General features: G+C 39.9%; 2 protein-coding genes across 3 annotated transcripts; both read left to right on the top strand.

Moving 5' to 3' along the window:
* The first annotated feature begins 6,219 nt into the window (after positions 1 to 6,219).
* Positions 6,220 to 90,194, top strand: LOC117501875 (F-actin-uncapping protein LRRC16A). Of its 2 annotated transcripts, none has more exons than XM_034160840.1 (38): positions 6,220 to 6,525; positions 14,361 to 14,458; positions 26,900 to 26,950; positions 37,586 to 37,645; positions 45,589 to 45,710; positions 46,313 to 46,410; positions 46,498 to 46,568; positions 47,494 to 47,567; positions 48,930 to 49,005; positions 49,145 to 49,233; positions 49,486 to 49,580; positions 49,898 to 49,984; positions 50,055 to 50,158; positions 51,282 to 51,359; positions 51,482 to 51,558; positions 54,156 to 54,260; positions 57,664 to 57,733; positions 63,730 to 63,811; positions 63,883 to 63,982; positions 65,009 to 65,063; positions 65,169 to 65,341; positions 65,686 to 65,754; positions 65,840 to 65,933; positions 66,030 to 66,128; positions 66,203 to 66,331; positions 66,429 to 66,551; positions 67,971 to 68,146; positions 68,523 to 68,610; positions 68,690 to 68,881; positions 69,014 to 69,080; positions 76,091 to 76,353; positions 76,758 to 76,852; positions 78,807 to 79,269; positions 81,053 to 81,095; positions 81,249 to 81,440; positions 81,817 to 81,954; positions 85,662 to 85,811; positions 89,757 to 90,194. In XM_034160840.1, exons 1-38 carry the CDS (start codon positions 6,489 to 6,491, stop codon positions 89,891 to 89,893), a joined length of 4,320 nt encoding a protein of 1,439 aa, XP_034016731.1. In that variant the 5' UTR covers positions 6,220 to 6,488; the 3' UTR covers positions 89,894 to 90,194. The 2 variants fall into 2 exon arrangements, with proteins under 2 accessions (XP_034016731.1, XP_034016732.1); XM_034160841.1 differs by having other exon boundaries at positions 6,221 to 6,525; positions 81,249 to 81,422.
* A 5,718-nt stretch (positions 90,195 to 95,912) lies between these two features.
* Positions 95,913 to 107,050, top strand: LOC117502129 (secretagogin-like). The gene is made up of 11 exons (XM_034161137.1): positions 95,913 to 96,152; positions 96,947 to 97,017; positions 98,333 to 98,419; positions 100,228 to 100,317; positions 101,227 to 101,283; positions 101,784 to 101,861; positions 101,937 to 101,992; positions 102,374 to 102,419; positions 102,531 to 102,590; positions 104,784 to 104,852; positions 106,581 to 107,050. Exons 1-11 carry the CDS (start codon positions 96,083 to 96,085, stop codon positions 106,704 to 106,706), a joined length of 810 nt encoding a protein of 269 aa, XP_034017028.1. The 5' UTR covers positions 95,913 to 96,082; the 3' UTR covers positions 106,707 to 107,050.
* Positions 107,051 to 121,896: the final 14,846 nt, after the last annotated feature.

The raw sequence follows: 121,896 nt of genomic DNA, 5'->3' as shown, positions 1-121,896 counted from the left end.
GTAGCAGGAGAGAGTGTCACTAGACAGCATAGGATGGTTGTTTGTAGGATGACTTTAGAGGTAAAGAAGAAGAAGAGAGTGAGAGCTCAACAAAGGATCAGATGGTGGAAGCTGAAGGAGGAAGACTGTTGTGTGAAATTTAGCGAGCAGGTGAGAGAAGCACTAGTTGGAGGGGAAGCAATTTTGGACAACTGGAAAAGTACTGCAGATGTGGTGAGGGAGACAGCTAGGGCAGTACTGGGTATGACATCTGGACAGTGGAAGGAAGACAAGGAGACTTGGTGGTGGAATGAAGAGGTCCAGGAAAGCATAAGGAGAAAGAGGTTGGCGAAAAAGTTTTGGGATAGTCGGAGAGATGAAGAAAGTAGACAGGAGTACAAGGAGATGCGGCGTAAGGCGAGAAGAGAAGAGAAGTGGCAAAAGCAAAGGAAAATGCATATTGCGAGCTGTACAAGAAGTTGAATAGTAAGGAAGGAGAAAAGGACTTGTACCGATTGGCCAGACAAAGGGACAGAGCTGGAAAGGATGTGCAGCAGGTTAGGGTGGTAAAAGATGCACATGGTAATGTGCTGACAAGTGAGGAGTGTGTGCTGAGAAGGTGGAGGGAATATTTTGAAGAGTTGATGAATAAAGAAAATGAGCGAGAGAAAAGGCTGGATGATGTGGTGAGAGTAAATCAGGAAGTAAAAGAGATTAGCAAGGAAGAAGTGAGGGCTGCTAGGAAGAGGATGAAGAGTGGAAAGGCAGTTGGTCCAGATGACATTCCAATGGAGGCATGGAAATGTCTAGGAGAGATGGCAGTAGAGTTTCTAACTAGATTGTTTAATAAAATCTTGGAACGTGAGAGGATGCCTGAGGAGTGGAGATGAAGTGTGCTGGTTCCTATTTTCAAGAACAAGGGTGATGTGCAGAGCTGCAGTAACTACAGAGGCATAAAGCTGATCAGCCACAGCATGAAGTTATGGGAAAGAGTAGTAGAAGCTAGGCTTAGAAAACAGGTGAAGATCTGTGAGCAGCAATATGGTTTCATGCCGAGAAAGAGCACTACAGATGCAATGTTTGCTGTGAGAATACTGTTGGAAAAGTACAGAGAAGGACAGAAAGAGTAAGTAAGTAAACTTTATTTCTATAGGGGTCACAAAGCGCTTTACAAGGTAAAACAATAAAAATATACAGTAAAACACTCAGTACTAAAAGATTATTGGCCATGAAAAGCCTGTTTAAAAAGTAGAGTCTTTAGTTGCTTTTTGAACATCTCAACAGAGTCCAGGGATCACAGGGACAGAGGGAGTTCATTCCAGAGACGAGGCGCTACGGCTTTAAAAGATCGGTCTCCTCGAGTTTTAAAGGAGGTTCGAGGAACCATCAACAGGTTCTGACCTAAAGATCTGAGGCTGCGGGCTGAGGTGTAAGGCTGAATCAAGTCAGCAATGTAATCAGGAGCCTGAACATGTAGTGAAAGTCAAAACCAAGATTTTAAAATTAATTCTGGAGGCAACAGGGAGCCAATGGAGGGATTCCAAGATAGGCGTGATGTGGGCTCTCTTGTTGTGGGCTCTCGCAGCAGAGTTCTGGACATACTGCAACCGATTTATCTCCTTCTTACCCAGGCAAGTGAACAGACTGTTGCAATAGTCCAACCGCGTGGAGACAAAGCCATGGATGATTTCCTCTAATTCTTTCTGTGACACCAATTGTTTAAGTTTGGCGATATTTCGCAGTTGAAAGAAGCAATTCTTCACAAGCTTGCTTGCGTGCTGAGCAAGAGACATTTCTTCATCAAAAATAACGCCAAGGTTTCTAAGGCTTGTTTTTGCCGTTACGCCCAAGTCACCAAGGAGGCTCCTGATAACAGGAACAGCACTGTCAGGGGCAACAATAAGTGTCTCAGTTTTTTCAGAGTTCAGCTGCAGACGGTTTCCATTAAGCCACTTCTTCACCTGTGACAGGCAGTCAAATAAAGAGTTCAATTTGTGGACTTCTGAAATCTTAAAGGAACAGTACAGTTGTAAGTTGTCCGCAAACAGGTGGTAGGAAATATCCCTGAAGTCCTGAATCAACTGGCCGAGGGCAAGGACATACAATTGAAACAGCAGTGGCCCCAAAACAGAACCTTGCGGGACACCATACTGTAAAGCAGCTGTTTTCGATAGTTTATGGCCAGCCAACACACTAAAGGTCCTCTCCTCCAAGTATGAGGCAAACCGCTTCAGCACGGACCCCGACAACCCTACCAGATCGCGCAGCCGGTTGACCATAATGCTATGGTCGACGGTGTCGAAGGCTGCGGACAGGTCTAGCAGGACTAGGACCGTGCATCTTCCTGCGTCAGTGGCCATCATGATATCACTAGACACTCTCAGTAGTGCGGTCTCGGTGGAGTGGTGTTTCCGAAAGCCTGACTGAAAAGTGTCATAGATGTTGTGCATCTCAAGGAAAGACGGTAGTTGTTTTGCGACCACTTTTTCCAGTATTTTTGCTAGAAAGGGGAGCTTCGATATTGGCCGGAAATTCTTAAGCTCAGACTGGTCCAAGTTAGGCTTTTTGAGTCTTGGTTCCACCACAGCATGTTTAAATGAGCTCGGAAAGAGACCGGATGACAGGGACATGTTGAACATTTTCATGACCCATGGCCCGATTGAGTCAAAAGTATCTAAATAAAAGCTTGGAGGGAAGGACATCAAATGGGCATGAGGTCAGGTTCATTTTAGTTGCAACTGCTGCAATGTCTTCTAGTGACACTCAGTTGAAAGACGACCAGACCTGTAGTGGCAGTTCAGGCCGGACTGGGCCAGACCACAAGGGGTCAGTAAAGGCATTTTTTATGTGTCTGACCTTATCAACAAAGAACTCCAAGAGGTCAGTGCCATCTGCTTTACAAAACCCAGAGGTTGCAGAGGCAGCATGGGACATGAGAGAGTTAATTGTGTTAAAAAGCACCTTCGGATTTCCCTTATTGGACATTATCAGGCGATGGAAATATTTAGATCTTGCCTCTCTTAATGCATCATTTAACGTGGAAATAAGGTCCCTGAGATGTAACCTATGGACCTCAAGGTGCGTGAATTTCCACAAACGCTCCGTTTTCCGACACAGTGTGTCAAGTCAAGTCAAAGTATCACAGAGTTACATTGTGTGTTTGTGGACTTAGAAAAAGCTTATGATAGGGTGCCAAGAGAAGAGTTGTGGCATTGTATGAGGAAGTCTGGAGTGGCAGAGAAGTATGTAGTGCAGGACATGTACAAGAATAGTGTGACAGCGGTGAGATGCGCAGTCGGAATGACAGACTCATTCAAGGTGGAGGTGGGATTACACCAAGGATCAGCTCTGAGTCCTTTCTTGTTTGCAGTGGTGATGGACAGGTTGACAGATGAGATCCGACAGGAGTCCCCATGGACTATGATGTTTGCAGATGACATTGTGATCTGTAGTGAGAGTAGAGAGCAAGTTGAGTCTAGTCTGGAGAAGTGGAGATATGCTTTGGAGAGAAGGGGAATGAAAGTCAGTAGAAGCAAGACTGAGTACATGTGTGTGAATGAGAGGGAGCCCAGTGGAATAGTGCAGTTACAAGGAGTAGAAGTGGTGAAAGTAGATGAGTTTAAATATTTGGGGTCAACTGTTCAAAGTAATGGAGAGTGTGGTAGAGAGGTGAAGAAGAGAGTGCAGGCAGGGTGGAGTGGGTGGAGAAAGGTGGCAGGAGTGATTTGTGACCGAAGAATATCAGCAAGAGTGAAGGGGAAGGTTTACAAAACAGTAGTGAGACCAGCTATGTTGTATGCTTTAGAGACAGTGGCACTAACAAAAAGACAGGAGGCAGAGCTGGAGGTGGCAGAGCTGAAGATGTTGAGATTCTCTTTGGGAGTGACAAGAATGGACAAGATTAGGAATGAACATATCAGAGGGACAGCTCAGGTGGGACGGTTTGGAGACAAAGTCAGAGAGGCGACATTAAGATGGTTTGGACATGTGCAGAGGAGGGACCCAGGGTATATAGGGAGAAGGATGCTGAGGATGGAGCCACAAGGCAGGAGGAGAAGGGGGAGACCAAAGAGGAGGTTCATGGATGTGCTGAGAGAGGACATGCAGGTGGTTGGTGTGACAGAGGAAGATACAGAGGACAGGGTGAGATGGAAACGATTGATCTGCTGTGGCGACCCCTAACGGGAACAGCCGAAAGACAAAGAAGAAGATGTAAATCTCTTAGACCCACAGGTGCAACAGGAAAGTGGAGGGGGGAGCGTTTTTAGTTAAGGATGACTGGTACGCACCAGCAAAAGGAACAGGCAGGTCAACCCTAATCTCTCTGCTAAGTGAGTTCTTGGCGGTCCACTCCGTGTAGGGCTTGGCGGCTCTTTGTCTCCACGCCACATGTCTGCAACACTGTCGCAATAGTCTTTGAATTACAGCGCTTAATAGCGAGTTAGCTATACTAAGGCAGTTAAGCAAGCATGGCAACACAGTGAATAAACAGCTCAGGACGTACACAGAAACGTGCTCGAGCAATCCTGCTGCTAGCACCGACGTAACCGAGCCGATGAGGGTTCATTGCAGGCATGTTGAGCATTAAAACACGGGACGAATGAAGACCATTTAGGCACGGTAAAATGGCTGGCTCCTTTATTGCGCGCCCCTGTGCTAACCACAGACGCACAGGTGGGGGCACATCACCTCGCACCCCCATTCTACGCCAACACAAACATGCCAAAATTAAACCCCATACAATATAGTGATAAATAAAAACAAAGCATCAGAAAGTCTGTCACATTACCACAAAAAACAGGGCAGCCATTAGCCCATTTATTGATTGGCTCATCAGGAAAAATCCCGGTACTCTCAATGGCCAATCCACCCCTGCTACCAAGTATGGAAAAATTTCTGATCACTCGAGAACACATTTTGATATCAAAGTCGAAGTCAAGGTATCAGCACAGGTACTGGTATCTAAAATGTTTGAACGATACCACACCTATTTTTGGGAGAAGCTAAATGTTGCTAATAAAGACTGTGTGGAAGTCAGAATTCTCAACCTTCCTGCTTGAAAGTGGACATGGAGCTGGTTCTCTGGAAAATCCAAAACAAACTCAGGTTCCTCAAATTCACTGTCAAGCACTTGCTCTATATGACATCACTAAGAGTCTGAAAGAAATCACAAAGTGGCTGGCATCTTCCTCCAGATTGTGTCTCTTTTGGACTTTGGTGGTTCTGTAGAAGATCTTAGAACTGCAGTCCTCTGGACACAGAACTGATGATGTTCCTGAAGAAAGCTGCTGGAGCCACTTTCTGAGGTTTGGGGAGTTTTATTGGTGTCTGTGTTACCACAGAGACCACTGATGCCTTTGCAGTTCTTCCTCCAGTCCATTATACTTCTCGAACTTCTCGTAATGTTGCATCATAATATCTCTCGCTACCAATTTCATCTTTGTCCACATTGTATAATTGGTCGGTTTTGTTGGTTTTCACTAGAAATAGAGGCAAAAATGGCCTTATGATGCTGTAAAGACTTTAAAAATTCTGAATCACACTACATTAGCTCAGTATAGTAAGACCCTTTGGCATCTCCCTTAAGTGACGTCTTTGTGGCCGGGACGGCGGTGGGATTCAAACACCGGACTGCTCAAACTGAAAACCAAAACTCTTCCAGGTCGACCAAAGGGGAATTCCCCGCTAGCCAAGCTAGCAGGAACATCTTTTAAATCTGGACTTCATCTTGCTACACTTACTTTCACTCGAGGTCACCAGAGGCGATCTAAGGTGGATCTGCATGTTGATTTCGCACAAGTTTCACACCGGCTGTCTTTCTTGACACAATTCCATATTGGAGAATGGAACCAGAGGGACTCTACCGGAAACAAGTGCACTTAACCACTTGGCTACCAGCTTGCCGCTACATTAGCTCAGGATAATGGTACTAAATAAAACACGAACAAGTTCAAGAGTAGATCTGGATTAAAGAGCAAAACCAGAAACTTAAAGAGCTCTACTGAATAACAATAAATGGAAGGTTGGCGTGTGTATGCACTCTAGTGCCATTCATTGTTCAAGAAAACGGTAAAAGGAGAACGTTTATGTGCACTCAGGGATGCGCATAGGCTGAACAACCAGCAGGTGTCGCAATTGTTCCACTTTTAAAGTCGTTTAAAAGTTTAGTGAAGGCGGAGTTACAAATATGTGTGTGTGAGAGAGAAAGACAAGACCGACTGTACGGTGTGGGATTTAATTTTTCATTTTCAGAAAAATAATATTAAAGAATCATTCTCAGTCTGACTTTTGATGTAAAGTTTCAATATCGTGTCTGCGTTTGTGCAGACAGACAGCAGACAGGAACCGATGCAAACTGTAACGGTTTTTAGGTAAGAAGGTGTCGACAGGTAACTTTTCCCAGAAAACAGACTTTATTCTGCCGCTTCCGCAAGTCGGAGCCGCTTTTTTTATCCGCCTGTCCTGAACTGTGGGTCGGATTCATCCTGTGTGATCGGCTCGGTGCAAACATGGAGGAAAAAGCAGACATTCCCAGAGAACTGCTCGGTAAGTTTAAAACTCACCGTGTGGCATCAGAATGCTTTCAAATTACAACAGGTACGTTTAAAACTCGCCATATGACATTAGAATACTTTTTCGTTAGAACAGGTAACTTTAAAACTCGCCATGTGACATTAGAATACTTTTAAATTACAACAGGTAAGTTTAAAACTCACCATGTGACATTAGAATACTTTTAAATTACAACAGGTAACTTTAAAACTCGCCATGTGACATTAGAATACTTTTAAATTACAACAGGTACGTTTAAAACTCACCGTGTGGCATCAGAATGCTTTCAAATTACAACAGGTAAGTTTAAAACTCGCCATATGACATTAGAATACTTTTTCGTTAGAACAGGTTAGTATAAAACTCACCATATGACATTAGAATACTTTTTCGTTAGAACAGGTTAGTTTAAAACTCACCATATGACATTAGAATACTTTTTCGTTAGAACAGGTAAGTTTAAAACTCAGCGTGTGGCATCATAATGCTTTCAAATTACAACAGGTAAGTTTAAAACTCACCATATGACATTAAAATACTTTTTAGTTAGAACAGGTTAGTTTAAAACTCACCATATGACATTAGAATACTTTTTCGTTAGAACAGGTTAGTTTAAAACTCACCGTGTGGCATCAGAATGCTTTCAAATTACAACAGGTAAGTTTAAAACTCACCATATGACATTAAAATACTTTTTAGTTAGAACAGGTACGTTTAAAACTCGCCATATGACATTAGAATACTTTTTCGTTAGAACAGGTAACTTTAAAACTCACCATGTGACATTAGAATACTTTTAAATTACAACAGGTAAGTTTAAAACTCACCGTGTGGCATCAGAATGCTTTCAAATTACAACAGGTAAGTTTTAAAACTCACTGTGTTATATAAGAATACTTTTAAATTGCAACAGGTAAGTTTAAAACTCATCATATGACATTAGAATACTTTTAAATTGCAACAGGTAAGTTTAAAACTCATCATATGACATTAGAATACTTTTAAATTGCAACAGGTAAGTTTAAAACTCACCATATGACATTAGAATACTTTTAAATAGCAACAGTTAAGTTTAAAACTCACCATATGACATTAGAATACTTTTAAATAGCAACAGTTAAGTTTAAAACTCACCATATGACATTAGAATACTTTTAAATAGCAACAGTTAAGTTTAAAACTCACCATATGACATTAGAATACTTTTAAATAGCAACAGTTAAGTTTAAAACTCACCATATGACATTAGAATACTTTTAAATAGCAACAGGTAAGTTTAAAACTCGCCATATGACATTAGAATATTTTGAATTATTACAGGTAGTTTTTAAATGTGATGTTAAAACTACTTGCAATAGGGAGGTTTAAAACTCACCATGCGATATTCAAATGATTTTAAATTACAACAGGTAAGTTTGAAACTCAGTTTGTGACATTTAAAATACTATTAAATCACAACAAGAATGTTTAAAACTCAGTGTGATGTTAAAATTATTTTAAATTGCTACAGGTAAGTTTGAAACTTAGGTTGTGACATAAAATAGAAATTACAACAGGTAAACAAAAAACTCACCGTGTGACATTAAAATGCTGTTAAATTGCAACAGGTGCATTTAAAACTCAGTGTGACTTTTTTTTTGTATTACAACAGGTAAGTTTAACACTCAGAGTGTGACTTTAAAATACTATTAAATGGACAACAGAAGACACTTACAAGTGTCTTAAGTATTACAGGAGATGAATGATCTTTAAAGTATTTGATTATCACAGTCATAATGTAAGCTGTACAGAATACCATAAAATACATGAAAATACCAATAAATAATCACAAACTCCTTGCTGAAGCAATACATTATACTTGTTAGTATCTTAAAGTTATTATGGGAGAATACAATTATCAGTAAGTGTTTCTAAGTTACTATACTATTTAATCAGCTGAGGACACTAAAAATAACATAAAATACATTGTAACCCAAGTTATCAGAGTGTCTTTAAATTATTATAGGAGACACAATGCAGACTATTTAAAATGAGTAAAAGTGTTGTTAAATGAAGTCACTAGTTCTGCAACATAGGACACTAAAAATACCATAAAAAAAAACTTAAAATACTATTAAATCACCATATAGTTATTCATAGAACAATGCAAGACAGAGGTATCAAGATGTGACACTAAAACTATCTTACAAAGAAAGACAAGAAACTAGACAAGAAACTAAAAAGGTAGTGCTTGTACTGCTTAAAATACCTTGAGACAGGATTAAATTAGCTCCATCTCATACTGAAACCTCGTGAACCAGTTATGGAATTTCAGAGGAATAATACTTCAGACCTACAAAAACACCACTTGAGGGTAACATAAGACTGTACTGTGTTGCTAGGTACACCATAGAAATTCATCCCAGTAAGAAAAACTATAGGCTGGATTTTAGATTTGTACACTCACGCCTGGAAATTCCAGAAACACAAACTCTCATACACATTTTGTTACTGGAGTCGTGTTTTTCCTTTGACTTTGGGATTGAATGTTCGGCGTTTGAGTTGCTGCTCGGGCTGCAGCTGTTTTCATGCCCTAAGGGTTTGGCTGAATACCTGAGAGCTGTGCTGCTACTTCCTTATCTGAAAGTGGGGGAGAGGGAATGCTTTCGGAAAGAGGTGTGCCCTGTGAAATTCCTTTGGATTGTGAGATTCTGTCAATGCTTGAGTAACCGAGTGCGGAAAAAAGAAGAGAAACGACACCGTTAACATTCTGCTGCAAAAGTAGAACTGAATTGTCGACGGGGAAAGTCTTGTTTTGTCTGAGCAGCAACAAAACAGTCAGTTTCCACTTAAGGTCGACAAAAGCAGATAGTAAAGTTTGCAGCCAAAAATATTCCAAAGTCACTGAATAACCCACCTGTCACCTGTTTATGAAAAAAGTTAGTTTCTGTGCTTGTTGCTTTAAATGTAAAGTATTGTCTGCTGGCCACACCCCTTATCAAAAGCGAGGGAGAGCAGGAGTGATGTCATGGCTGAGGAGTCCATGCGTGGGTAGGGTCCACATGATGCACCTGTTTTAAAATGAGTTCTTTCAGGGCCAAATTTTTCTTAAAGCAGTCATTTCTAAATGCACGCACATAAAATCATGGGATTCTTAAAATAAAAAAATTAACATGAAACTTCTGTAAAAGGTAGTTTTAAAAAGGGAAAAAAGCTATTTTTCAGAAGTAGGCAACAGCACCTGTGGGCCTGAAGACTCAGAAGGCTGTGGGAGATCAGGAGTGTTGGGGTATGGTCACCTGGTTTATGGTAAAATTTCCTGGTAAATAACACTTTTCATTTCCTGGTAGACAACTTTCTTTTAACATAAAGGATGCTGACCCCAGTGACTTTGATCTTTACCCCAGTGATCTTGACCTTTGACCTTGCCAGTGGAATTCTGGGATTGACTTGCATGAACAGTGCATCCGGGAAGTATTCACAGCACTTCACTTTTCCCAAATTTTGTTATGTCACAGCCTTATTCCAAAATGGAGTAAATGACAACATGAAAAAGTTTTTACTTTTTTCTTTAACAAAAAACTAAGAAATCACTCGTACATACGTAAGTATTCATATGCTCAGTACTTTGTTGATGCACCTCTGGCAGCAATTACAGCCTCAAGTCTTCTTGAATATGATGCCACAAGCCTGGCACACCCGTCTTTGGGCAGTTGTGTCCATTACTCTTTGCAGCACCTCTCAAGCGCCATCAGGTTGGATGGGGAGCGTCGGTGCACAGCTATTTTCAGATCTCTCCAGAGATGTTTAATCAGATTCACATCTGGGCTCTGACTGGGTTACTCAAGGACATTCACAGAGTTGTCCTGAAGCCACTCCTTTGATATCTTGGCTGTGATTAGGGTCATTGTCCTGCTGTCCTTTATTTTTGAATAGAGCTGTCACATAACAAAATGGGGGGAAAAGTGAGGCGCTGTGCATATTTGATGCACTGTTTGTACAGTTTGGTCCAAGTTGTGCAGAAAGTCAATTTCCTTGACCTCAAGGACATTGAACTTTGCAGAAATACTTTTAAGGGTAATTGTGGGGTTAACCTTCATCCACTCAAATTTTGGTAGAAATCACTTAAAGTGCCCAGAAAGAGTGGAACAACAGACATGACCTTGACCCCATTGATTGGCCTTTAGGAAATTTGACCTTGCCATAACAAGTTTTGGGATCCACTACATATGCATCAAGCCAAATCTAGATGCATGCACTGGTGCCACATCCAGAACACCATGGAACCGCCTTGCATCCTGGGTGGCAGACAACAGGTCCATCCCCACATCTCTAAAATAACCATCTATCTGCTGCAACCGGGTGAAGTGTGGGCGTGTCTCTTGTCTAGTTGGAGAGATGGAGTTAAAAAAAAAAAAAAAAAAAAAATTTGACCTTTGACCCCTGTGTACCTAACCTTTGCATAAAAAGAACTCTTTCATGGTGATTCTAGGGTCGACCAACATCCACATACATGGTTTTATGTAAATCAGCCGAAGACCTGAGACGAGCAGAGAAACAGACAGACAGATCCCTTGACCCCAGTTATTGACCTTTGGTGAATTTGATCTCACCTGGGTAATTTTGGAACCAACACACACGTCTGTGTCAAGTTTGGTAGAAATGGGTCAAAGTGTGTGGGGGAGTAGAGGAACAAACAAATAAATTATCGTTTGAAACGACCCCCTTCGAACAATTATGGTGATCAAATCTAACGCCCAGAAATCTACAAAATATTTATTTTTGAAGGAAAAAAGTAAACCCACCATAAACACGGCAGGATTTCAGTTTGTTCAGCTGTTTGGAGCCGTGTCAGAACTTTAAAATGTGCCTGAAAACCGGAGTCCGTGATATTGCTTAAAGCGAGTTCCACACCTGGTTACAGTAACCTCTGCTGGCCCCAAGGCATAATGTACGTCTGTTCTTTTCCTCACGCTGACATTGGAAATCAGAGTCCAGGCCGGCGCGGAGAGATGAGGCTGACTCAACGCCCGTGCTCTCTGTCCTGATGTCGCTCAGCAGACCGGCTGATGAATGGAGCTTATTGTTTCCAGCTGTGGCCTGCTGCTCACTCGTAGTATCTGAAAAACACAAATCAAGTTCATCACTATTTTCATAGTCTGCACAGACGAGTGGGACTCAACCTTTCAGTTTGGAGGACTGCCTGCATTTTAAAGATGTAAACATTTATTCTCCTGAATCTGCTTTTTCTTTCTGTTTCTCATTTCCCATTTTGTAAAATATCTCCACATCATATCCCATCCCAAGACCTCAGAACTTTGCCAGAGGTGCACTTTGGGAAGGATGCCATTCCTGCCTTCCTGCCTTATCTGAAGACAGCAGACAAAAACAGACTCAAAGCTCATCAGGAGAGCAGGCTCTGTCCTAGGTGTTGAGCTGGAGTCTGTGGTGGAGATGTCAGAAAGGAGGATGTTGAGGAAACTGCTCAGCATCCAGGACAAGACCTCCCACCCCCTGCATGCCACATGGACGTCCTGTCAGAGCACCTTCAGTCATAGACTGAGACCACTGAGGAGCACCACAGAACACCACAGGACGTCTTTCCTACCTACGGCAATCAGACTGTATAACTCCTCCCCCTTCTGCAGCATGAATACGAAAGGAACAGAGTTATTATCACTTTACCGAGGCGTTGCTAAGCCGGTGTCGTAGATTTACGTTGATGCTACCTGGCTATACCCGCCCGCTGTGCGGAAACAAATGACGTCATAGCATGCAGCCCAAGAACTGTCCGCAGAGGAAAAGATGAAAAGGTGAGAAGTGTGTTTTGGTCCTAATATGGATATTCCGGTTGATTTTCTCATGGATAGTACGACAATGAACAGCAGCTAAAGCAGCCAGCTTGATGAGGACGCACTGCCGAATTTGGAGAGCAGCGCATGCGCGCCAGCCGATAAAAGTTAAGTGAGCCAACTTTTTATGTATGCGTTACATGTTGTGTATCTCAGTAAAAAGTGATAATAATACAATAACATGCTTTTGGAGGGCGGTATGCATTTTCAGAGGCCAACTCGGGCGAATATCTGTCATTTTGGAAGACTGGGAACGAACAGAGGGCCTCTGAAAATGCATGCCGCGCTCCAAAAGCATGTTATTGTATTATTATCGAACATCTTGTGCAAATGTCTTCCAGCTATTTCATATAAATTTGTTGCACTTATTGTAAAAAAAAAAAAAAAAAAAACCTTATTCACTGTTTGCTGTTTCGGTACTCTGACAAAATAATTTCCTCTGGGATAGGTAAAGTTGATCTTATCTTAAGGGGATGTGCTGTCAAACTCTCAATGCCATACACATTTAGTCCATTCTGGTCCATGGACCGGTTGTCTACCTCGACGGCTGCCATTCAGGACTCAAAGTGGTTTTGTGGTGTCTTAGATATGGTGAAACACAGCACCAGTGCATGCTTCCAGACTTGAATTAACACATTTAGCAAAGGCGGTGGCAGTAAAGTAAGACCCGTCGGCTGCTCCCTGGTTTTGTACTCAGGGTCGCCACAGCAAATCCAAGGTGGATCTGCATGTTGAGTTTTACAACTCCACATTACATGGAGAAATGTGGTAGGGGTGGGATTCGAACTGGGAACCTTCTGCACTGAAGCCAAGTGCATTAACCACTTGGCCACAAATTAGAAGAAGCAGGGCTTAAACATTAAGGGGGGAACAAACTTGGGCTGTGTGATATTATAGTGAGGAGTGAAACCACACATCCAGTATCATGATAACCATATGTTGTTGTGTTTGTTTGTTTTAAAGAGTATTGTGACACCATGAAGACAACAACTGCATGTAGTCCATGAGCCAGTAGTCAATTTTGGCCTAATCAGTTTCATTTATGGGATCTAAATAACACTCATTCAGGGTGTTAGCTGTAGCCAGGTCGAGGTCAGCGAAGAATTACAGAGTAGTCCGAATTTAAAAATGCTCCAATCTTTTGAAAAATATACCACATTATTTTTATGTTCATAAAGATCCCAAAAAGCATAGTTTGGACAAACTATGACTGAATGTTATGGGATTAAAAACTGCTGCTGTATCAATTTGCACAGGGGTCAGAAGTTAAAGTTGCTCCATTGTTGGTAAAAAGTGTTGTAAATTATTGGTTGAGCTATTACGGTTTCTACAAGGAATAGTTTGTACCAGGAGGTGATGGTCTAGTGGTTAAGCGTTGGGCTTGAGACCAGAGGATCCTCGGTTCACATCCCAGCCTGACCGGAAAAATCACTAAGGGCCCTTGGGCAAGGTATCCTTAATCCCCTAGTTGCTCCCAGTGTGTAGTGAGCGCCTTGTACGGCAGCACCCTGACATCGGGGTGAATGTGAGGCATTATTGTAAAGCGCTTTGAGCGTTTGATGCAGATGGAAAAGCACTATATAAATTCAGTCCATTTACCATCTGTCACAGTTCATCACATTATAGGGTGTCACATGTCATAGAATCCCAATGGATGTCGACCTTGTTTGACCTTTACTTTGGAGACAAAACATTCAACTCAGTCAATCAAAACGGTTCCATTTATTAATCCTCTTAACTTAATCAAAAGTTGTTTGTTTCTGTCTGGTTGCAAATGCTTCTGTTTATATTTCTACTCTGAACATGTCCACTTCCACCAGTGCTGTTTTTCTTTACTTCTGTTGCTCAAATAACTGAAAACAAACAAAAACTTGAGTCCAGGATGGACGAAAACTCAACAGTGACACAAATATGAAATTAATCACCACAAGTCAGTCTGCTAAGGACTAAGTTTCAGACCTTTGACCTTGTCCCTGACCCTTCCCCTGTCTGTTTCAGAGAGTGTGCGGGAGGCGGTGGGTCGGAGGGTAAAGCTGATCCTGCGCCGCAAAGTCCAGCTGGAGGTCAAAGGTGACAAGGTGGAGAACAGAGTGCTGGTAAGATGCACCTGCCTTTTTGGTTTTCGGAATAATTCCAGGCCCATTGCTTCTCCCCACATGCTTTAGATTAGATAGAACTTTATTAGTCCCTTGGGAAGACTCTCTCAGGGAAATTAAGGTTCCAGCAGCATTGTATAGAAGCACACAGGGTAAGAAGCACACAGTGTCAAAAGTAGATGTAAAAAAACAATTTGCAAAATGTAAATTATAAATATATACCAGGAATACTGCTTTTACAGCTTTTGAAATTGTGAAGACATGCATTTTGAAGAAGTTCTATCCTTACGAATATAAGCGAGATTTTGTCTAATTTAGAGTAGAAAATTACTCTGAGGGCATTCCTCAGAGTGCAGTAACAGTCCTTAAACTTTCCAACAGAATCAACATCATTATTATAATTTACATCAGCCTGTTTGAATGTACATCTCACCTTAAGAAAACTACGCTCAAATTAATTTGTTAAAGCAGATTGTATTCATGGTACTTCGCCTTCCATTAACTTGGTGGGACGGCCAACGAGTCTTTACAGATGATGCTGTTGTATTATATCTCAGGACAATGGACTTTTTTTTTTTTGAGGATGCTCCTCCATTGGCCAAGGGACAAAAACATAGCAATTCACGTTTTTATGAAATCGCTGATGGAGTGTGACCTGGACGTCTGTCTTGAAAAATAAAATTTGGCATAAATATTTCTGTTGATGAAAAATAAGTTAGAAAGAACATGGAGTACTGATGGAGAGATGTAGCCTGGGCACATCTGTGATACTTCCAACCAGTTGCTTCACCAAAACCTTTATTGGTTGAATTATTTAATAGTACATTAGAGACTACTGACATCTAATGGTCAAATAATGTATAGCACATTTACGGTGATGGTACAAGCTGGAGGCCACAGAGCACAATTTCAGAGGGCATGTTACAACAAGCAACATTATACTCACTAGCATATGGGGGGGGTTGTGGTGGTTGCTGCATACTGTAAATACATTTATGATCTTTATACTAAGGTTAGTAACAAACAGTGTTGTACCATTGGTGGTAGTTTGATTTGATTGGTTTTCCTGCCATTATACAACAATTCTTTTCAATTCTTTTTCTTCTTCTCTCTATGGGACCAGTAAAAAATCATCAATATTTAAGTCTGGTTACATAATTAATGATTTTGCACAGTGATTCACTTTCAGTGATTCCCATCTTGTGATTAAAGGATACTGGCTACAATGTTGAATTGTTCTGCTTTGGTGTGTACATCCTTCCTCTGTATTGTTTATTGGGAATTGTAGATGGTTTATGGAATGTGCTGACTCAAACTGCTTCACAAAACTAGGAAGTCCAGGATTTGTCATGCTAATGTAATACAGTGGGGGAAATAAGTATTTGACCCCCTGTCAGTTTTGCAGGTTTTCCCACCTACATAGGATGTTGAGGTCTATAATTTTTATCGTAGGTACTCTTCAACTGTGAGAGACAGAATCTTAAAAAAAAATTAAAAATCCAGAAAATCTCATTGTATGATTTTTAAATAATTCATTTGCATTTTATTGCATGAAAAACGTATTTGAACCCCTACCAACCAGCAGGAATTCTGTCTCTCACAGACCTGTTAATTTTTCTTTAAGAAGCTCTCTTATTCGGCACTCTTTACCTGTATTAATTGCACCTGTTTGAACTTATTACCTGTATAAAAGACACCTGTTCACACACTCAATCAATCACACTCCAACCTGTCCACCGTAGCCAGGAGCAAAGAGCTGTCTCAGGACACCAGGGACAAAACTGTAGACCTGCACAAGGCTGGGATGGACTACAGGACAAGAGGCAAGCAGCTTGGTAGAAGACAACAACTGTTATGATTATTTATTAGAAAGTGGAAGAAACACAAGATGACTGTCAATCTCCCTCGGTCTGGGATTCCATGCAAGATCTCACTATGTGGGGTAAGGATGATTCTGAGAAAGCTCAGAACTACACAGGAGGACCTGGTCAATGACCTGAAGAGAGCTGGGACCACAGTCACAAAGATTACATTAGTAACACATGATGCTGTCATGGAAGGTCCCCCTGCTCAAGCCAGCACATGTCCAGGCCCGTTTGAAGTTCACCAGTGACCATCTGGATGATCCAGAGGAGGCATGGGAGAAGGTCATGTGGTCAGATGAGACCAGAATAGAGCTTTTTGGAATCAACTCCACTTACCATGTTTAGAGGATGACAACAACCCCAAGAAAACCATCCCAACCATGAAGCATGGGGGTGGAAACATCATACTCTGGGGGTGCTCTTCTGCAAAGGGGACAGGATGACTGCACCGTATTGAAGGGAGGATGGATGGGGTCAGTCTCCAGGCCTGAACTCAATAGAAAATCTTTGGAGGGAGCTGAAACTCCAAACCTGAAAGATTTGGAGAACTGTATGGAGGAGTGGACCAAAATCCCTGCTGCATTGTGTGAAAACCTGGTCAAGAACTACAGGAAACGTCTGACCTGTGGAACTGCAAACAAAGGTTTCTGTACCAGTTGTTAAGGTCTGTTTTTCTTTCGGGTCAAATACTTATTTCATGCAATAAAATGCAAAATAATTATTTAAAAAGCATACAATGTGATTTTCTGGATTTTTTTTTTTTTTTTTTTTTTTTTTTTGATTCTGTCTCTCACAATTGAAGTGTACCTACGATAAAAATTACAGACCATTCTTTGTAGTTGAAAAAACCTACAAAATTGACAGTGGATCAAATACTTATTTTCCCCACTGTATTCTCTGAAAAAAGGATATTTAGCAGGAACAGAAGTGAATACAAGCAACCAAAAAAGTTCATGTCCCAGACTGGCTGGAATCAGACTTGTGTTCATTTTACAGTGTGCATTGTTGGACTGTCCCAGATGAGCATCAGCATCATGAAAGAACCACAGTGATAATCTTTGCTTGTCGCTTTGGAATGGTAGTTCCACATCACTGTGTGTGTGTGTGTGGGGGGGGGGGGGGGGGTTTAAGGACGTTTTTGGGCATCTGATGCTCCTTTTATGGTCACACCCGACTGGGAGGAGAACCAGAACGTGGAGAGATGATATTTTCCATCCAGGCTGGGAACATCCTGAATTCCTGCAGGATGTGGCTGAGGGACATCTGGGCAGGCTCACTTATCCTACATTTGCTTCAGTGGAGTTCCAAAATGAATCAAAAGCCTGTGGAGCCAACCAAGAAAAAAAAAAGGAACAGATGGGAGCAGAAAGAGAGGCTTTCTGAGACGGGAAAATCATTACATTGGTTACATTGACTACAAATGAGACAAGCAGTCGCCGTTTGGCGGACAACATTTGCTGGTCCACCTGAATCCATTATATGCAAATTTTCTGACTCCAATAACTTTCAGCTTTCTGGCCCGCTCCTGATGTAATTCAGACATGTACCTGGCAACAAACAGCTGAACCTATGTACCAAATTTGGCTGAGCTGGGTCCCACAGGAAAAAATGAGTATTTTTCTTACCCCAATAACTTTCAGGGTCCCGTCCCTATTGGGATGATAACGAACTATGCACTGCTCCACTCCCAGTCGAACCCACATGCCACGTTTGAGCAGATCGGCTCAGCGACCGCTGAGAGGTGGTCAGGACACCTTCATGTGACAGATAAAAACACAAATGCATACTAGGATTTATTATAAGATGCAAAAATAAGATGTTTCAGAATGTTTTCAGCCATCTTTATTTTACTTGGATTGGCACTCGCCGTGTCTCATCCTTTCCTGTTTGCATAAAATATACTTCTGTTGTGTTTTGCTCCCGCCTAGCTCATAGCATAGTGACCGTTGTCTCATATCACTGCAAAATGCCCACTATGATTGAAAATGAAGGACAGGTCATCACTTTGTCTCTGTACCTAATGTGAGCAAAGTAGTTCATCTCTATATTGCTCCCAGTGTGTGTGTGTGTGTGTGTGTCTGTCAGGCATCATTGTGAAGCAGTTTGATCATCTGCATCAGATGGAATAGCGCTTTAGAAATTGCGGTCTGTTTGCCGTTTTAGGAGGAGGCCGGTAAATCTGACAGGTTGGTTGCCTATAGGATTGCGGACAAAAGCTTTAGATGTCAGCATCTGTATTGCAACAGGCTGAAATGAGAGAGAGATTGAGACAAAACCGGAGGGAGGTGGCTGTTTCTGCGGCGAGGTGTTTGGTTTCATGTAATTGCGGGTATGTGAGGCTCTTCGGCTCTGCGAGTGTGAAAACTTACAAGCAGGGTAATGAATGTCAAGACTCGGACTGGACGGTCTTGCCACTCTCGGCTCAGGAATAAATACTTTTTTTTTTTTTTTTCAGCCCCCCCCCCCCTTTCCTGTGACCACATACCACAGCGGTGCAGAATGTGACTGTTGTGCCTGTCAGGACTCGCTCAGTGCCACAGGGCGATCCGACGCCTCTACAGCGAGGAGCTTCACGTTAGAAACCAGCGCGCCGCATTTTTACCAAATGATGTAAAAGGCGATAATGTGTCGGGAGGATTTTGTTTTCGTTTGACTTAAAATAAATTAAGTGCAGATTTGTTTCCTGTGCAGCTTCTCAGGGAAAAATGAACCAATGAATCTTTGTCTTTCAGAGGAAGATCCGCTACTGAGAAGGAAAGCAAGCGTCTTTCAACCAAAAATATGACAGAACATTACTGTGCCCTTTCCAGAAAAAACTTGCTGTGTGGGTTGTTTTTTTTTTTTTGTTTGGGGGGGGCTCTTCAGCCTCAACATCATCCATCACACCACCTTGTTCCTATAAAAAAGGTTTTTTCCATATCATCTTCTTCAGATGGCGTTGACCTTGATACTGTATGACCTTTGTAGTCAAGGCCGATAGTAACCTTTCAATGAGTGATGTGTTTTTTAAGGGTTGGGGTCAACCCAGGGCAGATAGTGCAGATACATTTGTTTCAGTTCATAGGCAAGTAGGTTTTCTGTACCGCTCAAGGGTACTGAACAACACTAACATCTTGCCTCAGTGCTTCACAGCCTGCAGAAAAAGTATGGTGGCCATCCTGGGTGGTGGCTGTAGCCAGGTGAGAGTCAGTGAAGAATTACAAGTGGTCAAAATTTAAGAATACTCCAATCATATTGAAAAGTACACCACATTAGTTGTTTAATCATAAAGGTTCCAAAACGGTATAGTTTGTGACACAACCAGTGACCCAAAGTGATGACTGGATGTCTTTGGGACCAGGGTCCGTATCCGCAAAGCAACTCAAAGCCCTCTCAGAGAGCTCCTAACTTACCCTGGCAAGGAATCTTAGCCTAAGAGTGAGCCAGCAGGTGTCTGAGAGCAACTCTGAGCAAGGAAGGGACAGAAACTCCTATCTTTGTGAGGAGGAGGGGTTGACCCCATTTAAAAAAAAAAAAAAAAGTGCTCCGCCCTCCTAGTCGCGAATGGACAGTGAAATCAACCGATCATGTAACCTGAACTCTATTAAAATGTGTAATAGTGAGGATAACTTTATGATGAAACCCAGTAAAATAAAAATGAATTGTTAGAGCTTGTAAATGTTTGAATGTACCTCATTCACGTGCCGAATGTCTGTATATTAAAAGCGTACGTGTGTGAGTTTTAGCTTTACCTTCTGGCAAATTGTAGCTCAACCTTCAGGTCTCCTTTAATAATGATTATAATAATATTAAAGAAAACAGAGCTCTGGTATCAGATTGGAAAAGTATCGGGATTGGATCGGAAGTGAAAAATTGTGGATCGGTGCATCCCTATACTTCACGTATTCTCACCAAATTTGCACCAGAGAGATAATAGGCATGGAAGACTCCACTGCATTTTGGAGGTGATGCGGATCAGGATTGGCGGATGTCAGAAACATCTGATTGCTCTTGTTGGACTTTGTTCCTCAGATCTGTCAGTTTTTATTCATAAAAGCTGCCAGCGTGTTTTGTTTCTTTGTCCATCCACATGAACTCGATCACCTGCTTACATCTCAAACACCTGACTCGAGCTGTTTCCAGACTTTCTAAACTGAAAGCAGATGGTCGAGAACCAGATTCTTCTGGCAGCATCAGGTCATATCCTATTGGCTGAGACGCCCATCAGTCACAGAGGACGAGGCGTCTCATTGGTTGTTTCTCTGTCATCTGTTGGTGGTTAATGTTCACACCACAGCTGTCTCTACCTCATGCTCGCTTTACCTCCTCCCTCACTCACAACTCTTTTCTTCTCTCTCACTCTCTCTCTCTCTTGACCTGCTTGATGGCGGTCTCTGAATATTTTGGTGATGTGTCTTGGCACTGGCGGATTCTTGCTCTGCCAGGACAGAAGTCCAACACGTGGTGAAAACTCAGAAAGCTTCTCCAGAGGCTCCAGAGGGTGATTGAGCAGAGTCATTTGGGAAAAATGGGAACTTCTGCTTGGATGACCTCCTGGTGACCTCCAGCTTGAAAACAAAAGTTCAGCTGTGCTGAAAACAAAACCACACTCGGGGGAGGGGAGGGGAGCGGCCTCAGATTAACTGTAACCCAGCAAATGTTTTGGGAGGCTGCACCATAGATGAGTGGTGTGTGAGTCAAGACCGCAAAACTCGATCAATCGAGCTTGAGGTTTTGGTTATTGGTTTTAGGTTTTGAGTATATGATAGTTTTCTCAGATTTGTTGTTGACCTTTAACCTTGAACAAAGTAGGGTGCTCTAAATTATGTGTAGGTGCTTTTGCTGCAGCTCAAAAAGTGGGTATCTTGCTCTTAAGATCAGAGTTCAGATGACTTTTCTCACTCCACATAAACATCACATTATTTGGCAAAAACATTTTTTCGAAGGTGACTTAAAATTACCTTCCAGGAGCTTCTGTTCAAGGTGCCATCCTGCACCCTGGAAGCAGTTTAGGGTTCAGTGCTCCAGGGCACTTTAACATGCAGGCTTTAAAGGTGTTTGGTCAGATCTTTGATCAGTGGACAACCTGCTCCACCAGCTGAGATATTCTAGTCAATCAAACACTCAAAATACAGCATTTAAATTTGGAGTGAGATTACTTAATTATACTGGCCCAATTGTCACCAAATATAGTAAATGCGTGACACATCATGACCCCAAGAACCCTGTTGATTTTGAGGTCAAAAGTCAACGTCACTGGAGCATACTTTGTAAATATTTTGTGAGCGTAATAACTTCTTTCTTAACTGTCCGACTGTCACCTAACTTGGTATGTGTGTTATGTATATTGGCCCCATGAAGCCTGTTGGTTTTGGAATCAGAGTCACAGGCGTACTTTGTAAAAACCTTGTGAGTGCAATAACTTCCTTCCTAATTGCCTGTTTGTTGCCAAACTTGGTTTGTGTGCTAGGCATGGTGACCCTAACAAACCTATTGATTTTTGGGGTCAAAATCACTGTACTTTATAAAAGCCTTCTGCCGAAAATGTCACTTGTCAATTGTATGTTGTCAGCGTTTGGCCAGGGCATCATGGGTTAGTGCAGACTCTGCACTTGAGTAATCCTGCTCGCAATCAAAAAACAGCTATGACTGAAACTGTAACCTGCTTAGCAAATGCAGGTAAATATTTCAGCTCATCTGTTGACAGACAGTCAATAAACCAGTCATGATTTAGGGAACAGTCAGATATTCTTAGTTAATTCTTATAATATTTGGGCTTATTTTGCCTCCACAGTGTGTGAGCCATACTCGTGTCTCAGCTTGCTCAGATGATAATAGGATTGTTGTAATTATTTATGAAATGTAGAAGAAACTGTTTCTTCTACTTGTGTTTCTTCATGTTTCAGATGTACGTCTACTAGTTCATTCTTCACTTTTAAATTTGAAAAATTGGAGCATTTTAGTCTATAATTCAGAAAGCACTGCTCATTCTGGCGTGTGTGTGTGTGTATTTGGACTTCATTTTATGTCACGCTTTTCCAACTGCATCAGATGTTCAAAGCGCTTTACAATTATGTCTCACATTCACCAATTCACACACTGATGTCAAGGTGCTCCCATGCAAGGCGCTCACTACACACCGGGAGAAAATTGGGGATTATGGATCTTGCCCAAGGACCCTTAGATATTTTCTGGTCAGGCTGGGGTTTGAACCGTGGATCCTCTGGTCTCTTGCCCAACGCTTAACCACTAGACCATCACCTCCCCAAATTTGTTTGCTTTTAATTATTATTATTATTTTTTATTTTTTATAGAGGTGACACAGTGCATCCAGAAAGTATTCACAGCACTTCACCTTTTCCACATTTTATTATGTTGCAGCCTTATTCTAAAATGGAGTACATTTATTTCTTCCTGCAAGATTCTACTCACAACACCCCATAATGACAACATGAAAAAAGGTTGGGGTTTTTTTTTTAGAATTTTTTGTAAATTTGTTAAAAATAAAAAACTAAGAAGTCACACGTACATAAGTATTCACACCCTTTGCTCAGTACTTTGTTGATGTACCTTTGGCAACAATTACAGCCTCAAATCTTCGTGAATATGATGCTACAAGCTTGGCGCACTTATCTTTGGGCAATTTGTCCATTCCTCTTTGCAGCACCTAAAGCTCCCATCAGGTTGTATGGGGAGCGTCGGTGCACAGCCATTTTCAGATCTCTCCTGTGATGTTCAGTCGGATTCAGGTCTGGGCTCTTGCTAGGCCACTCAAGGACATTCACAGCGTTGTCCTGAAGCCACTCCTTTGATATCTTGGCTGTGTGTTTAGGGTCATTGTCCTGCTGAAGGATGAACAGTCTCCCCGGTCTGAGGTCAAGAGCGCTCTGGAACAGGTTTTCATCCAGGATGTCTCTGTACATTGCTGCATTCATCTTCCCCTCAATCATAACTCATCTCCCAGTTCCTGCTTCTGAAAAACATCCCCACAGCATGATGCTGCCACCACCATGCTTCACTGTAGGATTGGTGCCTGGTTTCTTCCAGACATGATGCCTGCCATTCACACCATAGAGTTCAATTTTGTGTCTCATCAGACCAGAGAATTTTTTTTCTGATGGTCTGAGAGTCATTCAGGTGTCTTTGGCAAACTCCAGGTGGGCTGCCATGTGCTTTTTACTAAGCAGTGGCTTCCATCTGGCCACTCTAGCATACAGGCCTGATTGGATTGATGCAGAGATGGTTGTCCTTCTGGAAGGTTCTCCTCTCTCCACAAAGGAATGCTGGAGCTCTGACAGAGTGATCATCGGATTCTTGGTCACCTCCCTGACTAAGGTCTTTCTCACCCAATCGCTTACTTTAGATGGGTGGTCAGCTCTAGGAAGAGTCCTGGTGGATCTGAGCCTCTTCCATTTATGGATGATGGAGCCCACTGTGCTCATTGGGAACTTCAATTGCACTAGAAATGTTTCTGTACCCTTCCCACATCTGTTCTTCAAAACAATCCTGTCTCAGAGGTCTACAGGCAGTTCCTTTGACTTCATGCTTGGTTTGTGCTCTAACATGCACTATCAACTGTGGGACCTTATATGTAGACAGGTGTTGTCTTTCCAAATCATGTGCAATCAACTGAATTTACCCCAGGTGGACTCTAATTAAGCTGTAGAAACATCTCAAAGATGATCAGTGGAAACAGGAGATGCCTGAGCTCAATTTTGAGCTTCATGTCAAAGACTGAATACTTACAGTATGTATACATGTGATTTCTTAGTTTTGTTATTTTTAATAAATTTGCAAAAATCTCAAACTTTTTTCATGTCATTATGGGGTGTTGTGAGTACAATTGTGAGGGGGAAAAATTTCATTTACTCCATTTTGGAATAAGGCTGTAACATAACATGTAGTCCCTTCATGGACAGCAACATGACGCCTCCTAACAGCGCAAAATATTGACGAAGTTCCCGGATGTTAATGCATTTTCAGTGGGGATTTGCGACTGAACACACTCAGAAAAACACTCACAAAATATGTCAAAATGCCGCTTTGACCTGGATATTGAGCCAGTAAAATTAATTAACATTAAATCATGTCAGGAAAGTATTAAACTTACTCTGACACACACACACACACATTCCAAAAATATTAGTGTTGAAAGTTAAGATGGATCTGCGCTGTTAAGCTGCACTGCCAGGCTGAACCGAGCTGCTGCTGCTGCTGTTTTCAGCACAGCACGTCTCCTAAAACCATTATGAAACATTTATATATATTATATTTTTACGCAATTATCCTTTATTGACCGAGTTTCTTTCATGAAGTCAGTGGTGGTTGTGTAAGTGTGTTCTGTGTCCTCGGACAACACAGGCATGGGCAGGAAACATACACCTGTTTATCAACCAAATGTCACGGACAAAGTGACAAGAATAACCAAAACCACTTAGTTATGGAAGGAAATATTGTCTCCCTTGTTCCTCCGTTTGTGGCTTTGCCAACATGCACAGCTTTCCAGCATATTCCACCTGTTTCTTTATGAGACTATTAAACTGCACTCTTCACCAGCAGAGGACAACCCCAACCATTGACATCAACTGGAAGTGCCCTCCACTGACTTCAGCCAATGGCAATTTGCATGTCAATTGAGCGGCAAATTTGATTCAAATAATATTATCTACACTGAGCTCAAACATTCTGCAAGTGTATGAATAACAGTTAATTTTTACCAAGGAATGCACAAACAAATTCTCAAAAAGCATTTCTGTTCCCCTTCACGTCTAAGTACACAGAGAGGAATCCTACGGAGTTAACCATGTGCATGTACCTCAGTAATTGTAAACCTTTTAAAACGACCAGTTATACAGTTGGCTGCTTATCTTAACCTCCAGTCCGTTTGTGATGCCGCTTTCTGCAGCGTCATTACAAGTCAGCTGCATGAAAATTCAGTAAGGTATATCTTCTATAATACATTCCAATTCTAAGGTAGAACTCTAATAGTGTATACTAAAGTATATCTAAATATTTAAAAAAAAAAAAGAGTAGAGTAGAGCCACTTAGATGCCTGGTCTTGAGAACCAGGGATGGTCAGTTTAAAAGCTTTTTTTATCCCAAGGGAACTCTCCCTACCCACCTAAGTGGCTCAAGAATATGGACAGCATGTATATCAGTGACATTTACACAATAAGGGTAATAAACAACATGTACAAGAAATCTAGTTACTACATAATATTATAGGAGTTAGCTTCTAAAACCTAAATATTCATACAGGAGAAGATTGTAGTATATGTTTACCTAGTCTGTAGACTAGTAGTAAAATTAAATTATACTTAGTAGGCTAAGCTATAAATATGGTAATTTTATTATCTATGTAAAGTTCACCCTGCTATCTTACTATAGGAAAACAAAATCCATACTCTATATGCTTACTAATGGAAACCCCAAACTTAGATACTATCTGTTGATATCCATTAAAGTACCAATAAACTGAAGAACCATAAAAAAATCTACACCATGTAAAATAAGTGTAAATCACAAAAGTAAGCTAACTATAGCTAGATGAGCTAGAGTTAATTTAGCCATTAATTAGCCAACTGTACCTTGCTAGCCAACAAGGTTAAACAAAGCCAGTAACTAGCGTATAAAGTACAGTAGCGTAGTTTAACCCTACAATAACGGTATTAACGAATACATATTTGTTAATACCGTTATTGTAGGTTTAACTGTGCTATTATACTTTATACACTAATTACCGTTTTTGTTTATCTTGTTAGCTTGCTAGGTATGGTTGGCTTATTAACGGCTAATTTAGGTCTTCTAACTAGAACTAGCTTATTTACGTTATTTACATTTTCATTTTACACGGTGTAGATTATTAATGATTCATCAGTTTGTGTTCTTTTTAAAGACATCAACATATAATACCTTAGTTGTTAGGTTTCCATTTGATAGCATATAGATTATGCTTTTCCAATTTTATGCTAACAGAGTTACTTTAGATAGATAACAATACACATTACATCATAGCTTCTGTTTCTATAATAAAATACCATGAGCATGACCAAATCTTCTCCTGTATTAATATTTAGGTTCTAATACCTACTCCTGTATATTATATAGTACCCTATTTACTGTATATGTTGTTTATTACCCTTAATATTTAAATACAGTTATATATATGATGTCTTATCTATCTTATGTCTTATTATTTATTATTATACTCGTATATACTTCTTTCTTGAGCCGCTTGGGTGGGTAGGGAGAGTTCCCATGGGATAAAAAAGCTTTTCAACCTACCATCCCTGGTTCTCAAGACCAGGCACCTAAGTGGCTCTGCTCTACTCATTTCTACTCTTCTATTTTACTCTTCCTTTTTAGATATTTAGATACACATTAGTATACTAGCATAGTTCCACCTTAGAATTGGAATATATAAGATATACCTTACTGAATTTTCATATAACAAAAGTAAACAAAAGTGTGTACTGTGTGTGCATGAGGAGGAGCTCGATCCTGTTGTCAGCAGCAGATCGAGACCCCTCATCGAGGCACTCTAGTTGGGTTTTGTTTAGCAGGAAGCTTGCTGATTGGTCCTTGTCTCTGTTTTCAGGCCTTGGCGCCACATCGAGCGTACCTGCTGACGGTGCGGCTTCCTTCCAAGGTTAGTTAACCGTGTGAGATTTAAAAGAAAATGTTGTTTTAATGATGTCAGACACTTATTTTCCTTCTTCCCTCTCTGTTTCCTGTTTTCTCCTGCATTCTTCTTCTTTCATTTCTCCATCATCCACCAACAAAATGGTTTTTGCAGTTCTTCTCTTTTATTTCTTCCCTCATCTCATTTTCAAATCTTATTTTGCTGTATGTTATGAAGGTCTTTGAGTGCTGTCTTTGTGTTTGTATTTCCTCATCTTCCCGCCTGCTCTCAGTCTTAATCTTTTAGTTTTTCTTGCTCTGAGCAGATCAGAACAGGTCCTACCATATGGAGACATCTGATCTTTTTTCCCCACAATGCAGCTGTGGAAACACAGCCTGTGGGAAAGAAAAACACTCAAGATGAAGAAAAGTTCAACCTGGAGGGCAAGTGAGAGAAAGAAAAACATGGTTGAAACATTAAAAAGTCTTTCCACAGTGATAAATGAAATGATAAAACTGTGATCAAATGATTAACACAGTCATAAAATCAGTGTGTTATGGTGAATGTTTTTTTTTTGTGTGTGTGTGACATCATGAAACACTGTTTACTGTGTTTTCCACTGACACAGTCATCTGAGGTTAACAGTTTCCATCATCTTATCTCCTTTGAGTCTTTGTGACATCATGAGGCAGCTTGTTAAAGTAAACATTAAGCTGAAAGTTTCCACTACTGTCCAAATACTTATGGACCTGCCTATAAATCAATCAGTCTGATCAATAAGCTCTGTCACTTCAGCCATATAATCAGTAATGCAGTTTTTTTTCAACATTTATTGATTTTATACATTTAAGGGAAACAACAAAACACCCCACAAACCCCTTCCCAACCCTTCATAACAATAAAAATCAGTAAAAAAGAAAGAAAGAAAGAAACAATACATCATTTTCGAATAATCTATACAGGCAAGTCATTCACAAACTGTAAAAAGGGTGCCCATAGCTCATAAAAGTCCTCAATCTTCCCTTTTACAAAATACAGTAGTGTTCAGAATAATAGTAGTGCTATGTGACTAAAAAGATTAATCCAGGTTTTGAGTATATTTCTTACTGTTACATGGGAAACAAGGTACCAGTAGATTCTCAAAAATCCAACAAGACCAAGCATTCATGATATGCACACTCTTAAGGCTATGAAATTGGGCTATTAGTAAAAAAGTAGAAAAGGGGGTGTTCACAATAATAGTGGCATCTACTGTTGATGCTACAAACTCAAAACTATTATGTTCAAACTGCTTTTTTAGCAATCCTGTGAATCGCTAAACTAGTATTTAGTTGTATAACCACAGCTTTTCATGATTTTTTCACATCTGCGTGGCATTAATTTTGTTGGTTTAGAGCCAAGATTTTGCTCGTTTACTAGTGTGCTTGGGGTCATTGTCTTGTTGAAACACCCATTTCAAGGGCATGTCCTCTTCAGCATAAGGCAACATAACCTCTTCAAGTATTTTGACATATCCAAACTGATCCATGATACCTGGTATGCGATATATAGGCCCAACACCATAGTAGGAGAAACATGCCCATATCATGATGCTTGCACCACCATGCTTTACTGTCTTCACTGTGAACTGTGGCTTGAATTCAGAGTTTGGGGGTCGTCTCACAAACTGTCTGCGGCCCTTGGACCCAAAAAGAACAATTTTACTCTCATCAGTCCACAAAATATTCCTCCATTTCTCTTTAGGCCAGTTGATGTGTTCTTTGGCAAATTGTAACCTCTTCTGCAGGTCTTTTATTTAACAGAGGGACTTTGCGGGGGATTCTTGAAAATAAATTTGCTTCACACAGGCGTCTTCTAACTGTCACAGCACTTACAGGTAACTCCAGGCTGTCTTTGATCACCCTGTAGCTGATCAATGGGTGAGCCTTGCCATTCTGGTTATTCTTCTATCCATTTTGATGGTTGTTTTCCGTTTTCTTCCACGCGTCTCTGGTTTTTTTGTCCATTTTAAAGCATTGGAGATCATTGTAGATGAACAGCCTATAATTTTTTGCACCTGCGTATAAGTTCTCCCCTCTCCACTCAACCTTTTAATCTAACTACGCTGTTCTTCTGAACAATGTCTTGAACATCCCATTTTCCTCAGGCTTTCAAAGAGAAAAGCATGTTCAACAGGTGCTGACTTCATCCTTAAATAGGGGACACCTGATTCACACCGTTTGTTCCACAAAATTGACAAACACTGACTGAATGCCACACTACTATTATTGTGAACACCCCCTTTTCTATTTTTTTTTTTTTACTAATAGCCCAATTTCATAGCCTTAAGAGTGTGCATATCATGAATGCTTGGTCTTGTTGGATTTGTGAGAATCTACTGAATCTACTGGTGCCTTGTTTCCCATGTAACAATAAGAAATATACTCAAAACCTGGATTCATCTTTTTAGTCACATAGCACTACTATTAATCTGAACACTACTGTATGTCAGTTTTTCTAATGCCAGGTTACGAGGCAGCTCTTTAATCCATTAATTTGTGGTAGGTCCTTGACTATTTTTCCAGTTTAAGGCAATAACATGTTTAGCCTGTAGTAAACAAAAATCAATCAATTTCCTTTTCTTCCCATTTACAGGAACCTTTTCAGGAAAACATGGAAAATACACAATTTAGCCTCTACAGGAATCACACACCCTGTTAACCTTGAGATCAGCTGCAAAACCTCCTTCCAAAACATTGGACGTTTCTAGCACTCCCACATACAATGAAATTTACAATGACATTTAACACAGTTATCAGGTATATTGGGGTTAAAATGGTGTAGCTTTACAGGGGTTATGTACAGTGAGGAAAATAAGTATTTGAACACCCTGCGATTTTGCAAGTTCTCCCACTTAGAAATCACAGATGGATCTGAAATTTTCATCTTAGGTGCATGTCCACTGTGAGAGGCATGATCTAAAAAAAAAAATCCAGAAATCACAATGTATGATTTTTTTTAAATCATTTATTTGTATGTTACTGCTGCAAATAAGTAGTTGAACACCTGTGAAAATCAATGTTAATATTTGGTACAGTAGCCTTTGTTTGCAATTACAGAGGTCAAACATTTCCTGTAGTTTTTCACCAGGTTTACACACACTGCAGCAGGGATTTTGGTCCACTCCTCAATACAGATCTTCTCTAGATCTTTCAGGTTTGGAGTTTCACCTTCCTCCAAAGATTTTCTATTGAGTTCAGGTCTGGAGACTGGCCAGGTCACTCCAGGACCTTGAAATGCTTCTTACGGAGCCCCTCCTTAGTTGCCCTGGCTGTGTATTTGGGGTCATTGTCATGCTGGAAGACCCAGCCATGACCCATCTTCAATGCTCTTACTGAGAGAAGGAGGTTGTTAGCCAAAATCTCACAATACATGACCCCATCCATCCTCCCTTCAATATGGTGCAGTCGTCCTGTCCCCTTTCCAGAAGAGCGCCCCCAGAGTATGATGTTTCCACCGCCATGCTTCACGGTTGGGATGGTTTCCTTGGAGTTGTTCTCATCCTCTAAACATGGTAAGTGGAGTTGATTCCAAAAAGCTCTATTCTGGTCTCATCTGACCACATGACCTTCTCCCATGCCTCCTCTGGATCATCCAGATGGTCACTGATGAACTTCAAACGGGCCTGGACATGTGCTGGCTTGAGCAGGGGGACCTTGCTGCCCTGCAGGATTTTAAACCATGACAGCATCATGTGTTACTAATGTAATCGTTGTAGTCTTACACACCTCTCTGCAGCTTCTCTCCCCCTGCCATCCCCTCATTACCCCATCCCCGTAGAGACGGTGCCTGCTCCCAGACTACCAATAACCAGCAAAAATCTATTTAAGCATAAAAATTCAAAAAGAAAAAATAATATAGCACCTTCAACTACACCACAGACTAAAACAGTTAAATGTGGTCTATTAAACATTAGGTCTCTCTCTTCTAAGTCCCTGTTGGTAAATGATATAATAATTGATCAACATATTGATTTATTCTGCCTTACAGAAACCTGGTTACAGCAGGATGAATATGTTAGTTTAAATGAGTCAACACCCCCGAGTCACACTGTCAGAATGCTCGTAGCACGGGCCGAGGCGGAGGATTAGCAGCAATCTTCCATTCCAGCTTATTAATTAATCAAAAACCCAGACAGAGCTTTAATTCATTTGAAAGCTTGACTCTTAGTCTTGTCCATCCAAATTGGAAGTCCCAAAAACCAGTTTTATTTGTTATTATCTATCGTCCACCTGGTCGTTACTGTGAGTTTCTCTGTGAATTTTCAGACCTTTTGTCTGACTTAGTGCTTAGCTCAGATAAGATAATTATAGTGGGCGATTTTAACATCCACACAGATGCTGAGAATGACAGCCTCAACACTGCATTTAATCTATTATTAGACTCTATTGGCTTTGCTCAAAAAGTAAATGAGTCCACCCACCACTTTAATCATATCTTAGATCTTGTTCTGACTTATGGTATGGAAATAGAAGACTTAACAGTATTCCCTGAAAACTCCCTTCTGTCTGATCATTTACATTTACTCTGATGGACTACCCAGCAGTGGGGAATAAGTTTCATTACACTAGAAGTCTTTCAGAAAGCGCTGTAACTAGGTTTAAGGATATGATTCCTTCTTTATGTTCTCTAATGCCATATACCAACACAGTGCAGAGTAGCTACCTAAACTCTGTAAGTGAGATAGAGTATCTTGTCAATAGTTTTACATCCTCATTGAAGACAACTTTGGATCCTGTAGCTCCTCTAAAAAAGAGAGCTTTAAATCAGAAGTGCCTGACTCCATGGTATAACTCACAAACTCATAGCTTAAAGCAGATAACCCGTAAGTTGGAGAGGAAATGGCGTCTCACTAATTTAGAAGATCTTCACTTAGCCTGGAAAAAGAGTCTGTTGCTCTATAAAAAAGCCCTCCGTAAAGCTAGGACATCTTTCTACTCATCACTAATTGAAGAAAATAAGAACAACCCCAGGTTTCTTTTCAGCACTGTAGCCAGGCTGACAAAGAGTCAGAGCTCTATTGAGCTGAGTATTCCATTAACTTTAACTAGTAATGACTTCATGACTTTCTTTGCTAACAAAATTTTAACTATTAGAGAAAAAATTACTCATAACCATCCCAAAGACGTATCGTTATCTTTGGCTGCTTTCAGTGATGCCGGTATTTGGTTAGACTCTTTCTCTCCGATTGTTCTGTCTGAGTTATTTTCATTAGTTACTTCATCCAAACCATCAACATGTTTATTAGACCCCATTCCTACCAGGCTGCTCAAGGAAGCCCTACCATTATTTAATGCTTCGATCTTAAATATGATCAATCTATCTTTGTTAGTTGGCTATGTACCACAGGCTTTTAAGGTGGCAGTAATTAAACCATTACTTAAAAAGCCATCACTTGACCCAGCTATCTTAGCTAATTATAGGCCAATCTCCAACCTTCCTTTTCCCTCAAAAATTCTTGAAAGGGTAGTTGTAAAACAGCTAACTGATCATCTGCAGAGGAATGGTCTATTTGAAGAGTTTCAGTCAGGTTTTAGAATTCATCATAGTACAGAAACAGCATTAGTGAAGGTTACAAATGATCTTCTTATGGCCTCGGACAGTGGACTCATCTCTGTGCTTGTTCTGTTAGACATCAGTGCTGCTTTTGATACTGTTGACCATAAAATTTTATTACAGAGATTAGAGCATGCCATAGGTATTAAAGGCACTGCGCTGCGGTGGTTTGAATCATATTTGTCTAATAGATTACAATTTGTTCATGTAAATGGGGAATCTTCTTCACAGACTAAAGTTAATTATGGAGTTCCACAAGGTTCTGTGCTAGGACCAATTTTATTCACTTTATACATGCTTCCCTTAGGCAGTATTATTAGACGGTATTGCTTAAATTTTCATTGTTACGCAGATGATACCCAGCTTTATCTATCCATGAAGCCAGAGGACACACACCAATTAGCTAAACTGCAGGATTGTCTTACAGACATAAAGACATGGATGACCTCTAATTTCCTGCTTTTAAACTCAGATAAAACTGAAGTTATTGTACTTGGCCCCACAAATCTTAGAAACATGGTGTCTAACCAGATCCTTACTCTGACCTCTAGTAATACTGTGAGAAATCTTGGAGTCATTTTTGATCAGGATATGTCATTCAAAGCGCATATTAAACAAATATGTAGGACTGCTTTTTTGCATTTACGCAATATCTCTAAAATTAGAAAGGTCTTGTCTCAGAGTGATGCTGAAAAACTAATTCATGCATTTATTTCCTCTAGGCTGGACTATTGTAATTCATTATTATCAGGTTGTCCTAAAAGTTCCCTAAAAAGCCTTCAGTTAATTCAAAATGCTGCAGCTAGAGTACTGACGGGGACTAGAAGGAGAGAGCATATCTCACCCATATTGGCCTCTCTTCATTGGCTTCCTGTTAATTCTAGAATAGAATTTAAAATTCTTCTTCTTACTTATAAGGTTTTGAATAATCAAGTCCCATCTTATCTTAGGGACCTCATAGTACCATATCACCCCAATAGAGCGCTTCACTCTGGCTGCAGGCTTACTTGTAGTTCCTAGGGTTTGTAAGAGTAGAATGGGAGGCAGAGCCTTCAGCTTTCAGGCTCGTCTCCTGTGGAACCAGCTCCCAATTCAGATCAGGGAGACAGACACCCTCTCTACTTTTAAGATTAGGCTTAAAACTTTCCTTTTTGCTAAAGCTTATAGTTAGGGCTGGATCAGGTGACCCTGAACCATCCCTTAGTTATGCTGCTATAGACGTAGACTGCTGGGGGGTTCCCATGATGCACTGTTTCTTTCTCTTTTTGCTCTGTATGCACCACTCTGCATTTAATCATTAGTGATCGATCTCTGCTCCCCTCCACAGCATGTCTTTTTCCTGGTTCTCTCCCTCAGCCCCAACCAGTCCCAGCAGAAGACTGCCCCTCCCTGAGCCTGGTTCTGCTGGAGGTTTCTTCCTGTTAAAAGGGAGTTTTTCCTTCCCACTGTAGCCAAGTGCTTGCTCACAGGGGTCGTTTTGACCGTTGGGGTTTTACATAATTATTGTATGGCCTTGCCTTACAATATAAAGCGCCTTGGGGCAACTGTTTGTTGTGATTTGGCGCTATATAAAAAAAATTGATTGATTGATTGAATTGATTGACTGTGGTCCCAGCTCTCTTCAGGTCATTGACCAGGTCCTCCTGTGTAGTTCTGAGCTTTCTCAGAATCATCCTTACCCCACAAAGTGAGATCTTGCATGGAATCCCAGACCAAGGGAGATTGACAGTCATCTTGTGTTTCTTCCACTTTCTAAGTTGTTGTCTTCTACAGCTGCTTGCCTGTTGTCTTGTAGTCCATCCCAGCCTTGTGCAGGTCTACAGTTTTGTCCCTGGTGTCCTTAGACCGCTCTTTGGTCTTGGCTACGGTGGACAGGAGTGTGATTGAGTGTGTGAACAGGTGTCTTTTATACAGGTAACAAGTTCAAACAGGTGCAGTTAATACAGGTAAAGAGTGCAGAATAAGAGGGCTTCTTAAAGAAAATTAACATGTCTGTGTGAGCCAGAATTCTTGCTGGTTGGTAGGTGTTCAAATACTTATTTGCAGCAGTAACATACAAATAAATTATTTAAAAAAACCATACATTGTGATTTCCGGATTTTTTATTTATATTTTTTTTAGATTATGTCTCTCACAGTGGACATGAACCTAAGATGAAAATTTCACACCCCTCCATGATTTCTAAGTGGGAGAACTTGCAAAATCGCAGGGTGTTCAAATACTTATTTTCCTCACTGTATGTTCTAAATAACCATTTATACTGCAATAACCTGAACCTGGTGTTAATGGTTTGGGCTAAAAGGCATGCCTTCTCCCAGTCCTACACCAAGAACTCTGTGCAGTAATGCACAGTTAATATTTAACTGTGCATTACTGCATTACTTAAATTTACTGAGGTTTTGAAAATGTGAATTCATTTCAGAACGGGAGTTATCATCCAAAAGATTAGATTTTTATTCACAATTTAAAATCTGTATTCCTGCCGGTTTTTAGTTCAGCCAGCTGACCTCTGACCTGTTGTAGTACAGTTTGGTGTGTCTGTGTGTGTGTGTGTGTGTGTGTGTGTGTGTGAGAGAGAGAGACAGACAGACAACCGTTTGTCCCACAGAGAGCCAAAAAAAAAGGACAATGGAAGAATTTAACAGCTGGCAAGGAAATGAGATGAGAGCCCTTGCTCTCTCTCTCTCTCTTTCTCTCTCTCTCGCTCTAGTGCTGAATTAATTAAAAGAAAACAAATGTGTAAATTGTTCTTTTTAAAGATAGAAAGCTGCATTCATTTTTTTTAAGTTTTAAACTACTTTAAAACTCTTTAAACAGCTAAACAAGCCAGCAAATCTCTGAAAGTGGTTTTAATCTTGAGAAATTACAGATATGATTGTAATTGTAAAAATTAAAATTTTCATTCTTTGCTTATTATTTCTTTGATTTCTGTTGCTTTTTTATTGCTTTACCTTTTTCTTTTCTTGCTTCTTCATTATTTTATTTTATTTGTCAATTTTCTTCTGTTCCTGCATTTATCATTTATCGCTACATTTTATTTATTTTTATATATATATATATCATTTTTGTCTTATTCCTTCACTTTTTCTTTTGGTAGCTTCTTTCTGTCCTTTTTAAATTCCTTTTCTCCTCCTCACTTGCTGTTTTGGCAGTGAGTGAACACTCAGTTATTTTTACTTTCTTTCAGGATTCTGAGGTGAAAGAAATCTGGCTTTGAGGTTGTGACTCTCCTCCAGACATTTGTTCTCCAGACTTCTTTTTTTAATTTTCAATTGTCAGCTGAGATTCTGTCAAGGATTGTGCCTGTGTTTGTGTTTTATTTCATTCTGTAATAAGTGTGTGTCTCTACTCTCAGGGAAATTATATTTATTTATTTATAAATAATGTATTTATTTTTCTGTGGAGTTTCTTTTCTTTGGATATTTTGACAAGTAGAAATATTGAGTTGAAATTTCTATTCAGTTTACTTATATAGCGCCAAATCACAGTCACGCTGCCCCAAGGTACTTCACGTGGGTTAAGTCTAACCAACCCCTCTGAGCAAGCACACCGACGGCAGCGTTAAGAAAAAAAACTCCCTCTGGTGTTTTTGAGGAAGAAACCTCAAGCAGACCAGACTCAGAGGAGTGGAAAAGTGTGCTGTGGTCTGAGTCCACATTTCAAATTGTTGTTGGAAATCATGGACGTCGTGCCCTCCAGACAAAAGAGGAAAAAGACCAACCAGATTGTTACCAACACAAAGTTCAAAAGCCAGCATCTGTGATGGTGGGGGGTGGGTGTTTGTGCCCATGGCATGGGCAACTTACTGTGCTGGCACCGTCAATGCTGAAAGGTACATCCAGGTTTTGGAGCAACACATGCTGCCATCCAAGCAACGTCTTTTTCAGGGATGTCCCTGCTTATTTCAGCAAGACACTGCCAAGCTACATTCTGCACGTGTTATAACAGTGTGGCTTCGTAGTAAAAAAGTGCAGGTACTAGACTGGCCTGCCTGCAGTCCAGACCTGTCACCCATTGAAAGTGACGCATCATATCAGTCTTGACTGAGTTTAAAAGCAAGAAGTTACTTGATATCCTGTTTTTTACTGAAGCCAGGCAATCTTCTAAAATCTTTGTGCATGAGATTCCCTGCAGTTATCGGCATGTACAGCTAAGTGTCGTCAGTGTAACAATCTGAAGTAATTCCATAGCAATGCAATATTTGCCCTAGGTGTGCTATATAAAGGGAGAAAAGCAGCGGCCCTAACACAGACCCTTGTGGGACCCCGTAATTCGTAGGGACAAGATTTTACTCTACATTATTGTTCAAAACATACAGAGAGTGGCTGGTTAGGTAGGATGTCAACCACACAAGAATTCTGGTTCTTTTAGCCGTCAGCGTTTCTGTGTTGCTTCTGAATTAGAGTCCATGTTCCTGGATGATCACTGGGCTTTTTGGGGGGGTTGTTATGACCAGCACCTTTGTTGTACTGGTCTGAAACCTGCCAGAAACAGAACAAACACCCAACCATTTCACCTTCTTCACCACTCTTCTTTAACATGAGACTTTTCTTTTTTTTTTTCTTTTTTTTTCTCGGAAAAACTTACTGTCAAACTCTCACAAACCTGACAGTAAAATAAAAATATTTACACCCGTCTCCTTCTGTTTTTCTAAATTTGACCAAAAATCGATTGTGTATTTGCGTTGCTCTGACAGCCTTTAGTGTCAATGCAGAAATCACTGTAGTGACCCAAAGCACATCTGGTGTGCTTGAACATTTGTGTCTCACTTGGCCCTCTGATGGCATCACATCTGTGTGAGAGCGAGCGGAAAATCAGATTTTAAGGCACTGCCATATTTCAGTTTCGCTGCATTTTCTAAAGGACGACAAGAATGTGGCAAGTGCTGTAATAAATTCATTTTTGGAAATTGTTTGGAAACATTTACATATTGATCCACCAACGTGAAGCAGATCAACCAGTTTTATTTCTTTCTCCTTCAGGCTACATAAGTTTACGTTTGGTATTTGTTAAAGTCATTCCCAACGTGTCCTCAGGATGTTTCATAACGTGTCTCTGATTGTTCAGGTGGAGCACTCGCTCAGTTACCTAGATATCCAGGGAATCAGCAGCAGCAAGCCCATTCAGGTACCCGCAAACACCCCACACCTACGAAACCACAGGGTGGCACTCTTTTTCTGTTGAGTTAATGACAGTCAGACACACCTACAGTAAGCCAGCAGAAAAAACATTTAACTCAGGTTTTTAAAATTAATGATATTGAATATTTATTGTCATTGCACATTTCTCTACAGCAAAATTCTCTGAGTGCAGTCCTCCTCACAGCAGCAAGAGTAAAAGGTCATGTAATAAAAATAAAATTTAAAGGACAGAATGTCCATTAAATAAGGTGCAAAAGTCCAGCTCAGGCTTTCAGCAGAGCTTTCACAGACTCCAGTGGACTCCAATTAATCTGTAGAAACATCTCAAGGATGATCAGTGGAAACATGTGAATACTTGTATATATAAAATTTTGCAAACCTTTTTCACATTATCATTATGGGGTATTGTGTGTAGAATTTTGAGGGGAAAAAAATAATTTCATCCATTTTGGAATAAGGCTGTAACATAAAAAATGTTGAAAAGTGCAGTGCTGTGAATACTTTCTGGATGCACCGTATTTCATTATCAATCTCTCTAAGCATTTCATGATTACCAGTGTCAGTGCAACAGGCTCATAATCATTCAAGCATGTGACTACTGGCTGTGGCCTAAATCGGTCACCTGTAGACAGCCGGTGTGCGCAGGCTTTTAAGGTACGACCCGAGACCCCATCTGGACCATGCCTGCCGCTGATGATAAGCAGGGCCTGCTTAACCTGGTACTGGTGCAATGCCATCGGTTGCCTCTCTTCCTGGGGAGTGGGGGTTGGTGATGTGTGAGGGGTGTGTATTGTGGGTGGGGGGTGTTGGAGGCAGGGGCATCAGACTGGGGGGGGGGGGGTAAAGGGTACCAGTATGCAAAAAAACTGGCATACATTTTTGTGTTGCATGTTATTAATGTCCATACATTTCATGTTGTAAAAGAATATAATTAGAATGAATTTATAAATGTTGCAAAACATAATTCTGCTCTAACATTAATATTGAAAGATCTCTGAGGGCCCTTCCCACCCCTGCACAGTTGTACAATGGTTTAGCCCAGGGGCACAGGCGGCACGCTGCCGCACACACACATACATCCCAAACGGGATCTGACAGCACAAGGAGGTGTTTAGTAGAGCTGAAACAACTAATAGAGTTAATCAATGATTAAAATAGTTGTCAACTAATTTAGTGATCAATTAGTTGCTAAATAATTTTGTTTTACTTACATATAATCAACCGTTTTGCTTTGAATCTTGAACCAATGAAGCAGTGCTTCGATCTGCTGCTTCATTGGCTCTTTGTTTTATTTCGCTTTATCTTAATTTTTCCCCACTAAAAGAGCAAATGTCTGAGTAATTTTTACCTTTTTTATGTTAAACCGACTTGTTATGGTCTTCTGAAACAGTTGATAGATGTATTTTATAACTTAAAAACGGGACCGATGCTAACATGTTAGCATGTCTATGGCGTTTTCAATGTTAAAGTTAGCATTAAGCTGTTGCAGCTGTCAGCGCCTTTGTGTGCATTTGTTTTCTGTATAATAATTAATGGCTCAGCGTTTGTTCTCTTAAGAGTCAAATGTATTACAAATTGTAATATTTTTTTTAAATTTATTTTTATTTATATATTAATAATAGCAAAAACAACAATAATATTAATAATAACCAGTAATGCTACAATACAATTTTAGAGAAAGAAACAAAAGAACCTGATACACACAACAGAAAAGATAAAACCAACTAACAATGAACATAAATAAATGTTTCCTGTAAACACCTAGTGACTCTTAAACCTCCACATCATCCCTGTTTTATTTAAGTTTAATGACAATTTGTTTCAGTCAAACCACATCTAAGCCATGTTTTTACACAAGAAAAAAATAAAATGCAGTTAACTGGCACATTTGAGTCTTTTTTTCATGAAAATATCTTATTAAAGATCACATATTACACTTTAGTCAGGCCTTTAAAATAGTTTCATGGACTCTTGCTGTAATATACTCAACAAAAATATAAACGCAACACTTTTGGTTTTGCTCCCATTTTGTATGAGATGAACTCAAAGATCTAAAACTTTTTCCACATACACAATATCACCATTTCCCTCAAATATTGTTCACAAACCAGTCTAAATCTGTGATAGTGAGCACTTCTCCTTTGCTGAGATAATCCATCCCACCTCACAGGTGTGCCATACCAAGATGCTGATTAGACACCATGATTAGTGCACAGGTGTGCCTTAGACTGCCCACAATAAAAGGCCACTCTGAAAGGTGCAGTTTTGTTTTATTGGAGGGGGATACCAGTCAGTATCTGGTGTGACCACCATTTGCCTCATGCAGTGCAACACATCTCCTTCGCATCATCCGTGAAGAGAACACCTCTCCAACGTGCCAAACACCAGCGAATGTGAGCATTTGCCCACTCAAGTCGGTTACGACGACGAACTGGAGTCAGGTCGAGACCCCGATGAGGACGACGAGCATGCAGATGAGCTTCCCTTAGACGGTTTCTGACAGTTTGTGCAGAAATTCTTTGGTTATGCAAACCGATTGTTTCAGCAGCTGTCCGAGTGGCTGGTCTCAGACGATCTTGGAGGTGAACATGCTGGATGTGGAGGTCCTGGGCTGGTGTGGTTACAGGTGGTCTGCGGTTGTGAGGCTGGTTGGATGTACTGCCAAATTCTCTGAAACGCCTTTGGAGACGGCTTATGGTAGAGACATGAACATTCAATACAAGAGCAACAGCTCTGGTTGACATTCCTGCTGTCAGCATGCCAACTGCACGCTCCCTCAAATCTTGCGACATCTGTGGCATTGCGCTGTGTGATAAAACTGCACCTTTCAGAGTGGCCTTTTATTGTGGGCAGTCTAAGGCACACCTGTGCACTAATCGTGGTGTCTAATCAGCATCTTGATATGGCACACCTGTGAGGTGGGATGGATTATCTCAGCAAAGGAGAAGTGCTCACTATCACAGATTTAGACTGGTTTGTGAACAATATTTGAGAGAAATGGTGATATTGTGTATGTGGAAAAAGATTTAGATCTTTGAGTTCATCTCATACAAAATGGGAGCAAAACCAAAAGTGTTGCGTTTATATTTTTGTTGAGTGTATGTTGTCAGTAGTTGAGATTTGTTTCTGTAGGCATCTAAAAATGCTCATAATCGAGTGAAACCTGATGGAAATCTCTTTGTGGTGTGTTGGTGATGTATGTACGAGGTCTGTGAGAAAAGTGTCCGACCTTATTTTTTTAAAAAACCATATGGATTTGAATCACGTGTGATTACATCAGCCAAGCTTGAACCCTCGTGGGCATGCGAGAATTTTTTCACGCCTGTCGGTGACGTCATTCGCCTGTGAGCACGCATTGTGGAAGGAGTGGTCCAGCCCCCTCGTCGGAATTCCTTTGTGTGAGAAGTTGCTGAGAGACTGGCGCTGTGCTTGATCAAAATTTTTTCAAAAACTGTGAGGCACATCCGAGTGGACACCATTCGAGAAATTCAGCTGGTTTTCGGTGAAAATTTTAACGGCTGATGACAGATGTTGGATTGTTTCTATCTCTGTAAGGACTTCCCACGGAGTGGGACGTCGCGCAGCGCTCCGAGGCGACGTCATCCTGTTTCAAGCTGAAAACCTCCAAATTTAAGCCTCTGTTGACTCAGGACGTCGTGAGAGAACAGAGAACTTTCAGAAGAGGTCGGTATCAGCAGTTTATCCGGACATTACACTGTTAAAGCATATTTTTTTTTAATGAAAGACGTGTGGACGGATTGGCGCTTCGGCTCGCAGCTGGCGCCGCATGCCCGCCACAGGAAAAACACCTCCGTTGGAAGCCTTAAGGACAAGTTGGAACATGCCCTGCTGTTAAACAATTTCTCAGATACTCACTCAACTGAAAGCCACCAAAAGCCGCCTGGATTTTACAAATGGTTATCAACATGGAGGTGTTTTTCCTGTGGCGGGCGTGCCAATCCGTCCACACGTCTTTCATTAAAAAAATCTCCTTTAACAGTGGAATGTCCGGATAAACTGCCGATTCCGACCTCTTCTGAAAGTTCTCTGTTCTCTCACGACGTCCTGGGTCAACAGAGGCTTAAATTTGGAGGTTTTCAGCTTGAAACAGGATGACAACGTCGCCTCGGAGCACTGCGCGACATCCCGCTCCGTGGGAAGTCCTTACAGAGATAGAAACAATCCAAAATCTCTCATCAGCCATTAAAATTTACACCGAAAACCAGCTGAATTTGTTGTGTGGGCCGCTGAAGAGGAGGTACTGCTGGCCCACCACCACCAGATGGCGCCCTGCTTGGAGTGCGGGCTCCAAGCACGAGAGGGCGTCAGAGCCGCTGGGAGTGACAGCTGTCACTTATCAGCACCAGCTGTCACTCATCACCATCACTATAAAGGCCGGACTGCAACTCCACCTTCTCGCCAAGAAATCAGCTACCACTCGAGGTAACCTTCTCTGCGATTGATATTGTAACTAAACATTGTTCTGTGTGCAGCCGTGTTCCTGCGGGCTCTGTCTGAAGCTGGATTGGCAGATAGTGGGAGTGCGACGGTCTTCGCCTCTCACTCCATCCAGGGAAGAGACTAACAGGAGCTGCACGTGTGAAATTGTTTCTGGAGGTGGAGGTTCTCCCTCCCGGAGGAACTGATCAAGGGACGATTACTGAGTGTGTCTTCACACACCCACCATTAACTGTTTCTGTTTCTGCCAGCAGTACCTGGTCTGACAGCTGGAGACGGTGGCCACCTGGGACTCGGGACTTGGCGGCTCCGGTGTTCTTCAGATCCGCTGGCGGTGGAAGCCGTGTGGGATCTGGCTCTTCTCTGGACAGACGTCTTCTATCCTCGAGCCTGCCCACACATCACATTGTATACGATTGACTGTACTCCTCTATTGTTATTGTCTGTATTCCGTTGTGCAATTCACAACATTAAATTGTTACTTTTTGGCTCATCCATTGTCCGTTCATTAACGCCCCCTATTGTGGATCCGTGTCACTACACCTTCCCAACAGAATTTCTCGAATGGTCTCCACTCGGATGTGCCTCGCAGTTCTTGAAAAAATTTTGATCAAGCAAAGCGCCAGTCTCTCAGCAACTTCTCAGACAAAGGAATTCCGACGAGGGGGCTGGACCACTCCTTCCACAAGGCGTGCTCACAGGCGAATGACGTCACCGACAGGCGTGAAAAAACTCACGCATGCGCACGAGGGTTCAAGCTTGGCTGATGTAATCACACGTGATTCAAATCCATATAGTTTTAAAAAAAAATAAAACTGCCGGTTTCTCTTCTAATAGACCTCGTATGTACAAAATACTACTCCAGGTATGTTTTTGATGACAATATAACATTTTAACTTTGTTACAAGCTTAAACGTTGATGTTGCGTGATAAAGGCCTTTTAATAACTCACTCAAAGAAATAATGGCAAAACTCACATGTAAGTAAAAAAAAAAAAAAAGATTAATGATTAATAGAAAAAATAATTGACTGAGTAATCGATTACTAAAATAATTGTTAATTGCAGCCCTAGTGTTTAGGCTGAAATAAGACGTCTTTCCTAAAAAAAAAAAAAAAAAAAAAAAACAAAGTCCGGATTTCAAAAAAGAAGAGGAAAAAAGGACTGGGAAAGAAAACTAAATGAGGGAAAACAGCTACTAACCAAATTCTTTGAAGAGAGAGGTGAGCTTGAAAACTAGCTATATTGAGTTGGGGGGTCTGGGGGACCAAATTCGGTGCATTCCTGTGCATTTTGACAGATAGGAATGCACCGAATTGCACCATTTTTCTAGAAAACTGTGTAATTTGGTCCCCCAGACCCCCCAACTCAGTATTGCTCCCCCAACTTTAAAAAGGGTTCTGACTCCCAGGTGTGATCTAAGGTATACATGATTTAGACCTGGTTTGACTACGCATTAGAAATTTGGTGTTTGCGTTAATAAAACAGAACATAACAGTGGTGGTGTGGGGGGGACTTCAATGTGGCTAGTACGTAGGGCCCAGAATTTGGTGCTACGCCCCTGGTTGGAGGTGGGGTGCTCCTTCTGCTGATGTTGCAGTCAAACTGACAAAAGAAAGTGTTCAGCTGATCAGGGATGGTGGCCCAACTGTAGAGGGTGTGCAGGGTTTTGTTTGTAGTTGCCAATTCTTCTTATATGCTGCAGATGTTATTACCTCCACCAACAAACTTTTGCATTTATCTCTGAAGTACCTCAGTCACTCTCATTTGTGACAATCAGGTGAAAACTGGCTCTCTCAGTGAATAACTAAGCTTGATCCTCATCTGTGCCATATTACTGATTTAGCGGATATTTGATTTTAAGATTGAAAAGCCCTTTTAGTGTAGCAGATAACAGAATATTTACAGAGAAATCGTTCAAATGGTGAAACAAGCACCAAATTTGGCACAAATACAACCCCTCACAAAAATTATGGAATCACCAGCCTCAGAGGATGTTCATTCAGTTGTTTAATTTTGTAGAAAAAAAAGCAGATCACAGACATGACACAAAACTAAAGTCATTTCAAATGGCAACTTTCTGGCTTTAAGAAACACTGTAAGAAATCAGGAAAAAAAATTGTGGCAGTCAGTAACGGTTACTTTTTAGACCAAGCAGAGGGAAAAAAAATATGGACTCACTCAATTCTGAGGAAAAAATTATGGAATCGTGAAAAACAAAAGAACGCTCCAACACATCACTAGTATTTTGTTGCACCACCTCTGGCTTTTATAACAGCTTGCAGTCTCTGAGTCATGGATTTAATGAGTGACAAACGGTACTCTTCATCAATCTGGCTCCAACTTTGTCTGATTGCTGCTGCCAGATCAGCTTTGCAGGTTGGAGCCTTGTCATGGACCATTTTCTTCAACTTCCACCAAAGAATTTCAATTGGATTAAGATCCGGACTATTTGCAGGCCATGACATTGACCTTATGTGTCTTTTTGCAAGGAATGTTTTCACAGTTTTTGCTCTATGGCAAGATGCATCATCATCTTGAAAAATGATTTCATCATCCCCAAACATCCTTTCAATTGATGGGATAAGAAAAGTGTCCAAGATATCAACGTAAACTTGTGCATTTATTGATGATGTAATGACAGCCATCTCCCCAGTGCCTTTACCTGACATGCAGCCCCATATCATCAATGACTATGGAAATTTACATGTTCTCTTCAGGCAGTCATCTTTATAAATCTCATTGGAACGGCACCAAACAAAAGTTCCAGCATCATCACCTTGCCCAATGCAGATTCGGGATTCATCATTGAATATGACTTTCATCCAGTCATCCACAATCCACGATTGCTTTTCCTTAACCCTCTTTTAAGAGTTTGATAATCCTCTCCTTTGTTTCAATTGACATCTCTCGTGTTGGAGCCATGATTCATGTCAGTCCACTTGGTGCAACAGCTCTCCAAGGTGTGATCACTCCTTTTTAGATGCAGACTAACGAGCAGATCTGATTTGATGCACGTGTTAGTTTTGGGGATGAAAATTTACAGGGTGATTCCATAATTTATTCCTCAGAATTGAGTGAGTCCATATTTTTTTTTCCTCTTAGTCTAAAAAAGTAACCGTTACTGACTGCCACAATTATTTTTCCTGATTTCTTATAGTGTTTCTTAAAGCCAGAAAGTTGCCATTTGAAATTACTTTAGTTTTGTGTCATGTCTGTGCTCTGCGGTTTTTCTACAAAATTAAACAACTGAATGAACATCCTCCAAAGCCGGTGATTCCATAATTATTGCCAGGGGTTGTACTACTTAGACATTGAAAAAAATGACTGGCCACTTGAATTTTCACAACATGGTTGAGAAAGGGTAATTAAATCGTATTTATTGTCTAAATGTGTACATTTGGGAGGTTTTACACCAACTCTTGAACTCCTGAAGGATTCCCTGATGAGGTTCTTTGTTTCGCCCCCTGCAGTTGGTGCTGGAGTGTGAGCGCGGCCCCTGGAACCTCCGGCTGGGCTCAGTGGAGGAAGTGGATGAGGTGATCGCTCACATTGGCACTTGTCTGCACGGGATCTGCCCCACCGGATCACCAGTGTAGGTACCACACCAGAGAGATAAGGGTCCATGTTAGTTACTAGGTCTCTCTGGAGGATCTTCTGGTACCGCTTGAATGAATTTGTGTCAAACAAGCGCATACTTGGTGTGACTCAGATGAGGAGGATCTCATGGCATAGTGAGGGAATATCAGTATCATTCTGGCCATGTGGTCCAACTCTGTGGTGACAGTCTATCAGTCCAGGGCTCAGTGTTGAAGACCCCAGTGGCTAGGGAAGGCGAAGAACACACCCTCGGTTCACCTGGCTGTGGCAGGTAGACACTTTTGAGAGGTGGGGATGCACTGGTTGTCAAGAGCATGGTTCTATAGTGTGGTGATTGTGGTGACGGCGTGCTGCACCAACGCCTGACACCAGATCTGATAAGATTTTGGAAAGTTGTAGCTTTGTTCAAAACTCTGACTCTGGAACCAGCTTGTTTTTTGTCCGATTGAATTAAATTTGAGTTGTACACTGTATTGTGTTTTCATTATTGTGTAGTTGTTGCTCCATGGGGATAATATTGATGAATATGAGTATCTGGTTGTATTTTTTTCAACAACCCCAGTGAGAAGGTTTCTTCTCTCTGTGTCTGTAAGGAAGAAAGGTGATGAAGAAGCTGACTCTGAAGCCTCCAGAGAGGGTGGTGGTGCTTCAGTCTATCTGGGACGAGCAGAGCGCAGCTGAGCTTGGACCCTGTGGTGAGTCAACACGTCTGATTCGCTTGATGTTTTCCTGCAGTCGTAAGCGGTTTTGTGACATCTTCGTCATGTGACTCTTTGTTTTAGGTGGGTTCTCTCATCAGTACCGGTGCGTGTGCGATCACATGGGTCTGCCATACAGAGAAGACGTCCAGTGGGTCTGTATCACCCATTTATTTTAAATCCCCATTTCCTTCTGTCTCCCTGTTTGGAATGAAAAAATATGTTGTGGTATCAACTATCATAATTACAATACAATATGGTGTGCATAGATAGATTATGTTAACAAATAATTAAATTTAAGGTTCTCTATTTCCAGTTTTTCATCTATACAAAAGAGTACATGATTTATTTTTTTAAATGGTAAATGGACTGCATTTATATAGCGTTTTTCCATCTGCATCAGACGCTCAAAGCGCTTTACAATCATGCCTCACATTCACCCCGATGTCAGGGTGCTGCCATACAAGGCGCTCACTACACACCGGGAGCAATAGGGGATTAAAGGCCTCGCCCAAGGGCCCTTAGTGATTTTCCAGTCAGGCGGGGATTTGAACCCATGATCTTCTGGACTCAAGCCCAACACCTTAACCACTAGACCATCACCTCCCCTAAGATCACTAGTCTGTTCCTGCTTCATGTTGAATGAACTAATTACGTCCGCCAAGGACATACAAAAATCATCAGCGTTTATTTGTCTGACTGCCAACCTGTTAGCAGGGTTACATCAAAAATACTGCACTGATTTGGATGAGATTTTCATGGAAGATGGATTGTTATGGAAGACAAAAATTTTGGAGGTGATCCAGATCTGGATCCGGATTTTGGATCAAGAGTTCACTTTATAGTTCTTGAGGAATTACATCAGAACTACTTAACTGATTGTCACCACATTTGCACCACAAATAGATATTAGGGCATGGAAGACTCTACTGAATTTTGGAGGTGATCTGGATTGGTGGACGTCAGAAATCTCTGATTGGTCTTGCTTATTTATTTAATTTTATTATGGCTTTTCCATCATTTTTTTTCTTTTTGTCTAAACCCCGCCTGTAGCTTTTCTGATGTTTTCTTGTCTTCCAGGATGTGGATACTATCTATCTGACACAGGACAGCAGAGAGCTCAACCTGCAGGACTTCACTCACCTGGACAACAGGTACATGAACCATTAACGGACCGTTTGTGCTAAAACAGCAGCACTCAAAGATGTTTTGACTTTCATCCACATGATGTCTGCTAAAATCGAAAGATTTTATTAGTATTTCAATTTGACCATGCTTCTGTTGTTGTATAGTGCCGGCTCGATTATCCACGATGTGGGTCAGCTTTTTTATTTAGTTATTCATTTTAATTTAATTCTGTAGGAGCTTATAATGTCGCCGATGCATATACAATGTGTGTAGAATAAGTTCATATTGGGGTTGTTAATACATTTTTAAAAATGGCATAGTTTTTGTAATTAATTCCAATTTTAAAAAGACACTTTAAAATTCAGAATAATATATTTATTTGGATACAAAATTAATTAAGGAAATTGTCTTTATTCAGCAAAACAACACATTTTCAAGTGCAAGTTGTGCCCCAAACAAGTCTGATTCTGTTCACTTCAACTGGTAATAAGATAAGATCAATTCTATTTATCACAAAGGAAATTATTTTGCCAGAGTACCAAAACAGTGAACAATGGGTTTTGTTTTGTTTCACAAGTACAACAAATTTATATGAAATGGCCAAAACGCATTTGCACAAGATGTTTGACAATATTGCACATAACTCTGAATCTCTGAATAACTCAGTTCATTATGTATTCATCCTGCAGAAGGGGGAGGAATTATACAGTCTGATTGCCACTGGTAGGAAGACCTGTGAAGTTCTGTGATGCACCTCTGTGGTCTCAGTCTATGGCTGTAGGTGCTCTGACAGGACATCCGTGTGGCATGTAGTGAGCGGGAGGTGTTGTCCAGGATGCTGAGCAGTTTCCTCAGCATCCTCCTCTCTGACACCTCCACCACAGACTCCAGCTCAACCCCCAGGACAGAGCCTGCTCTCCTGATGAGCTTGTTGAGTCTTTTCATGTCAGCTGCCTTCAGTCTGTTGCCCCAGCACACTTCAGTGTAGATGATACTGGAGACCACTGAGAGATAAAACATCTGCAACATATTTCTGCAGACATTGAAAGATCTGAGCCTCCTGAGGAAGTAGAGTCAGCTCTGACCTTTCTTATACACAGCATCTGTGTAGAACTGGAGAGAACCGGAGAGGAAAAAATACAATAATTTACCTCTTCAGGTTTGAGTAGATTGTGATTTGAACGCACCATGTCTGCGCACTGTAACAAGGTGTCAGCTGCTGTTATTAACAGTAATCATAGTTTATCTTCTCACCCAGGTCCCATCAGGAAGCACATTAATTATCTTTAATGTTGCTTATGAATGCAAAATAAATGGTTAAATTTGAGATTCCTGCTGTACTTGATGTATGACACCTGACAGCTAGTTTGTTTGTTTGTATTGTGCAGGGATCTGGTGCCGATCATCGCAGCTCTGGAGTATAACCAGTGGTTCACCAAACTCTCCACTAAAGACTATAAACTGGTAAGAGTTTGTGTGCGTTTGATCATTTTATCTCATAAAATGTAAAAGAAAATTTTAACACCACATTAAATGCAGCTTTTGTCAGCTTTAATTACAATGAGAATAAAGGTATAATTTTGCTTTTATTTTTGGCCTCCAGTCGACTGATGTGAGCGAGCAGATCCTGAGAGTTGTGGCTCGATCCACTCGACTGGAAGAGCTGGTGCTGGACAACACAGGACTCAGGAGGTCAGAGTTCAAACGAGAACCCATTAGTGTGGTCAAGCATGAAGTGTTATTTTACTTATTTATTCATTTATTTATCTATTAGCTTCCTGGCTTTATTTTTGTGTTATCTCTGCCGTGATGTTTTTCCGTTCGTTGTGTCGGCAGGATTATTCCGAACCAATAACCCGGATTTCTTGAACCTCAGCTCAGCCTGGAACATATATTGTTGTCGGACGAAGTGTCCTTACAGTTTATTTTTCTTCTCTTCTTCAGTGACTTCGCACAGAAACTGGCCAGCGCGCTGTCACATAACCCCGCCTCCACGCTGCACACTCTCAACCTGACCAATAACTCGCTGGAGGACAAAGGTCACGACACGTTTTGAATCTCCGGATCTACTTCTGGTCAACACCTGTTTTTTTTTTTTTTTTTTTTTTTTCCGTCTCTCGCGGGGAAATGCAATCATCCACATGACTTTAGACTTTTATTTATTATTTTATTCACAAATATCACATTTGATGATGCAGCAGTGAAAACTTCAGTTCATCAGCAGTTATTTGAAAGCAGAGTCTGTCTATGAATGTTTCTTGTGTGTTCAGAATGTATCACGTTAGAGCGCCCTCTGGTGGGCTTGTCCTGCTGCACTAAGGCAGAGCTTTAATCTTGTGGCTTTTCTTTCCTGCAGGTGTTTCGGCTCTAAGTGCTCAGCTGGCCAAGCTGCCGATGGGCCTGAAGCTCTTGAACCTGTCCAGGACCTCCATGTCCCCTAAAGGTCAGCTCACACAGACACACTGACGCTTCAGTACACACTGGACTGCTGTGACATTGATCACATTTTGCAGGTGTGAACAGCCTCTGTCAGGCTCTGTGTGCCAACCCGACCATCTCCTCCACCCTCACTCACCTCGACCTCTCTGGTAACTCGCTCAGAGGAGACGACCTGCAGGTACGCCATCACAGTACCGCTAACCAGCGAGTCAGGAGGTCAAATCTCATTTCATTCTGTCTGTGGTACAGGGACTCCAAACGCGTGTTAATCCAACTGTGACGTTAACTTTTTGAACCCCAAACAGATGCTGTTTTTTTTCTTTCCCTCTCTCCTTTCAGGCGTTTACTTGCTATCGGGCCATTTTTCACTCTATCTGCAAGTCCTGCATCTCTGTGAAAACAGCACAGTCAGAGCTAGAAGAAGGCAGAACTCAAACATGTCCTTTACACAGTGTAACAATGTCAGAAATCATAAAATAAGAAAAAAAAATGCAAGTTGAATTTCTTTAATTAGTTTTACAAAAATTTCAAAAAGATGGAAACTGTACAGGCAACATTTTTGAAGCACTCGCATGTTACCGGTGTTACACAGTACATATATCACTCTTATCTCTCTCAGAAATATCTCTGTTCTCTGGTCCAGTCTGCAGTTCAGTCAAACATTCGCTGAATCTTTGTCTCATGACTTTTGCGCTCAGCCGAATCATTCATGGCTTCACAACTGCAGTGACAAAATTTTTTTTACTTTTTCTTTTTTTAGAGCAGGATGTGGATTTGTGCAAACTGTTTGTTTTTATTGAGATATCCAGTGAACCGTGTACAATAAAGTGATTTGGATGAAATTTCACTATTTGAAGCTTTGATTTTTTTTTTTTCTCTCTTTACTGAAAATTACAGTGTATGCGACTACTTCAAGGACACTTCATAAATTTGAAAACGCACCGATAATTTTTATTGTTACAGTTTCTGACTATTTGTAAAGTAATTGTTGTTTAAATTAAAGTGTGAATTTTTACCCCAGCAGTGGATTTAAAAAAAAAATTAACAAACGTCTGGATCTGAGAACTCCTGCTGCTTTGAAACGGTCACGCAGACAGAGATTGGTGTGTTTATGGTCTCATCCTGAAATGATCTGATCCCCAGCTTTATGCCAGGTGCTCAGCTGCACACCAGCAGCTATTTTTATGGTTCGTTGCTTTGCTCAAGGATATTTGGACATAAACCACCAACCCGGTCTCCCTGCTGAGCTTCAGTTGCACAGTTTTGAAATTCCTGATGTTTTTTTTTTTTGTCTGGCGCAGAACCTACACTCGTTCCTGAGTCACCCAAACTGTTTGGAAACTCTGGATCTGTCCAACAGTGACTGCTCCCTGGAGCAGGTAAAAACTGCATCACAGGAATATTTCTTCAGTTCTGCAGAATTTTATTTCAGGACGGACAAATTGTAGCTGATGAATGAATAACTTGAATAATTTCATTTTTTAATCTTTGTGTGTTTCAGGTTTGTGCATCTCTGCTCAGAGGATCTTTAAAACATCTTTCTGTCCTCAACATGTCAAAGACTGTTTTCTCCCACAGGTCAGAGGTCAAACACATACATCCTCTTCTGACATGATGGTTTATTTGTCACAAAATTCAACAGAGCCTTTAAAATCAGTAAATGCATGTCAAACTTTAAAGCTGCGTTTACACATAATGACAGCAAAGTCACGAATGCCACGAAGTATACATTCTTGGCCGCTGATCACGAATGTGATGATTTGGGACAGAGGTGTCAGGTGTCCCCAGGACCTATTGCAATCTGTTACCACGCATTACGAATAATGGCACGTGTTGCTGGCGAATTATTAGGAACCAATACACACAGTCAAGACTAATGTTCCACGTTGTTGTGCGCTATTGTGTGTAACTGCGCATAGTTTTGTTCTGTCACATTGTGAATGAGGCGAATTATCTCCATACACATACACTAGGGTTATGACAAATCTCAAATTTATTAGCCTGGGGTTATAAATGATGAACTTTTACCTAAAACTCACAAAAATGACTTTGGTTTTGCCAGATCTTGAAAAAACCTCCCGCACCTAAGACAGTTTCATATTTCACATTAAAACACCTCGCGGCTCAAACACTCTTTATTATGTCAGTTTTACATACAATACACATGTGGAATACATGAAAATGAGTACAAATAGCATTTGTAGTGTTTTTAATAGTGTTTCAGATTTGTGTATTAGTGTTAATAAATTTGCTGTTAAGATATTTGTCTGTTTTGCAAGTAGATGGTTCCTTTTTCCAGTGAGTAGAGAAGCATTTCACAGCTTTGGGACACTTAAGTTTGGATATTGCTGACAGCAGGTCTTCATAATCCGTCTCTGAATAGTGTTGGTTATAAAACCAGGCCCGTGACCATGTAGTTGCAATGAAATCGCAAGTTACCCTCAGCTGTTCTTGCTAATTTGGAAGAAGGAAAAATGCAATAAGTGCAAAAATTCCTCGTGAGTTCCACCTGGCACTGTGAAGTGATGGCAGCTTGTGCCATTTGATGCGAGACCATTAATCCTCCGTTTTGTAAAACTTGTATGCTTTACAAAGCTCAAAAAGAAATTTAAAATCATCTCTCCAGCCAAGGTTCTCATACTCTGGTATCACTTCTGTGCCCATGTATGCATTTTGCAAATCATCATACTGTTCCAAAATCTCATCATTAAACTCGCAGTTAATGTTAGGTGACTGTGACCATATAGGAAAAAACAAATCCAATGCATCGCAGAACAAGATCAAGAATGTGGTGTTGGCAGCCGATGTATTGAGGTTCATTGAATCCCTTGTCTCGAAATGTTCTCTGAAGCCTGGCTACAACACCATTTTTGCGACCAGTATTGACTGTTGTTGTGTCAGAGATGATCATCTGAATACTGTTCCATGCATTGTACTCATCAAGCAGGTCCTGTAGTGGTATGTGTATATATATATATATATATGTATATATGTGTATATATATATGTGTATATATGTGTGTGTCTGCAGCAGTTCCACTGTCACTTGCCAAAATGCCAAGTTGTAATGTTCTGTCATTTTTCATTACTCCTTATTGTCAATTTTCTTACCATCAAATTGCAGACAAATTTTTTTTGTATATATTTTATTTGTATATATTTTCTTATTTCTTGATACTTCTTAATTATTTTCTTGTTACGTTATTTTAAATAGTATTGTGTAAACTCGTATTTTTTAAAAGTGATGTGGTGCTAGGTGCGGGAGGTTTTCTCATGATCCAGTGAAAAACTTCAAAAAAGTGAACTATGGGTAAAAGTTCATCAAATGCAACATCAGGAAAATTAAAGTTTTGAGAAACGTTTTGTAGTCATAACCCTAACATACACCCATATTCATCCTACCGTCATTTGTCAAACAATTCAGATTGCTCCAGTTTGCTCCTCAAAATCCACAGCAAAAGAACTTTGTGACTGCATGCTTAGTTGGGCTCTGTGCCGTGGAGTGGCGCAGAGAGGAGGAGGAGACGGAGAGAGCCAGATGTGTGGCTGCATGCAGCTCTCATCTCGCTCGTTTTCCCAAACATCAGTAGGTGGAACACCTGTAGGAGTGCACTGAGGAGCATTGGAACGAAGCTTTTAGCCGACTTGCCGTCACTGTCCGCCTTCGGCATATTGCAGCAATGAAACTGAATGCAGTGCAGCAGTGTTTAATTGTGCGCACATCAGAGAAGAATGCTGTCAGGCTCTATTAAGGATCATCACTAATCAAGACGGATTAACCCGCTCAGTTGCGACCTCCACAACATGAGGCGAAATGGAGGTGGTGCATGACATCCATGGAAGATTTTTTTTTTGGACAGCCAAAAACATGCTCCACGAATATCACGTACCAACATGCACTATTAAGAAACCTATTCAGATGCGTTGTCAAATTAAGAATGTCAGGAATGTGCCATGAATTACGCAAATATGACATTTATAACATGTCTTGTATAAACGCAGCATAAAGCTGTAGCACCTCATTGTTCAGCTTCTTTAATTATAAGGTGATCCACATTTTCTGTAAAGTTGTATTTTTCATTCATGTGACAGTTGTTTACTTTTGCTGATTGACTTTGTTCTGAACGTGCTGATTGTCTCCGTGCAGTGATGTGAACTCATCTTTCTGTGTTACAGGAAGTGTAAAGAAATCCCGTCGTCCTTCAAACAGTTCTTCAGCAGCGCTCAGGCTCTGAGCTGTGTCAGTCTGTTGGGAACAAAGCTCCCCCTGGAGGCCCTGAAGTGAGACAACAGCTCCAACTCACTCAGAAATGGTCAAAAACATTTTCAGGGTAGCAGGAGGTGGTAAAATCACAAGTCAGAATTTCAATACATCCACTTGGGAAATGATTCACAATATTAATACCAGCATTTTGGCATCAAAATTAAGCCTATATCTTGAAAATAACCCCCCACCCCTTGAATGTAACAAAGTATAATCTATTTTCAATTATCTGGCTATTCCGCTATGTGTAAAGTTTGTCCATGCTCTTCAAAAACTTTAGAAAGACAATTCTTTCACAAAGGTTTTATTTCAGTAACACTGTGTGAATAACAGAACTTAGGAGGAGGCCATGCTCTTCAAAAACTTTAAAAACATAAACCACTGTCAAAGGTTTTATTTCAGTAACACTGTGTGAATAACAGAACTTAGGAGGAGGCCATGCTCTTCAAAAACTTTAAAAACATAAACCACTGTCAAAGGTTTTATTTCAGTCATACTGTGTGAATAACAGAACTTAGGAGGAGGCCTTGCTCTTCAAAAACTTTAAAAACATAAACCACATTTTCACCCTCAAAACAACTTAGAGATAAATACACTCTTAACTGGGATCAACAATTATTAAAATACTTAGGAATTCATTTTAACAAAGATATTTTTTCACTAGCAAAAATAAACTATGATCCCTTATTAACAAAAATTAAAGATGATATCAAGAGATGGAACACAGTATCTTTCGTTAGTTTTAGTCACAGAATTGAAAGTGTAAAGATGAACATACTCCCGCGATATCTTTTTCTGTTCCAATCCCTTCCAGTGGAAATTACTGAAAAAGATTTTTCAGAACTGGATAAAATTATTTCAAGGTTTATCTGGCAGGGAAAAAGGCCCAGGATTAAATATAAAACACTACAATTACCAAAGGGAGAGGGAGGCATGGCCTTACCGTATTTTAAAGGATATTTTTACGCAGCTCAAATAAAACCACTTCTAAATATGTGTTCCTCAAAATTTTATGCTCGATTGAAAGATATAGAACTTTCAATTATGAAACCCTCTATACAGGCAGTGTTGGCCCACTCAAGTTTTGATTATCATATCAAAGACATCTCGAATCCATGGATTAAAACTCAATTAAAAATCTGGAGTAAAGTGAAAAAAGAATATCAATTAGATGACAAAATACAAATAAATACAATGGTGTGCGTTCGATCCTGGATTTAAGCCTAATTCAATGGATAACACTTTTAAACTTTGGATTTCAAAAGGAGTTACCACGTTTCACTCCCTCACAGAAAGCGGAAAATTGAAAGATTTTGATAAATTGAAGATTGAGTTTCAGCTTGACAACTCTGACTTTTTTAGGTACCTACAACTGCGGAATCACTTTGAACATAATATTAGTGTCAAAACAGATCTTCAAGATCCATTATTGATAATATTTTTAAAAGCATACAAAAATACTGATATTAAAGGAGTCATTAGTAGTATTTACAAAAGCTTTCTGACAAAAAAAACGCACTCCACAACTTACATTAAAGAGAAATGGGAGAATGAAGGAAACATGATAATATCCCCCGATGACTGGCTGGACATATGTGAATCTCAGTGGAAATGTTCAAATTCACATTCATGGCGTGAGTTCAGCTGGAAATGTCTAATGCGATTTTTTTTTTTTTATTATTATTATTATTATTATTACTCCCAAGCAGAAGGTTCATTTTGGAGCAGGAAATGCAGCCTGCTGGAGACAGTGTGGGGCTTCTGAAGCTAACCATTGGCATATATTTTGGGCCTGTTCAAAGATCACACCACTTTGGGCAGAGTTCCACACAATGGTATCAAACTTTTTTCGGATTAAAATACCATACCAATTTTCAACTCTATTCCTTGGCCAAATTAACAACATAAATTTTAAAAACAAATATCTTGTTGCTATTCTGATCTCAGCTGCTAAAAAAGCAATTACAAGATGATGGCTACTTCCGGATCCCCCCAGCATATCTGAATAGATCAAAATAGTGAATGACATATATGTAATGGAAGCGATTACTTACTCTATCAGGCTGAAAAAACCTGCTTTTGTTAAATTGTGGTCAAGCTGGGTCAAATACATTAAACCTCTACAACCAGACTTTGTAGAGGTACAACTTAACTGAGGGCAACAGATTTTTTTTTTTTTTTTTTTCCTCTACTCTCATCGGTCACTTTACTATTCCACCCGGCAATATTTAAGGTATAGGTGTGCATTTTCTCTCTCCCTTTTGAGTTCTTTAAGTTCCAAAATGTTTGTTCTATATATTAAAAAAAAATAAATAAAAAAATCAACAGGTGGTGGAATGTATAGAAAACCTTTTTGTACTTGTGAGATATATGTTGTAATCCACTATCTGTAAATAAATAAATAATTAAAAAAAAAACATAAACCATTGTCAAAGGTTTTATTTCAGCCACATTGTGTGAATAACAGAACTTAGGAGGAGGCCATGCTCTTCAAAAACTTTAAAAACATAAACCATTGTCAAAGGTTTTATCAAATTCTTTAGCCTGAGATCTTGTTTTTGGCTTGGTCATGACACTTGATTTACTACAACTTGCCATGCTGTGACTTGAAATTACATGTTTAATTGCATGATCACTGTAATAATATCAGTACTTATGTAGCTTTTGTGACTTCTCTAAAAGAAGTACTACCAAGTCAGGAGCATTATATATCATAAACTTGAATATTGTGTTCAATGCAAGGTTCATCAGAACTAATCATGAAGTCAAAACAATTACATTCTAATATTTCGAAAGATGTTAAAATTACAGTGTATATATTGCAGTTTTCTTTTTTGCATGGGGTGGGGGTTTTTGTCATGTAGACACCTACTTCCTATATAAAATATCTCCCAAATTACACAATGCACAATCTCTGAAGTGGATGTAAGCATATTTGAAAAAAAATATATATATTTTCTACCATTACCACCTCCTGCTGTTCAGGGTCACTGAGATTGTGTTCGGTTTCAGATTTGGGTTTATAAACTAAAAGTTTGTTTTAGATTACATGCGACTTTAAAAGTCAAATCAGAGTTTTCCTGATTTAATATATAGAGGAAGAGCAGTAGTAAAAGTATTTAAAAAATTCATTTACTTTGAATATTGGATCGATAAGTTACTCTTAGCAGAGTTGGTAATGGGATCAGAACTCTGGGTCATTGTTTAAAAATAAATATTCTTAAAACCACATGAGGTTATTGACTCATGGTGTACAGGTGACACTGATTGATATTACTGCAGTATTGATTGATATTATAGTCAGCGGTTACAGCAGAGATTTTTGCAAATGGTAAAAAGTCTTTCATAACAAAATATTATCTTCACAGACTGTATTTTAGAACCAAACAACTATTTTTTGAGGCTTCTTTCTCTCTGCAGGGCATTGTTGTTGGGACTTGGTTGCAACCCAAACCTCAGTGACGTCTCCTTGGATCTGAGCTGCTGTGAGGTACAATTGACACAAGCCTTGATGCATAGTGACACAGCGTGTTTTATACCGCATTACACACTATGTGACATGTTGTGTGACACACTTTGTAGCATCCTATGTAACATGTTGTATTACATGTGGTTATATTTGTGTAACATGCCATTTAGTACCCTGTGTAACATGCTTGGTAACACGCTGTTACGTGCCAAGTAATGTCCTGTGTATCATGCCACGTAACTCTCTGTGTAACCCCATGATGACATTGTTGAAAAAAAAATTGAGATTTCTTTTGCAAATTTATTAAAAATAAATAAAAAAAACAACTAAGAAATTACTTGTACGTAAGTATTCACAGTCTTTGACATGAAGCTCAAAATTGAACTCAGACACCTCCTGTTTCCACTGAGCGTCCTCCAGATGTTTCTACAGCTTAACTGAAGTCCATCAATCATGTCCAGTTGATTGGACATGATTTAGAAAGACACACACACCAGTCTACATATAAGGTCCCACAGTTGACTGTGCATGTCAGAGCACAAACCAGGCATGAAGTCAAAGGAATTATCTGTTGACCTCCGAGACAGGATTGTTTTGAGGCACTAATCTGGGGAAAGGTACATAAACATTTCTGTTGCTTTAAATGTCCCAGTGAGCACAGTGGCCTCCATCATCTGTAAATGGAATAAGTTTCGATCCACCAGGACTCTTTCTAGAGCTGGCCGCCCAGCTAAACTGAGCAATCGGGGAGAAGGGTTTAGTCAGGGAGGTGACCAATAATGCAGTGGTCACTCTGTCTGAGGTCCAACATTCCACTGTAGAGAGGAGAACCTTCCAGAAGGACAACCATCTCTGCAGCAATCCACCATTCAGGCCTGTATGGTAGAGTGGCCAGACAGAAGCCACTTCTTAGTAAAAGGCACATGGCAGCCCGCCTGGAGTTTACCAAAAGGCACCTGAAGGACTCTCAGACCATGAGAAGCAAAATTCTTTGATCTGATGAGACAAAGATTGAACTCTATGCTGTGAATGCCAGGGTCATGTTTGGAGGAAACCAGGCACCATCCCTACAGTGAAGCATGGTGGTGACAGCATCATGCTGTGGAGATGTTTTTCAGAGGCAGGAACTGGGAGATTAGTCAGGATTGAGGGAAAGATGAATGCAGAAATGTACAGAAACATCCTGGATGAAAACCTGCTCCAGAACGCTCTTGACCTCAGACTGGGGTGACGGTTCATCTGTGGCTTCAGGCTAACTCTCTGCATGTCCTTGAGTGGCCCAGACCTGAATCTGATTGAACATCTCTGGAGAAATCTGAAAATGGCTGAGCACCGACACTCCCCATTCAACCTCATGAAGCTTGAGAGGTGCTGGAAAGAGGAATGGGCAAAACTGCCAGAGATAGGTGCACCAAGCTTGTGGCATCATATTCAAGAAGAAAGAAGACTTGAGGCTGTAATTGATGCTCATTAATTCAGCTCATTAAAAATGAGCTGAACTCAAAGATCTAAAACATTTTCTATAAACACAAAAGACGTATTTCTCTCAAATATTGTTGACAAATCTGTCTAAGTCTGTGTTCGTGAGCACTTCTCCTTTGCCGAGATAATCCATCCCACCTCACAGGTGTGGCATATCAAGATGCTGATTAGACAGCATGATTATTACACCGGTGTGCCTTAGGCTGGCCACAATAAAAGGCCACTTTAAAATGTTCAGGTTAATCACACAGCACAATGCCACAGATGTTTTGAGGGAGTGTGTAATTGGCATGTTGACTGCAGGAATGTCCACCAGAGTTATTGCCCATGAATTGAATGTTCATTTCTGTCCCATAAGCAGTCTCCAAAGGCATTTCAGAGAATTTGACAGTATGTCCAATTGGCCTCACAAGTGGTTCCAAAGCCAAGGCTCTGCGTGGAGGCGAGGCCCACCAGATCTAACTGGTAGCACTCCACCTCCTGCACAAGTTCCAGCTCCATCTCCCACAGTGTGGTGACATTCCATGCCCACAGAGATAGCCTCTGCCACCCGGGTTTGGTCTGTCGAGGCCCTCGACATTCACTGCCACTCATGGGACAGCGCACCTGACCCCAGCAGTTCCCCCTGCGGATGGTGAGCCCAGAGGGTGGAGATGGAAAGTCCACATTGCCTTTCAGGGCTGTGTCCGTTCAGGCTCCATGACAAGCCTGGCCACCAGGCACACACTGATGGGTCCTCCCTCCAGTCCTGGTAAGGACCCCAGGCTTCCTCCGGACTGGATCATGTTTCCTCTTCTGCGTTTTTTTCATGGGGTCATTGTGAACTATTCTTAGTCTGGCCTCTCCCAGGAGCACAAAGGCTCCAGACAACACAGCTCTCAGGTTCATAGGGACACACAAACCTATCCACCATGCTAAGGTGATGGTTCCAGCAGAGGAGAGAGCAGACAGAACAAGCTAAATATTAAATGGTTAATTTTAGGGATCCACTGATACTATTTTTTTCCAGACTGAGTACGACTGCATACATTTGTGTACTCGTCGTATGAATACTTAATGATACCATTACAGTTTTATGATGACTTTAAAATCATGTTTTATTCATCAGTTGTTCCTTACTTTTTGACTGTAGCTGCTACCAATATCATTAGCTTTGTTTTTATTTACAAACATTTCACTTAAATCATGTAACTTCACTTTTTGACTAGAACAAAATAGCATTTAACATTAACCGTGTGTTTCTTAACAAACATGACACGAAATGTAAACTGTGGACTTCAGCACTACAAAATATATAACACAACACCAGGAACAGAACTGAAACTGTCCATCACTAACTTTATTTATGTCTGTGAGGACTTAAAGCCTTTTTTGAAAATGTGAAGGGCAGATTCTTTTTGATGAAAAGAAGCTTCTCTGCATTATTAGCTGTGAGACTGTTTCTGCTGTTATCTACAACACTGAGCTAAACAGCCTTTCACTCTCCACACTATTTTATTATTATTATTATTATTTTTTTACTTTTACACAAATACAAACCATAATGTTTTTTTCCCCAAAGGTGGAATATGTAAATATTGGAGTTGCACAGCGTACGCACACACAGTGCTGGGCAGCATCTCCGCACCACACGGAGGCAAAACAGAATAAATTTAACATTTATTTTTATTTATATATATATATATACTCAACAAAAATATAAACGCAACACTTTTGGTTTTGCTCCCATTTTGTATGAGATGAACTCAAAGATCTAAAACTTTTTCCACATACACAATATCACCAATTCCCTCAAATATTGTTCACAAACCAGTCGAAATCTGTGATAGTGAGCACTTCTCCTTTGCTGAGATAATCCATCCCACCTCACAGGTGTGCCATATCAAGATGCTGATTAGACACCATGATTAGTGCACAGGTGTGCCTTAGACTGCCCACAATAAAAGGCCACTCTGAAAGGTGCAGTTTTATCACACAGCACAATGCCACAGATGTCGCAAGATTTGAGGGAGCGTGCAATTGGCATGCTGACAGCAGGAATGTCAACCAGAGCTGTTGCTCGTGTATTGAATGTTCATGTCTCTACCATAAGCCATCTCCAAAGGCGTTTCAGAGAATTTGGCTGTACATCCAACCAGCCTCACAACCGCAGACCACGTGTAACCACACCATCCCAGGACCTCCACATCCAGCATGTTCACCTCCAAGATCATCTGAGACCAGCCACTCGGACAGCTGCTGGAACAATCGGTTTGCATAACCAAAGAATTGCTGCACAAACTGTCAGAAACTGTCTCAGGGAAGCTCATCTGCATGCTCGTAGTCCTCATCAGGGTCTCGACCTGACTCCAGTTCGTCGTCGTAACCGACTTGAGTGGGCAAATGCTCACATTCGCTGGCATTTGGCACGTTGGAGAGGTGTTCTCTTCACGGATGATGCGAAGGAGATGTGTTGCACTGCATGAGGCAAATGATGGTCACACCAGATACTGACTGGTATCCCCCCCCAATAAAACAAAACTGCACCTTTCAGAGTGGCCTTTTATTGTGGGCAGTCTAAGGCACACCTGTGCACTAATCATGGTGTCTAATCAGCATCTTGATATGGCACACCTGTGAGGTGGGATGGACTATCTCAGCAAAGGAGAAGTGCTCACTATCACAGATTTAGACTGGTTTGTGAACAATATTTAAGGGAAATGGTGATATTGTGTATGTGGAAAAAGTTTTAGATCTTTGAGTTCATCTCATACAAAATGGGAGCAAAACCAAAAGTGTTGTGTTTATATTTTTGTTGAGTGTATATATATATATATATATATATATATATATATATAAATTTTTTTTTTCTTTGTGGATCATGGGATAATTTTGTCGCATGCACACAGAATCACCTGTTGCCTGTGGGAACTGAGACCTTAATCAATGAGGAGCACAGTGACTCTTTCAACTTGAGGTGAAAACGTGTGGCCCATGGAAAGGAGAGGAATTAAGCTCCTAACGCAGCGCCACAGACATCCAACAAACATATTACACCCGTAACGGACTGAGCCGGTCTCACATCATTCTAGACAACCACACCAGGGACTGAAGCTCACCAACCTGATCTACAGTCTCCACCGCTGATATGTGATCTGACGGAGGAACTGTGGCGCAAAGTCCCGAAGTCACAGAGGAACCTTTTTCAGCCACGACAAGGAATTAAAGTATTTTCAGATGTTGTTTTCCAAACTCAGGAGGCTTAATATGGATTATTTTTCTTCAGGATCATGTGATGATGAATTCCACGAATAGGTAAGACTTTTTATTTACTCTGCGTGTGAATTTACTCTGCATGACGACTGCAGCTTCCCACCAATCAGTGGACAGCATTGATGGACGTATTTCGATTTATGAGTAAATTACATGAAAGCCTGTAAAAAATCCATAAATTAGCCACATCACTGTTTAAGCCGCAGTATTCAAAACGTATGAAAAAGTAGCGGCTTATAGTCTGGAAATTACAGAGTGTGTGCATGAAAATCCCACATTGAGAGGTGACATCACACTGCTGTAAAGGGGTATTGGGTGCTGTAGTATCAGAGAAGATTTATGATTACAAGTAAATGAATATGGGATAGGGGATAAGGCCGATAGCGATACTGGTATCGGGATCGGTGCATCCATGGTTAATTTTTCACACTCATCACTTTGAATTCATCTTGTGTGGGTGCGCATGTCCATTTCCCAGTCATTCACAATCAGGATCAGTTGAATCTGCAGAAAAATGACATCACTGGACAAATAACACTTTTCACTGGACTTTCTATAGCTGGAAAACTGACAGCCATGAAAAATAAAACAGATTTTTAAAAACCATTTCAGGTACTGAAAAATGTCAGATGTCTGTTGTCCTCTTCACAAATCTCACGTTTTTGTCTTCTTGTCATTCTGTGCATCAAACTTTGGATTATACAACTCATTGACAAAAGGACAAAACTGTGGTGCGTCCACAATTAATTTAATGTATCTACTTTTATACTAAAACGGTTCATGCGAGGTGTTTCAGGCACGTGCACGGCAGCAGAAAAAAAACACACACACTTAAACTAAAATGAATGTGCACATACAGAAACATGGAAAAAGGATTTGTTTAATATTTAGCTTGTTTTGTCTTCCATGATGACAGGTAATTAGTGCCACAGGTTGACATCATAACAGTAATCGGGGCACAGATTATGTGTCCGCTTGTACTGAATTGGAACCAGAGCTTTCAGAAGCCCAGAATGAGAGATCACACAGTGTAAAATCACCAGTGTTAAATTAACACTGACAGTGAACATATGGTCCCACTGTGACCAGAGTAGGACCATATGTTCACTGGCAAATGGCATACACCCGGCATCACATTCTGTGTACCAGTTGTGTTCCATGCAGTATACCTCTATGAGCAAAAACAAAGTTAGTGTTGAATTTAACCTTCACACAAAACTTTTAAATATAAAGTTTTTTTGTTATCCTAATCATATTGATGAACTCCTTTTTTCTATTCACAGCTGCGTTCAGGAGGTTCTCAGATCTTGGAGGGTTGTATCGCTGAAATTCCAAATATCTCCAGTCTGGACATCTCTGACAATGGTGAGGACACTTTACATCTGAAAAATCTGATATCATCATGTTTGTAATTCTGACCTGATCATGTGGATCAGGTTTGGACATGGATCTGATCACCCTGCTGGTCTGGTTGGCTAAGAACCGATCCATCAGACACCTTTCACTGGGGAAAAACTTCAGCAACATCAAGTCCAAGTGGGTGAAAACTCACCACTCATAAATGAATATTTTAGCCATTACATCATTATTAAGTGTTAGTAATCATAGTGGATTTCCAAAACTTCTTAAAATCAGTCTGTTCAATATAAATAAATCTGTATTATTAAAAGCCAAGTGGCGTGTGTGTGTGTGTGTGTGTGTGTGTGTGTGTGTGTGTGTGTGTGTGTGTGTGTGTGTGTGTGTGTGTGTGTGTGTGTGTGTGTGTGTGTGTGTGTGTGTGTAATTTCGATCACAGACAAATTGGGGAGAGCTGACATTTGCCGTCTGGGATGCTGATGTATTATGGGTCAAGGATGAGCACCTTCAAAACAGAACGCTGATAGGACTAATAGTTTTGGAGAAATGAAGCATATTGGCGCACAACACTGAACAATGGACATTGATAATTACATTCTGGACTCACGCCATTCCAGCAGGGGGCAGTAAATCATCTATATATTAACAGCGTGCATGATTTTATTTAGTAAGTTCAATGTAAGTAGATAATATAATTGTAAATACATTAAAATACATTTATGACACAAAAAAGTGAAAACACTTATTTCCATTGTGGTCCATTTAAAAAATCAAATGACAAAATAGAAGTAATAATAAATATAATAATAAGACAGTAAATTAACATAAAAAATTAAGTAATTAACAGGAAATGAAAGGGTTGAGTTCTTCTTCTAAAAACTGTTGAGGCCTAAGGTTCTCAATACATTCTGGACTCACACGCCATTCCAACTCATTATAGAAACATTGCACCATTTATTACCACCCTTGAAAAATGTCAGCTACCTATTTTATAAACACTACCCAATCTAGAGCCCGTGGAGCCCCACGGCAACACGCTAGTAAAACACTAAAACTGTTTGAGGCAAATATGAGGAAGAGAAAACTGTACTTGTAAATGAAATAACATTTTGTTATAGTAACATGATCCTACTGTAGCATGTCAGCATTAACTGAATACTTTATTACATTCAATAATCAATTAACTTTAATGTATAAATTTTCCAGAAATGTGTCTCAGGTGTTGGACAACTTGGTTCACATGCTTCAAGAAGAAGAATCGGTGAGTGAAACTGTTTAATATTAATGGTGACGTTGTTTCCTGTCTCTTTAATTTTATCATATATCAGAAGGTCTTATTGGCCATTTGTTTGGTCTCCGCCTGCAGCCACTGACCTCGCTGTCGCTGGCTGATTCCAGGCTGAAAGCTGACCTCTCCATCGTGCTCAGCGCTCTGGGCAGCAACACCTCTCTGACCAAGCTGGACATCAGCGGAAACGCCATGGGCGACATGGGCGCCAAGATGCTGGCCAAAGCCCTGCAGATCAACACGAAGCTCAGGTGACGACTCGTCTGCTGGTGATTCAGGACTACTGACGTTGTCATCAAAAATCACATTAAACAGCAGAATTCTAACAGTTTTATGTTCCACTTCTGATGTAAAAACAAGGAGAATCAGAGATTTCTGATGATCACCTCCAAAATTCAGTGGAGTCTTCCATGGCCTAATATCTATCTGTGGCGAAACATTCGGCTAAATTTGTGCAGTAGTTTTGACATAATCTTGCTAACAGACAGACATACAGACAAATAAATAGGTGCCGATGATTTTATTACATCCTTGGCAGACGTAACAAGTGTGTACTTTTATACAAATGTTAATTTTACATTGCACATGTGTGCAGAACCATAATTTGGGACAGAAACGGCGTCACTGCTCAGGGCCTGCAGGACGTGGCCGCTGCTCTTGAGAAGTGAGTCTGTGACACCCAGAAACCCCCCCAACCAGACACACGCAACCTCCTTCACATTAATAACATTGTTTCCTCTTCCTGCCAGGAACTACACCATCCGCTTCATGCCCATTCCCATCATGGACGCTGCTCAGGCACTAAAGGCAAACTCAGAGAAGACGGAAGATGCTTTACTAAAAGTTATTCTCCTTTAACATCCTTTTAATTTAACGTAGTTTGTTGCCGGTTGAAAAATTATACATCTAAACACCTGTTGTTTGTGCTGCTTCCTGCAGATGGAGCAGTACCTCCTGAGGAACCATGAGACTCGTAAATACCTACAGGAACAGGCGTACCGGCTGCAGCAGGGGATCGTCACCACCACCACCCAGCAGGCAGGCTCCTCCTCCAATATCGCTCCAGTATCTTCTTTGACACGACTGACATCTGACCTTTGCCCTCTGTGCAGATGATGGACACGATGTGCGTCAAGGTGCAGGACCACGTGAACTCTCTGAGGTTCACAGAGGCCAGCTCGGTTCAGGAAGACATGAGGGTGGCTGAAAACCTCATGATGGACGCTAAGAACTCAAAAACAGTCAGCAGACATGAATTATGATAATCCCACTTAAAATCAGGTTAACACAGACTTTGTTTCCCCCCTGATGATCCTGTTCTCTGATTTGTCCTTTCAGCTGCTCCCAAACCTTTACCACTTGCAGAGTTCAGGGTCCAAGGGTCCATGTGTCGGAGCCATCCAGGACAAACTGGAGTCAATGGCTGGAGAGGTTGCCAGAGTGATGGATGACCAGCTGCAGGTACCAAACCCAACTCAGTGACAAGTAAAAACACAAACAGGCAAAACTGTGACAGATGGGCAAAACCTATGTTTTTGCAAGAGAATGAAGGTCCAAGTCTTTAGGTTCCTGGTGCATCCTCCTTACTGTATGATTTTCAGACTTGGACTCGAACCAGTCCCCAAAGGTGATGATTGGATGCCTTTGGTACCACTGGAATGACTTTGTGTCTTTTGACACAAAGTCATTCCAGTGGTGTAAGCACTTATAAGCTTATAAGTGGTTACTATCATGATTTTTTTGAAAAAACAAAATAAAACTAACATTAAAGGTACTTGGAAGCTTTTAAATTAAATCATCAAAAAGAAACGAAATTGTTCAAGACTATCCACCTTATTTTTATGCAAATACTGACAAAATTGTTAAAGACACTAATGCTATAGCAAATCATTTCAATGATTATTTTGTCAATGGGAGTAAGCATTTAGCAAATTCAGTTGTATCTCCTAAAATGTGTTCATTGGACAACAGCAGAACAACCAATACAATTCTGGAGTCAGTGTTTATTAAAGAAACAGATTAAACTGGATTAATTGACATAGTTCATAAATTAAAATGAAAAAAAGAACTGATAGTTGAATATGTTTTTGATTTAAAAAAACAAAACAAAAACTGATTGTATTGTTAAACCTTTAACCTATATATGTAATTTATCATTGACTGGGAAATTTCCTTCTAAAGTGATACCATTGTTCAAATCTGGTGATAAACATGTCTTTTCACACTATAGGCCAATCTCACTGTTACCATAATTTTCTAAAATTCTGGAAAAGGTATTTGCAAGGAGATTAAATGATTTAGTGGTGAAACATCATATACTTAGTGAACAGGAATATGGATTTAGAAAAAATTGTACAACTTCATTGGCTTTAATTGAGTCTGTCTGCCAAATAAATTCATTCAATTCATTCATTCACTTAGTGAGACTCTGAATAGTAGGATCACAGACCTTGTGAGAGAACATCGGCTTCAACATTTTGCCCATGTGATGTTTCTCTCAGCATGATCCAGCACGTAGGTGCCTCAGTGTTGTGGACCCCAGTGGCTGGCTGGAGAAAGTCAAGGACATGCCCACATTTCACCTGGCTGCAGCAGATTGATGGTTATTTTAGAGATGTGGGAATGGACCAGTTGTTTACTGAGGTGGTTGCCATCTAGGACCAAAAATGGTTTTGTAGTATCATGGATACGACACCAGTGTTTGCTCCCAGACCTGATTTGATTTAGTGTAGTAACTGGACTGGATGCCTAATTACTGTGAAAGGTTTTTAATTTTTATTGTACTTATTCTAGCTATTCTAAGAATCAAAACCAAAGAATTCCAGAAAGAAGCAACACCAGAGAGTAAATTATCAAATTGTACTGACTCCGCCTCCTCAGATGATGCTGGTGTCCATGGTGGATGCTGCCAAGGGTCTTTGCCCTCATGTGATGAAGAGTAGCAGTCTTCGTCAAGAGCTACTAAAAGCCAGTGCAGAGAGGATGTCAGTTCCCCGGAGCTTCATCACCACCACGCTGCTGGAACAGTCTGGAATTGACATCATCAACAAGATCAGGTGTGAACGGGTCTCACGGTTCACCTCCTTCAGTACAACACCACGTTAGTCAAGCTTTAGTTCCTTCAGTGGACATGAATGGATTGTGAGTTTCCTCTGGGTGTCATCCATCACTTTCCAAATCTATAGCGCCATCCGGTGGTGGAAAGGTTGAACTGGAAATTAGGGAAGTTGGGGTTTGGGCTCCCACCTACTCAGAGGAATTAAAACTCAGCAGAATCACAGTGTGTCATTTCGCTGTGTTAATCGTTTGAAGGGTTTATTTATTTTATTCTTGTAGAGTTTTTTGTGATGGGTTTTGTTTTTTATGCATTTTGGCCACATTAATAAAGAATTGTTCCTCTGACTGTTTGTATTTTTGTCTTTTCGAGAACAGTGAAGTGAAGTTGAGCCTGGCATCATTTTTGTCTGACCGCATCGTGGATGAGATCCTGGAGTCTTTGTCCCGATCACAGCACACCCTGGTTGGTATTTCGTCATCTGTTTGCTCCAGTTTTCCTGAGTCCATCAAAGAACCTCCATCTGTCCTCCTTCCATCTGCAGGCGGATCACCTGATCAGGAAGGATCAACCTCTGCTGCTTCAGGAGCCCAACGTGGAGGCCGAACTTCTGGATGAGACTTTATTGCAACCTGACAAGCAGGAGGAGGCCCAAGACCACAACCAGGACCTGGACCAGGAAGAAACCAAAGGACGAGCGCGGAAGCATGGCTTAGAGGACATTGATGCTTGCATGGTAGGAAAACCAGCTTCAAACTTTGCCCAGTCGCTTCACAGCAGCTGGTTTAGATGATGTGATGAAGGTTTGGAATAAACACTGGCATGAAGCAAAATGTCAGATGAAAATGGAATCATCATCTGTCTCCAGATGACTCCGAAATCAAAGAGGAAGAGTATTCTGGTGAGGATGTTGCGTCCCGTCTCTGTGGCGTTTGGTGAGTGTCATAAATACAACCAGCTGACTGAAAAGAGAATCTTTGACTTTACATTTCTGCTTTAAAATATGTTTGTGAATTCAGATGTTTATTTCTCTTCAAATGACCGAAAGAACGAGATCGCGAGTACAAGTGGCAGAGATGAGTTTCTTCCGCAGGGTGGCTGGGCGCTCCCTTAGAGATAGGGTGAGGAGCTCGGTCACTCGGGAGGAGCTCAGAGTCGAGCCGCTGCTCCTCCACATCAAAAGGAGTCAGTTGAGGTGGCTCGGGCATCTTTTCCGGATGCCCCCTGGACGCCTCGCTGGAGAGGTGTTCCTGGCACGTCCCACTGGGAGGAGGCCCCGGGGAAGACCCAGGACATGCTGGAGGGACTACATCTCTTGGCTGGCTTAGGAACGCCTTGGGGTTCCCCCAGAGGAGCTGGGGGAGGTGTATGTGGATCGGGAGGTCTGGGCGGCTTTGCTTGAGCTGCTGCCCCCGCGACCCGAATCCAGATAAAGTGGAAGAAAATGGATGGATGGATGGATGGATGGATGGATGGATTTCTCTTCATTTTTCTTTTTATCTCCGTGGTATGAAATAAGGAGGGATATGGAGGAGGTGATGGTCTAGTGGTTAAGGTGTTGGGCTTGAGTCCAGAAGATCATGGGTTCAAATCCCCGCCTGACTGGAAAATCACTAAGGGCCCTTGGGCAAGGCCTTTAATCCCCTATTGCTCCCGGTGTGTAATGAGCGCCTTGTATGGCAGCACCCTGACATCGGGGTGAATGTGAGGCATTATTGTAAAGCGCTTTGAGCATCTGATACAGATGGAAAAGCGCTATCTAAATGCAGTCCATTTACCATTTATATAGTAATCAACATGTCAGTCTGTTTTGCATTGTTAGCGCGATATCTCAAGAACCAATTGACTGACTTCATTAATATTTGGCATAAGGGTGTACTTACGCGATTCCTCAACATCAATCAATCAATCAATTTTTTTATATAGCGCCAAATCACAACAAACAGTTGCCCCAAGGCGCTTTATATTGTAAGGCAAGGCCATACAATAATTATGTAAAACCCCAACGGTCAAAACGACCCCCTGTGAGCAAGCACTTGGCTACAGGAAGAAACCTCCAGCAGAACCAGGCTCAGGGAGGGGCAGTCTTCTGCTGGGACTGGTTGGGGCTGAGGGAGAGAACCAGGAAAAAGACATGCTGTGGAGGGGAGCAGAGATCGATCACTAATGATTAAATGCAGAGTGGTGCATACAGAGCAAAAAGAGAAAGAAACAGTGCATCATGGGAACCCCCCAGCAGTCTACGTCTATAGCAGCATAACTAAGGGATGGTTCAGGGTCACCTGATCCAGCCCTAACTATAAGCTTTAGCAAAAAGGAAAGTTTTAAGCCTAATCTTAAAAGTAGAGAGGGTGTCTGTCTCCCTGATCTGAATTGGGAGCTGGTTCCACAGGAGAGGAGCCTGAAAGCTGAAGGCTCTGCCTCCCATTCTACTCTTACAAACCCTAGGAACTACAGGTAAGCCTGCAGTCTGAGAGCGAAGCGCTCTATTGGGGTGATATGGTACTACGAGGTCCCTAAGATAAGATGGGACCTGATTATTCAAAACCTTATAAGTAAGAAGAAGAATTTAAAATTCTATTCTAGAATTAACAGGAAGCCAATGAAGAGAGGCCAATATGGGTGAGATATGCTCTCTCCTTCTAGTCCCCGTCAGTACTCTAGCTGCAGCATTTTGAATTAACTGAAGGCTTTTTAGGGAACTTTTAGGACAACCTGATAATAATGAATTACAATAGTCCAGCCTAGAGGAAATAAATGCATGAATTAGTTTTTCAGCATGACTCTGAGACAAGACCTGATTTTAGAGATATTGCGTAAATGCAAAAAAGCAGTCCTACATACACTCAACAAAAATATAAACGCAACACTTTTGGTTTTGCTCCCATTTTGTATGAGATGAACTCAAAGATCTAAAACTTTTTCCACATACACAATATCACCATTTCCCTCAAATATTGTTCACAAACCAGTCTAAATCTGTGATAGTGAGCACTTCTCCTTTGCTGAGATAATCCATCCCACCTCACAGGTGTGCCATATCAAGATGCTGATTAGACACCATGATTAGTGCACAGGTGTGCCTTAGACTGTCCACAATAAAAGGCCACTCTGAAAGGTGCAGTTTTTGTTTTATTGGGGGGGGGGATACCAGTCAGTATCTGGTGTGACCACCATTTGCCTCATGCAGTGCAACACATCTCCTTCGCATAGAGTTGATCAGGTTGTCAATTGTGGCCTGTGGAATGTTGGTCCACTCTTCAATGGCTGTGCGAAGTTGCTGGATATTGGCAGGAACTGGTACACGCTGTCGTATACGCCGGTCCAGAGCATCCCAAACATGCTCAATGGATGACATGTCCGGTGAGTATGCCGGCCATGAAAGAACTGGGACATTTTTAGCTTCCAAGAATTGTGTACAGATCCTTGCAACATGGGGCCGTGCATTATCCTGCTGCAACATGAGGTGATGTTCTTGGATGTATGGCACAGCAATGGGCCTCAGGATCTCGTCACGGTATCTCTGTGCATTCAAAATGCCATCAATAAAATGCACCTGTGTTCTTCGTCCATAACAGACGCCTGCCCATACCATAACCCCACCGCCACCATGGGCCACTCGATCCACAACATTGACATCAGAAAACCGCTCACCCACACGACGCCACACACGCTGTCTGCCATCTGCCCTGAACAGTGTGAACCGGGATTCATCCGTGAAGAGAACATCTCTCCAACGTGCCAAACGCCAGCGAATGTGAGCATTTGCCCACTCAAGTCGGTTACGACGATGAACTGGAGTCAGGTCGAGACCTCAATGAGGACGACGAGCATGCAGATGAGCTTCCCTGAGACAGTTTCTGACAGTTTGTGCAGAAATTCTTTGGTTATGCAAACCGATTGTTTCAGCAGCTGTCCGAGTGGCTGGTCTCAGACGATCTTGGAGGTGAACATGCTGGATGTGGAGGTCCTGGGCTGGTGTGGTTACACGTGGTCTGTGGTTGTGAGGCTGGTTGGATGTACTGCCAAATTCTCTGAAACGCCTTTGGAGACGGCTTATGGTAGAGAAATGAACATTCAATACACGAGCAACAGCTCTGGTTGACCTTCCTGCTGTCAGCATGCCAATTGCACGCTCCCTCAAATCTTGCGACATCTGTGGCATTGTGCTGTGTGATAAAACTGCACCTTTCAGAGTGGCCTTTTATTGTGGGCAGTCTAAGGCACACCTGTGCACTAATCATGGTGTCTAATCAGCATCTTGATATGGCACACCTGTGAGGTGGGATGGATTATCTCAGCAAAGGAGAAGTGCTCACTATCACAGATTTAGACTGGTTTGTGAACAATATTTGAGGGAAATGGTGATATTGTGTATGTGGAAAAAGTTTTAGATCTTTGAGTTCATCTCATACAAAATGGGAGCAAAACCAGAAGTGTTGCGTTTATATTTTTGTTGAGTGTATTTGTTTAATATGCGCTTTGAATGACATATCCTGATCAAAAATGACTCCAAGATTTCTCACAGTATTACTAGAGGTCAGGGTAATGCCATCCAGAGTAAGGATCTGGTTAGACACCATGTTTCTAAGATTTGTGGGGCCAAGTACAATAACTTCAGTTTTATCTGAGTTTAAAAGCAGGAAATTAGAGGTCATCCATGTCTTTATGTCTGTAAGACAATCCTGCAGTTTAGCTAATTGGTGTGTGTCCTCTGGCTTCATGGATAGATAAAGCTGGGTAACATCAGTCCATTACGGTGACCTTGGGGTCAATTTCAAGGTCACAGCAAGATATTCAAGATATTGTCATTGCCACCCTTAGCGTCATATCTCAAGAACCATTTGACCAATTTCATCTATATTTAGCCTAAGGATGCACTTTGATGATCCCATGACACTTTGTATTACAGACTTGTGGGGAATATGTCATCTTCTGATGACTGTTACTTCATTCAGCTTTAGTTTTTCTTGTTCCAATAAGAATCATAAGGCAGCATTTTAAATAAACATTATTTATTTAATAATGCTGCTCTGTCGCCATGACTGTTGGAATTACAGTTCTTGCGAGATCCTCCCTGGGAATGACTGTTATGGTGAGAGGACATAACCCAGCAGTCAGATTCCATCACTTAATGGATACGCTGTCAGTTCACATCTATTTTTTAATTGACATTCTTTTGCACAAATCTGAAATGGAAACCCAGCTATTAGTCAGATATTCACATTAAAATAAAATAAAAACATAATTATTGTCTACAATTATAAAATCATAAATTTGTTTTAAAAATTTACAAAATTCTGTGAGATTAAGTTTTTGGATCAAACTCATCACACCATGAATGCCGCTGGTAAATGGCTGCATCACAGAACTGACTATTGAGAAATTAATGAAGTTGCTTATGATTTGGTTAACGACCTAACTCATCTCGTGTGATCAGGTTGATTCAACTTTGCAAAGTGAAGCAATATGTTTTTTTAATGGGGCGGGGGAAGCAAAAAGACATTTATTCACAATTTTATGACTATAATCTGAGGTTTCTCATAAATGTGACTATTATTTCTTATAACATTACAACTTTAATCTTGAAAATTTGGTTGGAGGGGCTCAGAATCTTACTACCCTTGCATGTCTCTTGTATCTACAACCCCTGGCAAAAATTATGGAATCACCGGCCTCGGAGGATGTTCATTCAGTTGTTTAATTTTGTAGAAAAAAAGCAGATCACAGACATGACACAAAACTAAAGTCATTTCAAATGGCAACTTTCTGGCTTTAAGAAACACTATAAGAAATCAGGAAAAAAAATTGTGGCAGTCAGTAACGGTTACTTTTTTAGACCAAGCAGAGGGGAAAAAAATATGGAATCACTCAATTCTGAGGAAAAAATTATGGAATCATGAAAAACAAAAGAACGCTCCAGCACATCACTAGTATTTTGTTGCACCACCTCTGGCTTTTATAACAGCTTGCAGTCTCTGAGGCATGGACTTAATGAGTGACAAACAGTACTCTTCATCAATCTGGCTCCAACTTTCTCTGATTGCTGTTGCCAGATCAGCTTTGCAGGTTGGAGCCTTGTCATGGACCATTTTCTTCAACTTCCACCAAAGATTTTCAGTTGGATTAAGATCCGGACTATTTGCAGGCCATGACATTGACCCTATGTGTCTTTTTGCAAGGAATGTTTTCACAGTTTTTGCTTTATGGCAAGATGCATTATCATCTTGAAAAATGATTTCATCATCCCCAAACATCCTTTCAATTGATGGGATAAGAAAAGTGTCCAAAATATCAGTGTAAAGTTGTGCATTTATTGATGATGTAATAACAGCCATCTCCCCAGTGCCTTTACCTGACATGCAGCCCCATATCATCAATGACTGTGGAAATTTACATGTTCGCTTCAGGCAGTCATCTTTATAAATCTCATTGGCGGCACCAAACAAAAGTTCCAGCATCATCACCTTGCCCAATGCAGATTCGAGATTCATCACTGAATATGACTTTCATCCAGTCATCCACAGTCCATGATTGCTTTTCCTTAGCCCATTGCAACCTTGTTTTTTCTGTTTAGGTGTTAATGATGGCTTTCGTTTAGCTTTTCTGTATGTAAATCCCATTTCCTTTAGGCGGTTTCTTACAGTTCGGTCACAGACGTTGACTCCAGTTTCCTCCCATTCGTTCCTCATTTGTTTTGTTGTGCATTTTCGATTTTTGAGACATATTGCTTTAAGTTTTCTGTCTTGACGCTTTGATGTCTTCCTTGGTCTACCAGTATGTTTGCCTTTAACAACCTTCCCATGTTGTTTGTATTTGGTCCAGAGTTTAGACACAGCTGACTGTGAACAACCAACATCTTTTGCAACATTGCGTGATGATTTACCCTCTTTAAGAGTTTGATAATCCTCTTCTTTGTTTCAATTAACATGTCTCGTGTTGGGGCCATGATTCACGTCAGTCCACTTGGTGCAACAGCTCTCCAAGGTGTGATCACTCCTTTTTAGATGCAGACTAATGAGCAGATCTGATTTGATGCAGGTGTTAGTTTTGGGGATGAAAATTTACAGGGTGATTCCATAATTTATTCTTCAGAATTGAGTGAGTCCATATTTTTTTCCCTCTGCTTGGTCTAAAAAAGTAACCGTTACTGACTGCCACAATTATTTTTCCTGATTTCTTATAGTGTTTCTTAAAGCCAGAAAGTTGCCATTTGAAACGACTTTAGTTTTGTGTCATGTCTGTGATCTGCTTTTTTCTACAAAATTAAACGACTGAATGAACATCCTCCGAGGCCGGTGATTCCATAATTATTGCCAGGGGTTGTATTTGCTAGAGCTCTTGTTGAAATTCTGTTGTATCTGCAGTAATGGTAAATGTCCACCAGGTGGTGATACTGCTTCATTTCAAGATCCATAAGCAAAGGCTGCTGTGGGACACAATGAATCCGTTGCTTATGATAGTAGATTAGCCCTTATTTGCTGTAATACGATCAGTTTTTCATTTTATCTTGTCAAGATTACTCAAAAAGTGACATCAGATTTCCACATATTTGACAAGAATCCATTAAATATTGTTTTTGATTGGAATTCAGATGTAACATTTTATATCTTTCTTAACATTTCATTATCAGACATTTCGGTTTCTCGGAAATTATTCCATTTATCTTGCAGGAATGGGAAATGCATTAAAAAAATCTGCTGGTTTGGGATTTAAATTGTTTGTTTGAATTACGTGCTGCCATTTTTGGCAGTACAGTCTGAGTGCACTCTAAATCTCAGTTTAGAAATTCACTTATTTCCTTAAGGATTAATTATAGTAATGTGTTTATTAACGCTCTTTTGGTCCATGTCGGATTATTTGATGTTTCCTAAAATGACCCTCAAAATAGTTAAATGATTCTCTGCTATTAATTGTGACCTTTGCCCTCTGGTCGGTGTCTTAGAGATGGAGTTTGACCTGGATAAAGCTTTGGAGGAGGTGCCGATCCATGTTGAGGACCCGTCTCCTCCTCCTCCTCCTCCTCCTCCTGCACAGTCATTGGCCAGAATGTCATCCTGTGACAGCGACCTTCCTCCTCCTCCAACGCCGCTGGACATGAAGCCCGCCTCTTTGGGAGAGCTGCCCCCACTTGTGCACAAGACGCTGGAGCACCGCACTAAGCTCCGCCCCAAACCAAAGAAGAGAACAAAACCCAGCCGAGCACCTGTAAGTTCAGTGCACAAAATATTAATCAAAACTACAAATAACAAATCTCTTTGTATTCTTTAAAAATGTATACATGTCTCCAGAGCGTATTACTGTAACCTTCAAAGTACCTCAGGTGAGCTGTTGACATTGTACCATTAAAGTAAAAAAAAAAAAAGGTTTTGCAACTTATTAGTTCTTACAGTTATTAACTTATTTTCAAGTAAAAGTGTCCTGCTGACAGCATGAATAATACAGGGAAGAATCACTTTTTCCTCAAATACATAATCAGTATGGTGACAATTGACCTAAATGTTTTGTAACATTTAGCTTATTATGATTTTGATGTTTTTAGCATCATCTGATTAAAACTTTAAAAAGTCACCTTTGACTCTCTGCCGTGGATTTCCTGTTTTTGTTTTTAGCAGGTACAGGAGTCAGAGCACTATGGCATCATGGGAAAGCTTGATGAGGGCCTGGATGAGTTTTTCTCAAAAAGAGCCGTTAAACTCAGCTTCAGGTGAGAATCAGACTGTGAAAGTAAAAATGCTCACCAGGTCTACATGTGTACGTTGTTATCATCACTACCATGATCAAAGCGTTGGTTGCACAGCAACCGTTCAGCAAATAATCAGAGTGAGATGGGCAATGTCTAAATACTTATAGACCTGTGTGTATATAAAAGCAATTCTAATCCAATTAAATTTTTTCGGCGAATCTGATTGGTCGGCAGGCTGCTCCTTATGAAATGGACCATCAGATCATGCAGCACGCAATCTGAAAGTCACGTATGTCCAGCAGAACATGCGCACAGCAGGCCTGTGGCAATATGTCAAACCAACAGTGCCACAAATATCAAATCAAATCAATTTTATTTATATAGCGCCAAATCACAACAAACAGTCGCCCCAAGGCGCTTTATATTGTAAGGCAAAAGCCATACAATAATTACAGAAACCCCAACGGTCAAAACGACCCCCTATGAGCAAGCACTTGGCGACAGTGGGAAGGAAAACTCCCTTTTAACAGGAAGAAACCTCCAACAGAACCAGGCTCAGGGAGGGGCAGTCTTCTGCTGGGACTGGTTGGGGCTGAGGGGAGAGAATCAGGAAAGACATGCTGTGGAAGAGAGCAGAGATCAATCACCAATGATTAAAAGCAGAGTGGTGCATACAGAGCAAAAAGAGGTGAATAAAAAGAAACACGGTGCATCATGGGAAACCCCCCAGCAGTCTAAGTCTATAGCAGCATAAGTAAGGGATGGTTCAGGGTCACCTGATCCAGCCCTAACTATAAGCTTTTTCAAAAAGGAAAGTTTTAAGCTTAATCTTAAAAGTAGATAGGGTGTCTGTCTCCCTAATCCGAATTGGGAGCTGGTTCCACAGGACAGGAGCCTGAAAGCTGAAGGCTCTGCCTCCCATTCTACTCTTAGGAACTACAAATACAAATATGCCACTTTTAGTCACATATCACCAAAAATACGCCGTAACAAATGCCGTTTTGTCAGTTGTTACGGAGCTTTTTTTTTTTTTTTTTTTAATACGCTTATCTCCTTGTTGATTTTAGCCATTTTACTCTCCTGTTGTAAGACAGTGATTGTAGCGCAGTGGTAAATTTTCTGTCTGGTAATTGGAGCTTTTGTAAATTGCAGGTTTGAATCTCGCAAGTGGCATTTATTTTTTTATTTAACCAGGGTTATTTAACCACAGGGTTCTTTATTGCTTCCCCTTTTATTTATTATTTATATCAACGCAGTGATATTCACTAATTATACAGCTGGTTTTTATTTATTTTTCTCCACATCAGCAGCGCAATGTGGTGCAACACATTCCAGCTGCTCACACTGTGGTTCGTGGTTCCCCATTTCATGTTTGGTTCGAGGATTTTCTTTCGGTTTCTGCGTCTTTCATGTCATGTGTAAAGGGGCCCTAACAGAGGTACGAAATGAAGTTCAGCACTCGCTGATTCGAGGAAAGTGGGGGCCGTATTTCTTTGATTAAAAGCTTGGGCGTTTGTTTTCAATCCACGCTCAGACTTGGCACCTAAACGAGGCAGGCCGTAATTCAATGCCAGCGATTATTAACAAAATGCTGCTTGCTGCCTGCACTGTAATATAGCATTACATTTCTCACATATCCTTGGGTGTGGTGGCCCAAAGACAGCCACTTCAAATCAGATCCCTCTACGTGGCTTCGAACCCTCGTGCACCTGCTGACCAGCATAAGTCCAGTCCTATTACTGCCAGTCTTCAAATTCACAGGAAACATTCTTGGGACACAGATCTTGGACAAGTTCAAAGATGGCTAACCTTGACCTATTTTAAGAGGTTAAAAGATCACATTCTGTTTCTTATTGTTGTGCTCATATGGCTGAGGGTATATTAGCATTGTGTTATATTTATAACATATCATGTTCATTTAACCCAATGTGCAGTTTTATTCACTCACATATTGCATGCATTATTTTTGCATTAGGCGTGCCTCTCCGCGAAATCCATCCCTCAGCATCCAGGAAACGACAGAAAAGAAACGTGAATCCAGGAAGAGCGGCTTCTTTAACCTCATTAAATCCAGGAGCTCTCGCTCAGAGAAAAGTCAAGGAGCTGCTGCAATCACTCCTCCAGCTGCTGCCTCCTCTAACGCTGCTCCACCTTCTTCCTCCCTTACCCCCGGGACTCAGGAACCATTGTCACCCACAGCGGTATTAAAAAACCAAGGGGCTTCATCGGAACCCCTGCCGGAGCTCCTCAGGGATCACTCTCAGGACCACACCGATTCTGAGACAGAGACCTCGCCAACTGCTGCGGAAGCGACTGAGGAAAAAAAAGAGGAGAGGAAGGAGAACCCTTACATCCCCCGCCACATTGGGATTCCTGTAATGGGTTTGGACCTTCTGGCTGAGATGAAGGCCAGGCAGGAGAAAATGGCCGCTCAGAAGGTACGTCTGCAGTTTGTCATCACCAGGCTGGTGTGTTCATCACTCCAAACTCACAATAGCTATAATTTAAAAATTTTCAAGACAAGTGCCAACCTGAAGTTTAGCATTGATGATCCAGTCCAGGGACATAATCTCTGTGTGGACTGTGTAGCTGGATTAAATTATTGACTGTGTCGGTCGTCCTGGACTATTTGGTTCTTCGAAACAGTAGCTCTGCTTTGGTGAAAGTTATCACTATCCATGTCCTCATTCCTATAACTGCAGAGTCTTTCTTTAGAGCAGTTATTGGGAAAATAATGAGAAATATGTTCCAAAGTCCTACGGTGCATCCAGAAAGTATTCACAGCACTTTCTAGCAAGAAGAACCAAACACACAAGGCTTAAATAACAGAGGTGGCAATCACAACAAACAAGGCACAGGTGTGGGGAACAAAGAGACAAAGATGAGATCAAAAGGGTGCAGTCAGACAAAAAGCAAAGCAGACAGAAATGGCGCTGTGGAGGGAGGAAACAAAGATGAGGCGAGCAGGTGCAAGACATTGCAGTAGAGTAAACACTAAGCAGACAGAAATAAACTGAAAGGTGAATCCTAAATATAATGCAGAAGAATCCACACACGGAACGAGCAAAGATACAAAACCAAGTAAAACAAAGGTGAGAACTGGAAAGTGGACAACAAAAGACAATTAAAGGTAGGGACTGAAACTAATGTGTGACAAAAGCAAAAACTAACAGAAATTACCATGAATGACTCTAGTGATAAAATGCAAAATAATACCAGTGACTAAAGTAATCCTAAACTGAAAAACAAAAATAGAGGATCAAAGTGTAAAGCAGACGCAGACAGAAAGTGACAAAGACCAAAGCAGGGGAGGACATGGGACCAGACAGGGACAGACCTGACAGAAATTGAAGCTCAGATGACCTGCATTTCATGGAGGGAAATTACATGTGCCATTGGTTTGGGGGTTTATGATTGTGTAAAGAAGTGGTGCTCATTGAGGGACAAATTAATCCAGAAAAAGCCACTGTTCTTGTGGTAAATTGCGAAAAGACGCCCACCAATGTGACAGAGAATTTTAAAAGGGTCACCCGCACATCGGTATCAGTGCGTGGCCATAAATTAGGCTTTAGGATTTTAAGGTACCACTCCACAGCGGACTTAGGGGAAAAAAGAGTGACTTGACCGAATGCAAACTTTTTAATACACACAATGCCCAGCTTTTATTTAAGGCAGGCGTTCGTTTGTGGGGTTTTTTCAGACAAAGTTTTGACCTGGCCATTAAATGAGGCAGACCCCTATTCAAGGTCATGCTTTTAATTACAGAAAAACGTAAGCCTAAATGGTGCCGGGGATTGCCCGTACATCGTTTGGCGACTCCTGACTGTAACTAATCCCTTACGTACATATAATGGATTTTCTCAGTTTTATACATATTACAGATTTTGTCCATTTTATATATATTGCGGATTTTGTCTGTTTTATACATATAACAAATTTAGATTGTAATGGACAAAATTCGCTGGTCCACCTGAATCCAATATATGCGAGTTTTACTGTATATAAAATCAGTGGTCACAATCATTTCAGATGACAGACTTCAGTTTCTCACTTGGGTTCAAAGACCAAAATAAACCTGATTGGTCCTTGACTGATCCTGAATCTTCGAGTTGATCCTGGATCTATTAAGTGGCGTATAGAGAATCAGCCCCCAGTCTTTGATTCCGTACTTATGCTAGCTAACTTTTAAAGTGAGATGTTGACATTTCTGTCTGTTTTCAGTCTGACTCGTTATCCTCACTGGATAAGATGGACAGTGACACAGGTGAGTCTGTGTTTGCCTGACACTTTCCTGAGAAGTAGGTGTAGTTAAAAGTGACTGCTTTGGTTTGTGATTATTTTGCGGGTAGTAGCATCTTTAATCTTGCAGAGATATAACATCAGGACTCCTGACGACTGTCTGTGTTACTTCTTGCAGCCAAACCAGACCACAACGTCTCAGCAGACTCTGACTCCAGACCTGAGCCGGCTCCCAGGTTTAAACCACCCTCTGTCGGACCCAAACCGCCTACAGCACAGGGCACCAAACCCCCACTGGGGCCACGAACATCTGCACCCCTCAGTCCAACCACTCCAACCAGTCCCAGTGCAGGTGACACCTTCAGCATCTGTAGACTGGGGCCGGAAACGTTCATTAAAATAAAATGATCAATGGGTCTTGAACAGTCATCTCGACTGTTACCGCTGCGATATTTGTATTTCCTCAGAAGTATCAGAGACAAAAAAAAAAAGGCGTGTTGTCTTTTTTATGCAATCTGATTAGAGTTTTTATATATATATATATATATATATATATATATATATATATATACACCAAATAATAATGTTTAAAAAAATGAAGGCTGTGCATTATTCTCTACATCATTATTTTTAACATTAAGTAGGTTTTTATGCATTTTAATGAAATATTAATGTTGTAAAATAAAACATTTGTTTTGTAAGTTGCTGAAATGTGAATTACAGAAAGATTTCTCTTTCTGCTTCAGATGATTCTGCTGAGGCGGCAGCTGGCAGTTTGACTCCCAAATCACCACTACCTGCTCCTCGCCTGAAGAGGGCGATGTCAGAGCAGGACAGAGAGAGCACCAGCAGCAACCCTGCAGAACTCCAGTCTCCAGTGGACGGTTGGTGTCTCACTTTGGACGTCTTAGTTTCTGACACTCTGACTCCGACTGGAGTATCTCACTTTGAATAAAAGCAAAAGTATTCTGCCAAAATAAAATCTGTGATTTTTATAATTATTTTATTAATTAAATGGCATTTCTGGGAAGGAAAATATGTAACACAGATGACCTCAAAGTTCTATCAAAATATTTTTAGTGTCTTATTTAAAAAAAAAAAAAATGCATGGCTCACAGTATCTCACTAAATTTTGATATTTTACTTAATAATTTTACCTTAAAATGTCGACATTTTGTTGTTTTATCTCACAGTTCTGAATAATTTTTATTTACTTTGTGGGTTTTTTCATTACCAAGCATTGCTGACAGAGACAAAAATTTTAACTTACAATGTTGAAATTTTATTTTTATCTCATGATTATGCTTAATTATTTGTTGTTGTTTTTTAAATTACTAAACATTGTCAACTGTGTCTCGCCAAGTTTGGCATATTAGCTTAAAATGTTAAAATTTTATTGTTGTTGCTCACATTCTGCATAATATTTATTTACTTGGTGTAATTTTTCTTCATAACCAAACATTGCTGACAGTATCTGGCTAAATTTTGACTTTTTAATTTCAGACTTTTGAATTAAAATGATGAAATTTTGTTCTGTACAAAACCTCCCACTGCTGTAAACAAGTTTTTATAGAAATAATCACCAAAACAACATAATACACATTAAGCAGCAAAGGGACATTTTCCCCTCTTTCTTTACTCTTTTTTTAACTTGTTTTTTAAGGAGTTTTAAAGAGCAGTGACTCAGATTTGTGTGTGAGCCAGAGAAAAGCTGAAAATCCAGCATAACGCTCAATTTAACAGGTGACACGTCATGTAATTATAGTTTTCAGGCTCACATGTGACGCCTCCCCGTCACACGTGGTGCGTCTGAATTAAAGGTCTAGTACACTTAAAGGGGAACCGTTCAGTTGCAGCCGGCGCTCTATACGTCTTAAATGTCACCGTGTGTGGGGGAGAGTTTGTATTTTAACACTCCACTTGTGTAATTAACACTTACAGGAACTGAGGGGGGTATTTTACCCTCTTTTTTTTGCTTTGGTGTAATCTAAAAGTCAAATTGAAATTTGTGTTTCCAAGAAAGAAGAACAAAAAGTAATTTTGTCAACCGTTCAAAAACAGGCAGAGTGAAGCTGTGTTTAGTAAATGTTTTAGTAAAAAAGAAAGAACAACAAAGAGAAACATGTCTTCCTTTTATGATAGGTAAATATTTCCGATATTAAATTAATTTATTCTAATAATAATGACAACAAACTGCATTAAAATAATGGTATGTTGTTTAAATTGTCCGGAGTATGATAAAACTACAGCTAATGTTTTCTGATTCTTTAAACAGCTTCAAATGCACTTTAAGCTGCTATTTTTCACTCCATTAATGTATATAAAATTATAGAAAATTCTGTTTTTTGTCAAACTTATGGTTTGAACAGCCTGAGGGTTTTTTGTTATCTTTATTATTATAAATACATTTTAATGTAATATTAATGGTATTCATTATGTAGTAATAATGTGTTAATGATTTATAAACACTGTTAACTGTTATTAGTTGATGCATATTACTGCATTAGCTAGTGTTAATATATTATGTATTTATAATACATATGTGTATATATGCATGCAGTGGTGGTCTGATAATTTTTAGACCGCTGACATATTTTTGCAGGCGTGGTGAACAAAGCATAACAGTTACAAACATTTATGAGGTCTGATATCAAAGATTTGAGTACCTACCTGTTAAATGTTTTGTAGTAGATGTACAGTTCTATCATCTGCAAACAGAGGAGAGCTAGTTCCAGGAGAAACTGCTCTATCCTCTGCAGGCAAAGGAGAACTGTTCACAGAAAAGAACACAAATGGAAAAGATAATTTCTTTTGACCCCGTACTGACTTGCTGGTCATATTACTCACGTCGTCCAGAGGCATACAGTTTTAACTTACGGTTAAAATTTTTAGTAGGTAAGTGATGGACTAATTTTGAAGGTTGTAGTGTGGATATTGTGTCTCCACACAGTGCATTATGGGTAATCTCATACATTTACGACAGGAGAAATGCATTTGAGATGCTCTGATCAGGCTCCACATGGACAACAGCATTAAACCCTTTGTATAAATCTCTCGTAAATATATTCTCTGGGTTTATAGATGTTGTTATTGTTTGTTTTATGTAAAAATGCCAGAACCAGCTCAGGTTGCTTCTGCATTATTTTCAGTTGGAATCATTGTGAGCTGCAGTCGCTTCCTGTTTGCTCTTTAACATCCTGCTTATGTCAAACACTGTCTGTCGTCTTTGTTCCAGAGTAATATCGAAGATGTCTGAAATTCAGTTTGCTTTTATTAAATTCCACGCAGTTTAAACGTAGCAGACACAGATTATTTATTTGGAGTATTTATTTTGACAAGTGTTCACAGTTTCTACTGCCATCTACTGGCAGTAGAAACAGTGCAACACAGCACTGAGTCAGCACTTTTAAAAGTTCATAATGACATCACTTTGTCGGTGGATGCAGGGAATCCTGCTGTGCTGGTTCTGTTGGACCTCACAGCAGCCTTTAATACTGTGGATCACACAGTACTTGTTTCCCGGTTAGAACATTTTATTGGCATTCATGGTACTGCACTTAAGTGGTTTAAATCATATTTGGCTGAAAGGAGCTTTTCTGTCATGATTGGCAACCTCTCCTCATCAACTGTTCATCTGTCTTGTGGAGTGCTGCAGGGTTCTGTCCTTAGGCCGAATCTATTTTCTTTGTACATTTTGCCATTGGGGTCAGTTATAACCCAGCACAACCTGTCCTTTCATTGTTATGCAGATGATCTGCAAATCTATCTGCCTGTGAGGACTAACGGGAATGATGCTTTATCATTATTTAATTGTATTCGTGATGTAAAGCAGAGGCTGTCCCAGAACTTCGTTTACCTGAATGATGGTAAAACTGAGATCATGGTGTTTGAGCGCTCTGGCATACCAAATGTGATAACACCAAAATTTGGTGCTTTGGCTAACTATGGAAAACCAGCTGTCAAGAATTTGGGAGTGATATTTGACAGCTGTTTGAGGTTTGATCAACAGATAAATTCTGTTGTCAAAGCTAGTTTTTTCCAACTTCGCCTTTTGGCTAAAATAAAGCACTTTCTCAGTAGACGTGATCTTGAGACGGCCATCCAGACTTGATTATTGTAATGCACTTTATTCGGGCATTAATCAGTCGTCTCTTGCACGTCTCCAATTGGTGCAGAATGCTGCTGCTCGTCTTTTAACGAACACTTTTAGACGTGAGCATATTACACCCGTCCTGCTGATTAGCGGTTATTGAAGTTAACTTTTTGGTTAGCTGTACCCGCCACTGTATGTATGTATGTATTTTTCCTTATTAGTGTGCAAAGGTGATAAGTAAGTTTTTCTTGAAATATGTCTATATTGTTTTGTTTTCTCTTGTAATGTTGTAATTTGATCCTGCTGATAATTTCTTCACGTCTTCTCAACACGTCGGGAAGTTTATTTGTACATATTCTGACTTTGTTGTCATCTGCTGTTGTTTCTTACTTAAAATGATCGTCATATTTTATCACAGAAACGAGCTAAAAGTTCAGACAGACACTTTGTAAGTTTGATGTTTAAAGCATTATCCTGTGTCACCTCCTCTTCCTGTAGTTGAGCCTCCAGAGGATGATGGTGGTGTATTTGACTTGCCCAGTGAAGTTGCTGGTTTCGGCAGGCAGTGGTCATCTCTGAAAAGAGCCACCAACCCAGTTGCAAAGAAAGAGGACAACCGAGAACGCACAAAGTCCCTCCCTGCTTATGGTTCGACCAATCAAATCTCTGAAAATCTCTTCAAACTGCAGACACTAAAATTAAAATAACGGCACATCAGACATTTACTTAAACCCCTGACACGCAAAATCTTTAAAGAGTGTCACTTTGTTCTTGTTGTGGTCATTTGATTGTTTTATTTTTGTTAAACATTACTCGCAGCTGTGAGGTGTAGATTTTTATTAATTCATTTATTTATTATTTTTTGGGGTGCTTTCAAACCTCAACTTCATTTAGTTATTTGTTTGCTGTAGTTTGTGTCCATTAAAAGCTGCCATATTTTCAAAATCAGGGTTGCCGCCAGTCTTAAAAGTAGGGATGCACTGATGCCGATAACAGTACCGGTTATCGGCCCGATCCTGTATTTACTTGTACTTGTAATCATAAAACTGCTCCGATACTAGACACCCGATATGCCTTTACAGCAGCGTGATGTCAACCTCTCAATGCATTGTGTTTGTATTGTGGGTTGGTCGCAAAAGCCGTGTGAGCCAGAGGTCGCGGTTTGACGGAACTGCACACTTCGCCCGGGAAGCATTTGATGCTGCGAGCTTTTCATCTGTTATCTGCAGTGCAGCTCAGAGTTGAAAACAGTTGTCGTCTCTGAAAGCGAGATGACGGCAGCGCCGCAGTGAGCTTTACAAAGACATTTATACACTTTTTTTTTTCTTTAAAATTCTGTGCTGCTCCGTGTGGGTCCTCGCTAAAAACAGCTGATCCACATGCATTAGCAAATGCTAATGCTTGTTTTTCCCACCCAAATGCACCTAAAGTCTCTTTCTGAGGATGACATGATGTAAAAAAAAAAAAAAAATGCTGAAAAACATAAAAAAATTCCCTACCTGTCAGTCTGGTGGTGCTTTTTTCAGTTCTTCCTGCGCAGACGGCAAACCAGGGGCGAATCCAGATGGAAAGGGGGGAGCATACTTCCCCCTCCACACCCCAAGATTAAAGGTCCACTTTTGAAGACAATTTTTTGTACTACTACTATAATAATAATTTTAACAATTAAAATGTTGAGAAACAATTTAAATGTTAGAAAAATGTTAGAAATAATTTAATAGTTACATTTATAAACAATATAGATTACAAATTGTAAGTTTTACTGTTACAATGCTGTCAAAATTTAAATATGAGGTCAAGAAAGATGTATTATGTATTATGTATGTATAGTAAGTATTTATGTTTATTGAAGTCAAGAAAGGGTGCATATAAAGTGAATATTAGCAAAATGGGTTATCATTTTTATGTTGAGTTGGCGGGGCAGGGGGGTGTTGTCAGCAGCTGCTGAAAGTAACTAGTAATCTAACTTAGTTAATTTTAAAATTGAGTAATCAGTAAAGTAACTAAGTTACTTTTTCAAGGAGTAATCAGTAATTGGATTACTTTTTCAAAGTAACTATGGCAACACTGGTGCTCATAGAAATAAGTAAAGTTAGTGATGGACAGTTTCAGTTCATTTATTGGTGTTGTATATTTTGTAGTGCTGAAGTCCACAGGTTACATTTAAGTGAGATGTCTGGCAGTGTCATGTTTGTTAAGAAACACATGGTTAAAGTTAAAGCACAATTTGTTGTATTCAAAAAGTGAACTTACATGATTTATGTGAAATGTTTGTAAATAAAAACAAAGCTAATGATATTGGTAGCAGAGTCAAAAAGTAAGCAACAACTGATGAATAAAACATGTTTTCAAAGTCATCATAAAACTGTAATGGTATCATTAAGTATTCGTATTGGTACTTGATATCGACGAGAACCCAAATGTAAGTACTTGTACTAGGTCTGGGGAAAAAATGGTATCGGCGCATCCCTACTTAAAAGGCATTGAATTTGTTCTTCTAAACTTAAGGCCTCAATTGGTATTACATGTCTTAATCACTCTTTCAAAAGTAATAAAAATGCCACGACATTAGAAGTATGATTTTATTTGGGTTTTCTTCTGACAAAGCAATTAAAAACAAAGTAAATCCAATTATCTTTTCTTTTTTTTTTTACAACCCCAATTCCAGTGAAGTTGGGATGTTGTGTAAAATGTAAATAAAAACAGAATACAATGATTTGCAAATCCTCTTCAACCTATATTCAATTGAATACACCACAAAGACAAGATATTTAATGTTCAAACTGATAAACTTTATTGTTTTTGTGCAAATATTTGCTTATTTTGAAATGGATGTCTGCAACACGTTTGAAAAAAGTTGGGACAGTGGTATGTTTACCACTGTGTTACATCACCTTTCCTTCTAACAACACTCAATAACCGTTTGGGAACTGATTGTTGAAGCTTTGTAGGTGGAATTCTTTCCCATTCTTGCTTGATGTATGACTTCAGTTGTTCAACAGTCCAAGGTCTCCTTTGTCGTGTTTTGCGCTTCATAATGCGCCACACATTTTTAGTGGGTGAGAGGTCTGGACTGCAAGCAGGCCAGTCTAGTACCCGCACTGTTTTACTATGAAGCCACGCTGTTGTAACACGTTCAGAATGTGGTTTGGCATTGTCTTGCTGAAATAAGTAGGGATGTCCCTGAAAAAGACGTTGCTTAGATGGCGGTATGTGTTGCTACAAAACCTGGATATAGCTTTCAGCATTGGTGGTGCCATGACAGATGTGTAAATTGTACATGCCATGGGCACTAACACACCCCCATACCATCACAGATGCTGGCTTTTGGACTTTGTGCTGGTAACAATCTGGAGGGTCTTTTTCCTCTTTTGTCCAGAGGACACGGCGTCCATGATTTCCAAAAACAATTTGAAATGTGGACTCATAAGACCACTGGACACTTCCACTTTGAATCAAATGAGCTTGGGCCCAGAGAAGGCGGCAACGTTTTCTGGATGTTGTTGATGTATGGCTTTTGCTTTGCATGGTAGAGTTTTAACTTGCACTTGTAGATGTAGCAACGAACTGTTTTAACTGGCAGTGGTTTTCTTTGCTTGTGAACGGCTGAGCCTTTTGGGGATGCTCCTTTTATACCCAGTCATGACACTCACCTGTTTCCAATTAACCTGTTCACCTATGGAATGTTCCACACAGGTGTTCTTTGAGCATTCATCAAATTTCCCAGTCTTTTGTTGCCCGAGCTTATTTTGAAACGTGTTGCAGGCATCCATTTCAAAATAAGCAAATATTTGCACAAAAACAATAAAGTTAATCAATTTGAACATTAAATATCTTGTCTTTGTGGTGTATTCAATTGAATATAGGTTGATTGGATTTGCAAATCATTGTATTCTGTTTTTATTTACATTTCACACAACGTCCCAACGTCATTGGTATTGGGCTTGTAAATATTTCAGTGAAACTGTCTCATAACTCACACAAAGCGAGATAGCCGAACCAACAAATGACACTTTTTACTAACTTGACGTACAGTAACTTGTGTGTTGGTTTTGGGGGAATGTACAGTGACTGAAAATTGGTTTTTCGGGGAAATTTTTTTTAGCCTGGCTTAAATCTGTAACTATGTTTTATGTTATAATAAATGTTTTGGCAGGTTTGTCCTGAACCCTCAGCCAGTTGTATTGTGGGTTTTTTTTTTTCCATTTCATTTTTTTGTTATTGTCATATTGGCCTTGATTTCATTTCGAGTGTCATTTAAGAAAGTATTTAAAAAATTCTTTAAAACTCTCTTGCGTTAAGCTGGATCCTGAATATTTTACTTGATTTTAATGACAGAAACCGAATGATACATTTTTAATTTAGCTCTTTCATAATGATAAATGATAATTTAGCTCATTTGTCAGTCAAACACATCAAAGCCTCTGCTTTTCTTTCTCTATATCACTGAAAAAATAAATGAAATGAGTGTGATTTTAGGCAGTTTCACTTACAAAATAAGATATGAAACTGGATGTTTTGCTAATTAGCTCTGAGGACCATTATTGTTTTGTTTATTAATTCTTATGTTGTGTTTGTGTCGTCTCTCGTTAGTGATGCCGCCGTCTGCTGAGGACGCTGATCTCTGTCCTGAGGCAGAGCCGGAGGTTCCGCTTCCAGAGGCTGATCTTGGGTCTGAAGACCAATCAGAGGAAACACTTGCCAACAGTGATCTCCCAGAGGACCAATAACTGAGATTCCACGTTTCTACTCAACAGCAGAGATGACTTTTTCAAAATAAGAGCTTTATTGCCCGATGAGGTGTTTGTGTTCACATAAATGGGACCTACAGAGTTTTCTGACCTCAGATGAGCTTTGAGTTCTCTGAAAAACTGTTACCGCCTTCAGCGAAACCATGAAATGCAAAGATGGTTTTTACCTGATGTAGCAATGAATTGCGGTTACTTTCCAGCTGTCAAAAGATCGCCTCGTCTGATCGCTGAGAAGAATGTCTCTCAACGTTAAACAGAGCAGAACTTACATTACATTGAATATATATATATATATATATATATATATATATATATACACACACACACACATATACTCTGTGCACGATTTTCAGGGTACAGAGAAATGAACATCACAAAGGTCTCGACCCCACGGACTGACTGACTGAGCGTTGATTTATCAGCTGCTTTGATTGGCTAGAGAATCAAGACAGGATGTCTAAACTGGAACAGTAATCAGTGGGTGTGGTCAGTACTGAGCCTGATCTCAGCCGGTCACATGACCTGTCTCAGCCAATCAGTGTGCAGCATGAAGAAATTAGTTTAACAGATTTCTTCATTCGGTACTTTAACATTTCCCATAGTCCCCCTGCACTTCCCAGAATGCACTGCGGCACCAGCAGAGTTCTGGCATCTCACAGCACATGTAAACGATGACTAGCAAGGATGTGGATGGCGTTGATCCACAGAGTTCACGGGCGATTATGATGACATATTCTCCCAAGTTGAGATGGATTCTGTCGTGCCCCGATGTTGTCTTGTTGTCCATACTTCATGAGGTGTGTTTACATTGTGCCCTAAACCGTAACTCCACTGAAAGCGACCTCTCGTGTGAGTCACGGACCGCTAGATGGCACGAGAGTCACAACTGTGAAACGTTGAATGAAATTAAATTGTTGTATGTTTGGTTCAGAGTAAACGAGTCTTTTAGACCCGAACTGAAATGGACCCACAGCACTCCTGATCCAGCCCGGACACATTGAAATTAACACACCCTGAACTTTAGTCCTGGTTGGAAGTCATCGAAAGTTGAACACACGCTATTTAAAATGTCATGAGAGCACAAATTACACCATCGTAAAATGCAGACGGTGCTTAATAACATGCCACTAAAAACATATCAAACTGAGTTCATGTTGATTTTGATGATTGACTGGAATTGAAAATCTGTTCCCAGATGAGAGCGGTGTCCAAATTTTTCAGTCCACCCGAATCGTGGCTGAGACATGGTCAATTCCTCTTACCAGAATACCGGTGTCGCAGACCAAACGGTCCCCCTAAAAATCCCCCTGATGACGCGGTTCACAGATTAACACCTCGTTTGTGCTTCAAACTGCACTCCAGTCATCATCTATTTCAGCGACAGATATCTTAGTGCAGCAGATAACTGAAACAATCATGCAAATGGTGATAAAAGCATCAAATTCAGCAGAAATACTCCTTAGACACCACTCTTTTGAAAAAACTGATTGGCCACTTTTCAATCGGTTGTCAGGTAGGGATCAATTGAAGAATTACACAGAGGTCAAAATTAAAAGATGCTCCAATCATATTGAAAAATATTCCACATTTTCCTGATCATAAAGATTCCAAAAAGGTATAGTTTGGACTATCTGTGACTGAATTCTATGGAGTTATGGGATAAAAACAGCAAGAATGGTGACAAAGCTCAGTTTCATTTTGTACAGGGGTCAAAAGTTAAAGTTGCTCCAATTTTGGTAAAAAGTGATGCAAATTATTGGTTGAGCTAATAGGATTAATAAATGGAATAGTTTTGACAGTGTTGAATGCTTGGTCTCCAAAGTAAACAAGGTCAAACAAGGTCTACGTCTATTGGATTCTATGACATGTGACATATGTTACCCCATAACGTGATAAGTAAGGATGATATATTGTCCAAACTATTCCTTTTTAAAACCGTGTTAACTAGTAATTTGCATAACTTTTTACCAGAATTAGAGCAACTTTAACTTTTGACCCCTGTACAAACCGACACTGACCTTTGTTACCATTCTTGCTGTTTTTATCCCATAACTCCATAGAATGTAGTTACAGATAGTCCAAACCATACCTTTTTGGAATCTTTATGATCAGGCAAATAATGTGGCATAGGTTTCAATATGTTTGGAGCATCTTTTAATTTTGACTCCTGTGTAATTCTTCAATTAACCTCTACCTGATCGCCAACTGAAAATTCAAGTGGCGATGCAAAAGGAAAACCGATTTTTAGGAGCAGACCGTTCGCTCTGCAACACCGGCATGTTGTTCTGACACTTCTACTTTTCAAAAATGTCTGTTGTGATGTCACATCTGACATGACGGCATAAAAATCTGCATCTAGCTATACATTTGAAGAGCTGCGTTGACATTGAAAACCTGCTTAGGTTTACATATTTTCTACATAAGATTCATTATCGAACAAGAATTGATAAAGAATTGGACCCATAAGCAGAATCAGTAATGGCTTTGATATCTATTTAAAAACGTATCAGTTCCCACATTCAGTTCTGACTCTTAATGAACTCAGCAACTTCAAGAAATGCTGTTGAGAAAATGCAGTGATCACATACAGTAGTGTTCAGAATAATAGTAGTGCTATGTGACTAAAAAGATTAATCCAGGTTTTGAGTATATTTCTTATTGTTACATGGGAAACAAGGTACCGGTAGATTCTCACAAATCCATAAGACCAAGCATTCATGAATGATATGCACACTCTTAAGGCTATGAAATTGGGCTATTAGTAAAAAAAAAAAAGTAGAAAAGGGGGTGTTCACAATAATAGTAGTGTGGCATTCAGTCAGTGAGTTCATCAATTTTGTGGAACAAACAGGTGTGAATCAGGTGTCCCCTATTTAAGGATGAAGCCAGCACCTGTTGAACATGCTTTTCTCTCTGAAAGCTTGAGGAAAATGGGACGTTCAAGACATTGTTCAGAAGAACAGTGTAGTTTGATTAAAAAGTTGATTGGAGAGGGGAAAACTTATACGCAGGTGCAAAAAATTATAGGCTGTTCATCTACAATGATCTCCAATGCTTTAAAATGGACAAAAAAAACAGACACGTGGAAGAAAACAATCAACCATCAAAATGGATAGAAGAATAACCAGAATGGCAAAGGCTCACCCATTGATCAGCTCCAGGATGATCAAAGACAGTCTGGAGTTACCTGTAAGTGCTGTGACAATTAGAAGATGTCTGTGTGAAGCTAATTTATTTGCAAGAATCCCCCGCAAAGTCCCTCTGTTAAATAAAAGACGTGCAGAAGAGGTTACAATTTACCAAAGAACACATCAACTGGTCTAAAGTGAAATGGAGGAATATTTTGTGGACTGATGAGAGTAAAATTGTTCTTTTTGGGTCCAAGGGCCGCAGACAGTTTGTGAGACGACCCCCAAACTCTGAATTCAAGCCACAGTTCACAGTGAAGACAGTGAAGCATGGTGGTGCAAGCATCATGATATGAGCATGTTTCTCCTACTATGGTGTTGGGCCTATATATCGCATACCAGGTATCATGGATCAGTTGGGATATGTCAGAATACTTGAAGAGGTCATGCCCTGGAAATGGGTGTTTCAACAAGACAATGACCCCAAGCACACTAGTAAAGGAGCAAAATCTTGGTTCCAAACCAACAAAATTAATGCCTCGCAGATGTGAAGAAATCATGAACAACTGTGGTTATACAACTAAATACTAGTTTAGTGATTCACAGGATTGCTAAAAAAGCAGTTTGAACATAATAGTTTTGAGTTTGTAGCGTCAACAGCAGATGCTACTATTATTGTGAACACCCCCTTTTCTACTATTTTTTTTTTTTACTAATAGCCCAATTTCATAGCCTTAAGAGTGTGCATATCATGAATGCTTGGTCTTGTTGGATGTGTGAGAATCTGCTGAATCTACTGGTACCTTGTTTTCCATGTAACAATAAGAAATATACTCAGAACCTGGATTAATCTTTTTAGTCACATAGCACTATTATTATTCTGAACACTACTGTATGAAGAAGTTAATTTACCCAAAAACGTGCGACCTGGTCAAGATCTTTTTTTGTTTGTTTTAGAAATACAGACCTGCCTGAAGTTCCATCAGTGACAAATTTGTCACCAATTGTGGACGTCATTGCAGCAAAGGGAGAAAAAGAAAAATGCTGCCGCAGGTCACCTTTAGAAAAATGGTTTTCTTCATAAGTGATGGTTTGCTTTCCATCACTTGGAAAAAAAAACATTGTAACTGGAACAAAAGTGTGAGATCTCTAACAAGCTTTGTGCGCATTTGATCTTGTGCGTTCTATGCGTTATGTGCTGATAGCATCCTCCAAATCCAAACCTGTCCTTCTCATTGTAATATTTTCCTCCAAGTTATTTTTCAGTCTGTGCTCTCTGCTGTTGATGCGCTTTCTTGCCTGTAGCGCTGCACGTGATCATTGCTGACGGAGCGTGTCGCAGCAACAGAACCAAGAACCAACCAGGTCCCATATAGACAGATATGTGGGTCTGATCTGACGTGGACCAGGTCTCAGCTGATTCGCAACATGAAAACCACAAGCAAACAGATGCTTTTTAGCTTCTATTTGTTTGTGCTGAAACTGAAACCTCAGTAATTAACATGTTTTCTGCTAATTATGCAACAAAGTGACAAAAAAGTCACAACTTGTTAACCACTGCCAACTCTGCGTAATGCACACGATTTCTGTCCACATCAGCTGAAAATCTTAAAAAAAAAGAAAAATACGAACATGAATGTTTCACCAAGTTTAAAGTCAGAAAAGATTCTTTAAAAGATGTTCTAAAATCAGATAAAAATTTTGATATTTACTGAAATGCACAGACTGGTGAGATAATTTACATTTTCCATCATCATTCAGTTCCTGTGTTTTTTGTTATTGTTTTTTTTTTTTTTTTTTTTTTTTGGTTTTTTTTTTACTGTTTTTAGTTTTTTACAAAATGACTCAATCAAAATGTCAAAATTTCACTTTAAGCTCCATCATGTGAACAAAACCTTTTAAGGTGTCGGCATTCATCCTGTCACCTCCCCAGGCACAAAGCACACATGCAAATCAATTTTCAGGGTTGGAAAAATATCAACATGTCGCTACACCGTTAAAGTGAAGTTAGAAAAACTCAAAAACATTCAACAAGAATTTAAACTCTGCAGCGTGCTTGTTAGATCTATTTTCTATTGTTATTGAGTAGATTAACACAAATTTCATGTCAGGTCCAATGAAATTTTAAATGGTTTTTGTAAAATTAAAGCATTTCATCACATTATTATAATTTTGATGTCTTCTTTTTTCCACTGCTGGAACTCAATTTCTTTGTGCTGAGAAGATGTTTATTATGGGTTTATACAGCTTTGTTTTTATAAATAAATTTATTAAAAAATGTGAGTGGTTCATTGTTGGAGTGTGAAAGGTCAGTAATTTAAAAATATATATATAAATTCTTGTTAAACATCTGTATTTCTCTCAGCCTTATGAGATTAAAAAAAAAATCGTGCCCCTGCATTTAGTTTAACTATGCAGTAGTGTAAATATGTACAAACATGTTACTCAGTAAATATGATTAAAAACACAAACTGGGGGGTTTATATTTTGTTTAAAATAGGATTTATTTCAATGAATTTAAAATATTGTATGGTGATGGTTTTTATTTTATTGGGATTAGTTACAAAAATATTATTTGACATAATGTTTTATTGTTTGTCAGGTGACCTGCAGGCTGTAAATGTTTGATTCGTATCAATAAATGTTTAAACACTCGTGGACTCTGTTTCTTTCTCTCCAGCTCTTGTTCTTTTTATTTCAATTTTCTCTCTTTTTCCTTGTTCTTTTTGCTGCCCTTTTCTCATTTCCTCTTTTTTTGTCTCAATTTTTTCTTGCACCCACTCATTTCCTCGACTCCTTCCCTCTTCCTCACTACATTTTTCCTGTTCCCTCTCCCCCTCTCTCTCTCTCGCTCTCTCTCTCTCTCCTTAACCAGCGCTGCCACTCGTCTTTTCTCTCACTCAGATGTTTTTCAGTCCTGGAGGTGGAATTGACTCATTTTCATTCTCTTTATTTCAGCGACTGACTGATTCTCTCTCTGTGCCGAAGCTTCTTTCTGTTCTCACTGTTCAGAACTCAAACCTTGGACACTTTTGGTACCATGGACAGCACCTTGGACAGTCTGGATGCTGCAGGATTTTTACAGATCTGGCAGTGTGTGGATGTGGTTGGTAAGAAATGATTTTAGTTTTGCTTATTGTCCACAGGGCATCACACTGAACAATTTAACCTGCCAAAAAACACATTAATTCATCTACGTCGTGTACAGTTTAACTTCAATATGTTGTCCATTTCACACATCTTTTTTCTTTTCTCTTATTGCACATTTGATTTGCGCATTTTATTACAGTGAATTAGTCAGCGTTTAGTGTATTCTACACTTATACATTCCATACAGAGAGAGTACAGCTCAAACCGAAGTCAAAGTCCTTGTATTCTGTGGATACTTGCCGAATTATAGCGATTCTGATTCTTCTGGTCATCAGATCACAGCAGCATTTATACTCTGTGGAGCCGCCAGCAGCCACATTATCTCTGCTGGTGTTGTAAATAGCCATAATGTCAAATGTAATAATATGTAAGATCTCAAAGCGTGCACCTTGAAATGACTTTACATAGGGCTGTATAAATAAAATGCTGTATTTGTTGTCAATACATACTTTAAAATGTCACTTTTTTAATAGAACGTAACAACAATGCATGCTTTTATTTTTTATTATTTGGTTATATTCTGAAAGCAGCATTTTATGGAAAAAACAAACAAACCTTGAAATAGACAGGGTTATCTTCCTTGTGATCTCATTTATAGGCTGTGTAGTTTTTGTATTTTTTAGGTCAAAGGTCAGGTGCATATTTTTTTTGACTACAAACCCAAAACCATTACTTTGGCATTCAGATTTTTTTTTTTTTTTTTTTTTTCTGATCAGATGTTTTTGAAATGTGATGAGACGTCTGTGATTTTTAGATAATGGTTACATCGAAGGGGAACAGCTGAACGTCTTCTTTGGACACGTGCTGGAAAAACTCTGCATGAAGGTAATGAAGCTCAGTAACATATTATCCAAATAATGTCACCCACTGAGAGAACAAACAGGACTATAAATACTTAAAGGTCACTTTAGTAGTGAACCACAGAATGCTGCTGCTGAAGTCCAGCGACTGAGTGGTTGGTAATGGAAGGCATCAAGCCTTTTATGAAGAGAAGATTTTCTTTAGTTGAACTCATCTTCTATGAAGAAAAATGAAAACAAACCCATTACAAATGCAGCAAAAAGGTCACGTGGTAAAATCAGCATCCATAATAAGAAAACACCGGTGAGTTCAGGAACATCAGAGTGAACAGACAACTTATAGTCCAGAGAAGAAGGTTGATTCATAGCATTACAATAATTTTAGGACATCCCTGTCAAAGTGAAAGTCACACAATTGCTTCCAGGTCAATGAAAGCCAAAAAGAAACCAGCAGCTTGTTCTCCACTTTATTGTTCTACCATGAAGCACTTTGCACAGTTCCTCCAATCACAGCCACAGAAACCTATAACAGAGTTATAGAGTCCTGAGCACCTCAGTGGCTTCCCTCACTAGTCTACTGGCATGGTCAATGTTATATATTTTAATGTTCTCCATTTAATGTGGAGCTGCATCAGGAAGGGCATCTGGCATAAAACTTATGCCAAATCAACACGCAGATCCATCTTGGCTCTGCTGTGGTGACCCCAAATGAAAAAAACCCAAAACAAAACAAGGGAGCAGCTGAGGGACTTACTTTTTAGTATGTTAACAATAATACTAACATCTAGTTTGTCCAATTACTTATGAGCTCTGAATATGTGTCGCCTAAAACAGTCGACACAACAAACACGTCTTACGTGTTTCCACTGCAGTGTTTTGATGGACAGACGCAAAATTAGAAAAACTCTGTCCAAATACTTATGGGCCTGACTACGACACCAGACATTTTAAAAGGAGAACTCATTTCAAAAATTAAAACAGGAAGCTAAAAATCAACCACCGTCATTTATTTTTGGAGAAAATTAAAGGCTGAATTCTTGCTGTTGTTTAAATACCGCAAATATTATGTTGTTGGTTTTGGACTGTAAATGTCTTTGATTTAGGAAAAACGTGATGTGCATTTTTATGAATTTATTTTTTTGTTTTCTGACTGATTTATGATTTAGAACAAATAAATGGTCAACTGGCTCTACAGCACTAGAGCTTTAATAATCTGTTTTAAATTAGACACTTAGAGAACCTGTGCTGTTTGTTCCTGAGTGACGAAATGTGATGGAATGATTTTTGGAGTCAGTTTTGTATGCATGTGTGTGGGTTTTTTTCTCTGCTTTTTTCTCCAGAAAGAGAAGATCACAGAGGAGAACATCAGACGACTGAGAAGAAAGTTCTGTGGCGCCTCCGCGGACCAACGTCTGCAGATCCAAGAGGTACTAGGAGGGGTGGTGGCGTGGCGTCAAACTGTTGACTCAGAACACCTGGAGTGTATATAGTCTGATAGTGCAGCAAATAACTGAAACAATCCTTGAAACAGTGATATAAGTGCCAAACTCAGCATAAATACACCATAGACATTACTCTTTTGAAAAAGCCAACTGGCCACTTGACTTTTCAATAGGCGGCCAGGACGGTTCAGTGAAAAAGTGCAAATTTAAAATGCTGCAGTCATTTGAAAATTATACCATATTATTTCTCTGGTCATAAAGATTCCAAAATGATATAGTTTGGACTACCTATGAAGGAGTTATGGGGTAAAAAGTGCAAAAATGGTAACAAAGGTCAGTTTCAGTTTGTACAGGGGTCAAAAGTTAAAGTTGCTCCAATTTTGGTAAAAAATGATGCAATTTATTGGTTGAGTTAATAGGGTTTTGAAAAGGAATATTTTGCACCATGTGTCATGTAGAGCCCAACCGATATGGATTTTTTTTGAGGCCGATGCCGATAACGATATTTGGATGAAAAAAATGCAGATAATCGATAAATCAGCTGATTTGCCAATAGCTGATAAATTGGCCGATATTATTATTTATTTTTTTAAATGAATAAAATGTTCTTTTTTGGACCCTTAACAAAAAAGGTATGAGCTAAAAGCTGAAGTTTTGTCCTCATATTGATTAACTTAACAAACAACTAAACTTCAAGTTCAAAAAATGCAAAAATGCAATTGGAGCAGTTAGGGGGCTATTCTAACAGGCCAACTAGTAAGATATCACTCCTGAAAATTTTTGACATTTGACACATTACTACATAAACTGAGTTAATCAAACTGAGTTGAACTGAAACAGGAGAAATGTGGGGTGAATGTAATCGCAAAGTTATTACAAACAACATCCTTATAAACTTACTTGTATGCTTTTGTCAGCCGATCAGTGCAGTGTGACGGCGAACTACACGGTGATGAACACATTTAAACGGGTGTAAGCAGCTCTCAGTTGAATGGAGTCAGAGCTCCATCTACTGGACAAACGGTGCAAGGACATTTTACATTGCCGACACAAACATTATTTCAGTAACTGTTCTGTTTATGAGAAATTATCTGCGTTCTATCGGCAAAATTTCAGCCGATAGTGAGTACTTTGAAACGGGCTTATATTGGCCAATAATATCGGCCGGCCGATATATCAGTCGGGCTCTAGTGTCATGCTTAGTTATCACGTTACGGGGTAACATATGTCACAAAATCCAATAAATGTCGATGTTGTTTGACCTTTACTGTGGACATCAAATATTCAGCACGGTTCAAACTATTCCATTTATTAATCCTATTAACTCAACCAATCATTTGCATTCCTTCTGTGTTTTTCTTTTTCTGCAGAAGAAAAAGTCATCCTCGTGGTAGATCGCACACTCTTACTGATTCATTCTCAGTGTTGGGTGCTTTTGAATAGTTGTGTCCACATTCATTATTAAAGTGACTTATCCCTATTTTTTGGGGACCATATAGAAAGTTTGTACTCCTTAAAACTGTAACACAACATAAAGTCGTAACGGAGCGAGACTGTCCTAGCTGTCGTTGGGTCACTATCACCATTGGAAAAAAAATGAGCGTGAATGCAGGTTAACAAACTGGCAGTGGCGTGTGATTGGCTGCTGTGCAGTGACACTTTGACCACGTAAGAGAAACTGTGATTCCAGCGCGACTCACATGTTTCAGTGCGAGGCCAGGAAATTAAACTTTGACGTGGATCTTTGATCAGTGACCGTTTAAACTAATTTGATGAAATGCTTCTATTTCCAGCTTGCCGCCATGATGCTTCCTGATGACGAGAACTTCCTGCTTCTGTTCCGCAGAGAGACACCGCTGGACAACAGTGTGGAGTTCATGAGGGTGAGAGTCAGAGGTCAACAAGATGGAGGGGGGATGGTGGTAAAAACCCAAAGAATGTGGATTATCGTCACAGAAAACCCTCATGTCAAACATCAAGGTTCCCTGAAATCATGTTCGTCAGTTTGCTTATCAGCCTCAGATTTTAATTTATTTTATTTACGGTGTCGTGATGCTGCCTGTGGTTCATCTCTAACTTGAGCCTGTCTCCAATTAATGTTTTTGATACTTGATTGTCTGCAATTTTGTTAAATAGATAAAAATGAAAGGGATACCCGCAAATCAGGTGTAATCGTTGGGAAAAGTAGCATTGTAGAATGCTGTAAGCAATTGGGATAGTTAACAGGAAAACTTTGTAAAAATTTTCTGGTATTGTGATAAATCGTGATCCAAAAAAATTGAATAATCTAGTTTAATTCATGGAGATTGGTAATTGGTAATGGGTAATTTTGAGTAAAGTTTGAAAGTGGACAAGCGGGTGCAATACGCGGTAATCAGGACCCGTCATGTTGCCGTCTTCAACAGAAGACATTTTTGATTTTCAACAAAGACATTTTAGCCTTTTGTAAAACAAAAACTGGTGGGGGGGACTGTTGAAGAAGTAGCATTTTGCAGATGTGCTAAAGAATTGTATAATAGGAATCATATTTTTAATCTGCAAAAATCAGTTATGTAAGAATCAGTTATGTAATTTGATATGAAGTCGTAGCTAAGAACTGCGATGACAAATTTTGGCTGCGTTTTTTTTAAATGTCGCCAAATTTCCTCCATTTTGAAATCTGTAGTGCGACACAGGCCTGAGATTTTAATATCTAGCAAACTACTGTACAAAAGTATAAAAAAAATAAAATACAGTGACCATTGCAGCTGTACAGGATATTTATTTGTCTCTTCACTGATTTGTCTGTGCAGATTTGGAGAAAATATGACACGGACAGCAGCGGCTACATCTCCGCCGTCGAGCTCAAGGTTATGCGTAATATGAAAATGAAAGATTTTTACCTGACAGTAAAAACAGAGTTTCATCTGAACATTAATGATCTGCAGTTTGAAAAAATAAAATGAAATAAAAATCATCGTCCACTGTTTTTAAGTCATATGGAAGCTGAGAGCTGCCATGATGGTCATTACTGTTTAATGCATTTTTTTTTTAATGATAACGAGTTCATTATTGAGATAAGAGAGCTCTTTTTTTTTTACAATAAGTTAATTTATCTTACTGCAAAAAAACCAAAAAGCCAATTTCTTGAGATGTCAAGCTAAATTGTTGCAGGAAAACATTTTTTTTTTTCTTTAAAATAAGATCATTTGTTATCATTACAAAATGAACTTCATTTAATGATGGCAAAATCCAGTACAATAATAATAATAATGAATAATAATTAGTAGTAGAACTATGTTCTGATAATGTGTCAGTGTGTCGCCTAGTCACTTTGTTTCTCACATTCGAGTCATGTTTGTCCCTTCAGGGCTTCCTTCAGGATTTGTTCCTACAGCACAAGAAGTCCATCACTCCAGAAAAACTGGACGAGTACACATACACCATGGTAACAGGTGGGGGGAGGAGTAAGCGTGGTTTAAAGCATGTTATTGAATGTTAACGGGACTCTGATTACCTGCAGATGAAGATGTTTGACAAAAACAGAGATGGCAGATTGGATCTAAACGATTTGGCCAGGTACGGCTCATCTGTTGTAACCAGGAGCGTCATAAAATCAGACCTTTTAATCTGAGATGATGTTAATAATAATAAAGTACAAGCTCAGGCAGGGAATTTATTGATATTTTGTCTCCAGAATTCCCAAAGTGACATAAAATCAGAGGAGTTAAATTCAGTTTGATACAAACAGGAAATGTATCATTTATCTCCTTGAAGAAGCTTTATGGCTCAAAAACCTTCCTCTTTTCTGTTTGCTTAACATTCCAGCAGATATTCCATTTGAATAATTCTTAAATTTATGCAGAATCAAAAACAAACTGTTTTACTTGTTGATTTTATTTATTTATTTATTTATTTATTTTTAGCGACGAAAATGCTGAAACTTTTTATTTTTCTCAGAATCCTGGCTATGAAAGAGAATTTCTTACTGAAGTTTAAGATGGATGTAAGTGGAGTTTCAGATGGGTTATTTTTTTCCCCATCATATATTTAGAAAATTGTTGATTTTGTGAGTGGATACTAAATGCTAACAGCTCACTGTTCTGTTTGTTTTCAGGCGTGCAGTCAAGAGGACAGAAGGAGAGACTTCGAAAAGATATTTGCTCATTATGATGTGGTATGATATATATATATATAATGAGGAAAATAAGTATTTGAACACCCTGTGGTTTTGCACGTTCTCCCACTTAGAAATCATGGAGGGGTCTGAAATTTTCATCTTAGGTGCATGTCCACTGTGAGAGACATAATCTAAAAAAAAAAAAAAATCCGGAAATCACAATGTATGATTTTTTTTTTAAATAATTTATTTGTATGTTACTGCTGCAAATAAGTATTTGACCCCCTACCAACCAGCAAGAATTCTGGCTCACACAGACCTGTTAATTTTTCTTTAAGAAGCCCTCTTATTCTGCACTCTTTACCTGTATTAATTGCACCTGTTTGAACTTGTTACCTGTATAAAAGACACCTGTTCACACATTCAGTCAATCACACTCCAACCTGTCCACCATAGCCAAGACCAAAGAGCTGTCTAAGTACACCAGGTACAAAACTGTAGACCTGCACAAGGTTGGGATGGACTACAGGACAACGGCTTGGTAGAAGACAACAACTGTTATGGTTATTTATTAGAAAGTGGAAGAAACACAAGATGACTGTCAATCTCCCTCGGTCTGGGATTCCATGCAAGATCTCACTTTATGGGGTAAGGATGATTCTGAGAAAGCTCAGAACTACACAGGAGGACCTGGTCAGTGACCTGAAGAGAGCTGGGCCCACAGTCACAAAGATTACATTAGTAACACATGATGCTGTCATGGTTTAAAATCCTGCAGGGCAGCAAGGTCCCCCTGCTCAAGCCAGCACATGTCCAGGCCCATTTGAAGTTCACCAGTGACCATCTGGATGATCCAGAGGAGGCATGGAGAAGGTCATGTGGTCAGATGAGACCAGAATAGAGCTTTTTTTGGAATCAACTCCACTTACCATGTTTAGAGGATGAGAACAACCCCAAGAAAACCATCCCAACCGTGAAGCATGGGGGTGGAAACATCATACTCTGGGGGTGCTCTTCTGCAAAGGGGACAGGACGACTGCACCGTATTGAAGGGAGGATGGATGGGGTCATGTATTGTGAGATTTTGGCAAACAACCTCCTTCCCTCAGTAAGAGCATTGAAGATGGGTCATGGCTGGGTCTTCCAGCATGACAATGACCCCAAACACACAGCCAGGGCAACTAAGGAGGGGCTCCGTAAGAAGCATTTCAAGGTCCTGGAGTGGCCTGGCCAGTCTCCAGACCTGAACTCAATAGAAAATCTTTGGAGGGAGATGAAACTCCAAACCTGAAAGATCTGGAGAAGATCTGTATGAAGGAGTGGACCAAAATCCCTGCTGCAGTGTGTGAAAACCTGGTGAAAAACTACAGAAAACATTTGACCTCTGTAATTGCAAACAAAGGCTACTGTACCAAATATTAACATTGATTTTCACAGGTGTTCAAATACTTATTTGCAGCAGTAACATACAAATAAATTATTTAAAAAATCATACATTGTTATTTCCGGATTTTTATTTTTTTTTTTTTTAGATTATGTTCTGTCACAGTGGACATGCACCTAAGATGAAAATTTCAGACCCCTCTGTAATTTCTAAGTGGGAGAACTTGCAAAATCACAGAGTGTTCAAATACTTATTTTCCTCACTGTATATATATATATATATATATATATATATATATATATATATATATATATATATATATATATATATATATATTTATTTTTTTTTTTTTTTTTTTAGAGAGAGTGTGGGGCTTTAGTGGAACCAGTTTGCACAGAATTTGTTGAAAGTATTGGGTGTCCCCTGAAATCAGTAGTGTTTAATTTTGTGTAGCTCCACATAACCTGGAGAAATAAAAATACATTTTTAATATTCTGTGAGACCATTATATTAATGAAACAATCATCACAAAATGAGTCTAGAAGCCCTGCCTGCACATTTTGGGGTCATTTATACTTGTGGTTGGAGCCAAGAAAGTCTGATTGATTTATTTATTAATTAATTAATATTACATATATTGCACGGGCATTTTATGACCTTCATGGAGGTATGCACTCTGAGTGTCCATATATTTCCCTGTGTAAAGCAATTTTAACTTGGTACTCCTAGTAGCAGGAATAGTAGTACTTGATGTACTATATTGAATTTTTAACCTTCAATATGTGATTGAAAAAGGGATTTCACAGGAAGATTAAAGTACAGCATAGTTAAATATTTTGATACTTTTCTGTTCTTTTTGTTTTTAGAGTAAGACGGGTGCACTGGAGGGTCCTGAGGTGGACGGATTTGTCAAAGACATGATGGAGCTGGTGAAGGTGAAAATGACATCACACCTGTTTCAAACACCTGAACTTTGTCGCACTTGTTTGTTGTGACAACCAATCACATGCTGCCTGGATAACATGACAGTAGCAACCATAAACATTATATACGTAAATGCTTCATGGCTTGCTGCAATGTAATCCGGTGTCGCCGCCGTATTGATGGGTCTCTTCACAATAGCCTAGCACCAGAGTCAACCAGAGTCGATGGAGAGTGAGCAAATATGCCAATATTTTGTGCTGCTTACAGTTGCAATAATCGGCACAGTACAGCATCCAGATCGCGTGGGATTACCTTTCACAAGTAAGATTGAACAATAATTTTGGTTATTTTACCATTTGTAATATTATGACATCTTTACAAATGGTACTTACATGTAATGTTATTACAGCAGGAACTGGTACTCTCTCTCATTAGCTGTGTTTCCATCCAACTAGTAACGCAACTATTCAGCAAATTTTCACTAATACGGCAAAAGGATGACTGTATTTGTGCGCATTTCCATGCACTTTTGTTTCACGGGATAAGCCGTAGGTGCTGTTAGGTGTTGCTAATTCTCAAGTCCTTTGCCTATGCCTCTGCAGAAGAAGACAGTGCTCGTTGGGGCACACAAAGACGTTAATAAGCACGACAAAATGAGATCCATCATTCATGCTCTGTCATTTGTGGTGTCTGTATTTCACAAAGTAAGGCTGCACCACATCGCAAAATTAACTCCACTGGAGTTACAGTGCTAGCACACGCAGGAAGCTGTACAAAACAGTTCTTTTTCAAGTGTTTTAGCTCCCCAGCTCCAGTTGCAAGCCTAACAAGGTAGATTAACACCCTGGAATGATCTGGAACATTCTTTCTTTTCTTTTCATAAGGCGTCTACGTATATAATGTCTACGGTAGCAACATGCAGTAAGCCGTCATTTTAGCTAGCATCAATGTTAGCCAAAATCAGATATTATAAAATCCTCTTCTGCCGGAGTATAAACGTCTCCAAAACTAGTTTGAAGTAATTTGCAGTCAGTTTCAAAATTTAATTCTGTCTAACAAAACTAACCAGTAAACTAGCTAGCCTAGCTGAGGTACTACAATAGCTCACCAAGATAATTAGCATTTTGCTAGGTTGGCAACTAGGATGGAAACTTTTGAGGCGATATTAAAGGATTGTTAATCGAGCAAGCGAGTTTCACAATTCCTTTATTATATGGTTATTGGGCTCGTAGTCATATCTGTTTGCTTCCACCTCCATGAAGAACTTGCTACAGATGGTCCAGTCGTTAGCTGGTAAGCTTTCAATCTGTGTGTTTTTTCTGATGTTTCAATATTTATGGAGTATGTTCATGTCCGATTTGGTTTTTCTAATCGTGTTTTTAGCTTTCTGGTTTGTAACGAATGTGATACACATTCCGGACCGATTGTCATGGTAACTGGTCTGATATTTTCCCATATCAGTCCGGAAATCAGCCAATCGGAGCGCACGTAGTGTCGCAGCCATATAATAAAATGTGTTGTGCTGATACTCATTCATCAACTCATATCAGCAATTTTACTTTAAAGAAAACAAAAATATCACTGCATTTCAAACTTTAGATGTTAGACAACATCAGATCTGCTAAAGGGTCACTGAACTTCCATTTTGTTTTCAGCGCTTATTAGCAATTACAGATAAAGTTTGTGTTGCAAATATGTTCATCTGGTCCGACATTGACCTCTGACCTCTGTGTTCCCAGCCCAGCATCAGCGGAACAGACCTGGACAGTTTCGGAAAGTCCTTGCTGGGTCACTGCGACATCAACGGAGACGGAAAAATCCAGAAGAACGAGCTGGCGCTTTGCCTCGCCTCAAAAGTTGGCTAACGATGCTTGGCACGTTAACGCCATCACCATCTACCTTCCCTTTATTCTCTTTTCCATTCTGCTCTCACTTCCTACTTTTTACTGAAATGTTTTTCTCTGAATCTTTATTTTGTGATTTATGTATTTATGTAATTTATTTGAGCTGTTTGTTTTCACTCTGAACCTCATGATAACCACCTCAGTCTGTTTCTGCATTTATGGAAGTTCACTTCAGTGCAGTAAATCATGGATTTTTGGCTTTTAAAGTCCGGTTGAGCTCTCTGAACAAGCATCACATTGAAATACATCTTTTAATGCAGTGTTAAAGTGGCGCCGTTCGTTATTGGGTGTAAACAGTACGTGGATGATTTTAGCTGTTTTTATTGACCACTTGATCTATTGCTTCTTTCTAATGTGATGCAAACTGTGTATTTGTTCAAATCATAAACGGTAATAAACAGTGTGCAGTTTTTGGTGCAAGTTGTATTTTTCTTCAAAATCTTTTTTTTTTTTAACTCTAGCAGTGATTCCCAAAATGTGGACCATGGCACTGCAGGTGGACTGTGAGAGGTCATTAAAAATAAGCTAAAACACCTCTTTGATTTACAATTTTGTAATATTCTTTTGTACCTTATGTCTTAGTCTTGTGTCAGCTGAAGTTCTGATTAAAGGTTTGTGTGGGCAGGAGAGGATGTTCACATTTCAAAGTTGGTTGCAGCATTCTTAGGTTTTGGAAAAGCTATTTTTACAGTGGCTGAGAAGTGCAATCCAAAAATTACAAATGGCCGAAACAAATTCACAAAGTCCTTTTGCAAATGGCTGGGAAGTGCAATACAAATTTACAAAACGGCCGAAACAATATTACAAAGACCTTCGCAAATGGCCGGGAAGTGCAATACAAATTTACAAACAGCCGAAACAAATTGACAAAGTCCCTCGCAAATGGCCGGGAAGTGCAATACAAATTTACAAACAGCCGAAACAAATTGACAAAGTCCCAACACAAATGACCGGGAAGTGCAATACAAATTTACAAACAGCCGAAACAAATTTCCAAAGACCTTCGCAAATGGCCGGGAAGTGCAATACAAATTTACAAACAGCCGAAACAAATTGACAAAGTCCCGACGCAAATGGCCGGGAAGTGCATACAAATTTACAAACAGCCGAAACAAATTGACAAAGTCCCGACGCAAATGGCCGGGAAGTGCAATACAAATTTACAAACAGCCGAAACAAATTGACAGAGTCCTGACGCAAATGGCCGGGAAGTGCAATACAAATTTACAAACAGCCGAAACAAATTGACAGAGTCCCGACGCAAATGGCCGGGAAGTGCAATACAAATTTACAAACAGCCGAAACAAATTGACAGAGTCCCGACGCAAATGGCCGGGAAGTGCAATACAAATTTACAAACAGCCGAAACAAATTGACAAAGTCCCAACACAAATGACCGGGGAAGTGCAATACAAATTTACAAACAGCCGAAACAAATTTCCAAAGACCTTCGCAAATGGCCGGGAAGTGCAATACAAATTTACAAACAGCCGAAACAAATTGACAAAGTCCTGACGCAAATGGCCGGGAAGTGCAAAACAAATTTACAAACAGCCGAAACAAATTGACAGAGTCCTGACGCAAATGGCCGGGAAGTGCAATACAAATTACAAACAGCCGAAACAAATTGACGAGGTCCTGACGCAAATGCCGGGAAGTGCAATACAAATTTACAAACAGCCGAAACAATTGACAGAGTCCTGACGCAATGGCCGGGAAGTGCAATACAAATTTCAAATAGCCGAAACAATTGACAGAGTCCCGACGCAAATGGCCGGAAGTGCAATACAAATTACAAACAGCCGAAACAATTGACAGAGTCCGACACAAATGGCCGGGAAGTGCAATACAAATTACAAACAGCCGAAACAAATTTACAAAGTCCCGACACAAATGCCTGGGAAGTGCAATATAAATTTACAAAGTCCTGACACAAATGGGTGGGAAGTGCAAAACAAATTTACAAAGTCCTGAAAACAAATGTACAACTGGCCGAAACAAATTTACAAAGTCCCGACAGAAATGTCCGGAAAGTGCAATACAAATTTATTAACGGGCGAAAACAAATTTACAAAGTCCCGACACAAATGGCCGGGAAAGTGCAATACAATTTGCAAACAGCTGAAACAAATTTACAAATGACAGATTCTGATGGAAGGGGAATGTACCAAATGCCAAATGTGACAGAAGGGGAATGTCTGTCATTTAGTACATTCCCCTTCCATCAGAATCTCACTCACCCATCTTCAGCCGCTTAGTCCAATTAAGGGTCACAGGGGGCTGGAGCGTATCTCAGCAGTCATAGAGTGCGAGGCAAATGACAGATTGTGACGGAAGGGGAATGTACCAAAAGCCAAATGTGACAGAAGGGGAATGTCTGTCATTTGGTACATTCCCCTTCCATCACAATCTCACTCACTCATCTTCAACCGCTTTGGGTCATAGAGCGCGAGGTGGGGTACACGCTAGACAGGATGCCAGTCTGTCGCAGGGCCACACATAGACAGACACATTCACACCCGCAATCACACCTACGGACAATTTAAAGTTTCCAATCCACCTGACCTGCGTGTCTTTAGATGTTGGAGGAAACCCGAGCAAAACGGAGAGAGAACCAACACAAACACAGGAAAATACACAAACTCCACAAAGGCCACATGGGTGAATCAAACCCATGACCTTCATGCTGTGAGGCAACAGTGCTAACCACTAAGACATCGTGCTGCCCCATCAGAATCTGTCATTTGTAAATTTGTATTGCACATCCTGGCCATTTGTGTCGGAAATTTGTGAATTTGTTTTCTGGACTTCGTAAATTTGTTTTGGCTGTTTGTAAGTTTCTTTTCGGGACTTTGTAAGTTTGTTTCAGCCGTTTGTAATTTTGAATTGTACTTCTCAGCCACCACAGATTTTGCATGTAAAGGATTATTTTTGCTTGTGAATGTGTTTTGTAAAATTACTTAATTTTTAGTTAAAATGTATTAAAGATTTCAATTAAAATTTTATTATAAAAGCAAAAACCCATTCAACTTTCTAGGGTTTCAGGAATAAATATTAGAAGGCATTAATTGATTATATTTCTTTAAAATATTTAACTAAAATTAATTTTTTCATAATTAATCTACTGGATATGTGTGTATGTACCCCTGTTTGCAGATCACATGCTATTTACATACTCGGATCAGGATGTCAAGAAAACTTGAATAAAGTGGCTGGCTTGAATATGAACACGTTTTTTTTTTTTTAAACAATGCATGTGATTACTAATGAATTAGTTTTATTTAAATTGATTTATTTGAAAACTGATGAATACTAATCTGACTGAGAATATTTCATGTTACATTTTAAGGTAAAGCAAAGAGCCAAAAGATTAAAACTGACATTAAAACCAAAAAAAAAAAAAAAGAAAGTAAAATAGAGTGTGTTACTTTGACTCATTTTCATATTGGTAAAATTTGTTAAAAAATGAAGTAGAAAATATACATTTATGGAAGGAGTTGGACAAAAGGGTGGAGCTACAATGATAAAATATAATAATGACAAAAGTGGGTTTGTTTTTACTAATAAATTAGTCTGCACAAAACATGACTGAAATAATAACCTGAAAGAGAAGCAATTTACTTTCACAATGATTCTGCAGAATTGGAGCCCAGAAAATGCAATTCAATTATTAGCATTTAATACCTGGTGGAATAATGAACTTTAATGAGTGGCCTTCTTTATAAATGTGAGCACCACAATCAAACTTGGCCAACACTTTATTTTTGGTATCAACTGTAAAAATGCTTAAATGTAATCTGTTTGATTCTTTATCAACAACCATCATTCTTATTTTCATCTTTTAAATCTGAATCAGTACTAGACAGAGAGCACAGTTACTGAGACAGAAAGATCTTCTGGGGCGTGGCGACCTTGAATCAGCTGTTAGCTGCAGCACCTGATTCCCGTAACATCATCAGCTCCAGGCCCAGGTGGACTTTAAAAGGATTATAGATTTGTGAGGGTGGCTTGAAGCTGGATCAGTAGTTATGGTGTTTGCCTGCTGGTAGCACTGGGGGTCATAGCTGCTGTTTGGCTTCAGCTTTCTGATGATGGGTTCTGTTGGTGTTTGTGAGCGGTAGGTTTTTTTTTTTGGTAGAAACTTTATAAGTTGGAGTGTCTTTGTTTGCAAAGGTTTAAATGAAAACATGCAATGTGACTGGCAGATACAGGTAGCCTAAAATACTTTGTTGTTTTGAATGGTCTGAGGATAAATATCTAGCTATTGTGAGCACCTGTTAATGGGAATTTTGCAAGTTTGGAGCAAGTGTTTTAAAGATATGTACAACTTTAGTGTGTGTGGGGTTTTTTTTGTTTGTTTTTTTAAGGCAGAAACTGAATGTTGTGGTAACTAGTTCATGTGTCTGTAGTCATCTGCAAGAAACTGACTTTGTTAGAATCTGTCCTACATGGCAGTAGGAGCCCCCCCCCCCCCCCCCCCTTGTTGGCAGCCTTGTTTATAAATAGTCTGAAAGGACCAAATTTTCTCAGTGTCCTGCATCCCTACAGTCACACTAACTACAAACAGCAGAGCAAAGTGATGACATTAATTTTGAATCAATGTGTGTTTTGCAGAGTCTATAGTTATGCTGTCATTTAGGTGGAGCCAAAAGTTTGTTTATGCAAATATTGAGTGATGTGATAGTGATTTACGTATGCTTGGTTCCCATTTCAAACCCACCCCTACACATTCTGCATGTAATGTGGGGTTGTCAAGGGCAGCCTGCTTAAAATGTGCTGAATCAACATGCAAACCTTCTGTGGTGAGCCTAAGTGAAAGAAGGGAGATGCCAAAGGGACTTGCTAGTTACTGAGTGCTGCGACATGGGGGAGCATTCTGCTCATCTGACGTTTCAGGTCAATAAATGAATATTTTGATGCCAAGTTTCAGTAGGCTGCACAAATTACTTTGTTTCATCTGCAGGAGTGACTGTACTTTTAATTAAAGAAAAACTTTAATGGTTATAAAATGCACTGTACAATATAGATGTATACTTTCAGTTTTAAACTGAAAGTATTTTGCATCCCTGGGAGGCTTTTTAAAAAACAGTGACCACCCAGACACCCTATGATGATCACATGACCAGTAAATACATACACATAGTGTTCACACTAGATAAATGTACAAGTGCAGATCCCCAAGATCTGTTATGGGGTAAAAACAGCAAGAAAGGTCAGTCTCATTTAGCATGGTAGTCAAAAGTTAAAGTTGCACCAATTTTGGTAAGAAGTGGTGCAAATTATTGGTCGAAATAATGATTAATAAACGGAATAGTTCTGTTGAATGCTTGGTTTGCAGAGTAAATGTCAACGTCCACTAGATTCTATGCCGTGACGTACGTTACCCTGTAAAGTGACAGCTAAGCATGACACATGGTGCAATCTATTCCTTTTTAAAACCCTATTAACTCGACCAATAATTTGCATCACATTTCACAAAAATTGGAGGAACTTTAACATTTGACCCCTGTACAAACTGAAACAGATCTTTCTTACCATTCTCGCTGTTTTTACCCCATGACATTCAGTCATAGATAGTCCAAACTATACCTTTTTGGAATCTTTGTGATCAGACACATAATGTGGTATAGCTTTCAATATGAATGGAGCATTTTTAAATTTTGACCCCTGTGTAATTCTTCATTGACCCCTACCTGGCCATCATATTGGATTTTCAAGTGGCCAGCACTCTTTTCTCAAACACTGATTTATGTAGAACATTTATGCCAAATCTGATGCTTGCATAACCATGTGAACAATTCTGGCCAAAAGTCATACTTATCTGCTCCATTAAAACAAACATGGTGGGAAATGCTCTGAACCAGCTTATTTCTGTATACACTGGCTTATGTTCAGCATTTTTCTCACTTTTGCAAAAGCTACTTCTAAAGCACAAACACTGTTTTGTGACCTGATAACCTTTTGAAGTGATTTAAGACATCAGTATTGCTAGTTAGCATGCTAACTAGCAGGAACATCACAGTGAAAGCTGTTTGACTGAAACAGAGCCAGTGAACTTTAGTTCTGTTAAGTAGTCAAGCATAAAGTAAACTTGTACTGGCTATCAGGTTTCCTGTTGCTTTTAATCGATTGTTAAACAAGCAACTGAGCTGGGAACGCCAATCAAGTGACAAACTGCAACTGCAGTCTCCCGCACTTGTAGCTAATGTGACTGTAGCACAGGCAGCAATTTTGGGAACTTCTGTCACAGAATGGTGTCAAATGAAGGAGCATATCTTTATCATGGGAAGGTGAGAGCATGTATGTAAAGGGGAAATATTGACTAGTATCAGATTTGGCAACAACTAGTGTAGTTACGGATTGCATGATGCCATCACCATAGCAGGGTGTTTTGTTTTGTTTTTTTTTTTTTTTTTTTGCTTGTTGGGTGTTTTGAAAATTTAAGAGGTGAGCTTCTCTAATTTCAGGGTTCTCTTGTTGCTGCTGTTGGCATTTGGCCAGGATGCTCAAGGTAAGTACTGTTTAAATTGTTTTCATTTATATTTTTTCTGCTGGAAATATTGAACGGTGTTTCTCTTTAGCAATCAGTTACAGAAGACAAAATCCTGGCCATATTATACCCAAATTTGACTTGGCTGAAGATTCTCCAAGAAGGAGACCTGTTGTGGCTTCCTCTAGTACCAGAGCTTCAATGCTGTCAAGATCTCATGATGGTTATGGACCCAGCTCAACTGAAACGGGTTCCTCTTTAATCACAAATCCTGTCATTGGAGTAAAGTCTGGTGGTTCAACTGGCAGGCTAACAGCCTTATCCAGAACTAGTACTGCTAACAACTCAACTGTTAACCAAAAGGAACCAGTTGCCAGTGATGATGCTGCCCAAGTCAAGGCTCTCAAACCAAGGCTGTATTCAAAGCAACGCCACTACCCAGCAGTGTCAATCGAGAAGACAGAGCAGTCCAAAGATGCATGGTTGGATTTGGCTCTAGGTAAAACTGGAAATGTAGTTGAGTTGAGTGTAGTATCAGATTATGGAATTGACAGCCACACTGGACACAAACATATGCCTGAGCCCCAGACACTAAGCAACAGAAAATCTTACATGTGGACTGCGACGCCATCTCAAGATGGTACATCTGGCTCTCAAAAGGCGCCAACAGCCTTTATGTCATCGCAGAACCTGTCACTCAGTCGCATTTATGGCAGTAATGTGCTTTTTAACAGTAAAAGAAAAAGTACTTCTGGCTATGCAGCTGGCCCATCTATGCTGCTTCATCAGCATTCAGATTACCAACCAAAGCTTGTAGAGAAGACTGGGCAGTCAAAAGACACCATGTGGGATTTGGCCCTGTCTGAAACTCCAAATGTATTAGAGTCTGTAGTGTCAAATTCTGGACCCAACAGCCACACTGGACCCAAACATCTGGCCAAGCCCCAGGCACCAAGCAACCGAAAGGCCTATCTGTGGACTACAACCCCTTCTCCCATTGCTACTTCTGATTATCAAAAGCAACCCACAAGGTCTGAGAATACTTTGATCCTTTTCCCAAACAGGAATTATGCTAAGAAAGTAGATTTTACCAGTAAAAAGGAAAGTGTGACTGGCTACAATGCTGGCCCGAAGAAATACTCTTACTCAGATTACCAACGGAAGCCTGTAGAAAAGAATGAGCAGTCAAAAGACACAATGTGGGATTTACCTTTAGTTCAAAGTGGAAGTGAATTGGTGTCAGATCATGGGACAGACAGCCATACAGGACACAAACATGTGGCCATCTCTCAAACACCAAGCAACAGAAAATCATACCTGTGGACTGACACTCCTGCTCAAACTGGTACATCCACAGGTTCAAACATTTTGCCTAGTAGTAATTATGGTAACATATACTCTGGCAGTAAAGGGCTCAGTGATCTTGGTTACAATGGTGGCCCATCTAAACTTTCTCTGTATTCTGATTACAAACTAAAGACCACTGAGAAAAACGAGCAGTCCAAAGACACCATGTGGGATTTGGCCCTGTCTGAAACTCCAAATGTATTAGATTCTGGTCCCAAACATGTGGCCAAGCCCCAGGCACCAAGCAACCGAAAGGCCTATCTGTGGACTACAGCCCCTTCTCCCATTGCTACTTCTGATTATCAAAAGCAACCCACAAGTTCTGAGAATACTTTGATCCTTTTCCCAAACAGGAATTATGCTAAGAAAGTAGATTTTACCAGTAAAAAGGAAAGTGTGACTGGCTACAATGCTGGCCCGAAGAAATATTCTTACTCAGATTACCAACTGAAGCCTGTAGAAAAGAATGAGCAGTCAAAAGACACAATGTGGGATTTACCTTTAGTTCAAAGTGGAAGTGAACTGGTGTCAGATCATGGGACAGACAGCCATACAGGACACAAACATGTGGCCATCTCTCAAACACCAAGCAACAGAAAAGCATACCTGTGGACTGACACTCCTGCTCAAACTGGTACATCCACAGGTTCAAACATTTTGCCTAGCAGTAATTATGGTAACACATACTCTGGCAGTAAAGGGCTCAGTGCTCTTGGTTACAATGTTGGCCCATCTAAACATTATCAGTATTGTGATTACAAACTGAAGCCCACTGAGAAAAATGAGCAGTCCAAAGACACCATGTGGGCTTTTCCTCTAGCTCAAACTGGAAGGGAATTTGAGTCTGGTGTGGTGTCACCTTATGGAAGTGACAGCCACACTGGACACAAACCTATGGCTATGCCCCAGTCACAGAGGAACAGAAAATCATACCTGTGGACTACGACCCTTTCTCCAAGTGGTACATTTGGCTCTCAGACTGAGCTCTCAAATTCAAAGTCTTCATCTAACATAAATTATGATATACAACTACATTTTAACAGTAAAAAGGAAAAGTCCAGCCAACATAGACCACCTTGGCAGCAGGCTGATAGTGTGCCAATTGGACAGTCCAAAGAAGGAATGTCAGACTTGGCTCTAGACAAAACTGTAAATGACTTAAGTGTAGGTCCAACCTATAGAAAAAAGCAGCCTATGCCCAGCTCTGTAAGCACCAATGTTGGTCAAATGATACCATCACTACATGATGCACCAAGTCAAAAGCCTGCCAAAGAAACTGGCCAGTCTAAAGAGGCAATGTTAGATATGGCTCTGGATCACACTGGAAATGAGTTGGAGATGGATACAGTGCCATCTTATTCAAGTGGTGGACTTACTGTATACCAGCCTGTGGTAAAGACTTGGGAACATGATAGAAAAGCTTACCTCTGGAATTTGACACCTTCTCAAAAGGAGCCCACAAATTCAAAGCCTGAGATCCTCTCACCTGGTAGGAATGGTTTTGTTACAAATGAAAAGGGTTCTAATTACAAAACTTGTGAACTGAAGCCACCTTTTCAGCAATTAGATTACCAACCAAAGCTCACGAAGATTGTCCACTCCAAAGATGCTATATGGGCTTTGGAACGTGCTGAAACTGGCTTTGTTTCAAGTTATGGAACTGATGGGGGTGGTGGACACCAGCCTGCATTCAATCCACAGGCACAAAGCTACAAACCCATGCCCACTGCTCAAAACCTCCAAACAGGTCAATTCACATCTTGTATATACAGGCCATCTTCACAACGGCCAAATGACAAGAGTTCTGTCAAAAATGTAAATTCGAAAGAAAACTGGTGGGATTTGGGGCCAACTTCACGTTATGCTGTGGACCAGTCTGCAGCCAAGGCCAAGATGCAGAGCTTGACAACTCCAGATCCTCAAATGGCACCATCTTCCCTGCAGTTTGATCAAAAAAGCACTGTTAAAAACAGCCATCTTCTCCAGTCGAAAGAGGGTATGTGGGATCTGTCTATATATGAGGAAGGTAGACCTCCAAATTACAGAGAAAAGCTCCGGAGCTGGAACTGCAGCCAGCTCGCAAACTGGATCAAAACTGAAAGCCTTGACTGTGGAAGATGAAAGGACCAGACCCTGTGGGCGCAAAGCTTCTCAACATGCTGCATGCAAGTCCCTCATTTACCTCAACTTTTAATTTGTATAATGAGACTTTCTAATGTTGCTTCTCCCCACAGGTATCTGGAAGTACAACTTCAAGGCTTTTCTCATCACAATAAATGACACTAAATTTGAGTCCACCTTGTCTGAGAGTCATTTAAAATTGTTCTAAGATGACTGTTGCTTGTCTTGGAACTGGTGTATTATGAAGCATTGTACCAAAAAACAATTTGGGGGGGCACTAATGTGGCTCTGGTTACCTGGCTACATGTTATAACTTTTCACTGAAAATGTAACTGCTGGTGTATGGCGCTAAATCAAGGCCCAAAGTTTTGTAATCTGAAAATAAGATTGGAAAAAAAAAATTTTTGAAACTGAAAATTCAATGTTCTTGAATCTTATCATTTAAAAAGTTTTATCAAAATAAAAATAAGATATATATTTTTCAGTTTAAATTTTTTTTTTTTTTTATTCAGCTCTTTTTTTTGATCAAATTTTCATATTTCTTTTTTCACTTTCAGATCTCTTTCAGTTTCAAAGTTCTGGCGTGAGAGGGCGTGGCTTCGATTGAGAGGGGCGTAGAATTGAGTGACAGCAGAACAATCAGTCCTCACATGATGATGCTTTCAGGAAACGTGGGTACTTTAATAGATAATGTCTCTGCTCCCGTCTCCATCGTTTATTTACTATGCAGCTGGCGCATGAAAGAAAATGGAGAATGAAAGCTTATTACAAGGCTTTAAACCCTCGAGATAAAGCTGTTTATTGTGATCGATGTGTAGCAGTTGGTTCAGTGGATCCGTATGTTGTACCGGCTAGTGAATTTAATGACGATGTAACAAAGTTGACCGCCTGTAAATCCAAAGCTGCCTGGAAGAGCGCTCCGGCTACCGGCGGTGTGAAGAAGCCTCACTGTTACAGGCCCGGCGCTGACGGATCCACCGAGCTGCCGACCAGGTCAGCCTCGCCGGCCTCCTGCAGAGCATCACAGCGGAGATCTGAAAGCGGAGGTCGGTCTTGAGTTATTTTTCTCACCGGGTGCTGGAAGGGCAGCTTGTAGATCAGCAGCTCACTGGATTTCTGGTAACGGCAGATCTCTCTCAGCGCCACAGTGCCGGGCCTGTAACAGCGAGGCTTCTTCACACCTCTGGTAGCCAGAGCGTTCTTCCGGGCGGCTTTGGATTTACCGGCAGTCTGCTTGTTTGTGGCCTTATTAAAGCTTCCTTCAGATCTGCTCAGCCAGGTCTGTCAAAAAAAAGAAGCAAAAGCTCGTAACACTTCACTGCAGCCTGTAACATGAGCGACCTGCCTCATTTTCATGCGGCGATGCTGCGTTCACGGTCTTGTGTGGATTTGGGACACATCGGTTTTTAGGTATAGGTGTTAAACTTTACAGTCTTGCATATTTTCCAGTTTTTAAACATAAAAAATGACCAAGAGCGGCTGAGAATTACTTGTAATAGACATCTTTAGTATCACTTTATCTACAGGTATCAAGACAATACAGTGGAGAGAAAGTGTTAAGTCTTTATCAAAGTACCCACGTTTCCTGAAAGCAACATCATGTGAGGGCTGATTGCTCTCCTGACACTCACAATTCCACGTCCTCCCATGCCAGAAAGGGGCCAAAACTTTGAAAGTGAAAAAAAATATGAATGAAGAAAAAATTTGATCAAAAAAATTTTAGCTGAATCAAAAATTTATTTAAACTGAAAAATCTTACACTTTTATTTTGATAATACTCTTTAAATGATTATAAAAATTCAAGAACAAACATTGAATTTTCAGTCTCAAAATGTATTTTTTTTCCAATCTTTTTTTATTTGCAGATTACAAAATGTTTTGCCTTGATTTAGCTCCATACTGGTGCACACAGTTAACTTTGATATCCACTAACTGAAAAGAGAACTGATAACACAAACATTTAAAAGTAGCTACCAATGTCATTTATTTTGTCTCAAGAAAATGAGCTGAAATTTTATTGTAACACAAATGAGTCATCAATGGCATGCCATAATCAAGAATGTGCATAAAATAAGTATTCCAATGATGTTGTGTAAAATGTAAATAACAGAACAGTTATTTGCAAATCCTCTTCAACCTATAGTCAATTGAATACACCACAAAGACAAGATATTTAATGTTCAAACTGAAACTTTATTGTGCAAATATTTGCTCATTTGGAAATTGATGCCTGCAACAAGTTTCAAAAGCTGGGACAGTGGTATGTTTACCACTGTTACATCACCTTTCCTTCTAACAATCCTCAATAAGTGGTGTTGTATTTTAAACATAATGTGCCACCCATTTTCAATGGGCAACAGGTCTGGACTGCAGGCAGGCCAGTCTAGTACCCGCACTCTCTTACTATGAAGCCACACTGTTGTAACACGTGCAGAATGTGGCTTGGCATTGTCTTGCTGAAATAAGCAGTAAGGTCACTGAAAAAGACGTTGCTTGGATGGCAGCATGTGTTGCTCCAAAACCTGGATGTACCTTTCAGCACTAACACATCCCCCCATACATCACAGATGCTGGCTTTTGAATTTGTGCTAGTAACAATCTGGTCTTTTTCCTCTTTTGTCCAGAGAACACGACGTCCACGATTTCCAAAAACAATTTGAAATGTGGACTCAGACCACAGCACACTTTTCCACTTTGCATCTGTCCATTTCAAATGAGCTTGGCCCCAGAGAAAGTGCGGCATTTCTCGATGTTGTTGATGTATGGCTTTCACGTTGCATGGCAGAGTTTTAACTTCTACTTGTAGATGTAGCGACAAACTGTTAACTGACAATGGTTTTCTGAAGTGTTCCTGAGCCCATGCGGTATCCTTTACACAATGTCAGTTTTGAATGCAGTGCTGCCTGAGGGATCGAAGGTCACGGACATTCAATGTTGGTTTTCCGCCTTGCTGCTTACATGTAGAATATTCTCTGAATCTTCTAATTGTATTATGGACTGTAGATGATGGAATCCCTAAATTCCTTGCAATTGAATGTTTAGAATTGTTGTTCTTAAACTGTTGGACTTTTTTTTTTTTTGTCACATAACTGTTCACAGTGATGATCCTCACCCCATCTTTGCTTGAGAATGGCTGAGCCTTGGGGATGCTCCTTTTATACCAAATCATGACTCACCTGTTTCCAATTAGGTGTTCTTGAGCATTTATCAACTTTCCCAGTCTTTTGTTGCCTCGTCCCAACTTTTTTGAAATGTGTTGCAGGCATCCATTTGAAAATGAGCAAATTTGCACAAAAACAAAGTTTCAGTTTGAACATTAAATATCTTGTCTTTGATGTATTCAACTGAATATAGGTGAAAGAGGATTTTCAAATCATGGTACTTTTTATTTACACTTAATACAGTGTTCCAACTTCATTGGACTTTGGGTTGTACTTCACACCATCCCGACTCTATAAAATGGGCATTAGTAAAGATGATCGATGTTGGAAATGCAAAGCCGCAAAAGGTACTTTGTTGCATGCTTTATGGGAATATTCACTGGTTTCTTCAACATGGAATAGTGTCATAAGGCATTTGGAAGGTTGGTTACGGTGTAAATTACCTGTCGCCAAATTTATGTTTGTTGGGAGACAGAAGTGTGGTGCCACAGGTGGATAAGGTGGTTTTCAGAGTGCTAAACACTGGATTTGTCACCTGTGCTCAGCTTATCTTGATTCTAGGGAAAGTACTCCAAATCTCAAAACATGGTGACTGAAAATGCTGGGAAGACTAAAAAAAAAATAAGAGACCATAACAGAACAATGGGACAGTTTTTATGTGTCTAATGTGGAATTTGATGCTTTGAACAAGACATCGTGATGTGCAGTGGTTGACTTATAATTAGTTATACATGTAAACTTCACTTTTGATCCCCCCATTGGTGTTCATTTGTTTTTACATGTTAACAAAATACAATATTTGTAAATAAATTAGAGACTGCATAAATGGGCAGTTTCAAAATTGGACACAGGGAAGATTGGTGGAAAACTTGAGTATTGTGGCCATCCTAAGGCACAGCTGTGCACTAATCATGCTGTCTAATCAGCACCTTGATATGCCACACCTGTGAGGTGGAATGGATTATCTTGGCAAAGAAGTGCTCACAAACACAAATTGTGAACAATATTTGAGAGAAATAGGACGTGTGTGTGTGTGTGTGTGTGTGTATAGATAGATATAGAAAATGTTTTGGATCTTTGAGTTCATGAAAAATGGCAGCAAAAAAGTGTTGCATTTATATTTTTGTACATTGTAGATACTTTCAAATAACCAACAAACCCGAGCTAGTTTTACTCAGTTTACAAAAACTGATTCCATTGACATTCACCTTTAATTGTTCTGTTGACTTGAAAATCAATAATCATAATGCACCATAATGTTGTCACACTTCTGTAACATTAACCAACATTAATACAACATATAGCCTACTATAAAAGTAAAAAACTTCAACATGCTCTCCTTAATACTTGGACTAGTGGGAAGCTCCCAGTGGTTAAGCCATAACTCGTTTGTTCCTGTTTGCATTTATGTGATAATCAAGTTAAATTGCTGTTGCTCAGAGGCACCCGCAAGGCGCAGCAGCTAAAGTCTAGAGTAAATGCATTGGATTAAACCTTTCAACATCTTTAAGAAATGAAACATAGGGGTTTTTAAATGTAATTAATACTATTTTCAGTATACTTGAAATTGTTAATTTTAGGGATTGAAGTAATGTTCGATTTAATCAATTTCAACGACAATATTGTTTTGCACTTAATTGACAATGTTATGTGGAAAAAGTTACCTTAACTTTATCATTTAAAATAAAAATTGTATTTCTTAAGGTGTACATTTCTAGACTGTGAATGCTGTATGTTGAAGAGAAACTAATGTACATTATTGCATGCTAAGACTTTTGGGAGCATCTGTGTTTATGCTGACATTTCAGCTCTTCAGTCTGTTTCAAAAGAAGCCAAATTAATGGTTTGAAGTACCATAGTGTTCAGAATAATAGTCTATGTGACTGAAAAGATTAATCCAGGTTTTGAGTATATTTCTTATTGTTACATGGGAAACAAGGTACCAGTAGATTCTTACAAATCCAACAAGACCAAGCATTCATGATATACACACTCTTAAGGCTATGAAATTGGGCTATTAGTAAAAAAAATA

The sequence above is a fragment of the Thalassophryne amazonica genome, chromosome 20 (assembly GCF_902500255.1).
Source record: "Thalassophryne amazonica chromosome 20, fThaAma1.1, whole genome shotgun sequence".
Taxonomy (NCBI): Eukaryota; Metazoa; Chordata; class Actinopteri; order Batrachoidiformes; family Batrachoididae; genus Thalassophryne; species Thalassophryne amazonica.
The sequence above is the reverse complement of the archived record's forward strand: the minus strand, read 5'-3'. Positions and strand labels throughout refer to the sequence as shown.

Bases quoted from the DNA above. Each gene is read 5' to 3' on its own strand.
- LOC117502129 (XM_034161137.1), top strand. From the start codon at position 96,083: ATGGACAGCACCTTGGACAGTCTGGATGCTGCAGGATTTTTACAGATC. The intron at 98,420-100,227 runs GTACTAGGAGGG...TTCTATTTCCAG, and splicing joins AACGTCTGCAGATCCAAGAG to CTTGCCGCCATGATGCTTCC. The intron at 100,318-101,226 runs GTGAGAGTCAGA...TTGTCTGTGCAG, and splicing joins ACAGTGTGGAGTTCATGAGG to ATTTGGAGAAAATATGACAC.
- LOC117501875 (XM_034160840.1), top strand. From the start codon at position 6,489: ATGGAGGAAAAAGCAGACATTCCCAGAGAACTGCTCG. The intron at 6,526-14,360 runs GTAAGTTTAAAA...TGTCTGTTTCAG, and splicing joins CATTCCCAGAGAACTGCTCG to AGAGTGTGCGGGAGGCGGTG. The intron at 50,159-51,281 runs GTACGCCATCAC...TGTCTGGCGCAG, and splicing joins TCAGAGGAGACGACCTGCAG to AACCTACACTCGTTCCTGAG.